At 39.3% G+C, this 144179-nt stretch overlaps 2 protein-coding genes across 5 annotated transcripts; both read right to left on the reverse strand.

Annotated features, from left to right (window-relative positions):
- Positions 1–28245: 28245 nt before the first annotated feature.
- On the reverse strand, positions 28246–65069 carry LOC131236937 (plant UBX domain-containing protein 7-like). Of its 3 annotated transcripts, none has more exons than XM_058234479.1 (10): positions 64782–65069; positions 62098–62225; positions 61667–61783; positions 60354–60549; positions 51210–51287; positions 47420–47488; positions 35281–35424; positions 34640–34742; positions 29619–29884; positions 28246–28752 (listed from the first exon to the last, which is right to left on the reverse strand). In XM_058234479.1, the coding sequence occupies exons 1-10, from the start codon at positions 64878–64880 to the stop codon at positions 28588–28590; spliced, it is 1365 nt and encodes a 454-aa protein (XP_058090462.1). In that variant the 5' UTR covers positions 64881–65069; the 3' UTR covers positions 28246–28587. The 3 variants fall into 3 exon arrangements, with proteins under 3 accessions (XP_058090462.1, XP_058090459.1, XP_058090460.1); XM_058234476.1 differs by having other exon boundaries at positions 29619–29902; XM_058234477.1 differs by having other exon boundaries at positions 29619–29890; positions 64782–65066.
- Positions 65070–67466: 2397 nt separating this feature from the next.
- Positions 67467–86490, reverse strand: LOC131236938 (O-fucosyltransferase 13). 2 transcript variants are annotated; one of them, XM_058234480.1, is made up of 6 exons: positions 85988–86490; positions 85807–85898; positions 85017–85087; positions 82946–83034; positions 82623–82844; positions 67467–68344 (listed from the first exon to the last, which is right to left on the reverse strand). In XM_058234480.1, exons 1-6 carry the CDS (start codon positions 86116–86118, stop codon positions 67612–67614), a joined length of 1338 nt encoding a protein of 445 aa, XP_058090463.1. In that variant the 5' UTR covers positions 86119–86490; the 3' UTR covers positions 67467–67611. The 2 variants fall into 2 exon arrangements, with proteins under 2 accessions (XP_058090463.1, XP_058090464.1); XM_058234481.1 differs by having other exon boundaries at positions 85017–85120; positions 85988–86035.
- Positions 86491–144179: the final 57689 nt, after the last annotated feature.

Genomic DNA, 144179 nt, shown 5'->3' on the forward strand with positions numbered 1-144179 from the left:
ATAAAATGATTTATAAAAATAAATGGAGGGCATGGATGAAACACATACATCATGGTGGGGCCCACAGAGCACCCACCACCGGCCATTGGCTCGTGGCAGTGGGAGTAGCCAATCCATTTCCAGCAGGGCGTCTAACGCTCCTCGAGCTCCGAGTTGTACGAACGGTTCAAAGGAGATTAAAGTTATATGGGCCCCACAGTGATGTATTTATTATATCTACACCGTTCATATATTTTTAGAGATCATTATAGAACATTATCCAAAAAATGAATAATATCCAAAGATCATCTCTACCACACCACAAATAGCAGCAGAGAATGATTTTCACCGTTAAACAATTCGCGTGGTCCACTTGATAATTAGATTTGTCTTATTTTTCGTCTCAAGCCTTAATACGAGCTCGCCATATGGAAGGACGGTTTGGATATAACACATACCCCATGATTAGACCCACATAACTTGCTAATGTCAATACAAATTACAAAGTCACACTGTGCAAGGTTGCAAGCTGTGCTTACTTAAAAAGCAAGTCACAGGTTTCGTGTAGTGCACGTCAACAGGCCGGTAATATCATGAATACAGTAGATGTAAAGTTCTTTCAAAGCCATGTGGGGCCCACCTTGATGTATATGTTTTATCTAAGCTGTTCATCCAGTTTGACATATCATTTTAGGCGTTGAGCACAATAAGGCAGTATATTAAGGGTTGAAGTGGACCAAACCACATGAAATAGTTGGATTAAATTCATATGATCCGAATCACACCCAACTCGATCCGACTCGGTTTCTTTAACAGAGTCGAACTCGGTTCGGGTCAGGCCAACCATGTATCGGATTGGTTCGAGGCAAGTGACCCGGACTCGGTCCCGGATCGGATCAAGTTTGGGTCAAGCGATTGACATTTCGGATCGGATCAAGTTGAACCCAATCCGATCCGATCTGGACCGATGCCCAGCTCTAGTCATCATTTTTTTAAAATATATTAGAAAATTTTACATTTAGGAAAAGTCTTAACGGAACGTTAGACGGTTTGTTTGGAAATCAGATTGCATACGGAGTATAGTAGGGCTCTTACCGTACTGAGTAAACTCAGTTGGGCCCACCTTGTATGTATGTGGTTTATCCACACCGTCCATTCATTTTTCCATCTAATTTAAAGGGTTGAACCCAAAATTGAAGTATATCCAAATATCAAATAGATCATACCATAGTAAACAGTGGGGATAATGATTTCCACTATTGAAACCTTTCTAGGCCCCACAGTGATGTTTATTTGTCATCCAACCTGTTCATAAGATCATATAGACATGGATGAAGGGAAAATAAAAATATAAGCTTGATCCAAAACTTTTGTAGCCCCCAAGAAATTATCAACAATAAACATTCAATTCAACTATTTCCTATGGTGTGGTCCAATTGAATATTGTATATGTTTCATTTTTTGTCCCAAGCCCTAAAATTATCTAATAAAATTGATGGATGGATCAGATAGAATACATAAATCATTGTGGGCCCCACGAAGTTTACTTGGTATGCTAATGTAGTGAGTTACTCATTACGCAATTTGCTTCCTTCCATTTGGGGATTCAACGCATGAGTTGAGTAAGGAGACTTGTTACTAATGACATGGGTCCGACCATGATGTATGTTTTGTATCCACACCGTCCATCCATTTAGAGAGATCATTTTAGGGATGAGCCAAAGAATGAATCAGATTCAAAACTTGAGTGGACCCCACCATAGAAAACAGTGGAGAGACTCACGCCCACCATTAAAAACTTCTAAGGGTCACAAAAGTTTTCAATCAAACTGATATCTATGTTTTCCCTTCTTTGATGTCTATGTTAACTTAAGGTCCACCGTGATTTTTATTTAAGTTTTCATTTGGGAATTCAGCGCACAAGTTGATTAGAGAGACTTGTTACTAAAGTGACATCACCTAGTTATGTCGGTCCCACCATGATGTATGTTTTGTATCCACACCGTCCACCATTTGGAGAGATCATTTTAGGGCATGAGCCAAAGATTGAATTAAATCCAAAACTCAAGTGTACCCCACCACAGAAAACAGTGAAGAGAGTGCGCTCACCATTAAAAACTTCTAAGGGCCACGAAAGTTTTCGATCAAGCTTATATTTGTGTTTCCGCTTCTTTATTAATGTCTGTGTTAACTTATGAATAGGTTGGATCTCAAATAAAAATCACGATGGACTTTAGGAAGGCTTCAACAGTGGACGTCAATCTCCTCACTATTTTCTATGGCGGGGTCCACTCAAGCTTTGGATTTGATCATGTCGTAAAATGATCTCTCCAAATGGATGGACAGTGTGGATACAACACATACATCATGGTGGGCCCACAGAACTTGGTGGCGTCACTTCAGTAGCGAGTCTAGCTACTCAATGTGTCGGTAGCTAATCCACTTCTAATTTCTTTCTTCTATAAATTAATTAGGCCATGCATCTCACGGCAATTTTATAAGATTAAAAAAAATATTTACAAAACCTACTTGGTTAGCAAGGAATATTATCTGCGACCCAAGATGAGTGATGTCCGTAGGATCCTCATTGTGGGCCCACCTTGATCTATGCGTAGTATATCTACTTCATCCATCCGTTTTCTCATATTATTTTAAGACTCGACCCGAATCGGTACTTGTGATTAGGTCAGACTCAATTTGGATTAGTCAAAGCCAGACTCAGACTCAGATCGAGTTAGGCATGCTAGTTTCGGTATCGAGTTAGGACGAGTTCAGGTCAGGCCTATTTCAAAACTGAATAAAGTCGTGTCAACCCTAACTCGGTTCGAATCGACTCGATGCCCACCTCTAACCATGATGGTTGTGTTTCTATCCACATTGTTTATCCATTTTGCCCACTTACATCAGGGCATGAGTCTAAAAATATATAGATCAATATCTCAAGTAGACCACACCATAAGAAAAGTGGTGATTGAACACATACCATTATAAACTTCGTAGAGCCCAATGTAATGTTTATTTTCCATTCAACCAATTGATAACGTCATAAAGACATGGATGAAGAGAAAATAAAAATATCAGCTTGATCCAAAACGTTTGTAGCCCCCAATAAGTTTTTAATCTTCTAATTATCCATGTTTCTTGTGGTGTGATCCACTTGAGATTTGGATCTTCCTCAATTTTGTGCTCATGAACTAGAATGATTTGTAAAAATGGATGGATGACATAGATAAAATACATACATCATGGTGGAGCCAATAGAGCTTTTCCAATAACACACGGTACTGTAGTTTGTGGTATATGCTACCAATGTCCCCTTTGTCAAAGCCACTTGTATGAGCAAATAGTTAGTGGATCAGGTGGGCCGAACTATAATATTTTCTGGAAAATCAACCTGGACACAAGGTGTGTCTCCCCATTTTAAGCCACAGGCTGAAAAAATCAATTCTATCTATAATTCAGGTTGGCCACATGATTGTAAACAGTGTATAAACAATCCTCGCCTTCCAAATTGTTTCCATTAATTTGGCCCAAGTGATTCATGTATCAGTATGATTTTTGGCAAAATGTTTTTTTTTAATTATAAATAATCTAGTTGTTAAAGTAAATTTTGATGTAAGTATAATGTTTGACCTTTTAAAATAAAGGGTGGACATCTCTCACCCAATTATTTTCTTTAGTGTGTATCTCTAGGCTCAATATGAGACATAATAGCCAATGGTTATAGTGGATATTACATAAACATCATAGTGGGCCCCGAAAAAATCAAGAGTCACGCCCCATATATATATATATATATATATATATATATATATATATATATATATATATATATATATATATATATATATATATATGTGATTTGCATACTCTCTTTACAATTGGAGAATTATGGGGGATTGAATTTTTAGCGGGGGCCCACTATGATATGTATGCAAAATCCACTCTGATAATTAAATGCGTAATCATTTAAGCCCGAATCCCAAAAAAAAACTAGGTTAACATGAGATTCGTGCGAGCTACACCAAAGAAAATATATGGAAGAGAGATATCCACCCTTGAAATTTATAGAACCCACCATGATGATTATATAAAATGGACACATTTGTTTATCTAATGGAACCCCATCATTTTGTCTAATGGAACCCTATCACTTTGTCTATTGAAACCCCATCATTTTTTTTGATAAGTTACTACTTTATCTAGTGAAATCCTGTCACTTTGCATATTAACATCGTCACTTTGTTTAATGGAACCAAGTCACTTTATTCGAAAACTGGTCATTTTATTAAGCAAAACCCTATCAATTTGTCTAGCAACCCCATCACTTTATCTAGTGGAACATCGTTACTTTGTCTAATGGAACCCTGTTACTTTGTCCAATAATCACGTCACTTTGTCTATTAGAACCTGACCAGTTTGTCTAGCACCCCTTTCACTTTATCTGGTGAAATCTCATCACTTTGTCCAGTAACCTCATCACTCTCTGTCTAGTAGAACCCTGTCACTTGATACAGTAGAACTTTGTCACTTTTCCTACTACATAGTCTCTTTGTCTAGTAGAATCTCATCACTTTGTCCAGCAACCTAATCACTTTGTCCAGTGAACCTTGTCACTTCGTCCAATAACCTCATCACTTTGTCCAGTAACCTTGTCACTTTGTCTAGTGGAACCTTGTCACTTTGTCTTCCAGCCTCATCACTTTGTTTAGTGGAACCAGATCATTTTATCTAGCAACCCATCACTTTTTCCAACAATCTTTATCTTTGTCTAATAAAACCCTATTTGCTTTGTCTCGTTTAAGCTTATTACTATGTTTAATGGAATCATGTTGCTTTGTTGGGCAATCTCGTCACTTTGTTTAGTATAACTCTTTCACTTCGTCTAATAACTCTATCACTTTATCTAATGACTAAGAAAAAATTATCGACAATAGATGGTTTATATTATCGGTGGCCCCACATGATTTAAGGCCCACGTTGAATTGTCTTATTACAATGAAAACTATTCATTATGTATTATTCTTGAAAACTATTCTTAATTATCTTGATGTTTGGTAAATCTTGGGGGTTGTACCTCATTGGGATAGCCATTGATGTCATCAAACTATATTCAATGTGCAGGAGACGCAAATGATGGGCATGTTGGTGTTCACTCGGATATTTGGAAAATGAGTAGTATACTCAGGTTTCGGGAGCCGGGGTGTTACATACATGATTATTAGTCAAAGTAACGGGGTTCCATTAGACAAAGTGAGAATGTTCCACTAAATAAAGTGATGAGGTTGCCAAACAGGTTGATAGGGTTTCGCTTGATAAAATGATGAGTTTTCAAATAAAGTAACTTGGTTCCACTAAATAAAGTAGTGATGCTATTGCGCAAACTGACAGGATTTCATTAAATAAAGTAGCGACTTGTCAAATAAAATGACGGGGTTTCAATATACAAAGTGATGGGTTCATTTGACAAAGTGATAGGGTTCCATTAGACAAAATGATGGGGTTCCATTACATAAACTAATGTGTTCATTTTATATAATCATCATAGTGGGTCCTATAAGTTTCAAGAGTGGATGTCTTTCTTCCAAAAATTTTCTTTGGTGTGGCTTACATGAATCTCATGTTAACCTTTTTTTTTTAATTATTGGATTCGGGCCTAAATGATTATGCATTTAATTGTCAGGGTGAATTGTGCATACACATCATGGTGGGCCTCCACCAAAAATTCAATCCCTCATACTTCTCCAATTGTAAAGATATATATATATATATATATATATATATATATTTATATATATATATATATATATAGATATATATATATATATATATATATATATATATATATATTTATATATATATATATGGGGCGTAACTCTTGATTTTTCCAGGACCCACTGCGATGTTTATGTAATATCTATCATAACCACTGGCTATTAAGTCCTATATAGAGCCTAGAGATACGCACTAAAGGAAATAGCTGGGGAGAGAGATGTCCACCCTTTATTTTAAAGGGTCAAACATTATACTTACATCAAAATCTACTTCAACAACTAGATTATTATTATTATTATATATATATATATAAAGCATTTTACTAAAAATCATACCGATACATTAATCACTTGGGCCAAACTAATGGAAACAATTTGGAAGGCCAGGATTGCCTATACACTGTTTACAATCATATGGTCAACCTGAATTATTGATAGAACTGATTTTTTCGACTTGTGGCCTAAAATGGGGTTACACCTTGTGGTCCAGGTTAATTTTCAAGAAAACATCACAGTACGGCCCACCTAATCCACTGACTATTTGCTCATACCAGTGGCTTTGACAAAGAGGACACTGGTAACATATACCACCAACTGCAGTACTGTGTGTTATTGGAAAAGCTCTATTAGCTCCATCATGATGTATGTATTTTATCTACACCCTCCATCTATTTTTATAGATCATTGTAGTTCATGAGCATAAAATTGAGAAAGATCCAAATCTCAGGTGGACCACACCATAAGAAACATTGTTGATTAGAAGATTGAAAACTTATTGGGGGCTATAAAAGTTTTGAATCAAGTTGATATTTGTATTTTCTCTTCATCCATGTCTTTGTGACATTATCAATTGGTTGGATGGAAAATAAACATTACATTGGGCTCTATAAAGTTTATAATGGTATGTGTTCAATCACCACTTTTCCTATGGTGTGGTTTACTTGAGATATCGATTTATCTATTTTTAGATTCATACCCTGTTGTTAGCGGGCAAATTGGATAAACTGTGTGGATAAAAAAACCAACCATCATGGTTAGAGGTGGGCATTGAGTCGATTCGAATCGAGTTAGGGCTTACTCGACTTGTTTTGGTTTTGAAGTAGGCATGACCCGAACTAGACCTGACTCCATACAGAGTCCGACACGCCTAACCCGATCCAAGTCTAGGTCTGGCCTGGACTAATCCGGACTGAGTTTGACCTAATCACAAGTACCGATTCAGGTCAAGTCGAATCGAGTTAGGTGTGTAGTGCGTGTCCACGAGCTGAAATCACAACTCAAAATCAAGATTCACTTGCTATAATTGTAGCCTCTCCATAGCTACACTGCATCTCAGATCTGAAACGACATATCTAAGTTTTTTTTAATATATATGCGAGTCGAGTTTCGGATCAAGTCGAGTGAGTACCGAGTTGGATTTCGGGTCGAGTCGAGTCGAGTTACTAGGTGACTCGAACTCGACTTGTTTTGAGTTCGGATTGAACGAAGTCAACTCGATTGGGATCAACTCACCCACTCCGTTCGTATCGAGTCGGACAAGTCAAGTTTACCAAGTCGTCACTTACCCAGCCCTAATCATGGTGAATCCCACAAAGGTTTTTTATTTTCAGTAGCAACACCAATTTGGTGTTGTGTACTATGCCACGTGATCCGAGTGTAAAAGAAAGAACCCGACAACTCTGAATCCTCTAATGTGAGTGGGACCCATCTAATTGTGTACATTGAATATCTATGCCATTTATCCATTTTGCAAGCTCATTTTACAGAGTAGGCCAAAAAGTGAAGCCTATCCAAATCTCAAGTTGACCACACTACAAGAAACCATAGTCATTGTTTATTAAAACCTTTTGGTGGGCCACAAATGGTTTTGGATCAAGCTGATATTTGTGTTTTTCATTCATCCGAATTGTGTTACCTTATCAACAATAGATTGGATGACAAATAAACATTACAATGAATAATGAAGTTTTCAATGGTCGGCATTCAATGACCACTGTTTCCTGTGGTGTGGTCCACCTGAGAGTTATATCTACTTCATTTTTTGTATAATTTTCTAAAATAATATGAGTAAACGGATGGATGTGGTAGATATACAATGCATAGATCAAGGTAAGAATCCTATAGACATCACTCATCCTGGGTCACAGCTAATAATTTTTGCTAATCAGACAGATTTTATAAATATTTTTTTATCTTATAAAATTGCCATGAGATGATGTGACCTAATTAAATTTTAGAAGAAAGAAATTGGAGGAGGATTAGCTATTGATAGGAGGTTGAGTAGCTAGACTCATTACCGAAGTAATGTCACCAAACTATGTGAGGCCCACCATGATGTATGTTTTGTATCAACACTGTCCATCCATTTGGAGAGATCATTTTAGGGCATGATCAAAAGAATGAGGCAGATTCAAAGTTGGAGTGGACCCCACCACAAAAAACAGTGAGGAGAGTGACATCCATTGTTGAAGCCTTCCTAAGGTCCACCGTAATTTTTATTTGAGATCCAACCTGTTCATAAGTTAACACAGACATTAAAGAACAGAAAACACAAATATCAGCTTGATCAAAAACTTTTCTGACCCTTAGAAGTTTTTAATGGTTGGCGTGACTCTCTCTACTATTTTCTATGGTGGGGTCCACTCGAGTTTTGGATTTGATTCATTCTTTGGCTCATGCCCTAAAATGATCTCTCAAAATGCATAGACGGTGCGGATACAAAACATACATCATGGTGGGACCCACGTAACTAGGTGACATCACTTTAGCAGGGAGTTTCACTGCTCAACCCGTGCGCTGAATCCCGAATGGAAGGAAGCGGATTGCGTGGTAACTCTCACTACCTTAGTGTACTGGGTAAACTCTGTGGGATCCACCATGATTTATGTATTTTGTCCGCTTTGTTTATCAATTTTACTAGATAATTTTAGAGCTTGAGACAAAAAATGAAGCATATACAATATTGAAACAGTTGAATTGAACATTTATCGTTGAAAATTTCTTGGGGGCTACAAAAGTTTTAGATCGAACTTATATTTGTGTTTTCCCATAAGATCAAGTTGGATGACAATTAACATCACCGTGGGGCCTAGGAAGGTTTCAACGGTGAAAATCACTATCCCCACTGTTTACTATGGTATGATCGATTTGATATTTGGATTTATTTCAATTCTGGGCTCAACTCCTTAAATTAGATAGAAAAACGAATGGACGGCGTGGATAGACCACATACATACAAGGTGGGCCTAACTGAGTTTACTCGGTACGGTAAGAGCGTACTATACTTCGTATGCAATCCGATATATTTCCAAACGAAACTGTCTAACGTTCGGTTAAGACTTTTCTTCAAATGTAATTTTTTTTTTTAATATATTAAAATAAACTGATGATATGGCACTTACAATGACGTGGACCAATAATAACGGTGGATTCAGCTGCTTACTGTTTCCACGAAACAGCGGATCCGCACTCTTTACTGTTACAGCATACGAAACAAGCATACTGCAACTGTAATAATGACTATTTACTGTTATGAGCAGACGAAACAAACAGTGTCACATGAAGTCAAATCCAGTTTTTGTTTGCCTCTTTTAATAGAGGTAAGTATTAATGACCCAATGTACACGTAATTACACTTGTGAAGTACTACAAATTAGCATGGTGAATGGCTACAAATTACCAAAGATTATTTACTCTTATAACTTGTTATGACATCACTTGCAGTTGAAGACAATGATAATTTTGCTATATTTTTTTGTTTCAGAGACCAAGGAATAATGGGTAGTTTCATGATGTAAAATTTATAATGATTATAATTTACTTTACCTACGTTTTTTAAGGACGCGGATTAGCTACTGGCAGATTGAGTTGAGTAGCCATACTTGCTGCTAAGTGACGTCACCAAGTTCTGTGGGCCTTATCATGATGTATGTTTTGTATCGACGCCATTCATTCATTTGGAGAGATCATTTTAGGGTAAGAGCCAAAGAATGAGGTAGATACGAAGCTGTAGTGGACCCCAGCCCAGAAAACAGTAGGGAGAATGATTCCCACCGTTGAAACCTTTCTAAGGCCCACCATCATATTTATTTGAAATCCAAACTGTTCACAAGTTAACACAGACATGACAGAAGGCAAAACACAAATATCAGCTTGACCGAAAAAATTTGTGGCCCTTGGAAGTTTTTAATGGTGGACGCCACTTTCTCCACTGTTTTCTGTGGTGGGGTCCAATGGAGATTTGGATTTGACTCACTCTTTAGCAGTTGCCTTAAAATGATCTCTCCAAATGGATGGACGGCGTGGATACAAAACATACATCATGGTCGGGCCTACAGAATTTGCTGACATCACTTCAGTAGCTAATTAATGTCGATACTCAACCTATCGGTACCTAACCTCGCATCCCTTTTTTTTTTTATGTGTATTTCACTTTCGATATATGAGCCATAATTATGATATAAATAAACACCTTGAAATAACAGTAATGGCTCCTGTACTTTTGCATTTGGTAGGAAATTTAAAAATCAAACTTGTCTTAATTGTTGAGATTCAATTAATTCCCACTCATTGTTGAATTGGCTTGGTTTGAACCCAGTACACTCTCCTTTGAGAAGAAACTCATGGATTCAAGCTTGAATAGGGTAGTAAAAATCGAATTCCCACTACCGTACCATGCTCAAATCCTAAGTCATTCTAGATTCTTAGATATAAGGTAGTAGTACCAACTTCCTTTCCTGATCACAACTATTATTTGGAAATATGATACAAAGATGTGCTTGGCCCACTCCATTGATTTAGATGATGATATGATTAGGGAAATTCATGCTTTATTTGATGCTACACCGGTACTTGAAACTAACCAGTGGAGGTCCAAATTTGAAAGATTGGCTTAAATTGATTTAAAACATCTACCATCTAGTGTCAAGGCACCAATGCTTGACCTAAAACCATTACACGCTGATCTTAAATATGTTTATTTGGGTTAAAAGGAAACATATCCAGTAGTGATTTCTTCCCACTTGGATAAGGAACGGAATGCTCATTTATACTCTGAAATAATATAAAAGAGCCCTTGAATGGATGATTATGGACCTCAAGGGAATCAATTCTTTAATTTGTACTCATCGCATTCACCTCGAAGATAATGCGAAATCATCCAGATAACCACAACACTGGTTAAATCTAAATATGATGTGGTTAAATCTGAGGTGTTAAAGTGATTGAATGTGGGTATCATATACCCTATATCTGATAGCCAATGGGTGAGTCCAAATCAGGTGGTGCACGAGAAGTCCGGGATCACCATCCTAGCCAATGCGGATAATGAACTTATGCCAACCAGAGTCACTACTAATGTGCATTAACTATCAAAAATTGAATACGATCACAAGAAATGACTACTTTCCTTTACCTTTCATTGATTAAATCTTGAAAAGCTTAGTAGGTCATTCCTATTACTGCTTCCTTGATTGATATTCGAGTTACAATTAGATAGAGATAGTCATTGAAGATCAAGAAAAGACCGCATTCACATGTTCTTTTGGCACCTTTGCATATTGAATGATGTCATTCAAACTGTGTAATGCTCCCGCCACATTCAAGAGATGCATGTTGAGTATTTTTTTTGACATAGTGGGGCAATTTTTAGAGGTCTACATGGATGACTTCCCTGTTTTCGATTTATCCTTCAGTGAATGCCCTAGACACTCAAAATTAGTGCTAAAGAGATGTGAATAAAAGAACCTTATGTTAAATTGGGAGAAATGTCATTTCATAGTTCAAAAGGGAATAATCATTGGATACATTATATCGTCCAATGAAATTGAGGTAGATAAAGCCAAAATCGACTTAATCTCTAACTTAGCTCCACCTAAGAGCATACGTGACGTACAATCCTTTTTAGGATACGCTGGATTTTATCGAATGTTTATAAAGAACTTTAATCTCATCTCCCGTCTTTTCTGTAATCTTCTTTAAAAGGAAATCCCCTTTAAGTGGAGCGAAGAATCCTAAAAATCTTTCACCAAGCTAAAGGACATGTTAACTAGCGATCTGATCATACAACCACCGGATTGGATTTTACCTTTCAAAATAATGTATGATGTAAGTAATTATGCAATTGGGGCGGTACTATACCAGAGAAAAGAGAAGAAATCATGTGTCATTTACTATGTGAGTAGAACTCTAAACCCTACCCAAGTGAACTACTCTACTACGAAAAAGAAACTCCTACTTGTAATGTTCACTTTGAACAAGTTTAGGTCCTACTTAATGAGATCCAAGATCATTATATTTACTAACCATGTGGCATTGAAGTACCTTCTTTTTAAGAATGATGTTAAGCCCTGTATGCTGATATGGGTCCTTCTACTGCAAGAGTTTGACCTTAAAATCTGAGATAAAAAAGGATTAGAAAACATAGTGATTAACTATTTCTCTTACCTTATTCTATCTGACTCTATATATATAACACCTATCAATGACATGTTCTCTGATGAATAACTTTTTAAGGTCTCCAAATTACCTTAGTATACTAATATTGTTAATTATCTTGCTACAGGTACGATTCCTACTTATTATATTGTGCAAGATAAGAAGAAATTCTTTGCCAAAGTACGCAAGTACTTCCGGAATATCTATATATTTTTAAATACTACCCAGATCAAATCATTATGAGATGTGTGCCTAAACTTTCCATCATACTTTTATTATCACTTCTCATGCACACGCTGTCCTCATTAAGTCTTTGTCAAGCCCAAAGAAGTAGCACAGAACTTGAACTTCTCTATGAAAACTACCTTTATAAGCATATCGGCTGAATTCATGCTTGTGTTAGATAAAATGATGACGCGCATCAATATATTTAAAACATGAGTGATAAATAGAGTTCTTCACCAAATTAATCACGCTTTCGCTGTCACAATTAACTAATACGGTCTCTTGTTGAAGAACCCACTAATTTATCATTCCCATCAACCAAAATGCTTCCTTAAATGCTTCTATCACTGTCATATACTCATCTTCGGTTGTGAAAAGAGCCACCACAGACTGAAGCTTCAACATCCAACTGATCAATCTACCCACTAATGTAAACGAATAAATCGAAAGTCAACCTTCTATTATCTATACTTCCCATGTAATTTGAATACACATAGCCTACTAACTTGTTCCCTGATCTTTCAAATGTCAAGATGTAGTCCTGTGTACCTCGAATATATCGAAGTAACCATTTCACTGCCTCCCAATGTTGATTGTTGAGGTTAAATATATATCCACTTACAACACCCACCGCATATAAAATATCTGCTCTCGTACAAACCATGGCGTACATCAAGCTGCAAACTACGCTCGAATAAGGCACACGAGACATAACATATTTTTCTTCATTTATTTTAGGACACTATTTAAAAGAAAGCCTAAAATGACTCACGTGGGAACACTGATCAGCTTTAACTTGTCCATTATATACTACATTAATACCTTCTCAATGTATTCTGTCTAAAATAATCATAGACTTCTCCTCTTCATGTCTTTGTGTATGTCAATGCCAAGAACTCTCTTTATAGCCCTAGATATTTCATCTCAAATGTCCATAATAGTTAAGTCTTCAATATGTCAATCTCAGTCATGCTATGATTGGCGATAAGCAACAATACCAAGATGATGAACTTTTCATAATTCATTATCTTTTAATAGACATAATGATCATACTTACTCCTAATAAACATCTAACTCGCTATGAAAGAATCAAATTTCTTATACCACTGCCTAGCGATTATTTCAAGACATACGATAATCTCTTTAACTTGCAAACCTTGTTCTCTGCCCCTTGTATTTCGAAAATCTTCTAGTTGCTTCATATAAATTTGTCCTTCTAATTCCCCATGCACAAAAGTAGTCTTCATATCCATCTATTCCAGCTCGATATTGTATTGGGCAACCAGCGCCAATATGAATCAATAGATACTTGCTTCACCATGGACACAAATATCTTAGTGAAGTACCAATGTTGTCTTATGCATATCATGTTTCTTCTTAAAGATACATTTGTACCTGATCACTTTATAGCCGATGGGAAGCTCCACTAGCTCTCACGTCTCATTCTTGTACAGAAAGTCCATCCCGTCATAAATCGTTGTTTTTTTACTTTCCAGCATCTAAATTGTCAAGAGCCTCTTGAAAAATAGATGGATCTTCATCATTCGTAATGAGAAAAAATACAACATTCTAGTCATCACTGTATCTCGATGGTAACTTATAATCCCTTAGCGGATTCCTTCTCATAGGTGGCTGCTCCACCTGCTCCTGTACATTTATCTATGTCTCAATTTTAGCTTGTATCTCATCTCTTTCTATTTGAATGTCCACAACTGATTTTTCGTCCTCCTTGTGTTCATCTTATAACAAGGATCCTTCATCGAATTTAACGTTATGACTAAGGATGATTTTTCGTGTGACCAGTCATACATCTTATAACCCTTCACACTATAACCAACAAATACCTACTTTTTAGCCGTTTGGTCTAGCTTATCTTTCTTAACTAATAGTACATAAGAGTAAGCATCGCAACTAAATAATCCAAGCTTCGAGTATTTTACTTGCTGACCACTTCACACTTCCTTTGGAATTTTACAATTAATAATCGTAGAAGAGGATCGATTCATCAAGTAACAAGTTATGTTAATAGCCTCAGTTCATATTTCCTTGCCCTAACAAGCATTACTCATCATGCATTGAGCCCTCTTTAAGAGGGTCTGATTCATTCGCTTAGCCACTCCATTTTGTTTTAGTGTGTGGCGCACTGTGTTGTGCCTTACAATCCCTTTATCCTTGTAAAATTGATTGAATTCTCCACTATTATTTATCCTCAACACTTTTACCTTTCACCCAGTTTATTTTTCTAACATCGTCTTCCACTGTTTAAAGTTGGTGAAAATCTTGGATTTACTTTTCATAAAATAAACCCACACTTTTATAAGTAGTCGTCAAACCATGACGATCTTGCACCAGAAACTACAGGCGGCAGATCCATATATCAAAATACACATAATCCATAGCCCCTTTACAAACATGTTTCTTAGACTTAAAAGACAACATTAACTACTTACCATATATACAATGCTAAAATATACTAAAATAAATGTTTTAAAAAAATTAAAATTAAACAACGGTCAAAAAGTACCTTCATGCCCTACTTGCTCATGTGGCTTAGGCGCACATCTTATATATATACAAACGTTGAATCCAACTGGTGCAGCTCCACTTGATGAAGTGCTTCTGATAAACTTGTAAATATTACCATTCTTCTGTACTTTAATAACTATGAATGTCTCCTTTAAAACCTTAAGGAAACGATCAACCCTATGAATTTGTCCAATATACCTCGAGTACTACCAAAGATATCAAACTCTTCCTCAAATCAAGAACCCGTCTCACATCAATCAAGATCCGCTCAATGCCATCAAACATCTTAATGCACAATGATCCAACACCAACCATGTCAGAGGCATTGTTATTGGTTATAAACACCTAGCCACTATCACATTTATTGTAACTGGTGAAGCAACTCTTATAAGATATCATGTGATACAAGCCCCCCCCCCCCCCCCCAAAAAAAAAAAAAAAATCCTTCATCACTGAAATACCTGAATTTTAATGTGATCAACACGTCACTACCACTCGACTCTTCACCGGATTCTGCAATGTTGGCCTCTCTATAAGAACTCTCAGATTTTTCTTTTCTCGACTTAGGATTCTAACAATTCTTTTTTCATATGCTCTTTCATGCCACAATTTCATCACTTTAGCTTGCCTTTGCCCTTGGATTTGGATCTTTGTCGCGAAGATCAACTATCTCACTCAAAATTCATCCCCTTAGTAACCAATGCATCTGTAGAAGCACTCACGTGACCATTTTTCTTTCTCATCCCTTTTGACTAAAGTGTTGAGATAACGGTCTCAGCACTAATGGTTGTCCTACTGGTGCTCAAAGAGTCTTTAAATGACTCATACGATTCCGGAAGAGAATTCAATAGAATACATGCTTAATCTTCATCTTTTATCGTATATCCACATCCAACAGTTTACAAATAAGCCTATTAAAGTTACTAATGTGAGCCTCAATGTCAGCTCCATTTGTCATCTTCAAATTGAGCAATTATATCTTCAGATACAAACAATTTTCAAGAGACTTCTTCGCATAAATGTTCTATAGTTTCGCCTATATATCTGCTGCTAGAGCTGGGCATCGGTCCGGATCGGTTTGGGTCTAACTCGATCCGATCCGAAATTTCAATGCCCTGAACCAAACTCAATCCGATCCGGGACCGAGTCCGAGTCACCTGACTCGGACCGATCTGATGCATGGTTGTCCTGACCCGAACAGAGTCCGACTCGGTCAGGGAAACCGAGTCAGATCGGGTTGGGTACGATTCGGATCGTATGAATTTAATCCAACTGTTTCATGTGGTGTGGTCCACTTCAACCTACAATATATCGCCTTGTTGTGCTTAAGGCCTAAATGATATATCAAAATAGATGAACGGCTTAGATAAAACATATACATCAAGGTGGGCCCCACATGGCTCTGAAAGAACTGTCTGTCTGCCATATCCATGCTTTTATCGAACATATTCTAGTGTTGACATGCACTGTATAAAAGTGTAGTGACGTGCTTTTCACGGAAGTACAGCTGTGCACAGTGCATTGCTGACTTGTTGTATTGACGTTAGCAAGTTCTGTGGGTCTAAACATGAGGAATGTGTTATATCCAAACCATCCATCCAATTGGTGAGCTCGTCCTAAGGCTTGAGACGAAAAATAAGACAGATCTAACTATCAAGTGGACCACACGAATTATTTAACGGTGAAAATCATTCTCTACTGCTATTTGTGGTGTGGTCCAGATGATCTTTGGATATTATTAATTTTTTGGATAATTCTCTATAATGATCTCTAAAAATATATGAACGGGGTAGATATAATAAATACATCATTGTGGGGCCCATATAACTTTGATCTCCTTTGAATCGTTTGTACAACTCGGAGCTCGAGGAGTGTCAGTACTCGTCTTCGCACACGACATGTACCTACAACAACTATATAGCTGGTGTGTCGTACGCCAGCAAATCCACTTCGTGCTCTCTTTTATCGTACTAAGTAAACTCTGTTGGGGCCCACCATGAAAATGCATGTGGTTTATCCACTCCGGATCGGGTCAGATCAGATCGGATCGGTCTAGGTAGTTATGAATCTGAACTCGACCCAAAAAGCTTTCGGACCTAGACTGCCCTACTTGATCCGCACCGATCCAGGCCGTCGGATCGGTTCGGATCAAGTCGGATCTGGTCGGATCGGGTCAGGATTGCTCAGCTCTATCTGCTACAGTTTTCTCTCTCATAACATTATAAAGAACCTCATCCATTAGACACAACTGGATTGAGATATTGGCATTCTTATCTAACTTGTTATGTTCTTCTTCTTTCATGGTTTTTGGTAGCTTCAAAGGAGTGTATCTTCCAATCCTTGTTGAACTAGGATGCCATTCATCTTAACTTTTCATAGTTCAAAATTGTTTTTACCGAAATACTTCTCTATATCAAACTTCATGTCAGATACCATTGATACATTGCTTTCAGATTCAATCTTCTTCCCAACGTTAAGTTGAATACCACTTGTTGGGACTTGCAGAAGGACACAAAGAAAAATCAAGCAAAGTAATCACATTTGCACAAACAAACCCAATAAGAAGGCGAATCGAATTTTATGTAGAAAAATTCTTGCGGGAAAAAACCGCGTTACAAAGTGACGAGTATGCACTATGAAAGCAATATTATAAGAGATTGTAGATATTACTAATTGGAACAACACTAGAATCTCCTTTGAATCCCTATCTATGCCCTTGACCCTTTTAGAACCACTTAAAAAGCCCTAATCCTCTTAATCATTTCCCTAATCTCAATTACACTCGATACACACACACACACACACACACATGCGCACGCGCGCGCGCACACACACACACACTACCTAACTGAAATAGGAAACAAATCGCGCACTTACACAATCCTATGCCCGCCTTTGATGGGTCCTTCAATGGCATCGATAGTCATCGAGGAGCAGTTATGACATCGAAGATCCTTTGATGCCATTGAGTAGTAACCTCCAAAATTGTCCAGCAACAAATTTGGATTTTTTCAGATTTTCTCGATTGGATTGAGCATTTTTCAATGGCATCGACATTTGCTTGATAGGATCGAGTGGTCCGTCGATGACATCGACAAACTCTGTTAGAGATAAATTTAAGACATTAGACAACGTAGAGAAGATAAGAAGCTTGTTCACCATGTTTCCCATGTTTTAGGAGGTGGTTATAACTGTCTATTATGATAAAGTTGTGACAACAACACTGTAAATTAATGCTGATAGTAATTAAGATCTTTGTGGGGCACTTTGTGCTCTTAGCCAGTTGTTTGTGCTTAGTGTTGATTGTGCAATACAAGGATTGAGATGAGCTTATCGACCCTTGAAGGGGTGGTTCGTTGTTGATTTTTTTATTTCTTAGTTTTTATAAAAAAAACATTTTTAGTTCACTTTCCTTTTTAAACCTTTCTCAAGAATTCCTTTCCCGAACTTTTCATCAAAAAACATACTAGAATGAAAAGCCCAGGGTACTGAACAGAATTTTAGGCGTGTATCAACCAAACCAAATAATTCTTTGTAAATAGCAGGCCAACTTTAACTTTTCCCAGGAAACGTATAAACCAATAAACAAATTCCCAGCAACCAAGCAAACCCTGGCCGGGTGGATTGGAAGGGATTGAATGGTATTAGGGTGGATGGCATGGATTTCTAGGTAATGATGGTGTTGTCAGTGGATTGTCTGGAGATCCATGGGATTGCTATATCCAGTCTGTTTGGCACGCCCGGCCTATCCTGGGATTAAACCTTCTCATCCCTTCTAATCCCTCGAACCAAACACGGCCCAGGCAAATTTGAAAGGATTAGGGTGGATTGGATGGGATATAAAGGTAATGATGGTGTTGTCAGTGGATTGTCTTAAGATCCATGGGATTGGGATCAGATCACCGACTCTGTTTGGCACACCAGGCCAAACCCAGGATTTGACTTCCAATCCCTTCCAATCCGACCGGCCAAACGGGCCCTTAAGGAATGGGAGTCTAACGGGCCCTTAAGGAATGGGAGTCTATACGCATATTTACGGCTTTTTCTCTACCAACAACTGCTTGTTAATCTCTCCCAAAGTTGAATTATTTTCTACGAGTGTGGCCTACTGCTACTGAACATATAGGCCTGGTTTTTTAAAGATAAGTGATCTAAATCGTTTGCCTCGTTTCCATTTTCAAGTGTGAGGCCAGTGTACTTCTAGTTCTTCCAATTAACATATTGCTTGTTATAAAATACTAAATAACCAAAATTCGAATACAAGGATCTATTTATCAGCCTATGTGTGACACTGGGACAATCTGACTGTTTAATTAAAACAAATCTATCTAAAAAATGCATACATATGACCATAATTTTCTTAATACACTTAATTCTCGTCTTATTTGTCCAGATCATACATTTCTTTGGAACAAAGGGAAGGGTTTTAATTCTTCGGTGGATACCTTCAATTTCACACCTTTATAATGATCCGTTTGGGCACGTACTTAGGGATAACTGAGGTTCTTGAGTGAATATAAGAATTTGGGGTATTTGAAGCAACATGAATTATGGCCTTGTACTGCTAAACAGGTCGATTGATGTAAATTTGACCAGAAAATTTTATGGTGAATTGTAAAGCAATATCATTCTTATTATCATCTCAAATTGAAGGTAATGAAAAACTTCTTATCTGATTATTTGTTGTAGATGTCTTCAATTCAGGGTCTGTCAATGGCATCGACGAATCACTCGATACCATTGAGCAGGTGTCGATCCCATCAATAGTTCATTCAATCCCATTGAGAAACTCATGAATTTTAGCTTTTGCTTGCTAGACAATTTTGGAGTTGTTAATTGATGCCATTGAATGTGCCTTTAATGCAATCGACGAGTCCTCTATAATTGTTGATGCCATCGAAGGTCCCATTGATAGACACGCGGGCTTTGGCGCAAGTGCATATATTTTTTTCCTAATTTGATTGTAACTATATATAAGGGTTTGTAAATGAGAGACTTAGGCTTAATCATATACAAGGGGCTTTTAGAGAGAGAGAGAGAGAGAGAGAGAGAGAGAGAGAAGCTAGGGCTTTGTGAATGGATTTTGATTTGTTCGGATCGGTAAGTCCATCAATCTCTTAAAAATTCATTTTCATAATGAATTCGTTGTTGCTTTGTGTCGTGATTTTTTTTTTTTTTCCATAAAAGTTTTTTCACGTAAAAATCATGTGATTTTTGTGTAGTTATTTTGCGCTTGATTTCGTCTTATGTGATTGAATTCGGGTTTGCTTCTGCATGATCTCCAACATTATTCATCCATTATTCATAAATTATATTATAATTGTAGTTGACATTTGAACAAGTGTGACTAAGAAAACTATTAGAGCATGACATAACTAATCAATTTAATGCTAGAAATTTGTGTAAATTATTCCATTGAGAATTAAAGCATATATAAAACTATACAACTAATCTAGGATAATCTAAAAATTAAATGTAAAAAAATCCTAACATATCATCCTAGTCAGTCCTGATATATCCTAGTTACCTAACAATAACAATCGACACTTTAATCGTGGACGAAGCACAGACCAAAACCATGCGCTTAATTAGTTCGCAGGGCCTGGTCTGAACTACGTTGATGTGTACAGGAACCAACAAACCTAAACACCAAGCTCTGATCAATTTGGTGTATCTTTATGATAATCTATGTGGTTATCCATCTTTTGGATAGAAGAAAAGTCCTTCCCAGCGGTGCAACCCCATGGCTAGTGGCTAGCCATCTACCTAATGTGGGTGCCCACATTCTGGCATTCTATTTTAAATGATTTGAATACATGCAACCTCAAAGGGACACTAGAATCATTGTAGCTCTTCTTTTTCCTTAATAGACATCTTTGCATGCACCTGCATCTTCTCCTGCCTTCTACTTTTTCTGTTTTTTTAACCTTTGCCCTTTTTTTTTTGGCCTTCTTTGTCATGAGAAAGCCATTTCAATGAATGCAGCTTCTACTCTACCGGACTCATGACCTTATGTGGCAAATTTATGTGGCTATCGAGACTATTGATCACATGGGCCAAGGCCAAAAAGGAGGAATGATTGGACACCTCCGGCAAGTCACACGACCAAGCTTTGTCGGTTGAATGTGGACCGCAGTTCTTTTTCAGCCGACGGTCCCCTTTGATGACACTGATCAATGGCCACCTTAGTCTTAACCACTTAATTTTAGGATATAACCTATGCACAAGCTGGCCCACCAAATCATTTTCCTTGATCACCATACACATCACATGTTGCTGTTGTTTTAGTACACAGTACATAGAATGTTGCATACGTGTGATATCACACCAGGGCATGGGTTTATACCCACCTAGGGTTTTAAAAATCAAGCAAATTAGACAATTCTATCCATCAGTTTTCCTCACACAACAGCACTGAATGTCTACCATTAAGTATTTTTACAGCCTTTCTTTAAAAGCCAATCAGAACGCTAGGATCATTAGATGGATGTATATTTTGAATCATCTACATTCAAAATACTAGAAACTAGATGGACGGTTCCGATTTATACATCATCCATCCAAGTTTGCTATGGGCAGATGGCTCTACCATATACCATCTATAACATGCTCCACTCGATGCCCATGGCACCATACGCCATATGGCCCCACTAGTGAATGGACCAGATCACCAAAATGAGATTCTTGTTAGATAGAGATATCCAGCCGTTTCACTCGTCTCTTTGAAAAGCTGGCTTAAGCTCCATGAATCTAAGTAGCGATCACGTGCGAAACATGTGAAAGAATTGCTCTATATTTTACACCAGAATGCTTAGCAAGATGAAGATGGGATACGATTTCCTGATAAAAGAGATTCCTTGAAACCAGAAGCAATCCATCGTGGGCCACAACAAGTCGACGGCTCGGATTGTTGATTACGATGATTTCGACCATCCATTTTACAGGTTAGAATCATCCATTAATCTTTATTTGCATGGTAGCCCATGAAATGAGTGGTCGAGCGAATAGAGGGTCCAGATCAATCAACTCGATGGTCCAATTACTGCGGCTCAAGCTGAGAGCGTATGTGGTAGAGCCGGAAGAACCGATCTCTACCATATAAATTGAAAGTGAAGTATCAACCGGCGCCGTCCATCTAACTGTCCCTATCCTGAATAGTACATCCTATTTATTTCACTTTTTGTTGTATGTTATTTCAAAATTTATAAATAAATTATTTTTTTAAATACATTTTTTTTTCAATATAACATGTGAATTTGGTCTTGTGAGGGGGTTATGCTAATTTTGTCACCGACCATACGTGCACGTGTGCCAAGCCGAGCGAGTCCATGTGCGCAGGCACGATAGGTCGCAAGTGCGGTTGTACTCTTGTATGTAAGTGTATGTATGAGTACTCGCAAGACTTTATTTTATGTTAAAATGCTCTCACACCTGCGACTTTTCGTTTTGAAACAAAGAAATGTAGCTGAGCAGTTGATCAAATTTATTGGGTTAAATCCAACGGACCAAATCCTTTGGAAATGGGGTTTAATATACCACTTTAAAGTCTATATAAAGACTTCCGTTCTATTTTAAGTACATGAAAAATCTTTCTAGTCTCTTATGAAAAACTCTCTTTGTTTCTTTTCTGTTTTATTAGTTTTTAGTTGTTGAGTTTATCGTTGATTTAATGCGGCACTTTCGTGTTAAAATATAAATTGTTCAAGCTCACATACAGTGCATATATTGCTAGGAATAGGTAATAGTCGTTGTATCTTATACGTCGATTGCATTGAAATTCTATTAAAAAAAGCAAATTCGATTCTAAATCGAGTAACTCACGTCATGCATTGCTCAACTTCACAAGTTTTCTTTCTCATTTCTTTATAACTTTTTTAATAATCAATTAACTCAATCAAACATTCCAACGTTTCTCTCCTTACCTGATTTACAATTTGGGGCCACTGATGAAAAGGTACAGTCTAGAGTAATAAATAACCCTGCCACGTAGGCAAATAGTTTTACCATATGCCGTCCAGTGAGGCACTGAGGCCTACATTATGAGATGGTCCGGTGATTTGAAACGTACCTGTTCCGTGGTACTAACAAAAATAAGCGGTCATCCCATGCCTCAGCGATGATCCTGACCTTTGATTATGGAGTTGAACGTGAACCATTGAGAAAAATCTCGATTGTTCCAAATTCATCATCATACTTACCTCGCGCTAGCCAGCGAAGAACTTAGTCCAGCACATGGACTGTTCTGATCATCAGATCATCCCTTCATGTGGGCCCCAGTGAAGCAACGATTGCTAGATTCTAAATCGCGACGGAGGCGAGACGAACTCTTCTCTTTTGGGTAGAGAGAGAAGGAGAGAGAGAGAGAGAGAGAGAGAGAGGATCTGTATGTAATTACAGGAAAAGGGTATTTTGAGAGATAAAGAGAGGAAACGAGGGCAATTAGGTAATTAAGCGAGGTTTGACTGTCGGTTTGACTGAGGCATGGCAGAAATGTCAGGGGCACCAACACAAGCACAACCACCACCCACACACTTCCCTCGATTCTGCTGCCTCTTTTCCGACACCCAGTCCGATATATTTCAATTTCTCGGCATCTTTTCTGTTCCTGAGAAAATCCAAATTCCCGTGGTCTTTTGCCCTTCTCGGAGAGATATGATACTCCGGCATCGTATGACGCTTGGTACACAGGCACTCAGAAATTGTGCACATGTCATGCATGGACTCACTTGAGGCGCCCTAAATTGCGCACTTGCTCGAGTCACAGTCCCAACAGATTGGTTGAACGATCCTAATCTCTGATTCGTGGTTACTTTTTTGTTGAAAGCGGACCACTGGATATTTGTCATTTCTAACCGTCCAATCCAATCAGACAACATCTGAACGGGAAGTAAGTTCTAATCATATAAAAATTGGTTTAAAAGGAAAAAAGAATTCCTCTTCAGTCCTTCCTAATATTCTAGCATTCTGTATTTTAGGATTTTTTTATATTTCACCTATTAAAAGTTTATAATATTCCAGGTACTGTCATTTTTTACTCCGGCGTATTCACTACTTTGCAATACCAAATTAACGGTTTTGATGCTATCTATGTGTGTGTCACGTGTTCAGATTTGGAAAACATTTTTTTTTTTTTTTGGACGAGTGTGGTGGAATATGATATACAGGTGCTCAGAAATTGTAAATATTGTAAATATGTAACTTAAATTAAACCATCCAAATAGTGGACCCCACTTTAGATGGACTACATAAACAATTAAGCTGAAAGAGTGGTCTTAAATGGTTGATTGGATGATATTTAATGGACCATCAACATAGAAAATCTAAATAAAAAAAATACAATCATCAAGTTAATATCATTTTAGATTTATAACCTATCTACAGTGTGTTCTATGATGTGAAAGGATTAAATCAAGCTAGATCTATGAACGCAAATGCATGCCCATGGAAAGTGCGTCCTACCCTTATTGGAAGACAGGATCTTTATGAGCCTCATTACCATGTATTTATCTTATTAACCTTTGGTTATATTTTTATGTCTTAAATCAATTTAGCAACAGGATTTATTGATGCCATCGACATACCATTCAACTTGTGCAATCCTCCAACACCCTTATCATTTATTTTTTCATATCATTTTAGTGAATGAGCTTCAAAATGAGGCAGCTCTAAGGCCCAAATAAACTACATCACAAGAAGCAACGGTGATAATAACACTCACCATTGAAACTTCCTAGAGCCCACAGGTAATTTTATTTTTCATCCAACCTATTCATAAGGGATTAAGAGAGAACACAAATGGTGGGTCCTAACTCTTACTCGGGTGGTAGACTCTTAGGAGTTTCAACACCAGGCCAACGGTTCGAGTACTCATAGGTGGTGAAATTCCACTATGGCATGCGTATGTGTGTGTGTAAAAAACAAAACAAAACAAAACAAAAAAAAAAAGAGAGAGAGAGAGAGAGAGAGAGACAAGACAAACACAAATGTCGGCCGTAGGCATTCAATCCCAAATGTGTGGTCCACTTGAGCCTTGGATCTACTTCATTTTTGGGACCCGGTCAAGGCCAATATGGTTCTGTATGGTCCTTCGATAATTTTATCATTTTAAAAGAATGGTGGTGAAGGTTGTGCTGCAATCTAAACCGTCCAAATAGCTGACCCAACGATGAATGGATCATAATCCAAAAATTATGCTACGAGGATGATGGTAACCATCTGATCCTTCCCTTGGATAGTTTAGGCACAACACAATAACAATCTTTGTCAGAGGAATCATATGACACCCGACCCATTACACGTACCAGGTTTTCAGATCCGACAAGTTGAGCCCATAGGCCATAGTTCCGTAATCTAAACCATTGGTCTATTGCTTCATCCGTTGGATAGTCTATGACCCAAGGATCTCCCCAATTGGACAATCTTACCTTCTTGAAAGGAAAAGAAAAGGAATTTTTATAGCAAAACTCCTTATAAGTTCAGATTTTACAAATAATGCCTCTGCAAGCATGAAGTGCTTTTTTGAGTGGCGAAGTTACCATAATGCCTATTATACACTTTTTTTTTTCTTTAAAAAGTAGCAAAGCGAAGAATCGTCGTAATATTTTTATGATATCCAACTCATTTAATATATGTAATCCGCCATAATATTTAGAAGAATAAAATATTTAATTAATCTAAACATAACATCAGCCACACCATAAAAAATAATATATACTACTTAAAAACATGCAGCCTATCAAGTGATTCAATCCGAAAGATTTTTGGTACATGTAATAAAAATATTTTGTCCATGTAATTATTACGGTTGGATGCATATGTTTAACAGGCTGGATGTCATATACGACTTAATTAATTCGCAAACAAAAACACAATATATCAAGGGTACTTTGGTAATTTCCCTTCTACATTTGGTAAATTTGGGATTTAGGAAGACATGTCCCATTACAAATACAAGATTGGGCACTGAGCTTCCAATAAGAGATTTGGAACATGGTACAAAAGAACTCTGGATACTTGACTTCATTTGAGTATCCAATTTGAAAAGTAAGAAGGCGAGGGTATTACATGCTCCACAGAGATGGTGCAGTTTACCCGAGTTACTAACCATGGCCTACGGTTTAATAATCAAAACTGTTGATATGATGGGCCCACTACCACTGGTACATGCATAGAGATATTCCCCATAGAAAAGGTGAGTGTACAGGTAACAATGGGCTGAGCCAGGAAAGGGGTAGGCCCTTGCCTAGCCAAAGCCCCTAAAGCATAATCGCCTTTAAAGTACAACATGGGAAACATTAATAAGTGTCTTTAGACCTTCATAATGTTGGCACACGTGATGTGGACTGTCCATTAATTATTGGCCAGGGCCAGGCATGACGCATAGATTTCACGCCCGGGTTAGGGGCCTAGGCCCTGGCCTTATATGGCCTGTAGGGTCGGACCGCCTAGCTCATTGCCACTGCTGTTTGGGTGCCACATGCTTTTGCCATTGAGATTTTAATCTGCAACACCTTTTGCATTCTCGGGATTCAGAAACTGCCCAATGCTTGTTGAATTTGGGAAAAAAAACAAAAAAACAAAAAATGAAAGAGAATTTTTTATATATATATATATATATATATATATATATATATATATATATATATATAGACACACACACGTGTGTAAAATTTTATACTTTAGTACCTTAAAACTACCTCATTGCTTGGGTGGGCCCCACCGTGACGTTTATGTAAAATCCAGCTCAAACACTGTGTCGTCACCTCATGTTAGGCCAAGGGCCCAAAAATCACTACATCTGTTATTCAAGTGGGCCTTATGATTGGAAACAGTACAGGAAATGATCACCTTCCAAACTTTTTCCCTTGTCAGTTCACACTTCACCGTTAAGAACTACTTGAATCACAGATAGACATAAGTATTAGGCCTAAGGCCTAAATTTTAGTATGGTATACATGTCTCTCCCAATTGATTTCTTTGGTGTGGCCCACCACCCTAGGTTTTTTTTTTTTTTTTTTTTTAATTTTAAATCTGGGTCTAAACTGGTCTAGGCATCTAGTGGTCAAAGTGGATTTCGCATAAACATCATAGAGGGATAGGGCCGGCCATTCCGATGTTTATGTAATATCCACTCAGACCATTAGATGCTATTAGGATCGGAGACAAAATCAGGCTGACCTCTAATTCTGGTGGGGCATGCCAAAGGAAACAAACTGTTATATGAAATCCACTTCAGACATTTGATTCAACGCAAAAATTAAAAAAATAATAATAATAATAAATAATAATTCTATGACCCAAAAATCATACTACTCCGTGATTCACATTAGCTGAAGGAAACAGTTTGAAGGGTGATTGTTGGCCTGCCCGGGAGCTGATTTTGGGGCACTTGACCTAACATGAGATGACACACCTGAATCACAGATGGAGCTGATTTTGGAGCACTTGACCTAACATGAGATGACACACCAGTGGAGTTTACATAAAGCATCATGGACCCACCCATTTCCTCCCCTGGAACCCATACCAGAAGGTAGTAGAATTTTAAGTATATCGATTAATAAGGTGGCTTTATGAAAAAGTTTTTGAAAGAGGTACCAGAATCTAATTTCCACATTAATTAGGTAATTTTCTGTAATAATCCCAAATAAAAAACATGCCCTAAACCCTTAGATTAGTAGCCAGCAGATAGTTCAGAACTATATGAAAAAATAAAAAATGAAAAAAAAAATTATGCGTATTCTCCTTGCACATATACACCAGAACCGCATACAGCAATTTTCCGGTAAGATACAGATCCTCATCGAATTCAAAAGACCAAATTGGAAAAAGTTGTAAACTGTACTTAATTGTGCAGAAGGCTTGTAAAAAGGACAGAATGTATTATTATTGTCACAAAACACGGAAATACAATACCATCCTCCTTAGCACGATTCATAAGCTCAACGAGAAGACTAGGGCAATCCAAGCAAAGAGAGATTACAGAGGTGCTTTTCAGGGCCAACCATGAACATGCCCAGGCCCAAAAATCGGCCGCTCCATTCATCATGTTGGGGCCGTGATATAAAAATGGATGTTACGAAAAAGCTGCATAGCCATCCATATTCAACTTACATGTGGCCCACCTGATGAATAGGCCTTGGTTTGGGACCAGGGAATACTCCCAGTGGCCAACTGACAATTCATCAAAATCCTATGCACGTTCCACAGGTTCTGAAGCATGGTGTAGATCACCTTTTCAATCTCTCCAGAGAAATGGATCGCCTTAGAATTCTCTTCAGTTCAATAACATCCAAACAGAAAGACAGGAAAACACTGGAGCACATGGATTTCACATGGTTACAAGCTTTTCATAAAACATTGGGAGACTATGTCAGGAAACCACAGACAAACCCTAGTTAAGATCTCATGGCCCACCCCATGAGAGTATATTTACAAAAGGAAAAGATGCTTATAATATCAAATATGGTTATATAGCCTGATCCTTGCATCGAATCTATGATTTTGTGTTGATCCATTTGCCTTCCAGACTCGTCCATTGGAGACTATAAACATTAAACAAAAGGTAGAACAGTTAGCGAAGACAATACTTGACTGCACATCACTAGAAGTCAGAGCTACCTGCCGGCAATGATTGCGCCAATCCTTTTCATTCCCATGTAAGTGTAATCATTGAATTTGACAGCCCCGACTCTTCAAAGGTTAGCTTACTCTCGTAATCCAGACACTTTGACGCCCTTGGAATTGCCTGCGTCAAGCGGAATGGCCGTGTTTCTGCTTCCTTCAGTTCGGAACAGCAGAAAGACCACAGATACTGCACCCAAAAAATAAGAACTTCAGTTGGAGAACCCAACAATGTAGATTATATGGCCAACAGGTTCAGAGAAGTGATTGTATGTGAGTCAACCCCACTGACATACAGTAGGAGATGAGATCATGACCATTCAATCACCTTCTTGGGAGGTGGACCGACCAGTTACGACCATAGTTTTTGAGGATTAACTCACCATCCAGCCAAGTCAGGACAACTCGCAGAATTGCAAGATTCGACTTGACAATTAACTCATAATCCAGTTTTAACCATAGTTAAAATTTTGAAAACTTAACTCACCATCCAGACAAGTCAGGAAAACTTGAAGAATCGCAAGATTCGACTTGAAATTTAATAATCAAGGGTTTAGAGTATCAGTATAGAAAAAAACATGGCTGCTTTTGCCTGCAACACAGAAAATGGCAAGTTGGTAGGTGTGTTTCCACGTTTTTGAGGTTGAGGGTTAGAATCACATTAGCAATTTCCACCTTTTTGAAAAAAATACTAAGCTAGTGACTCCATTCCAGTCGCGTCGAGTCAACAAGCTGACTCGACGAGTTTCACCAAATTAGAACTGAGTCTCACTCATCAGCGAGCTTCACAGTGACTCTGCTCAAAAATCTTACCAAGTTGAGTTAGACTCAGCCAAGTCTTGAGTCTAGTCCCCAAGTTCTAGTACTAAGGATTTAATTTAACTGTATTTCTGTGAGATTCATATGAAGTTAAATAAACAAGTGAAGATTTATAAGAAGCCATATGAGGAAAGCTATCAAAAGGAGGTAAACATCTTGAGCAAAGCAGACCAACCAGAGAGAACCGTATATTTGTGACATTTATAAGTTAAGTAAGCAAGTGAAGATATTTCCCACCTGTATTGGATCTGTATTGAAGAAACTCCTCTGCACCCTCCGTCCATCAGGAAGACGGATTCCAACTCTACAAATAAGGTGTCTCTCGCCCTTTGCTTCTTCAGGGAGTGATGGAAAAATAGGCGTTTTACTTGAGCAGGTCTCTGCCTCATCGATTTTTGGGGGTTCTCCATCAGTAGAAGTCAACTTGACAGGGTCTTTCCTGGCTTCCATAGAACCTGCCATTGCCCGTAGAACCTCATCTTCTTCTTCTTCAATGGTTTCATCTGCAGCTGCGACAACCCCTGAAATTTAGTAATTAAAGATAAAAAGTAATCCCCTTGGACTGGATGGTATACCAAAAGAGGTTTGGAAGTGTATGGTACATACTAGGTTATTTTGGTTGACAAATTTGCTCAACAAGATTGTAAGATCAAAGAAAATGCCAAACAAATCAAGTACCGTGGTACGAATTTATAACAACAAAGGAGACGTAAAGAGTTGCACTAACTAATAACTATCATGGGATTAAACTTATGAGCCATATTATGAAACTTTGGAAGAGAGCGACTGTGCAAAGACTAAGGCATAAGAAGAATATATCAGAAAATCAGTTTACTTTCCTAATTAGACAATTGATGGAGAGACAATTGATGATATATTGAACCCACTAAAGCATAAGAAGAATATATCAGAAAAGACAAAGGCATAAGAAGAATATTTCATGCTTAGGAGGTCTACCACTAAAGAAATTTTCCTAATTAGACAATTGATGGAGAATATAGGGAGACGAGGAAGGATCTCTGCATGGTCTTTATTGACTTAAAGAAAGCATATGATAGGGTCCCTGGAGAGTTAATCTTATGGGTGTTCAGAAAGAAAGGAGTCTCAAGATGATATATTGATATTGTAAAGGATACATATGAGGGAGTAGGAACAAATGTGAGGACCAATGGTGGAGAGACAAGTTCCCAATTAATGTAAGCTTACACCAAAGATCAGATTGAACCCATACCTTTTTGCATTGGATGGCTGAGTTAATGAGGCATTTGCAAGGAGAGATCCCATGGTGAATGTTGCTTGCAAATGACATAGCTTTAGTTTACAAGACAAGGGAGCATGCGACAAAAAGCTAGATTTATGATGGGATGCTTTAGGATCTAAAGGATTTAAAACCAGTTGGACTAAAATAGAGTGTATGGAATGCAATTTTACTAATAATATTGATAGGAGTGAAAATGAAGAATTAGTTAAGATTGTTGACCAATAAGTTTCCCAAATGATCACTTTCAATACCTTGGGTCAATAGTTCATGAAAGCGAAGAGTTTGAAAAGGATCTTGCCCATAGAATTCAACCTGGTGGAAGAAATGGAGATGTGCCTCCAGAGTTTGATGTGATTGCCATGTACCACTCATAAGTAAAAGGTAAATTTTATAAGATAGCTATAACACCAGCCATACTTTACAGGACACAATGTTGGGCAGAGACCAGAGTTAGGAACAACATGTTCATAGGATGTGTAGCTGAACTGAGCATGTGAAGATGGATGAGTGGCAAGACAAGGAAGAATAGAGTTAGAAATCAATGCATTCAAGGGAACTTAGTAGTACCAATAGGTAATAAGATGAGGGAAAGTAGACTTAGATGGTTTGATAATGTGCAACAGAGACCAAGAACAACGCCAGTTAGGAGTGAGTTGGTACAAGTAAAAGGCTCTAAAAGAGCCAGTGGAAGGCTCGAAAGGACGTGGATGGAGGTAGGTTAAAAAAAAAAAAAAAAAAATTTTAAAAAGACTTGATGACCTACAGAGTGGAGTGGCATAATAGGATTGATGTAGCCGACCCAATCATGGTGTGCTGCGAAGGCCATTATGTAAAGGTAACAGTGGCAACTGTTACACGTTAAGGGGTCGTAATGGCCGTAACGGCCGTTACAGCTCCCGTAATGGCTGTAACAACCCCATAATGGTACGTTACGGGGGCAATACAGGTTTTACAAGTTGTTTTTTCAATTAAGGAAAAAAAAAAAAAAAAAGGTGACCGTAAAGGCCATTACGAGCGCCGTAACAGTCATTATAGCCCATATCGTAAGGGCCGTAACAGTCATTATAGCCCATATCGTAAAGGTAACGGTGTTGGCTGTTACAGCCACCATTACCGTTATGGAATACCTTGGACCCAATTAATTGGGACGAGTAGATGATGATAACTATGAGAGATAAAAGTAATCCATAGACCAACTCTTTCTCAGTTTAGTGTTTTCAATTGTACAAAATTCCAAAAGAAGTATGGAAAAGGCAGATAATATTACAAATATAAACCAATAGGTAGTCTTTGATAAACGCAAATAATTTGTGTTCTGGCATACAGTGTTTTTTTTTTCCTGATGAATTGGAATTTTATTAAGGAAAGAAAAACCATAAACAAAGACAAACAGGCAACAGCAGCTGGAACACTGCACCAAAAACAACAAACAACAACTGCGAACAAAAAGAGCAATTTTGTATCTCCTATCAATAATTTGAGAGTAGTGCCAGAGGCCCCAAGCTTGAGAATCTCCCTCCTCACTTATCGCAAGCTCCAGTGAAATTATTCACAATGTAATTACTTAATGCAAGTTACCAAATTTCTTGTGCAACATAATGGATCACACCAGAATGATGCATTTGGTTTATCAGTGTCACAGATTGGTGATCGCCATTGTGTTACTTTTCTATTAAAATCAGCAAGTTCAGGCAAAACACAATACATTTCATAAAAAACGGAAAAGAAATTGTGATAAAATGATAAACCTCAGGAGAAATGGAAGAAAGAAAAGACAGAAGCAAAAGCAGCAAGACAAGAAAACTAAGGATGAGCAAGTTTGAAAATGGCTTTTTAAGGACTAAACGATATCTAGAGTTTGGAGGGGGGAAAAAAAGGAAGAAAAAAGAGTTGAGAAACAATACATGAACAAAATGTGTGGTGATCAATGAAGACTCTTGAACTCAACTATGCAACAGGAAAGAAAGTCATGGCTAGTAGACTATAATGGAAAAATGTTTGGGGCGATGAAGACCCACTTGTGCAACAAGAAAGAAAGTCACAACCAGTGTTTGCAGTATCGATCATATCAGGCGATACTATAGATATCACATGGGCCCATTGTGAGTTTTCTTTTTCTTTTTCGGGGGGGGGGGGGAGATGATACCTGGAGATTTTGCAAAATATCACATTGCCCCTTTGCAAATATTCCCCAATATCATCAATGCATGCAAATACGTATCGATAATATTGAGGCAGCAAACTGCTCTTCTGAAGAACCGAACATGCGCGGGCGCACGTGTGTGGAATCCTTTGGGATAGGATTTAGATTTCTTTTGAGTTGTTTGGAGAGAAATGAAGGTTTGAGTGGAGAAATTGTGATCGATGAGCAGAAACAGGCCAGAACTCATTCCATAAGATTTTTGTGATTTTGTTTGCTTTCACATAACTCTTTTGCTCATATTTGGAAGAAATAAGTAACTAAATCATGATTATGCATATTTTGCATGAGAAATCATGGATTTCAAGCTCCAAATTTCAAAGTGGCATAAAACGGAAGACTTTGGAGAAAATCATAATCTTTCATTTTTACCCATTTAAATTGCAAGCAGGGTCCCAAACAATCAATAGGCAAGACTCGAAGGACAATCCATAGATTGGAGATGGCTTCTTGAATGTTTCAAATAAAGATTATTTTTAATTAAAAAGCAAAAATAATTAAAATATCAATTTTATAGAAACTTGCTGAAGTACTTTCACTTCTTTTTTATTTTTGGAGGTATTGTCTGTATGATTTATGAATATCTAAACTCTTTTTAGATATTAAGTGCACATGCATCGCTTTTGTCAGGCAATGCATACGTTAGGAACCATATACAATGGACACTTATTATACAAACTTGTATTTTCTTTATTTTTTTTATTTTTGTAATGTTTTAGTTTTAAGTGTGTAATCATGTGTTTTTAACACCACCTAAAGTTTCATTGAAAATTCCCATCATTTTTCCAATGTTTTCCCAATGTTCCCCTCAAGCAATGATACATTACCTGATATCAGTGTTTCAAATAGCGCCCGTAGCGTACGCTACATAGTGTAGCATGGCCATAGCACTACGTAGCGTCCCAAATAGCGTAAATCCCCTGTAGCGCACGCTACAGGGGTCGTAGCGTACGCTACAGCTACGTAGCGCGTAGCATCCGTAGCGTACACTACAACGTACTTTTTTACTATTTTAGTTTTTTATTATTTTTTCACGTTTTCTTTGTTTCTAATGTTGAGGAATGTGACACTTGTATTGTACTTGATACTTTTAACCTATGGGATTTTTATTTCTTTTCATAATTGTGACTTGTGGTTTCAATTAGACATTAATTGAAGTGGTTTGCTTAGAAAGTTGTTGATGTGATAATTATTTGATTTGGCTTATGTATGTGGATTGGCTTTTGAAAAATGATAACTAATAACTTTTTTTTAACATGCTTATAATTGATAAAATGAATTATCTTTTAGGCATTTTTATATTTTTTTCACTATTTATTATATTTGTCCTATTTTTAAATTAAAAAATAGAAATATCGTGTAGCTTACGCTACACGCTATAGAGGGCTGAGCGCTACGCATCCCGCTCATGAGTTGATACTGATACTTGGAACACTGGTCAAAACTGGTAGACCAAGACTGATGAAATTTTGTACAATAAGGCTCTGTTTGGTTGATAGCCCATAATTTATATATCAGAGAATTTGGAAAGGATTAAAGATATTCTTGATAACCCATAATTTATATAACTATGATCTCTAATGCATAATTACCATTAACTAAAATGAGATAAGATCATTTTTTAAGTGGCAAGCAAATTGGGGTTAAGCAATTGCACATATGATATAAATAAATAAACCCACTTGCAAGTGAAAATCTTAACATAGATATAAAAATCACGAATATAAACATTCATCGTGTGCATAAAAATGCTTCATAGACCAAAGTGAAGTTTAACAATAAGAATATCCAACCCACCTGGCATCTTCTGCTTGGAAGACGGAACACTTTCCCTTGGACGCTTATGAGGGTGGGCAACATGATGGTCCTTGGGACCTCTATCCATGAAGGGCAGTAGATCCTTTTAACCATTGAGAAAGTAATGAGAAATGACCATGAATTTTACTTGCTCTGGCAAAGATAAGTTTTTATTCTGGCCAGCATTTCAAAACATGTGTCCATGACCTCGATCTCTAGATTCTCAAGATGTGCAGAATAGAGGAACCATCAGGTCCTGATGCATCAAGACTTGAATAAAACTCTGATGCACCCATTCAAGACAAGTGGGGCCATGTTTTGGAGAGCTGGACCATTGACCAGGACCCTACCATGGAAGGGACAAAAATTAACCATTCGAATCATTGCTCTGCATATCAATGGTTAAGAAACAAATACAGTAATGCGCTGGGAGAAAAGAGGCCAAAGATCGGATGCTAGAAACCTCCAATCTGAAAAAAGTTTGGGGCATACCCCATCAACAAGGGGCCCATCAGATCGACGGTCAGGATCACGAAACCATGGGCATCATGTGCAGAGAACTGGTACATTGGCAAACTGTTCATGTTCAGATGCATAATGACCTGATAATTCCTTTTCAATTATAAGTGGGTAAACACTACCTCCAATAAACGCTCTGGTTGAATCATGCCATTCCATGAGCGCATTTTCTGTCCTGTAATGGGGTCAATGACGAGAACTACAGGAATAGAAACCAGGTTGTAGTAGGTGCAAACCTTCTTTCCCTCACTAGTATCATCATATACCTAAAAAAAATGGTCATAAGATACCACGTAAGGGTAATTGGGAAACTCACCCCGAATAAATTAAGATGAATGCATGAGAAACAAGAATAACTACTAACTCATTCACAAGTCTTTGATGCAGGACATGAAATTAAACATGATGTGTGAGATTTCAGGCTTAAGATCACCTTAGTTCAGAAACAATAACACAAATTTCATATCCCACATAAAAAGTCCAAACATTCAAGTAAAAGGGAATCTATGCGAGTCCAGGCTAGGACTGGACCAATAAAAATTATAAGTCAAACGATCTCAAAGGGAAATAGAAATCAACCACTTATGCATAGCAAACAATCCCTAATCCAAGGGATTCCCCAATCCCAATTCAAGGAACCTTAGGGTGAAAAAAAAGGGCAAATAAATTAAGGGCAATGCAAACTAAGGCTACGGTTTAGGAAATAGGAATGAAAAGAGGAAAACCTGACCCAGATAAAGCTCCTGCATGTAGACGATGACCCGGTGCTGACGCACGTGGGTGGGTGGGCTGACCACACTTATGATGGAAGCCCACCTCTCCAAAGTAACACCTAGGCCTTGGTCAACTAGGGGAGACCTTCAATCCCTCCAAGTTTGACAACGATCCGACGTAAGGTCAAGGCGTAATGCTCCGCCGAAGTTTCAGCCCTCCTACAGGTCCAGATGATGGAAACTAACTGTAGGGGAATGAATAGCTGCAAAAGCTGAGAAATTCAAAGCAATAATGATGATAGAAGATGAGATATATGGATGGGAGAGGGTAGGGACGGGTGGGGATAGATGTGGCTTCACACCACGTAGTTAGCCCTTCGAAAAGGGAGGGCTTCGCACCCACTTTTAAATTTTTCCACAACTCACTAAGAGAGCAGAAAAATAAAGCAGAAATTTTTATTAAGCTTGAATGAATTAAAAGAACTACAAGGGGTGCCTATTTATAGGAAAAACTCTATACTCAAAAACTCGCACCATGCGCGCAACCTATTACTTGGTGATGAAGTAAACTAAAATAAAAACCTAACAAAGAAATCTAAAGCGTTCATGAAGTTGTAAATAATAACAATAAGGAAAACCTAAAATATGAAATCAATCCGACTAGCGGGCCATAATTATGAGATCCCATGATGGGCTTTTCTTGATTATCGGGCCCACTCTTTTGAACTAAAACTCCGTCTTCTGGCATGGGAGCCCTCCCTGAACGTTGTCATCCATCCAGATCGACAGTGGGACCCTCCTTTGTGCGTACATGCGTATACGCGTGTGCGCGTGATGTCCCCATCAATTCTTCCCGATTGCGAAGATTTCTCCACTAGCGAAATAAAACTCTTAAAGCGCTTCAGGATGTCAAGATCAAGTCTCTAAAGCTCTTCCTCAGTGAGTCACGTGCTGTTTAAAGCTAGGCGTAACTTCCATTTAACCAGGTACTTCTGAAACCCGCCATCCGACGTGGAAACTATCTGATGATCCAGGATATCCTCTATTTCCTATCCAAGTGTGTGAAAGCTAGGTATGGGATGTAGAGGCTGGGAAGAAAGGTCAGGAAGAGTGGGTATGAGAGGTAAAGGCTGAAAAAATGGGTAGGTATGGGAGGTAGAGGCTGAAAAAATGGATAGGTATGGGAGGTAGAGGCTGGAAAAATGGGTCGGGAATGGTATGTATGGGAGGTAGAGGCTGAGAAAATGGGTCGGGATGGGTAGGAAAATGGGTCGGGACGAGTAGGTATAGGACATAGAGGCTGGGAAGATGTGTTGGGAGGGGGTCATGGATCAAGGGAAAGGTCTAGGGAATCAGGATGGTTAGGCGAACGGTTGGACAATGCATTAATGGCCCCTTGAAATGCAACTAGATCCTCCACATTGAATGTGGAACTAATTCCCATAGAGGGTAGAAGATTTGCCACATACGCATTGAGACCATTTCATTTTATAATTTTGAAGGGTCTAACGCTACGCGCATGTAACTTACGAACGGTCCTTGGAGGATACCGCTCGGGCCTAATGTGGACCAACACAGTCCCTTATATTGAATTCCTTGAAATATTTATGTTGGTCTGCAGAATTTTCTAACGTTCATTACTAGCAGTGATCTTCTGCCTGATTTCTTGATGCCATGAATAAATGTTATGCGCAAAAGACTGTAAGCTCTGACGGCCTATGAGACAGTAACATAGGGACAAGATCAATAGATTTCTCAGGTTTATAACCAATAATGTCTTCATAAGGACTGAGACCTGTGGACCTATCGACAGAACTATTAAATGCAAACTCGGCTATAGGTATTACGGTGTCCCATATTCTGGTGTGCTCTATATCCCTCCTAGGGGAAGACTCATCCGGTAGATTATCAAGAAAGACATCACGAAACTCATCCTCTACTGGAATGGCCTCAGCGGGTAACTTTACACTAGCCTCTGATGCTCTCTCTAGCCACAAGGCCGCACATGTTGTACCTCTCAAAATAATGGTCCTGATGTCCCTCATGGGATGGGAGTACGGGTGCACGCCCATGACTGATTCCTTGGCCACCTCCATTCATTTGTCTATCATCCTAGCCACCTGCCTAAGATTGGTCATCTTCCCTGATGGTGGGGTTTGTCTTAAGGGAGGCCTCTATTTGGTCAAGGCGTTGATCTATGCTTCGTTCCAAGCACTTAACCCAAGACTCGATCTGCTGGGACAACTTATTTAGTGACTCTTGCAGTTGTTCCATGTTTAGTGTAGGGTGCTAGCTAAAACCATGACTTGTACATGTGGGCGTACAACTTGCTAACTCCACTTAAGGACTTTCTACGTCGACTATATGGGACTAAATGCTTCTATGAGATTCTATATGAGGGGACTATGCAATGTTACTCCAGCAATATAGTTAATAAAATAAGGGACTATGGACTCCTAAAAGCTACATGTGACGGACTAGATGCATGACGGACTCAAACAAACTAACTTTAAACAAATAATGTGTTCCCCTATAAGAACCAAAAGCTCTGATACCAAATTTGATGCAGGACATGAAATTAAGCATGATGTGTGAGATTTCAGGCTTAAGATCACCTTAGTTCAGAAACAATTACACAAATTCCATATCCCACATAAAAAGTCCAAACATTCAAGTAAAGGGGAATCTATGCGAGTCCAGGCTAGGACTGGACCAATAAAAATTATAAGCCAAACGATCTCAAAGGGAGATAGAAATCAACCACTCATACATAGCAAACAGTCCCTAATCCAAAGGATTCCCCAATCTCAATTCAAGGAACCCTAGGGTGAAAAAAAAGGGGGGCAAATAAATTAGGGCTAATGCAAACTAAAGCTAGGGTTTAAGAAATAGGAATGAAAAGAGGAAAACCTGACCCAGAGAAAACTCCTGCGCGCAGATAGTGACTCGGGGCTGACGCACGTGCGCGGGTGGGCTGGCCACAGGTGTGATGGAAGCCCGCCTCCCCAAAGTAACACTTAGGCCTTGGTTGGCTAGGGGAGACCTCCAATCCCTCCAAGTTTGACGACGATCCGACGTAAGGTCAAGGCGTAGTACTCTGCCAAAGTTTCAGCCCTCCTACAGGTCCAAATTATGAAAACTAACTGTAGGGGAATGAATAGCTGCAAAAGCTGAGAAATTCAAAGCAATAATGATGATAGAAGATGAGATATATAGATGGGAGAGGATAAGGACGGGTTGGGATAGATGTGGCTTCACACCACGTAGTTAGCCCTTCGAAAAGGGAGGGCTTCGCACCCACTTTTAAATTCTTCCACAACTCACTAAAAGAGCAGAAAAATAAAACAGGAATTTTTATTAAGCTTGAATGAATTAAAAGAACTACAAGGGGTGCCTATTTATATGAAAAACCCTATACTTCAAAAACTCACACCATGTGCGCAACCTATTACTTGTTGATGAAGTAAACTAAAATAAAAACCAAACAAAGAAATCCAAAGCGTTCATGATGTTCTAAATAATAACAATAAACAAAACCTAAAATATGAAATCAATCCGACCAGCGGGCTATGATTATGAGATCCCATGATGGGCTTTTCTAGATTATCGGGGCCACTCTTTTGAACCAAAACTCTGTCTTCTAGCATGGGGGCCCTCCCTGGATGTCGTCATCAATCTGGATCGACGGTGGGGCCCTTCTTCTTCGTGCGTACGTGCGTAGGGGGCGGCGTGCGTGCGCGTGTGCGCGCGATGTCTCCATCAGTCTTCAGTTCCCAAAGTGGTCTATACATGCGTAAACATTGCCAAGGTCCACTAGAAAATGTAGAGACCTGAGGGCATGATACCCTTTAACTGTAACCATATAATTTTTTACTTCAATTAGTTGGCTGAAACCACATTCATTCATCTACACTTTTGTGACTTGGTGGTAGATAACTTTAAAGAGATGACCTCAGAGAAATTTTGAATCATCCATGAGCAAATGAGATGACATAAGAGTAAAAATGAATCATTCACAAGCAAAGGGAATGAGACACAAGTACCATAATCATTCATACCAGAATATGGAAACCTGAGAAAATCTTAGAATAATTAAATCATATTTAAGATCATCAAGTACAAGTTATCTGTTGAGAAGCACTAGATACTGGGGAGACAGATTTTAGCTATAAAAAAGAAAGGGAGAAAGACCAACTCACCCTAGTGATTTTAAGCCCCCAGCCACTCCTTCTTTATATTTCCATCGTAGCAAACCCCCTACTCAGGAAACCTAATACTAACTACTCCCTGCGATAAACCTTGTGCTCGTTAATTATTGTTTACTCCCAATATACCGCCACGCTCTTCCCATCTCTTCAGGCGGCGCTAGCCGGACTTGGGTAGGCACGCAAATGGCCTGATATTCCTTAAAGCCCTTAAACGTGAGATACGTGGGATGAAGATGAATCAGATCCATCCCATCCATTATGTGCTTTGCCACATTTTCACCATGGATCCAAAAAAATCAGTTGAATCCAAGACTTACGTGGGCCATATCATAGGGAATGGTGTAAATTTTACCTAAAACCTCTAAATTCACGTGTAGCAGCCCACATGAGTCTTTTAATGACATGAGGTAAATCCATTCATCCTGGTGTGGCGCACCACAAGAGTGGATTGGCATATACACACCATGGTGGACTCCAGATGCAATTTGGAGATTTTAATGGTAGGACTTCACATCTCAACTGTTTCCTTGGTGTAGCCCATCTCAGTGTTGAATTGGGCTGATTTTTGCGCCCAAGTCCAAACGTAGGTTTATGAACCTGATTGACGAGGTGGATCTTATCCACGTGAAGTCGTTCAATCCACATCTGTGAGAGTAATGCCCCTGTGTCCAAACAAAACCTAAGTCATGCAAGCATTTTCGTCTGTTTACCTACTACAGCATGGGCCCAAGAGAGATCACAGTAGCATGAGCATACTTGTTTTCTGCTCCCACAGCTGCACATACCACTGTAAGATCCAAGCCGCTCATCTAGTGGACCACAACACAGGTTTCATGGGCAAAATTTGGACTGATCTTTTCGTTCAGTGAACAAACATGTGTGGAAAAGAAATGGGTGGTTAAAGACATTTATTAACACCATAATGTACTTGTCTAGCCTAGGAGATGAGCATACCAGCTTGAATTTGACTACCGTGTGTGCTCATTGTAAGGCCCACTGAGTAAGCAGCTTGGATGTTGCAGTTTGGCACATGGGCACTTGAGTGCACTCAATGCACTTTACAAGTACACTTGCATGTACCAAAAACGAGGGTTACACTACACTGCTTGTGCTGCAAGTTGCAACATTTAGAAGATGACACTTCAAACATGCACTTGTCATAGTTGTCAGGCAATCCAGACAATCCAAGTTGCTGAACTGTTGATGGATCATATCAAAAAGAAGAAGAAGAAGAAAGAAGGAAAGAAAAATTGATAAGATGGTATTAACCATCTAATGTCCCTTCTAATTTGGACCACTCTAAGCATCCATTTATGGCCATTAACAAGATGGTTGGAATTTCTTGATCATTGTAATTTACAGATATACCCCATCCACAATGGCACCCACAATTTGGGTGGTATGGATAGTTGTGCATTAGTGCCACATGTGAGGACGAGTCGTCATCATCTTTTCAAATAGTGCAACACTGACAAATATGTTGAGCTCTGTAAAAGAAAGAGGTAGCCTGTTGTCACCAGACTATAGGACAGTATGGTGACTCATCCTTCTCATGTGTGGTACTCATGCAGCTATCTAGAACATCTGAATTGTGGAGCGCATTCCCAATAGAACATCTCTTAAATTGATACTGATTGAGAAATCTTTTTTATTTTTTTATTTATTTATTGTTATTTTTGTTTGAGAGGTACTGATTGAGCAATCTTAACTATTCATTTTATGAATATCAAATAGACAGCTAAAAGTACGATAGTAAGCGATCTTAATTCCAACCAAAAAACAAATAGTTACTATTTTCTTCTCAGTATGATTTTTGAGTTATATTCCATCCACAGCTTGGTGAACCATTTGAGCGGTCTAGATTGATGCACAACTATGCCATGTGTATGGTCAAAGAGTTCACCACCATTTTTAAAATAATGGTGAATTATCACAGAACTTTGCACAGGGGTATAATTAGAATTATATAAATTAATATAGAAGGGAGCAGTCGGTCTGAAAAGCTCCAATGACGGGATGTTTAGTCTTAATACCAAAAAGAAATATAATTGATAATCTATAATCATATTAGCATACAAACATGTACAGCATGGCAATTATAAGTTCGAGGAAGACAAGTGGTACGAACGAATTCAACAGTAAACAGTCCATATCTTAATACAGGAGAACTCACCTGCAACTGTTTGTATGTTTGTAGGTTCTCTTAACCAAAATCCTAGTATAAAAAATGGCCAGTGGCTTACATGTGGTTGTAGGTAGGCTTGACAATGAGCCACACCCTCGCCAGGCAAAACCATTTCTTTCTTCTTGAAAAAATAAATTTGAATAGACCCAGCCCAACTAGTTCAAAATCTAGGCCTGAACCAACCCAGGCCCACCCATTGCCAGATTTAGCTGTAGCTTGGTGACCAGTCCTGAAAGTAAATAAAACTTTCAAGAGAAAATTAGAAACCAGAATTCTTAAGGCAAAGAAAAATGGATTTCTTCATACAATTGTTTGTAGGTGATAAGAACTCTTAACACTGATACCCATGAAACCAGTTTTGGTAGGACCTGTATCTTTTTTCTTGTTTTAATTATTCACAAAAGGGTGTTGTTATATACCCTCAGAATTTGTGTTTTTATGTAGTTCTACGTACATTATTCTTATTATGGGAATTTCAGGTTTGAGCTGGTAGACCAATGTATGGTGCTCCTCACTTCAACTTTGAGGTCTCAGGTTCAAGCCCAGCTTACCATGCCACACTTGTGCTCATTAAAAGGGGAAATCGGTGAACTTTGCCATTTATTTAACGTTAGCCTAATCAATACAATGGTATTCTCACCCTTTCCTGAACATTCAAGGCATTGGAGCCACTGCTCAGGATATTTAGGTTTTCATGCACCCTGAAATCCAAACCATTACCATTAAGTAAGAAAATTCTATCTTTCGTTAGAGTAACAAATCAAGATCTATTTATTGGGCAGCAAAAAATAAAATGTAAGGTCAAGTAATTGCTTCCAGTGTAGACCAAATCCCTTGGCTGGGATACAAATCTGATTTACATTAAGTTGCATGAACCTTCCACCTAAGCAATACTCTCACTTCAAATCATGCTTCAGACGCATGCTCCTGCTTCCTATCTGCTTATACTTTGATGCACCCAGGCCACACATAAAGTGTGTTAACAATAGGACCTCACATATCATCTGATTAATATATTTGGTCCAGATTGGCATTTTTATTGCAGTCCTGGGCACACAAGTCCAATCACCTAAATAGCAAACCAGTTGTACTGCACAGCCCACAAGTCCAACCAGGCCCTTTATATATGGCCCTTACACAAACCGTAGACCTCATCTGGGGGTATTCCTGCAGTCCATAGAACACCACAACCAGATGGTTGTGTCTAAGTGATGTACTCTAGTAAGTTTCAACTTCTATGTTTTACCTATTTAGATTGCAATTCCTTTTCCTTTATTGCCAGTGAAGTAGTTGCTACTTGATTATTCTTGGAAACAATATATGCAAAACAAATGGTTTGTAAACAATTCCCACTGTGTTAATTATTGGTCCTCGTTGGAAGGCCGTTGGTGCAGCTTCCATCTTTGAGGAATACAGGAAGGTGACAAAGACAGTCATGCCAACAAATAAAGATGACTAGCAATCCCAGCTGGTTTGCTTTTGTCCACTTCAGATAGAAGGATGAGGCCCAAAAAACAATAGAAGTCCTCGATGGGAAAAATGTGGACGGAGGAAGGTCTATTTTGTCAGATGGGGTCAACATGGGGAGATGTTGGAAGGGCTCCTAGAGAAGGACCAGGAGGTGTTGAAGCAATTGGAAGGGTCCAGCAGACAGATTGAATGTGGAAGTGATATACGGAGGGAGAATCAGAGTGAGGCCTAAGGTATGGAATGCATGTCTTGAACAGGTTGAGGGTCAAAGTACATGATGCCATATCTATAGTTAAAATAAATAAATAAATAAATAATAATAATAATAATAATAATAATAATAATAATAATAATAAAATTTTAAAAAAAGGTAGTTGAAAGCATGCTAAGAAAGGCTGATTTGGATATTGTGTCTATAGAGGAAATCTCTAGGTGGGTTAACTCTGATTGGATTACCATTTTTGCCAATGGGAGTGAAGAGGCTGAAACGGGATTGAGTTCTCCTGAGGTTGCCCTTGGATCAGAGGGAAAGAGTGTCCTATGAGGTCACGAAGGAAAGGAGCATTGTTATGAGTAGCAGCAATACTATCGACAATATTGCTGATATTATTAGTATTGCCAGCTCGGTGATACAGACATGGAATGCCAAATCGGTTACGTATCGGCCGTATCGGCCGATACGTAACGGTAACGGTGCGAACCGTTACCCGTTTCGGGGCCGAAACGGCCGATTCGATTTTTTGTACCCGTATCGGCCGATACGGGCGTAACGGGCCGTTACGGGCCCGAAACGGTAACTTTTTTTTTAGCTCTGTTTTTGCCATTTTTTTGAAACCTCTTGCTTCCAAACTGTTTCTAAGTCCTTCTACTACTAATTTCGACCAACCTTAGCTAGGTATTTGATAGAAAAACACATTATATTATAGATTTTTTTGAATCAAAGCTCGGTGGGCCGTTTTTCAGAAATTCGTCAAAAATAGGTATTTATACTTTTTTTAATATATTTTGCTGTTTTAATCATGTCATATGATGTGTTAATCATAGTAGAACATGTTAATGTGCATTTTACAGATTTGGGGTGCCATTTAATAATTTTTTAATATTTTTTTCTATTTACGCATGAATTTTGGCCCCTTTTTTTAAAATTCGAAAAATCAGTGTTTAATGGTTGTTTTGCTGTTTTAATCATGCCATTTGATGTATTAATCATAGTAGAACATGTTAATGTGCATTTTACAGATTTGGGGTGCCATTTTATATTTTTTTAATATTTTTTTCTATTTACGCATTTATTTTGGCCCTTTTTTTGAAAATTCGAAAAACCATTTTTAAATGATTCTTTTGCTGTTTTAATGATGTCATATGATGTGTTAATCATACTAGAACATGTTAATGTGCATTTTACAGATTTGGGGTTCCATTTTATATATTTTTTATATTTTTTTCTATTTACGCATTTATTTTGGCCCTTTTTTTGAAAATTCGAAAAATCATTTTTTAATGATTCTTTTGCTGTTTTAATGATGCCATATGATGTGTTAATCATAGTAGAACATGTTAATATGCATTTTACAGATTTGGGGTGCCATTTTATATTTTTTTTATATTTTTTTCTATTTACGCATTTATTTCGGCCCTTTTTTTGAAAATTCGAAAAATCATTTTTTAACGATTCTTTTGCTATTTTAATGATGCCATATGATGTGTTAATCATAGTAGAACATGTTAATGTGCATTTTACATATTTGGGGTTCCATTTTATATATTTTTTTTATTTTTTTCTATTTACGCATTTATTTCGGCCCTTTTTTTGAAAATTCGAAAAATCATTTTTTAATGATTCTTTTGCTGTTTTAATGATGCCATATGATGTGTTAATCATAGTAGAACATGTTAATGTGCATTTTACATATTTGGGGTGCCATTTTATATTTTTTTTCTATTTACGCATGAATTTTGGCCCTCAAAAATAATTGCAAACACCTAAATGTAAGATATTTTCATATTACATTCATTCTAATATATCTATCATTGATAGTAGATAGTTAGAAAATTAAATATATGAATTTTGTAGTCAAATTCAGGTTATCTGGTTCATAAATTCATCAGACAATCCGATACAACTTCTCACTAAAGAGTGGACCGTTACACCACCATAAACATGTTCCAATTTATAAATGAATGCATATTTGGAATGCTTAGAATATTCCGGATTTAATCCATATTTTTTCATATTTTTTTGGCAAAAAAAATATTTTGCGCCGTTACGCCCCCGTATCACCGTTACGCCCCCGTATCCGTATCGGTTTTGGAGGTCACCGTTACGCCAACCGATACCGATACGGGACACTTGGGATACAGATAACACTAGTAGTATCAGAAATTCCAAGCATCAGTGATATATTGCCAATATATCACAAAGTATCGATCACCAATGTATCGATATCACTAATGTATTTCATACTTTCAACTATATAAATTCCAGATGTCGCTTGCATCCAAATATATCGGCAATATTATCGATAATATTGCCAACGTATTGATATCATTAAAAATCTATTAATTTAAAAAAATATATCCATTTCAATTTTTTTAAATGGGTGTGTGGTTGTATGATGAAATTCATGTGTATGCATGCATGGATGGATGGATAGATCATGCATGTGTGTGTGTGTGTGTGTGTGTGTGTGTGTCAATGTAGTATGTCTACATCAATGGATGGTTGGACGAATGGATCATGCATGTGTATTTGTATTTGTGTATGTAGGTAATATGTGCATACAATATACATGGATGGATGGATGGATCAACCATTTTCCCCATGTTTTCCCAATGTTTTCCCAAGTTAGCAATACATGCATTTTTAGGTCCTCATTAAAAGGAAACTTATTATGTATGCATCTTTTGTTATATTATTTGATTCCCAAATATGGAAATACATGTATTTTAGCATCTCCTGAAGTTTCATTGATAAATTCTACCATTTTCTCCATGTTTCCCCAACGTTTCCATCAGTTAGAGATACATTTTTGGGTATTGGTGATATCAATACATATGTTCCATATCCCCATGCTTGAATTAATTCACTTTACTTCCTTGAGAAGGATGGGATGTGGACCAAAATGGATAGGGTGGTTGAAGGAATGTGTCTCAACAAAATCTTTTTCTATCCTTGTTAATGGGTTGCTTCAAAATATTTCAGAGTTCCAGAACCTTCAGGCAAGGGGAATGTTTGTCCCTGTTTATCTTCCAGGTTGTTGTAGATCTTCCTTTCCATGTCATCCCCGCCTAACTAGACATCACCAAAAGAAGCAAGCCATGAAAGTGGAGATTATTCTTAGGTCAATGAAATTTGAGTGTAGTATTTATGCTAATTATTTTTTATTGTCATGTACTCCCATTCCCAACCATCGGTATCAAGTCAAGATTGTCTTTTTCTACAGTAACCCAAATCTTCATATTTGCTTTGCACATCTTTAGCGAGGTATCACATAATGTCTTTAAAAATAAAATAAAACATAAAGTATTAAAAGAAACAAATAAGAACCATGGGCAAAAATGGCACACATCAAGTCCAAGATGAATGGATGAAAATTCAACATACAACCATTCAAAACCACGGAATACAAGTTTATAGAAGCATAAAAGACACATCCAATAAAGCAGTAAAAGATTATCAACAAACCTGCCAGAAGATAAAATTAGTACTGATGGTTTGCGCCACAGCTTCATTTGCCCATGTATCCCGGTTCAGCTTCACAAGATAACAACAGTCAAAAAAGTAAGTCCATATTCCAACCATTAAAGAGAACATTCAAATAACAGAAATTATGAAAGATACAAAATATAGATATTTGTAAGCCCAAGTGTGCCTCTAAATATTCGATTTTTGATCCATTTTTTTGTTGTAAATCACATTAAATCAATGTCAAATGGTTACAAATCTATTATTCTTCATGTTTTCCATGAAAAATCATGGATTTGGAGCTTCGATTTTGAGATTTGGGGGAGATGGGGCAAGTTGTGGAAAATTGGGAAAAATCGAAATTTCTCCGTTTCTCTCAAATCGGTTGCAATCTTTGTATCCAGACACAAAATCAAACATGTAACCTGATCTAGTGATTCTTCTTTTGCTTTTGAATATATTACTTGTGTTTCCATACGTCTTCTTACGTTTATAAATTATATGAATAGACTTTAAATATACTTGCATCAGTTTAGTTGGACAGTGCATGTATTAGGACCCTATACAAAGGAAACCCCTATTATGTGCACTTTTTTTTTTCTTTTTTTTTTTAATGTTTGGATTTCTAAGTGTTCATTTATGCCTTTTGCAACAAACCTTGATGTTTTCTTGAAAAATTCGACCAATTTCCCAATATTCCCATGTTTCCCAACAACAGCGATACATTACGCAATACAACCGATATATCTCATGCGATAATCGCTATGTATCCGTATCCCAAGGGTGCAATACATTACACGATAATGATATTCAAAACATTGATACCGTATTCCTTCCATTTTCTTTGTAGGGTGTTTGCTTCATAAGATCCTACTACTCTAATACCTTGTAGTCTACCCTTGTTACACTAGTACTTGTGTAAAGATGCTATTCAAACATAGCACAACAACACTCTTCTTTGTGCTTGTTTGTAGTTTATTGCTTGTATTGTGTGACATTTGAATGATGCGAACTTAATTTGGATATACTTACATCACTTATGGCCAATAACACTAGGTTTTTTTTTTTCTATTTTATTTTATTTTTTTATGACAACGACCGGGTGTCCCCGCCCCTTTAAGGTGAGACTATTCCCTGCGGATGCACGCAATCACCCGCCAACCACATGCATCGGGTAATCCACGGGGAGGGGAATCGAACTCATGTCTGTGGGGAGCAAACCCACGACCGAAGCCGTTCACCCAAACCGTGACGGGTTAACACAATAGTTTTGTCACTTAAAAAATGGAATATTGTGCTTCTTTTCTTTTCTTTTTTTCTTTTTTCTTTTTTCTTTTTTTTTTATTATTATTATTTATTTATGTAATGGTTTGAATCCTAAGTGTGTAAAGATGTGTCTTGTAACATCTCCTAAAGTTTCAATAAAAATTACACCATTTTCCTAAAGTTTCCTCAATGTTTACATTAGGCTGAGATACATTAGGTGATACATGTGATATTTCCTGGTGTTTCCCACGAATTTTCACATCCAAAGGTGTGACACAATGTGCGATATCGATATTTTGAACACTATCAGTTGCGTCGATGAGTTTCCAAAGCAATATCATTTACCATGAACTAGTTCCTAAGCACCTTTCATCATTGCAGTGTCCATTGTTCCAAACTCGTGGCAACATTATGATTGAATGCTATAGTAGTTTTGTTAATGATGTCACCAACTTACCCACACACGATGTCATATTCTTGTGATATGCACTGGATTTAATATATCTCGCAAATAGTTTTTTACTATTACTAGGAGCCGCAACCAAGGCGGCGAAAACGGTATTGAAGTTTCCAATCCCGTCAATAGCATTCATTAGATCAAGCGCCTGTTTGGATAGAAAATCACCATTACTACCACTATAAAGTAGAAGCACCTAAATCACTTGAGATTAGTATAAACAAGGAGAGAGCATTAATGCCTTATATGCAGATAGATTGTAGCTGATTTCTATGTGACAATGGCTTCACGTTGGACATATGGAGCAGCTAAATTATAGGAGAAGAATGCAAATACGTTTTGTAGGGGCATGTGGCCCCACCTGTAGATGAAGTATGGGCCCCAGCAACTGGAATGTGCACACGAGTTCCATGTGCATGTGGCCACATCCCACTTAGATCAAGTGTTGATCATTTGATCTTCTTGAGATAGTTTGCCATTAAAGTGGGGCCATGGGGCCCACAAGGCTGGAAAAATTATGCCAAGTCAACACAACGACCATCAAGCAGGCAGTGCAACAGAAGTTTAGACTTTTGAAGATTAGGCTTATGGTCCATTCTGCAATCAAGGGCGATGAATATTTCAGCCCAAATGCAGGATGCATCATGGTGGAGCCAACCTGATAAAGGTGAATATTGGGTTGTGCTAAACCCAAACCTGACGGGCCCAACCAATTTAGGTTGCAATTGGGTTGCACTCAAGCTGAAAATCCTTAGACCAAACATTGATGCCCCAGGCATTGTGCCCCTACCCGAATCTAACTTTATATGCAATACATAGACATGTGAGTTATAGCCAACATACATGATATGAACATAAAACCACGGCCTGGATGGAAGAAGGGATCATGATTGTGGCATTGTCAATTCTGGGGGCTCTACCCTATATAGGGTTCATGATTAAAACCATCCATGAACAGAAAATAGGGTTCAACATCATGAATAACTGGGCTCACGTGTTGGGTGATCTGATGATCGAAACCATCCATGTTGTGGACTCTATGCTATGGGGCCCAATGTCACAAAATTATGCTGAAACGATGATTTTGGCCATCACCATTGTTTGATGAATTTTGAACATTAAAAGAATATTTTCAAACACTCGCATTCAACTCAAAATCAAAGGTTAGGATCATAATGAATCATGATGTCAGATTTAAGTACCAGTTTTGGAGAGCGACTCGCATGGGGCTGAAACTGGTACGACTCACCTCGATTTGGTCTGACCTGGCCTCCTATCAGAGTGATGACTCATATCATTTCAAACCAAAATCAATACACTTGGGCAATACCAAGTCATATTGGACAACATTTAAAACATGTACGGGATAATAGCTTATTTATGGTGGTAATAAGAATATGGCATATGGAGTATGGACACATCTAATCATTGGACCATCTCAGCACTTGGGCCCAAATGTGTAGCGAAATGCAATGGATCGTGACTCCCAGATAGAGACAAAATGAACTCAAGAGTCATGATTCAGTGAGGGTCCCTCAAGTGAGCGAGGCCAGAGGGCAGAACATGTGTCAAAGATCCCTGTGGATAACACATGTTAGAGATCCAGACCAGTAGCGCACACTATTGAGCATGCCATGTACCAAAAAAATTTTACGGCAATACACTGATGAAGTGAGCCACACACACTAGTGTTATTTTGTTTATGAGTGATGATTGTAGAACTTATTTTGCTAATGTTATTCAATAATTACATGAGTTACTTTTGGTGCTATTTGTTGGTTAGATGTTTGATTTTTATGTGTTAGTTTGCTCAATGTAGGTGTTAGTTTGACACAACCCAACCCGATTCAACCAAAATTGCGTTAGAATGGAATTTAATAGCTCGGCTTTGGGCTTGGGTAGGGTTGGCCCTCCGTCAGGCCTCAGGCCACCTCCTCTTGGGGTTGAGCTGATCTTGGGTTGACCCTCAACCGACAAGCCAGAGTTGCACCCCTACAACCTGATGCACGGGTCATCTCCAACACATAAAGGTGTGTGTGGGCTTACAAAGCTGGAAGAAGATATTACCATGTGTGAGCTGAACTCTTTCGTGGACTGCAAGTTGACCAGGAGCCACTTATCCTGAAGAGACGCCTCTATCTTTGCCTGTACACATAAGCAAAAACAAATCATATAACATGTTGTTACACCTAAAATAGAAGGTTCACTTTGCTGGATAAAACAATGGCAGTGCCCAAGCAATTCACATGAAGGTAGATTGACAATGCATTTCATAGCACACATGCCAATGCATGCAACATCAGATGAGTCAGAGTGGATTTTACATACACATCACCATGAGGCCCACTCTATTTAGCCCTCTTTTGATCGCATGAATGGTCTCCTACAAGCTGTTAGCATGAGACCATCACTATCTACACACACATGAACGCGCGCGCGTGTTTGTGCATAGAGAGAGAGAGTGTATAGAGAGAGAGAGAGAGAGAGAGTCATGCTCACGTGCGCACCTATGCACGTGCGCACCTTTACACACCTCATGGGCATCTAATCTAAACGGTCCATGTGATACAGAATCCCATGAAACCCCTACGAACAAATTTTCACCCTGATCTAAAATTCTGGTGGGCCATAGCAAAGAGAAATGCAAATCAAGGGAGGAAACTGTTTTCATTTTTCATGGCCCACCAGAGTTTTGGATCAAAGTAAAAATTGAGCCTAGGGTGTTTCATGGGGTGCTGCTTCACATGGACCGTTCAGATTTTGGAGTGTGTGTGTGTGTGTGTGTGTGTGTGTGTGTGTGTGTGTGTGTGTAGTGATGCTCGGTGCTCACCTACAAGCAGGACAACATGAAGCACCTATATGGTCCAACTCAGGTGGACTCTCCACCATGATGTTGTGCAGACATCCATCCCATCCATCAAATGCTTCACCTGAGAAAACCCCCTGAGCCCCGAAATCACGTCGATCCAAAACTCAGGTGGGCCACAGCACATAGAACAAGATGGGAGTGAATGCCCACGTTTAATTTTCAATGAAGCTCACTAGAGTTGTAAACCCTCATGAATCTTGGCCTAACGCATCATCAAAGCCATCTGAAGGATCTAAATGGCATAGATTTAACATAAACGACACAGTGGACCTCAAAAACAAATCAATAGTGGGCATCCTATTCCACCTAGTTCTTGTGTTGTGGCCCACATGAATTTTGGATCCACTTGAATTTTGGCCCCAAATGTTTTTTTGAGGTGACACATAATGAACAGAATGGATGTCTGCACAACAACACATCGGGGCCGACCTATGTTGGACCGCACGGAATGCCACACACACACACACACACACACACATTTTTCTATAAAACAAAGTATAAGGAGTGCAATTTTAGTAATAATAGGAGTGAAAACGAGGAACTAGTTAGAATCTTAAGATTGCTGATCAAGAAGTTTCCCAAAATGACCACTTTTGAAACCTTGGGTGAATAATTCATGAAAGTGGAGAGATTGAAAAGGATGTTGGCCATAGAATTCAGGCTAGGTGGAAGAAATAGAGATGTGCCTCTAGAGTTTTATGTGATCATCGTGTAGCACTCAAACTGAAAGGGGAAATTTTATAGGATGGCTATAAGAAGAACATATTCATAGGAATCGCAAATGCTATGGCATAATGCCCAGCATATGCCACTATAGCATATATGGTATATGCTCCCAAAATGACATTTGCGATCACGTAAGCGCTTATGCAACTGCAGATGACAATACTAGAAATGAAGACCAAGAAGCACGTCAGTTAGGAGTGAGTTGGTACACATTGAAGGCATTAAAAGGACAAGGGGAAGGCCCAAAAGGATGTGGATGGGGGTAGTAAGAAAAGACTTGATGTGCCCACCATGGATTTTTTTTTTTTTTTTTTTTTTTGGGGGTTGTATGTTAAGGGTATTTCAAATCCCCTAGTATGTTTGGCACCATAAAGTAACTGGGGGTTTGAAACAACAGTGAAAGCTTGGATTACATCTAAAAATTAAAAATCATTGGTTAGTCACTCAGATGTGATCTTGTGCTTGTGGCCATTCGAGACTTGGAATTTCATCATTTTCAGGCAAAGTGTATATTTCAACAAGCTTGTTACAACCATTGTGTCAAACATTACATACATACACTAATTACAGATATTCAGGTTGATTTCGTCATTAAATTCAAACCCTTGTAAATATACTATGCATAGCAATTTTTGGATTAGAGGGGATTCTAAATTCCAGGTGCCAAACACAATGGGAGGATTCCAAATCCAGGGGGTTCCAAATCCAAGGGGTTCCAAATTCATGCTCCCAAACAGGCCTTTAGATGATTATGATGATCGCGAATGATGATTGGGTCATGCCAAGGTCTATTAATCAATTCTTTCTTTCGTGGCATGGTGGTGGTATGGGGAAGGTGGGGGAAAAAAGTTTGGCAACTTTGTCTAGTAGCAGGGATATGGCATCTTTGGATAGGAAGGAACAATCGATGCTTTAAGAATTGGGCAAGACAAATCTCCAAAGTCTTCGGTAGAGCAAAAGGGCATGTTATGGAGTGAGCTCTATCTTCAAGGATTATTGCTCTTCTTGTATTATTTAGGCTTTGGCCTTTTTTAATAAAATTGTCATCGTTCGAAAAAAGGATTATGATATATATACATACATATATATATATATATATATATATATATATATATATATATATATATATATATATATATATATCACTATTAAAATTAATTGATATATATCACTATTAAAATTAATTAAACCCCACTCAACCTGACCTGATTTTAACCAAGTCCAAAATGGTAGCCCTGACTAGACCTGATTTTTTAACGAGATCTGAAATGGTGGACCCAAGCTCGACCTGACTTCTAAACAAGTCCGAAAAAATGGACCTAAACATGTTAAAGTCGGGCCAAATCCATCGAGTACCACAGGTCTAGCTATCCATTGATAGCCCTAGGCCTGATTTTGGACCACCGCATGTTCAAATTGTGACTCACTTGATAAGTAGCTCATATTTCACACAAGCATACCATGCGAGCACATGTTCTGCAAATTGCCTCTTCGAATTCTCATGATCAACATGTAGTTTCTTTTATGATAACGGTCATAATTGGATTCTTTATGCAATTGCTTTAATGGCTCATGAATACATTGTGTAAGTGTTTTTATGTTTAGCACACATGAATTGTCAAATTTCGTAATACAAAAGTGCTTCAATGTAAGATCACAAGTATGAAATCACAACTACTCTACATGCCTGAAGATCAGTTCAAGATCGGTTTATGATCAACTCAAGATCGGCACATCTTCTCAAGAAGTCCATGCCCAATTTCAAGACAAGATCAAGTCAAAGTTCAAGACAAGTTGTCCCATATATTTGCTAAAACACAGGTGGTATAACCCTAGAAAGACCTTAAGTTTAGGTACTTTCAAAAAATCTTTAAACTTGCGTTTCATTTGTGTTTTTGGTCTGGTATTCGACTAGCCTACCTTCCTCAGCCAGCTTAACTTTAAGCCCGAGCAAAATAACAAATTTTGTCGAAAATTCGGCCAACCTAAGTTTTGGTTCGGCTAGCCTAAGCTTGAAATTCAACTAGCTCGAGTAAGTTCAAGTCAAATTCCAGCAATGCAAACTTTGGATTTTTGTGGAAATTCGGCTAGCCGAATTTTGGATAAATCTTATCCCGCGTGATCCAATAGCCATTGGAACGAATCCGGTGGAATCCGGCCAGCCGAAGCCAGTCTTAGGCTAGCCGAATTTCCAACCTCTTTGGCCATAAATAGAGGGTTTCTCTCAATGTAAATAACAACAAAAATTTACTATAATCCTTCTGCAAGAGAGAAAAACTCAAGTCCTTGGCAAGCTATCTGTGTGGTATTTATAATTTAAATTTATAGCTTATTCAATTATCTTTTCTCAAAATCATTTAAATATTATTTTAAGAGAGTAATATATACTCTTCTTTGAGATCTAAGAGAATTGAATCAAGTAGCATTTCGGTTTTCCATTTATAAAATCTATAGAAACCTATACTCTTTGTCTGATTGAACACTGTGTCATCTACGTTCAAGAAAGAAATTCATCTACTACAAGCTTCTACCACGTCTTCGAATCTCCATTTGAAGATAAGTACATTATTTTGCTATATTTCATTTTAGGTATGTCTGAGATAGCCTGTGAAAATCTCAGTGGGGTTTTTATTTGTGATAGCCCGTCAAAATTACAAAAGGGGCTTTTATTTGTGATAGCCTATCAAAATCACAAGGAACTATATTAGGTTGTTAAGGTGAACCTGTGAAAACCTTATTATAGTGAAAGCCAAAATTGCAAAGGTAGTAATTTTGGGAGTGGAGTAGGTGTGGTTGTTTTAAGCACCGAACCACTATAACTCCTTGTGCATTGTGGTGAATGCTTTAATCTTTTGGTGGTGGATGTTATTTATTATTTCATTTTTGTGGTGAATGCTGTAATTCTTTTATCTTCTCTTGCTAGTTTGAAAAATTGATTTTAAAGACATTCGTGAAATAAGGTTGTCCTGCCTAATATTTTAAGTGAATGTTGTCCTACAAATCATTTGGAATCAAGGTTTCAATACTCAAGCAATTGAGATTTTTTGTACTATTTACATATTCTGCATTTATTTCGATTATTTGGCACTGTCCTATTCACCCCCCCTCTAGGACATCGCTAGCTCTCTTTTTCACATTGATTCCAAATACAAGGAAAAGAAATATAGCCTAGTGTGCAAATTGGATATTGAAAAGGCTTATAACCATGTAAATAAGATTTTTTAGATTACATGCTTGATCGGTTGGGTTTTGGCAAGAAGTGGAGGGGTTGAATAAAAGCTTGTGTAGATTCCACTCCATTCTCTATTTTAATTAATGGAGAGCTCTAAAAGGCTTCTTTAAGGCTTCTAGAGGGTCAAGGCAGGCAGATCTACTCTCGCCTTACTTATTTGTGGTGCTTATTTGTGGTGGTGGTGGTGGAGGCCACCAGTGGTATGCTCAACAAGGGCGTTACGAGTGGGTTGTTTAAAGGTTTTGATATCCCACAGATTGACAGACAGATTTCTCATCTCCAGTATGCAAATGACACGCTTCTGTTTTGGAAAGCTAATGAGGACTAGGTGGATAATGTCCGAAAAAATTTGGTGTATTTCAACGCTATTTCGGGGTTGAAAATAAATGTAACAAGTCAAAAATGCTTGGGGTGAATGTAGATGGACCCAACTTGCTTCGATTCACAAACATCTTCAACTGTAAGACTAGAGCCTTTCCCTCGACATATCCAGAGTTGCCTTTAGGCATTGGGAAACTGCCCAAGTATCTCTGGGATGGGGTGATTGAAAGAATTGAAAGGAAGTTGATAGCATGGAAATGTCGTTATATGTCCATGGGGGTCGATAAACCCTCTTAAAGATGGCTTTCTCTAATATGCCTATTTATTTCCTTTCCTTCTTCAAGTGCCCCAAGTCAATGTTGGACAAGCTAGACAAGTTGAGAATAACTTTCCTCTAAGAAGGCGATAGTACGACGAGGAAGTTTCATCTTCTAAAGTCGGATGAGGTTTGTAAACCTGTTACCCAGGGTGGGGTTGGCATAAAACCTTTGGGGGGATATGAATGTGGCCCTTTTTGGGAAGTGGATTTGGCAGTTTTGGGTGAAGGCAGGCTTTGGAGACAGGTGATAGCAGGAAAATATGGTACGCAAGAGGGCAGTTGGTTCGGGAGGCATCGTTCATTGTATAGAGCATTAGTAATTTGGAGAGCAATAGCAAACACTAAGCATTTAGTTACACGGGGAATCTCCTGTGAGGTTAGTAGAGGCAATCGGATTCGCTTTTGGATGGATCCCTAGTGTAACAGGTAGGTGCTTCAATCTCTCTTCCCAAGAATCACTCACGTGCCCAGCAGATATGTCATGGTGGCAGATTGCTTTCCATAGTTGAGGGTTCGGTTATTTGGACTCCCCCTTGTTAAAGGAACTTATTAGATGGTGAATGCGACAAGTTTATCGATCTCTTGAACCTCATCAGTGTTAGGTCGGCATTTAACAAAGAAGACTCGATGCACTGGATGCGGCACTAGTCGGGAAAGTTTACAGTGAAGTCTTTATTTCTTTTGGTTTCGGAGACCCCCTCTCAGTTGGGCCTACCCCATCCTTTTCATTTTTGGTTCTATGGCACCCCTAGGGTGGTTGTTTTCGTTTAGCTCCTTATAGGGGTGCACACGGGTCGGTTTGGTCCGGTTCTAGGGTGAAACTGGAACCGAACCGTTCCTAACGGTTCCACAGTTTTTAAAACCGGAACCGGACCGTTAGCACCATAGAACCGAACCAGAATCGGACCGTGAAAAACGGTTCGGTTCCGGATTGGTTCCACGGTTCTAGGCTTTTAAAAATCCAACCCATTTAGATAATGTATCCAGAAGCTCCCTTAAAATGCTAAAATCGACCTCAATCTAATTCATATATCTCAGAGTTAATGATTCGAGTTGTGAAAATTTCAAATTATCATTTGTATTAAAAAACCAAAATACCTTTGTAAATCAATTTTTGTAAAAAAAATCTACAAAAGAAAAGGAAAAATGGAAATAAAAGGAGAAGAAGGAGATTTTGGGTTGAGGGTCTTACATTCCAGAGCACCACGAGAGGACCTTGTTCTTGTAACATGCGATCTCGAAGCGGATCCTGTGCTTTTTTAGTCGTACGATTGTGACGTTCGTCAGCCGCTTCTGGCCTATGGGCTGGACCAGAGATTTCGACATCGAAGGGTCGGGATATCACAAAAATTATGATGATTGTTCGATTTTGACGATTGCAGTAGATATCTTAGAGAGAGAGAGAGAGGTCAGACTGTCAAGGGAGGGCGCCGCATGGCTGCCGGTGTCTGGGACAGCTAGAGAGAGAGAGAGAGAGAGAGAGAGAGAGGGCATAGGGACTGAGGGAGGGCGAGAGAGAGAGAGAGAGGGCAGAGGGACGGAGGGGTGTTTTTTTTTTTTTGCAGGGGTGAGAGGGGCGAGAGGCAGGGCCGCAGGGGGGCGCTGAAGCTAAAGGAACTTTAGGTTTTTTTTTTTTTTTTAATGAATGCTCGGATCCACAGTTTGGATCTACAATTCATGGCACAGTTCGGATCAACGGTGCGGCTCTACATTCGGCTCTACGGTTCGGTTCAACGGTTTGGATCGGTTCTACAGGGCCCTAAACCGAAACCGATCCGTAATCAACGGTTTTGGGAATTTTGGAACCGGAAACGGACCGTTAGCATCCTAGAACCGAACCAAACCGGACCGATCCAACGGCTTCGGTCCGGTTACACGGATCCAACGGTTCGATGTGCACCCCTAGCTCCTTGGTAGAGGAAGAGTTCACACGATGGCCAACCTATTGAGGAGATCATTGATTATTTTGAATATCTACCTAACGTGCATGGGAGATGGGGAGTCAATTAACCACCTTTTCATCTATTGCCCCTTCGCTTGCTCAATTTAAAACCACTTCTTCAACGATATGCAAATTGGTAGGGTTATGCCTAAGTTTGTTGGCAAGTTAATATGGGTGTGGCAATGGGGGGTTGGCAAATACAGAAAGGCCAAATGGCGTTTGCTATTAATGGGTGTTTGTTGGGTGCTTTGGGGAGCACAAAATGGGTGATGCTTTAGGAATGAGAATGTGTGTTTAGGGGAGGAAGTAAAGTTAAGAATTTAGTGTCTAGCTGGGCGGTTTGTGTAAAGGCCGCCATTGGCGGCTCTCTTTCTTGATTTTGTTGCCTGGGGTTGTATTCTTTGTCCGCTTTTGCAACTTAATAAATTTGTTGTTCTCTCTCAAAAAATAATAATAATTGGATTCACATTGTCAAGAGCAAGCTAGATTTGCAGAGTAAGATCAAACAAAACAATTTTTTGGCATAGGCCCATGTAATCTTTGTGCCATCGTGTCTACTTGGAATGGTTTGGTTGGTTCCATGGTATGATGGGTCTAATTGTGCAGCCCATACATCTTTGCCAATTGTTAGGATTTTCCCAAACATAATCAGCACACTTTCCCATGACCATATGTGGTTCAATGCGCTAGACTACAGTGATAGTTACCCCTAATTTTAAAATGGCAATGACTCATTCACCATACACGTGGAGCAGACATGCAAAGATTTACACCATACAAAAATATGGGGGCCATCAGCATACACCCAAAAAAGTCACTTTGATTGAATGATCCTAGCCATCCAATTGATGGCTACCAATAAATGGTTACATATATTTGGGTTAACAGTTCAAATTGAACAAGCAAAATCAAATGGTTAAGACATCCAATTAGTGTGATTTTTCAGCAAAGCTCCATCAACAATTTCACACAATTTGGACAGTCGGGATTGCTTCCCATGTATAATCACTTCAAGGCTTTCAATTTACTCTCCCAGAAGTGGCTATCTTCTTTCTCGAGGATAAAAGACCAGGCCCTCTCTTTTGCTTCTGCATCTCTTCACTTGGACAAGCAAGGTCAGGGAGGAGAGAAGAACACAGAAATTGCAACATCATCTGAAGCTTATCTCCAACTACAAACTGAACAGAATTTCTCCCTATATCTCTCCTTCCCTCTCCCAGATTCAAGATTTTGTACAGTTTTTAGCTGGAAATGGTTTTTATGATAATCATTGCTGGAGATTATGCATCAGATCAGACCAAGAAATTTGCTCAAAACTCTGTGCACATTTTGGTCAGACGACTCAGACACCACGCCGGATGGTTAAACCAGTTTCTGTAATCTTGAGGGGCCGAAATAGAATCAACCTAGAGAGGGTTGTCATTCCAGTTTAACCCAATCAGACCAGACAATTTGATCGGGTTGTTAAGACATTGACTACCATAAAATAACATATCTTTTAATTTCAGAGAATTTCTTGGGCATGTCAGACCAGAATGCCCCAAAAATGCCACAGGAGACTGCACACTATATGGCACTGAAATACTTGACAACTTTCTAAGTCATATGGCTTAAGTCATGAAAGGATAACATGCCGTTTCAGTATTACTAGAAACTGCAACTAAATCCAAAGGAATTGCTAGATGCCAATAAGATTACTTGAGAGCTTGCACCAACTTAGTTTGCAAAAACCAAAAAAAAACAAAAAACAAAAAACAAAAAACAAAAACAAAAACAAAAATAAAACAACAAAATCCTTATACCTTGTCAAAAGGTCCATGATGCATCAAGGCAAAAGGAGGGCGGTACAGGGAGGCCAGGTTATCTCGAGAACTATCTATAGTAGATGCAGCACTTTGATCTGACTCCCAAACACCAGGACGTTTTGATTCCTCATTAAAATTCCGGAATGCAACCAAAGAATTTGCTTCATGGGATGGATGGCCCATCCTTGAAATTCTGGAATAACACGAGAAAAAGAGAAGCCATCTAAGATGATATTTTTAGAAGAATCTAAGAACATAATAATTAATAAAGTACATTTGATGGCAGTGGTGACTCTTAGGTCACAAGCAACAAGAAAGAGCTAACCATAGAGTCATTCATCAAAACTACGGTTTGACCAAAGGTCAAGCATACAATAACTTCAGTGGCAATAAGAAAGAGCATAATTGCTGGACATGTCAACAACAAGAGCTAGTCAAGCACATGAAATCACTTTCCAAGACCAATTAATGCAAGGGCATTTTCACACCGGGCTCGAGTAGAGTGAAATGTGGGATGCAGGGTCACACTCAGGTGGGCGACCTGTGTGAGCCGGTTGGCTCATGTGAGGCGGTACCCATGTGATGTGAAGCCCACGAGGGGGGTTCAGTCGAAGTCCTAACTCATGGGATGTGGGGCCTGGGCTATGAGATGAAGGGATTGATTGGCCATGCTCTATCAATTTGAGCTTTTAGAGCAAGTGGTTAATTGTCCTGCATCACCATATCATTAAGATAACAATCCAATAGATCAAACGCCTTTTGGATGGGCCATAGAGCAAAAAACACATAATGAACAAGATGTTCTTTACTACCGAATCAAATATTTTCTTTTGAACATCAGGAATTGTGAACTCTTTTCTTGACTAACATGATCCAAAGGAATGCCAACCATTGGATGATTAACATTTAAGATCATCTAACCAACACAATCTTTTGGTATGACCCATTCGTTTGTAAAAGCAGTAGTAAACACAAAATCTTCAAATGCCTTCCAAAAAAAAATAAATCTTATTACAAAATCCAAAACAACTCATCCACGATTAAAACCCTAACCCTAAAACAACCTCAATTTATGCTCAAATCTAAACTCGCCTTTTTTAATGGTAAAACCTCTGTTTTCTTTTCTTTTTTTTTTAAAGGTTGAATGGAAAATCTAATCCTAACCATAAATTATATACAAAGAACATTTGAATGGCATAAAAAATTTTGTTATCTCTAGATTTAATGATGAACTAATTGAATTACACAACGCACAGACCATCACAATTTAAAAGATGTATCCCAAAGAATAATGGATAGTCAGCAGAGACCTATACAATGGGCCATCATCATATAGAACCTCTCTTCTCACTGGTAAAGGAGGGCGCACTTCTTCATCTCCAACATGTTGCTCCACGTGTTCATTTCCAATATCTTTTTCCTGTACACTACATCAAGAAATACAAGCTGAGGTAATGAGAAGGGATCAACGCCTTCTTTTACATATTGAATAAGAACTCATTTGGAAGTTCCTCTTTTAGTGGCTGCATTGCAATTACCATTCTCATCACAAGCATGACCTGAGGTAAACTCAAGAAACGAAATCCTCCTTGATGAAGTTTCCACTTCCCACTCAAAATGCAGAACCAATCCCAACTCGCTGAAACTTCCATATGGGCCCTAATTCTTTCTGTCTACTAAAAACCACCACCCCTAACCCTTAATGCAGGGGGGGAAATGAAGAAGAGTCTATTTGACTTACTCCAAGCTTTCATTGGCCAATGGGGGACTATTTTCAGTTGGTGGAGATAGGGAAGACGATGCCAATCCACCACCCTCATTTCCAACATAGAACAATTGAATTGCTTCCTCAAGCTTCCAACTTGTAGCCTGTCAAACCCAAGTTACAGATACTTCCATCAACAAGTTGAAGTTCAACATGACAACATGTTATTTGGCTTGATATGCTCAAGACCAACAAAATGGAATTCAGCCTTGACTTGTTTAAAGTTTCTGAAAGAAGGAATTCAAGCAACAGTGTTTCACATCTGCAAAATTTGGCAGGAATATTTAAGAATCTGAATTTCTATAGGGAATATTTAAGAATTTGAACTTCATTCGGAAGTATATACTCTTGCCAAGAATAGATCAGTATGCTAATGGACAAGAGTATACTCTTCCCTAGAATTAAGTCCATATGCAAGTGGACAAGCATATACTCTTGCCAGAAGGGTGTCTCTAGAGTTGTCTAGATTGTGGACTCCTCTCTCCTTGCTTTTATTGTTTGAGTAGGGCACTTTATCTTTGTATTCTCCTTCCTTTTTGGTTCTAATAAATGTTCATACAAAAGAGAAAAAAAATGGTCAATATCACTGAAACTAAATCTTTGACTCCAAAGAACTCTATTTGAAAAGCTACATGAGGCAGGGAAAAAAAAAAAAAAAAAAGGCAAGAAAGAAAGAAATTTTTTACTAGAAACAAGAAAGCATTTTTAAAGACTTTCAATACCACATTAACTTCAAGAAATCCATAAATCATGAAGCATCAAACTATAAACAAAGATGATCTAATCAAGTACGATTATTTGACCATGCTCTAGATGAAAGTTTATACACATTAACTTCAAGAAATCCATAAATCAAGCGCGATTCAGGTTTTCAGTTTTTACAAGCAGGCCCTATGGTTCAATGACCCAAATTTTGATATCATGGGAGCCATGAACCCAAAACTCCTTGTTGAAATAATGATGATGATGATGATGATGATAACTCTTAATAGTGGGCCAACAAATAGACAGTTAAGAAAGAAAATGCAGCAATGATACATGTTATATTACAAAAGGATATTCTATAGCTACGATTTTCCAATTTGGGAGGATTTTTTGGCAAGGTTCAAAATACAAGAATGCACTTAATGCAAAGGCATTTTCACACCGGGCTCGAGTGGGGTGGCCTATGGGATGCAAAGACACACTCGGGGTGGGCCAGCCATATGAAGCGGGTGGCTCGTATGAAGCAGCACCCATGTGAAGTGAGGCCCACGAGGGGGATTCGGCCGAGGTCCTAACCCGTGGGATGTGGGTCCTGGGCTATGAGATAAAGGGATTGATTTGTCATGCTCTATCAGTTCGAGCTTTTAGAGCAAATGGTTAATTGTCCTGCATCAGTACTGATTCATTTAAAGAATGTATTACAAAAAAATTAATATGATTCAAATGTTTTTATCATGATACAGACATGTAGTGGAAAAGAATTCATGGCATCATTTGTATCATCAATACATTCCAGTAAAATGCATAGTATCATGATGAATTATCAATACGTTCCATGCCAGATAATTATTGTGCAATTGAATACCAATATGCCAAACCGAGGCTGATAATATCAGCAAATTATCACATCATATTGAAATGTATGACAATGTCACATTCAAATCACCAAGCTGTATGATTAGCTCAAACAATATCTTCATATCATATCAAACGATACTTGGAACCACAGGCCATCCACAGTGAGGCCCACCATATCAAACAATATTTTGAACCACAGACCCATTTGTAGAACTGAAAACCAGAATAGTACGGTACAAACACTTGACCAAAGCACTATATAATACCTCATTAAGTATTTACCACACCCTGCCCATCAAATGACGTGTTAGAATTTATCATGGGAATCCATGTTTTGCTTTCATAAGATGTAATGCAATGATAAAATCAACACTAGATCTGCCAACATCCTATCAATAATAAAATTAAGTAAATTATGAAAGGGGTATGATGCTGCAGGCCAACTGACTTGAAGAAAAGTATAAGCCGCACCATTCTGACCTCACAATGGATATTCAATGGCCTGAAAATTGCACTGGATCCCCCTTGATTGGAGGCCCCCACTTGAAGAAGAGCATGATCCACGACATTCAACAGGTGAGCCCCATCATGGATATTCAATTCTCACTATACAAAATATGTATTCCCAAACCAAACACTCAAAGGCAGCCAGCTGCTCTCTCTTTTTCTAACCGTGCATTTGCAGGCTGCCAATCAGAACATTAGGATCATCCAATTTACACAATTTTTAGGCTATGCCATCTACTCAATGTGGTTTACTAGACAAATGGTCCGGATTATAGTGATGTCTCATGGGTAGCCCCATCATAGGGATCCCACAAGGGTGTCATATGTCCATAAACAAACCATGTTATTCCTTTTTCTCCTTTTTTCCTATTTCTTTTCATTTAGTTCAGATTCTTTTGCTTGTAGGAAGCCATTGGCAAAGTAATGGCCAATATAATTTGAAAACAAAAAAATTTCAAGCTGACTAATGCTTAATGAAATTTCCAAACCATTTCTAGAAACACTCCACCCAATTCCATTGCGAGTATCGAATCATTTGCAGAAAAGAAAAGAAAAGAAAAGAAAAGGAGCTGCCTCTGCTGAAATCAGACCTGTAAGAACTGCCTGGCGGTTTCTGCCGACTGCCCAACTGCGATTTCAAGAAAGGAAGAAACCATACTCTGTTTCTCCGACGCTGAAATGCTCTCCATTCTCACAGAAGAAGAACTAGGAATTCGCAGGAGAAATTCTCACAGATCCAAAAGGAAAGATTGAAACTCTAGGGTTTTGAGATCTCAGATGAAGATTTTAAATTAAAAAAAAAAAGGAGATCTAGAGCAGGACATGATTTCGAGGGGGAGGGATGCTGAGAGGAGAGATGTATCTATTTCAAGGAGGGATTTTTAATTCTTGGATCGTGCGTCACTGAGTGGCGCCTCGTGTGAGGAGGCACGAATGAGCGTCAGAGATCGGTGCTACAGCACACGTGCCAGAGTTCCTAGCCATTCATCAGTAAGTAGCACGGTGAACATGCCGTGTACTAAAAATCATGGTATATACACTCATCCAGTGATCCATACCTTTATGTTGTATTTTTATTGTTGGAATCCTTTCTCTAGCCGTCCATCTTCTGTCATGCTAATTTTAACTGCCTGATTTTGTGGACCCATATCAGTTTTTGTCCATAGCATGCTCACGGTGTGCCCTGGCTGATGAATGGTCCGGATCTGTGATACGTGTTCTGTGCGCATTGGATATCTAACACATATTCGGCCCCCTCCAACTAGGGGCCACTCACTGAGTCACGACCGTACCGGTTGTACGACCTTAGCGGGGAAGGTCGACCAGCTGGCAGGACCTCAAGTTATGGTCCACCAGTGGATAAAATCCAAAATATTAAATGAATGCCACGTCTCAATAGGTTGACCAATGAGGACAGCGGATTAGTGTTACTCAGGTAACATCTCAGTGGGTGTTACCCTAACCGTGTGGGGCCCACCTTGTTGTATTTTTTGCATATCCATGATGTTCATCTGTTTTTCCATCTTATTTAAAGATTTGATCCCAAATCGTAAGTAAATTCAAATCTTAGGTGGACTATACCAATAAACCAATAAATACAATGATGAATAATCATTAAAAAAAAATTTATGGGCCACAAAAGTTTTGGATCAATCTTATATTTCTAATTTTCCATTCATCTGGATCTTCTTGACATTATCGAGAGGTTTGATTGCAAATAAACATTACAAAAACCCTACGATTGGCCCTTTGGATTTTTTAATGGTGAGACATTCAATCACCACTGTTTCTTGTGGTGTTGTCTACTTGAGATTTGGATCGTCATCATTTTTGGTACCTCATCCTAAAATATGCTGTAAAAACAGATGGACAGCATTGATATACAACACATTATCAAGGTGGGCCCTACGGTGGGGTAACATATGCAATCTTAACCAACCTATTGGATGGATTTGGATGTCCCACTCACATGAAAAAGTTGGTAGTTATCCACTGGTAATTTGTGGTCCAACTAGTTGTGCTTGAGACTTTCAGGTTGGACGGTCCACCCAGTCAATAACCTACAACCTATTAAATGAATGAGACATCCAAGGCTTCAAATAATTGACACCAGTACGAGGATCACCTACTGAAATAATCAACCCCATTTACTAATCAGGTGGGCCATCCCATAGAAAACAATGTCCAATCATTGATAAATGGCAAAATACTACCAATGAACAGATGTAGCTGATTTTTGCATGAGACAATTCTTACGGTGGACCCAACCATTGGGTAGATTGGATATCGCATGCACATGAAAAGGTTGAAAGTTATCTGCTGGCTGGATGATAGATTGTTGTCCAACCAGTCAGACCTCATCGAATTGGTTGTCCATCCCATGCATGACTTTCAACCTATTAAATGATTGTGACATCCAACACTACCAATAGATTGGCCCCAACACGAGGATCACCTACTGCACTAATCAACCACATCTACAGATCAGGGCGATCCCAGTAAAAAAAATGTCCGGCCATTAACAAATAACAGAATGCAAGTGTGGTCCACTCAATGATCAGATGTGGTGGATTTTTGCATAAGGCAAACCTCTACCTATTGTACCGATTGGATGTCACGTGTATATGGAAGGTTGGAAGTTATCTATTGGATGGACCGTCGATTGCGGTCCAACCGATTGGACTTAAGATCACCTCCAGTTGGACCTCAGGTTATGGTCCACCCAGTGGATGATTTCCAACCTTTTAAATGATTGCGACGTCCAAAACTTTGAATAGGTGGGCTCCAACACGAGGATCACGTGATGCAATAATCAACCCATCTACTAATCATGTGGGCCATCCCATAGAAAACAATGTCCAGCCATTGATAAATAGCAAATATGCTAATAATATAATGATCGAATTCAGGCTCCGGTATAGCTACACCCGGGCCAATTATCAATCGAGCTCAAATTAATTCCCAATGGCACAGATACAGCTATTTAGCTGCAACCAAACCTGACCTGTGCGGGACCAGGTCAGTGGACCCATCAGCTTGGAGATTGGACCCACTTGATAGAGTCAAGATTCACTTTGCTATGTGCATGATCACTAGGGCTGTCAACGGACTGAGCCTGGGGTTGGCCTCACCCGGATTTTGAACGGTTAGAACCAGGCCTGTTCAAATTTCAATTTTGCCTGGCCTAAACCCAGCCCATTGACAGCCCTAATAATCACATGGAATGATGAAATACAAAAAAACAAGAAAAAAATCCAAAAGTAATATTCATATCATGGATGAAACTGCGAGGGGTATTCATTCACTGCTAAAAGATTTCCATAGTAGTCCAAACAGGTTCCCAAAACAATGATTTTGGTCTTACATGAATCAAGATCTCCAATGTAATTGCTTGAAATCTCACAGCCAAAACAATAGCAATCACAACCTATGCTCGCAAAAGCAATCAGGTAGAGCAGATCCTCTGCCCATAACAAAATCTTCATGGTGGGCCTTCCATAGAGCTTCAACCAACTCCTTCCCTTTCAGTTCCTTAGCATTACAGTCTGCAAAAGCCTTCCTGCTCAGAAGAAGGGTTCTAAACAACCCCTTCAATGTTCTCATTGCAGCTACCATCTTGTCCATATTCCCAAAATACGTAGCTATATATGCATCGCTGTTGATCGATACGTAGTAATCCAGTGCTGCTTTTGTGTTCCCATGCATGCGCATAAAATCCTCATCATTGAGGAGGGTAGATTTCGTATATACATTTTTATATACCGATGTCAATCCCTCAAGTTCCAAGAGACCATCCCCAGCTGCCAAATAAATAGTCGTGTTTGTTGGGATTGAAAGCGCTTGAAGAATGAAAGCCGTTTCATTTGGAGTGAGAGGGCACTTGCCTCGGTTTCGCCACACTCGAGCAGCATCTCCAGTCCATGGTTTTCTATCCCCACGAGCAATGTCAATTGCAGCCATTGAGGCAGGGGAGAGGCCAGAGTATTCACACTGGCTGTAGGCCACCATGTCCGGTTCGAAACGGAGGTGAAGTGATAGGAAAGGTTTGGGTATGGCATTCAGAAGCTCCAAGCCTTTGTCCTCCAAGGCTTTGGTAAGGCGTAAGGCATTGTAACATGCTTGGCAGAGAGCAGCCTTTGCATACAACGGATACCTGCAACATTGGACAGTCGTTAGTGGTAGGAGCAAACTGCAACTGTCCTTACATGCTTTCTTACTGGTTTAGTATTTTGAATGGAGAAGGCTACAAAAGGAACAATAAGAAAGCAACATCGGCAGGTTAAGGATACTTAGTTCCACATATCGAGGAAAGTAATTTCAATAGTGTTATTTCATATACTAAGGACGGGGACTCAAGTAAGATTGATTGGTGAGAAAGTATGTCTGGGACAAACCTATGATGATGAAATTCGTGTGCTATGTAACCACAGACTGTTTCTTCTTAAGGACATTTACTAAAGAGAGAAGCAGCTGTTTTTCAAATCTTCTTCAACAGTGAAGCTTGAATGAGACCCCTTTTTGGGATAATAGCAACTTTTTATGTGACTGGAGGCTTCACACAATATTACAAGGGTTTCGACTCTGACAATTGGGAACCAAGCTCTAGTAATCTAAGACCATTCCGCTGTTTCAATCTGCTGGACTTTTGCAGTTGAATGTGGACATTAGCCATATTTATCTTCTTAAACATTATTTGTAGCCAAAACTCAAAAAGGTTTTAAAATTGTCTGACCAAGATCATATGGGTATGTACACAACAGAGCCAGGGTCTGGATTACCAAAGCATGGGCCCACTTATCAGAATTGAAAATCAGAAAGCATCTGTCATATAATTCATCCACAGATTAATTAGGAGTGTTGGAAAGAAACAGAAGGCACCAGATTGTTGATATTTTTTGGATAACCAGACATTCCATCTGGTGTTACAAAGTGCACGACAGACTGGTTACAGCATAAGTGAAGAAAACTGACTGGTTCGCTGACCTTATAATCAAAACAATTCGTTACATGTCAAAAGTCCAAGAGATCAATAATTGGAGAGCCAGAATAATAAGTTTCTTAATAACAATAAGGGCATTCATAAAGGATAAAAATGGTTATGATTCCTCCAAACATTATCCCTGTATATCAGTCACAAATGTCAGAGTCGCTGCTCCCATTATTATTATTTTTTTAACATTGACAATTTTATTGGAAGAAGACCAAAGCCACTGAAAAAAAAAAAAAAGATTTAAACAGCCCCCCAGCAGTCAGAAACATTTGAAAAGATCTTAAATATTTTTCCTTTTTTTTTGAACATTGACAAATTTTATACGAAAAAGCCGAAGCCACAAAAATACAAGAAAGAGAAAAGCCAAAAAGATTTACAGATTTACAGATCCCGCCAAAATTTCGGCAAATGGGAGACAATCTTAACAGCTTGTGCCCATTCTAGCACATGGGATTTAGCCCTTTGGAAAACCTCCAAAACCTGCCTCTTATGGTTCCTAAAACAACGATCATTTCTCTCAAACCAATGGCCCATATACCTGCTAACAAACTTATGTACCAGATGTTCCTTATGATTTTCCCTATACCCCCACCATGCCACATAAAAAAGAATGCATCAATAGAACCCAGCATTACCCATTCCACTCCGAATAACTTAAGTTGATCCACATTTATTTTGAGAACAAGCATCGGATGAACAAAAGATCCACCGATTCCTCGGCCTGAAGACACAATAGACAAACATTCAGAAGAATGAAGCTCTTCTGTGGAGATTGTCGACCGTTAGAACTTTGTTATTCCCCACCAACCATGCAAACGCCGCCACCTTTGAGGAAGCACCATAGCTCCAAATAAACGACATCGGACAAACCCTGACCAAGGCATCATCCTCATAAATAACATATATAGAGACCTCACCGAGAACTTTCCAAATTTGACTTCTAACCACACCATCTTAGATGCCCGCGCCCACTCAAAAATGTGAACTTTGGCTCTTTGAAAGACTTCCAATATCTGTCCCTTATGATTTCTAAAGCATTGATCATTTCTTTCAAACCATAAAGCCCATAAAAACCTGCTAGAAAACTTAGATGCCAAATTTTCCTCCCAATCCTCCCTATACCCCTACCATGCCAACTCAAGAAGAAGTTTTATCCATGGAACCCAGCAACACCCAGTCAACACCAAATAACTTGAAGAAGTTATCCCACATTTCTCTAGCAAACGAACAATGGATGACCAGATGATCCACCGTCCCCTCAACTCGGAGGCATAAGAGACGTGCATTTGGAAGAATCATATTCCTTCGACAGAGGTTGTCCAAAGTAACCACTTTCTCCCCACTAGCCAAGCAAACACCGCCACCTTTGAAGGAGCACCATATCGCCAAACGAACACCATCAAACAGACCCCACCCGGAGAGACCTCCCCACTTATGAACAAATAAAGGGATTTCACCGAGAACTTGCAAGATTTTTCCTTTTAACCAAACCATCAAATCTGGTTCCGATATGACCAAAGTTGCCTTGGACAACATATTGAGCAAACTAATAAAATATGAGATTTCTTCATCCGTCAAATTTCTTCTGCTCGGTGGGGCCCAAATTACTTCCTCTCCCAGCATGGAAAAACAACTTGTCACCCTGAGAGCCACCTCACAAGAAATTCCCACCAACCAAGGGAATAGATCCCCCAAACTATGCCCTTCAACCCACTTGTCTTCCTAAAATTTGATGTTCTACCCATTCCCCAACAGAAACCCAATCCCTACCCAGGACTTATGTTTTACAGATGCCACCGACTTCCATAGATGAGATGATCTAGACAAAAACGATGACCTAATCCACCACCCCCTTCCTTCCACCCCATATTTCCTATATATCACCTCTCTCCAATGAGAATCTAATTCTACCCCAAACCTCCAAACCCATTTCCTTAGTAATGCTAAATTCACATCCTCCAACTTCCTAAACCCCGCACCCCCTTGATTTGTGGACTTGCATACTTCTTCCCATTTCATAAGACGAAATTTACGTTTATTTTCCGCTCCTTTCCACAAAAAAATCTCTCCTTAGTTTTTCTAACTTATTCAAAATCAATTTGGGGCACTTAAACAACAACATATAACAAATCGGGAGAATAGACATAACCGTCTTGATCAAAGTTATTTTCCCACCCAAAGATAAGAGCCGAGTTTTCCACTAAGATAGTCTTCTTTCAAACCTTTCAATTACTATACCTCATAGATGTTTCACCGGTTTTCCAATACATAGCGAAAGACCTAGATATGTCATAGGAAAGGCACCCAAATTTGTGAGCATATGACTTCGTTTACTCCTTTGAAATTCCCACCCCCAATATTTTGCTCTTGCTAATATTTACTTTCAACCCCGAAGCTGCCTAGAAGCTAACTGTGATTGCTTGAAAATCTTGATAATATTTACTTTCAACAAGGTATTCAAAATCGGTTACGTAACGGTACGGTCATAACCATTATGCATTATGGGGTCAAAACGGCAGTTATAGAAAAAATAGGCTATAAAGGCCCTGTAATAGTCCCGTAACGATTTTTTTTTTTTTTTTAAAGGGTTGTAACGGCCGATATGGGGGTCGTAACGGCCCGTATCATAACGGTAATGGTGGTGGCCATTACGGCCACCGTTACCGTTATGGAACACCTTGACTTTCAACCTCAAACCTGCCTAGAAGCTAACTATGATTGCTCAAAGATTTTCTACCTCTTTACACCAAATGTTTGAATTCCACAGTATCAGAACTCCCCCTGCTGAACCTAAGGCTTCCAGTACTTCCCATTCTTTATACCCCCTGCTGAACCTGAGGCTTCCACTAAGATAGTCTTCTTTCAAACCTTTTAATTACTATATCTCATAGATGTTTCACCGGTTTTCCAATACATAAGGGAAGACCTAGATAAGTTGTAGGAAACACACCCTCCCTACACCCGAATTTGTGAGCATATGACTTCGTTTCCTCTTTCGAAATTCCCACCCCCAATATTTCACTTTTGCTAATATGTACTTTCAACCCTGAAGCTGCCTAGAAGCTAACTGTGATTGCTTGAAAATCTTGATAATATTTACTTTCAACAAGGTATTCAAAATCAGTTACATAACGGTAATGGTCATAACCATTATGCATTATGGGGTCGAAACAACTGTTATAGAAAAAAAAGAAAAAAAAAAGGTTGTAAAGGCCCTGTAATGGTCCTGTAACAGTTTTTTCAAAAAATAAAAAAGGGTCATGATGGCTGATATGGGGGCCGTAACGGCTCGTATCAGAACGGTAACAGTGGTGGCCGTTACGACCACCATTACCGTTTTGGAACACTTTGACTTTCAACCTCGAAGCTACCTAGAAGCTAACTATGATTGCTCGAAGATTTTCTACAACCTCTTTACACCAAATGTTGAATCCCACAGTATCAGAATTCCCCCTGTTGAACCTAAGGCTTCCAGTACTTCCCATTCTTTATCCCCCCTCCCCCAATGAGTCGACGATTTTCTGATCTATACCTTGCATCTTGATTTCCTAGAATGCTGTGATCTACACTTCATACTTTTTACAAATTTTTTTTTATCTAACATCACTTTTGCAGATACCTCAGACTCCTAATTTCCAGCTTAAAACTTTCATTGAGAATTTGCTTATCCCAGATGGCCCTCACCTGATGCTCCCTCAACCAAGTTGCTTGAGCTCCGCTTGTCTTTTTCCGCACACACCAAATCCCTGCCATTGTTGATTTTTTAGCTAACTCTGTCCTGCCAGGCTGGTAGCCAACCCATTTCTTCTACAAACTCAAAAACGGTCACGTAGTACTCCAGCCTATCACCAAACGAAACTCCCACTAGTCGTGCTACTTCCATCGGTCACATAACAGCCATAAAAAAATTGACCCATGGTGGTCCTGTAATGGCCCCCATACCAGTCTACTATAGGGCCGAAATAGGCTTTTCAAAAAAAAAAAAAAAAGAGCTGTTATGATTGTTATAGGGGCCATAATAGCCTATAGCGTAATGCTAACAACAGTGGCCATTACAGCTATCGTTACCTTTATAGAATACCTTGGTCTCACACTGCCAAAAGACCAAACACAAAGACAATCATCTCAGACCCCATTCAAAGATTTCTACCCTACTATGACAAAATTGAGTTTTTCTTTTTTGTTATTGCTAATTGATCTGAAGATGATCTTCAACGAGAAAATACAAAATTGATTTTTTTTCATTGCTAATTGATCTAAAGATGATCTTCAACCAGCAAATCATCAATATACATATATACTTCAAAAGCAAATCATTGATAATCCACTCAACAAGATCAATTAAGTTGCATGATAAAATAAATTCCATTTCCAACCAATGCCCAAATTCCACAACAAGAGCACCAAATTCTTTTCTTCTCCATCCAAGAGGCAAGAAAAGTATCTAAAATTTCCTAAAAGACTCTGACAAATCAAACTCACCCTAATATCTTCCAGTACTCCTATCGAAAAAACACACACCGCTCACGAGTCATGAGAGACCCTTTTAAGTTAAGATAAAGGCAAAAGTTTACTATGCCATGTTCAATGAGAAGATCCAGGTAGGTTCAACTCCAATAGACTTTCCACCACCAATTACTAAGATATCTAGGATGTTCTACCATTCTCAAAAACAGAAAAGGGGCATGGTTCCAAGACAATTTGAATTCAAATCTGCACCCCTTAGGTGAAGCTCAATGGGATGGGTCCTTTCTAGGCTCTAGAAAAGGTACATCCATTTTTTTAGCATAAAAGTATTGATGGTGTCTCTATTCCTCTAATAGAACCAAAGAAATGACCAACCTTTGAAGTAATCCAACAACATTCATCTTCGACAACAGAGCAACATTAACATATATATATATGTGTGTGTGTGTGTGTGTGTGTGTGTGTGTGTGGGAAAAAATGCTCACCCGCGCACCTTCTTAGGTGAGCACTTGTGCCCACCTTTTCGCATGTGTCATGGGCATAAAATCCGATCGGCCCACGTGATGCAGCACCTCATGAAACCCAACAGGCCCAAATTTCAGCCCTATCCAAAACTCTGGTGGGCAATGGCAAAAAAAAAAAAAACAACAATTGTCCCTTGATTTGCTTCTCTCTTTGCTATGGCCCACCAGAGTTTTGGATCGAGTTGAAATTTGGGCCTAGAGGGTTTCATGGGGTGCCGCATCATGCGGACCATTCATATTTTGTGCCCATGACACATGTGTTCGTTATTGCTAATTGATCTGAAGATGATCTTCAACGAGAAACTACAAAATTGATTTTTTTTCATTGCTAATTGATCTAAAGATGATCTTCAACCAGCAAATCATCAATATACATATATACTTCAAAAGCAAATCATTGATAATCCACTCAACAAGATCAATTAAGTTGCATGATAAAATAAATTCCATTTCCAACCAATGCCCAAATTCCACAACAAGAGCACCAAATTCTTTTCTTCTCCATCCAAGAGGCAAGAAAAGTATCTAAAATTTCCTAAAAGACTCTGACAAATCAAACTCACCCTAATATCTTCCAGTACTCCTATCGAAAAAACACACACCGCTCACGAGTCATGAGAGACCCTTTTAAGTTAAGATAAAGGCAAAAGTTTACTATGCCATGTTCAATGAGAAGATCCAGGTAGGTTCAACTCCAATAGACTTTCCACCACCAATTACTAAGATATCTAGGATGTTCTACCATTCTCAAAAACAGAAAAGGGGCATGGTTCCAAGACAATTTGAATTCAAATCTGCACCCCTTAGGTGAAGCTCAATGGGATGGGTCCTTTCTAGGCTCTAGAAAAGGTACATCCATTTTTTTAGCATAAAAGTATTGATGGTGTCTCTATTCCTCTAATAGAACCAAAGAAATGACCAACCTTTGAAGTAATCCAACAACATTCATCTTCGACAACAGAGCAACATTAACATATATATATATGTGTGTGTGTGTGTGTGTGTGTGTGTGTGTGTGGGAAAAAATGCTCACCCGCGCACCTTCTTAGGTGAGCACTTGTGCCCACCTTTTCGCATGTGTCATGGGCATAAAATCCGATCGGCCCACGTGATGCAGCACCTCATGAAACCCAACAGGCCCAAATTTCAGCCCTATCCAAAACTCTGGTGGGCAATGGCAAAAAAAAAAAAAACAACAATTGTCCCTTGATTTGCTTCTCTCTTTGCTATGGCCCACCAGAGTTTTGGATCGAGTTGAAATTTGGGCCTAGAGGGTTTCATGGGGTGCCGCATCATGCGGACCATTCATATTTTGTGCCCATGACACATGTGTTCACCTGAAAAGGTGAGCAGTGTGTGTGTGTGTGTGTGTGTGTGTGTGTGTGTGTGTGTGTGTGTGTGTGTGTGTGTGTGAGAAATGCTCACACACAACTAGTTGGACAGTGCATTTTGGTCCAACTAGCTGGGCATTTAATGAGAAATTTTTTCTCTTAAATATAATATACACCCCTAGTTTTGATTAATTAATGCTAATTAATGTTGACAGAGAGAGGGCATTTGCTTCACCTTAGCTTTTCAAGAAGTGTTTTGAGAATGATCCCCGGCTTGGATGGGCCCCACTGTGGTGTTAATGTAAAATCCACCTTGACCTCATGTGTGTCAACCCATGTTAGACCTAGGAATGAAAAATCAACTCCATCCATGGTTCCAGTGGACCGCACAATTGAAAATAGTGTGCAAAAAAAGCATACCTTCCAAAATAATTCCTTCGATGTGGCACACTTAAATCAAGTGGCCATGATTTTTGAGTTCTACGTCTAACCTTTGGTGTGGCATCTAATGGTTGGAGTTGATTTCATTTACTCATGATTGTGGGTCTTCTAAAAATCAAAGGTTGACATCTCTCCCCCCACTGTTCTATTGGTGTGGCCTATCTGAATTAAAAGTTAGTTTGATATTTTGTATCAAGACGTAGAATGAGATGACACATATGATGGTCAGACCGGATCTCACATGCACATCACAACATCAAGATGGGCACAAATAAAAATAAGGTTAATGCGTTCCTCTTCTGCTGTTAAGCTTCTTCGGCTCCGTTACAGGAAAAAAGTGCCTACTAGATTTTTTATTTTTTTTTAAGAGTGGATTAAGTGCAGCCCCTTCCTTATGCAACATAGTTCGTCCTTGATCATGTCGCCCATGTTGATGTAAGTATTGTATATCCATGTTGTCCATTGGTTTTTTCAGCTCATTTTAAAACATTAATCCAAAAACGAAGCAGTTATAAATCTCTAGTGGTCCACACCATAGGAAATAGTGGATATTGAACTCTTACTATTAAAAATTTCCTAGGGCTCACCGTAATTTTTTACTTGCCACCCAACTTATTGATAAGTTCACAAAGACCTTGATGAAGTAAATTAAAAATAAAAAATAAATTCGAGCTTGATTCAAAACTGTTGGCCCATAAAAAGTTTTTAATGGCTAATCACCACAGTTTTTGTGGTGTGGTCCACCTGAGAATTTTATCTAGTTCATTTTTTGAATCATGTCCTATCATGAGCTGAAAATATGGATGTGGGGCACGGATATACAATACGTATATCAAGGTAGGCCCCAGGGTTAGGGACGCACAGTGGTGCATGAGGACAAGCTGCACCTAATCCACTCCCACTTTTTTCAGAACACGCACCTTTTCTCTCGAAAATCCGAAGAAATTTAATAAACAAGAGAAAAAACCAACCTTGTTTATATGGCCCACCGCGTCTTATATATAAGATCCACTTCGACCATCAGATGTGCAATCTCATCGTAGGTCCAGAGTAGAAATACAAGGCAGACTTGTAATTCAAGTGAGCCGCACCAAAAGAACATTTGAGGTAGAGACATCCACCTTTGATTTTTACAGGACCCCCATCATGAATACGTGAAATCCACTGCAACCATTAGATGTGACAACAAAGTCTAGGTGTGGGACCAAAAAATAAGATCCACAAGTGATTCAAGTGGGCATCATCAAATGAATCATTTTGGAGGGTGAGATTTTTCACCACACTGTTTCCAATTGTGCGGTCCACCTGAACCACCAATGGGGTTGATTTTCAGTCCATAAGTCTAACATCGGATGACACACATGATGGTCGGGTGGATTTTACATTAACACCACAATAGAGCCCACCCAAGCCAATAACCATTTTAAAAGACCCGTTTGAAAGGTAAGCATGAAACAAAGTCATATCTCTCTCTCTCTCTCTCTCAACATTAATTAGCATTAATTAATCGAACTAGTTGGACAGTCCAACTAGTTGTGTGTGTGAGCATCTCTCTCTCTCTCTCTCTCTCTCTCTCTCTCTCTCTCTCTCATGCACACAACTAGTTGGACCGTCCAACTAGTTTGGTTAATTAATGCTAATTAATGTTTAGAGAGATGAGTTGTTTCACCCTGATTTTTAAAAAGGTCTTAGTAAAAAGGATCGACAGTCGTAGACCCTACTATTGTATTAATGTGAAATTTCCTCCAATCATCACATGCGTTACCCCATGTTAGACCCCGAGATTGAAACTCAGCTCCATCCATGGTTTAGGTGAACCACACAATTGGAAAGAGTGTACAAAAAATCTCGCCCTTCAAAACGATTCCCTTGATGGGGCCCATTTGAATCACATATAGGCCTGATATTTTGATCCCACACCTACCCTTTGGTGTGGCATCTAATGGTTCGAGTGGATTTCAAATACTCAAAACTGTGGGCCTTGTAAAAATCAAGGGTGGACATCTCTTCCACAACTATTCCATTGGTGTGGCCCACCTGAATCACAAGTCAGCTTAATATTTTGGCTCTGGACCTAGAACGATATTACACATCCAATGGTTGGAATGGATCTCATATACACGTCACATAATGGGCCCTATAAAAAACCAAAGTTACCGTCCCTCTCCCATTGTTCGCTCCGAGAAAAGGGGCATTTCCCCATAAAAACAAGGACTAGATTAGGTGTGGCACCTCCTCACACAATACGGTGCGTCCTTGACCGTGGGGCCACTTTGTTGTATGTATTGTATATCCATGGCCATTTGTCCATTTTTTTTTTTCAAGTCATTTTAGGGCAAGATTCCAAAAACGGAGCAGATGCAAATCTCAGGTGGACCACACAACAGGAAATAATGGATATTGAACACTTAAAAACTTCCTAGGGCCCATTCTAATGTTTATTTGCCACCCAAACTGTTGATAAGGTTACAAAGACCTGGATGAAGGGAAAATAATAAATTCCATCTTGATCCAAAACTTTTGTGGCCTACAAAAAGTTTCTAATGGCCAATCACCATTGTTTCCTATGGTGTGGTCCACCTAAGATTTATATCTACTTCATGTTTTTAATCGTGTTCTAACATGCGCAGAAAATATGGATGGACGACATGGATATACAATACATATATCAAGGTGGGCCCCATGGTCAGGGATGCACAATGTTGTGTGAGGACGAGGTTGCACCTAATCGGCTCCTTTTTTTCGACGCGGATTGCTTGCGAAAGGATTTGGTAGGAAGTTCCTATGCTAGGAAGATAGGTGGGGCCCACTATTATGTTTGTGAGAAATCCACTCCATCCATCCTTTTTTACAACTCATTTCATAACAGCAGACCAAAAATGAGTCAGATCCAACACCCAAGTGGGCCATACCATAGGAAACAGTGGGGATTATAAAACCACTGTTGAAACATTGGTATGGCCACATAAGTTTTGTATTAGGCTAAGTTTTTTGTGTTTTCAATTTATCCAAGTGGAAATGACCTTATAAGCTGTTTGGATGGCATATACACATCAAATGGGACCCTAGGAAGGTTTCAACGATAGGAATTTCTTTCACGACTCTTCCCTCTCCTATGGCCCACATGAGTTTTGAATCCACCTCATTTTGTCTCATGTACTAAAATAAGTTGGCAAAACGGATAGATGAAGTGGATATATCATAAACATAAACATGATGGTAGGCCCCACCTAGCTTCCCAATGTAGGAATTCCGTGCGAAAGCCATTGGCAAGCAAGCCAGACCTCTTTTCGAGAATACGCACTTTTTCTCGCAAGCAACAAGTTTTACAGCGAACTCCTAACCTGATTTTTTATAGGACCCACCGTAATGTGTATGGGATATCTACTTTGAACATCAGATTTATGATCTCATTCTAGGTCTAAATCCAAAATATCATGCTAACTTGTGATGCACGTAACCATACTGATAGAACAGTTGTGGGAGAGACGTCCACCCTTGCTTTTGACAGGGCCCACAGTTATGAGTATGTGAAATCCACTCCAACCATTAGATGTCACACCAAAGGCTATGTGTGGGACCAAAATATTAGGCCTATACGTGATACAAATGGGCCCCATCAAGAGAATAGTTTTAAAGGGTGAGATTTTCTTGTACGCTCTTTCCAATTGTGTGGTCCACCTGAACCATGGATGAGGCTGATTTTCGAGCCCGGGGTCTAGCATGGGTGACACACGTGAGGATTAGGGAAAATTTCACGTTAACACCATGGTGGGGCCCACAGTTGTCGATCCTTTTTACTAAGACCTTTTTTAAGAGCTACGGTGAAATAACTTGTCTCTTTCTAAACATTAATTAGCATTAACCAAACTAGTTGGACGGTCCAACTAGTTGTGTGTGAGCATTAAGAGAGAGAGGGAGAGAGAGGAATGCTCGCCTACGCACCTTCTTACGTGAGCACCTGTGCGCACCTTTGCACATGTGTCATGGGCACAAAATCTGAACGGTCCACGTGATGCGGCACCCCTTGAAACTCTATGGGCCCAATTTTCAGCCTGATCCAAAACTCTAGTGGGCCATAGCAAAGAGAAATGCAAATCAATGGAGGAAATTGTTTCCTTTTGCCATGGCCCACAGAGTTTTGTATCGGGCTGAAAGTTGGGCTCGCCAAGGTTTCAAGGGGAGCCGCATGACATGGACCGTTCAGATTTTGTGCCCATGACACGTGTGCAAAGGTGCGCAAGTGCTCGCGTAAGGTGCGCAGGTGAGCATTCCTCTCTCTCTCTCTCTCTCTCTCTCTCTCTCTCTCTCTCTCTCTCTCTCTCTCTCTCTCTCTATATATATATATATATATAATAGAAAAATGCTCACCCGTGCACCTTTGTACACGTGTCTTGGGCACAAAATCTGAACAGTCCATGTGATGCAGCACCCCTTAAAACCCCAAGGACCAACTTTTGGCCTGATTCAAAACTCTAGTGGGCCATGGCAAACAGAAACATTTTCCTCCCTTGATTTGCCTCTATCTTTGCTATGGCCCACCAAGCTTTGAATCAGGCCGAAAGTTGGTCCTAGGAGGTTTCAAGGGTGCCGCATCACATGGACAGTTCAGATTTTGTGCCCATGACACGTGTACTGCTCACCTAAGAAGGTGCACAGTGAGCGTATATATATATATATATATATATATATATATATATATATCATTAAATACCTGGCTTCTAATTCTGTTCTACTCAACCCCTCATTTTCCATACGAGCTACTCATCTCGAAACGCTTCATCTAGACCATGGAACCCTTTTGTGTCCATGAACTTCTAAAAAACAGATTTACTTTGTAATTCTCTCATCAACTTGGCAACCTTTCCTTGGCCCCTCTTAACTATGCATTGTCAATACCAACCATAATAATTAAATAATCACCTCATTTACTCCCACGCACATGCCTAAAGGCATTGCGGGTGTCTCACTGATGAAGATGCATACAGGTTCTCACAGGGAACAAGACTAGAATAAATGCTATTTTCCGTAGCATATGTTCTAGGAAGCAGCATCCAGTTTCAATTAAAGAATGAGATTCAAATGCATGCAGCAATCATAACAAGAGCGGATGAAATCAGAGATGTAATTGTGGAATATACTTATGCCTCAAAACTTGTGTGCATCATATGATACACAAACATCGTATGTGTTTCATCACGTGTGCTATACAATTTTAAAGATTTGGTGAAATGACACACACAGAATGTAAATTTCATTTAACAGTAAAGCATGCTCAACATTCTTTGGAACAAGAATAATCAACCATGATAGCAGTTATCAGCGACGTTCAAATCAATATCATTTAGGATACTTACATTGATTGATAAAGCTAATAGCAAAAATAATAATAATAATAATAATATTTTTAAAAAAATCTACACAGAAAATGATGGTGTCAAGATCTCGTCATTCTTCATATCTTGCCTTCTTTTCCATTCTGGGACCTGAGTCTTTGACCCTTCATATCTTTTGAATATGTTATTAGGACAATGAATTGATTAACTTATTTATGCTTTACTTACAGAACATCAGACAGACATGCACACATGTCAAGAAGTTACAAAAACTAGTGAAGATAGGGAACTATGCAGTTAATTCTTCCTGTACACAGGACATTCCATTTTGCAGCTCAATTTACAAAACTCAAACTATTAAGCCACAATGGCATTGACAGTGCAGTGGGAATCATTCAATAATTTAAAACAAACTCACTACCGGACAATTATCTCAATGTTCGCACTACTGCCAAATTGAGATACTTCACAATCAAAATAAAATAACGTTCTTTTCTTCTAAGAAAACAATAAAAGACCTAAATGGATTTAGAAGACACAAGCAGCCTTTTATAACCTGTCGAGCGAATACTTCAAAATGGGTGTTGTCTCCATGTCCACCATGCACTGGATGTATGTATTCTAGAGAGTAGCGTCTATTCATCCAAAAAAATTCTACAGCATCGGGCACTCCTCATACCGAATAAGAAACTATAAATAATTTTAAATTTAACAATTATTATCTTCGTTGCGGTCATTGTCTAACCCTTATCCCAATTAATTGGGGGTCAGCTATATAATCCTATTCCATCATTCCACTCTATCTTCAGAATGTCATACTGTCCGGATTCATGATGGAATTTATGGCAAAAGTTTGACATCGGAGTGGGGGGTAAAGCTTTAGATCTGCCTAATTTTTGGGTTGATGTCCTAACACAAGCTGGCGCAACAGATGTACAGTGTGTATGTTACACGGTCATGTCGGTGGGCCACACAGAACCTTTGTTACAGAGAACCCCTCAATCATACCACACTTACATGCAGACTGCACACAGAGGAAGAGAAGTGTGTGTGGGCTACTCCAATCAATGAAATGAAAAGACAAATATACCCTCGATTGAAGGGCCAGCCACAACATAGAGTAGAACTACTTGTTCACGCCCCTCCACACAACTAATTGCAGGGTAAAATTGGTCGAAACAATACTCATGTTATATTAGTATAGATATACATTATAGAAAAAGGGAAAAAGAAGCACCGCACCACAGTTTACCAAATCATATTAGATGATGTTAAAATGTCAAAGAATGTATGCAACTGCAAGGTGCTCCCATAAGGTTCAAAGTATATTTCAGCATAGTACCTGTCCCTTCTTTGGCTCATTGCAGGTGTTATGGAGATATAACGATGTTGCAGAAGAGAGGGAAGAACACTCTCAACGTAATCAAACTGGCCTTTGCGTTTGCTGCAGTCTACTCTAACAGGTTCTCTCAAGCCTATCTCTGCTGGTAACTCTTTCACAACTTCTATAAAACCTTTTGTCTGTTGAATGAAGTTGTCAGCATCAAAGACATCTGCAAAGCCACTGGATTGAAGTTTACATCAAATTAGTTCAGAAGTAGAACAGCCAACCAGTAACTATCTTCATATATTCAAATTCACAAGCAAAATGCCACCAAGAAATACCTTGATTCATTCCAGTATGCAGCCACCTCGAATTTTGGCAAAACTAGAGTAGCATTTAACAAGCGTGCAATACCCACGCCATCGCATAACTAGAATCACCACAAAAATACCTTATCAAAAAATAAATAAAAAATTAACCCTCAAAAGAGAACAAATTTTGATGCTTTGATTTGGGTCAAGCAATCAAACTTGACCACCAACAGTCAACATGTTGTGTAATGATCCAATAATCAGGACTGTTCTATGAAGATCTCAACATGAGTGGCCGCAGATTGGTCAACCCTAGCCATCAAATCAATGGATATCTCCATTGAATGCTGACCTCGGTTCACAGTGTTTTTTGGCTGTCCATTCATTGGTCAACAATTCATGAGAGTGGAGATTGAGAAGTATGGTGCCCATAGAATTCAAGCTAGGTGAAATAATTGGAGATGTGCCTCTGGTGTTTTACGTGATTGTCGTGTACCCAAGGTATTCCATAATGGTAACGGTGGCCATACCGGCCACCACCGTTACCTTTACAATATAAGTCGTAACAGCTGTTACAATCCCTGTAACGGCCGTTACGGTCTCTCTTTATTGAAAAGAAAAACCCGAAAAACCTGTATCTGTCCCGTGATGATTAAAAAAAATCTGAAAAACCTATATTTGCCCTATAACAGACCATTATGGGGTTGTTGCAGCCTTTACAGGGGTGTAATAGACCATTCCGTTAGTGGCAGTTCCATGTCATTTTTTCCATAACGATTGTTACGCTGTTACTACCCTGTAACGTGTAACAGTTGCCACCGTTACCTTTATGTAATGCCCTTTACAGCACACCATGCGTGTACCACTCAAACTAAAAGGGAAATTTTATAGGATAGTTATAAGACCAATCATATGCTTATGGAACAGAATTTTGAACAATAAAGGAAAAACATGTTCATGGGATGAGTGCAACTGAAATGATGATTTTGAGATGGATGAGTGACAAGACGAGGAAGGATAGAATTAGAAATTAATGCATTTGAGGGAACTGAGGAGCAGCACCAATAGGTAATAAGATGAAGGAAAGTAAACTTGGATGGTTTGGTCATGTACAATGGAGACCAAGAACTGCGCTAGTTAGGAGGGAGTTTGTTTTTTTTTTTTTTGAGAAATAACAAATTTATTAAAAAACTGAACCGAAACGGCCAGAAAAGAATACAACAAAAGGAAATTACAATCCCGAAAGAGCAACAAGAACATAGGCATCAACGTCCTTAAAACTAGGAGCCCACAATGCCTATTTCTCTCTCCCTAGATGGCCCATAGGGATGCCATAGCCACCAAGTGCCATACCACTTTACCATCTTTTCCGATACCACCATCATGCCATGATGCCAAGAAGGAAAGGAGCACAACATAACCCCAATGACATCAACAGTCAATAGAAAAAGCATCCCAAATCTTCCTCAAAAAAGGGCAGTGAAGAAATAAATGATCTACTAGCTCAGCATCCCCCTTGCATGGTAAGCAAATATTTGGGACCACCAATCCTCTTTTATGAAGACTCTAAAAGGAGTGAGTTGGTACAAGTTGAAGACTCTAAAAGGGCGAGGGCAAGGCCCAAAAGGATATGGGTGGAGGTAGTAAGAAAAGACTTGATAACCTATGGTCTAACCTCTAACTGAAGTTATGGCCCTTGAGTGGAAATGGTGGAACTGGATTCATGTATTCAACTCCATTTAATTGGGATGATGATGATAATGATGATGATGATGAGTTGGAACAAGTTGAAGGTTCTAAAAGGGCAAGGTGAAGGGCCAAAAGGATGTGGGTGGAGGTAGTAAGAAAAGACTTGATGGCCTATTTAGTTGGCGGAACAGGATTCATGTATTCTACCCCATTTAGTTGGGATGATGATGATGATGATGATGATGATTTGGGGGTGAATGGTCAGATGGTTAGGACCATCTGAATGCTGAAAGCCAAATATTGAATTTCATACAGAATATTAAAAGAAGTATCCCCACCCCCAACAACAGGGAAAAAAAAAAGTGATTAAGAGTAAGATACAGAAGGCAATGACATCATATGAAGAACTTACATCACGTCTCATCTGATTGAGCCCACCATAGCAATCCACTCGAATATACCCATTACTCTCTGCTGGTAGAGCTGCAGCATTTCAACAAAAACCAATGCAATTGTCTGCAATGAAGCCAGTTAAAGAAGATTCAGGCGAAAAATGAAAACCAACTGCTAAGTCCAAAACAACATCATCATATGGGTCAGGCATCCACCACCACTATCCCCTCATTGGGAAGGTCAGATAACCCAGACCATCCATTAGGTGGGTCCCACAACAGGTTGGCCACACTTGCAACATTGACATCAATTGGAACGTCCTAACCACACCGATCAATGAAACTCAATTCACCCATTAATCATTTTAATTATTGAGTTCACTCGAAAACTGCTGATCAGATGGTCATAGACAGTCCAATTACTGTCATTTTGAAATGTGGCCCATCCATAGCAGGGCCCACCTGATCAACAGCCCAATCACCGAACCATGCATCCACTGGTGCGGTGGATTCAATCAGTACAATTTTGAAATGTGGCCAGGCCATTGGAGGACCCACCTGATGGATAGTCCCAATCACCCAACCACGTATCCACTCCTAACCACACAGATCAGATCATTGAAATTCAATAGGACCATTAATCATCGAAGCATTAACTGCACTCGAACTCTGCTGGTCAGATGGTCATTGACAGTCCAATCACTTCAATTTTGAAATTTATCCCATCCATAGCAGGGCCCACATGATGGATACTGTGGAGATAACCCAGACACAGATCTTAATCCTACATCAGGAAACAGTTCAACCAACCCGTCAAATTAATGCCGTTCCACCATTTGCAAGGTTTCCAATCCACGATCCTGTGGGCACTCCACATACCCAATTCTCGATGCGAAAAAATCCTGTTTTTTCACGAAACTAAATAATTCAAATTCATCGAAAAATAGCCAAAAATAAAGACTAAACGAAGAGGAGGAGATTTTTCACGTACTCTGGAGAATTTAGGGGGAGAAATTTTCCAGAGAATGGCGTTGATGGAGAAAAGACGATCGCTGCTAAGAGGAGGGAGAGAACAATTAGAAGAATACTGAAGAACGAGGGCTTTATTGCAGGAATTGCCATGGCCTTGCGGACATTGCAATGCTTTCAAAACTCTATAATCGAGTAGGTAGGAGCTGAAACAGAATCGATCAAAATGCAAATTATGGTTTTTTGGTCTTTTCTTCCTCCTATTGTTCTTGGATGTTGGGAGATTTGGGGTGGATGATGATGAGATCTAGGGTTTGAAGGAGCACGCCTTAGCCTCCGACTGTAAATCGTTACTAGGTAAGGCACGTGCAACGCACGTGGAGCGAGGACCGCATAGAATGATTAAATGTGGAATTTGGACGCGAATTATCGGCCCGGCGTATGGAAGTTCCTGTAGGCTCCGTGGTGGGCACCGTTATGTCCGTGAGAAATCCACTCCGTGCATTAGTTTTAGCTATATCAGACAAGACGAGAAGCCCAAAAATAAGGCAGAATCAAAAGTCACGAGGCTACACTATTGGGTGGAACGCACCTACATGGGGCACAGAGATCTTATATCAAGCTAATATTTACAGTTTCAGTTAAGCAAGGTGGGATGAATGTATATCATATCAACATCACAGTCGGCCTTTGGAAGGTTCCAATGGTAGCTGTTTGCATCCCAATTGTTTGCCTTCGTACTCAAGTCCCTCACTTAAATAGAGGCAATCACAATTTCTGTCCAAATTTCTCTTCCTATTAATTGCAATTGCTCATTGAAGTGGAATTCTAATATTAAAATCTTTTGACTCTAGCATTTAAGGATTGTTTCGCGCCAGTTTGGATACCACCAATTAATTTACTTTTTAAGTTATATTAAGTCATTAAAAGCATGTTTGGATACCACCAAATAAATTGCTTTTTCTACTTTCAGCAGTAGATAAGTAACTTATTTCAGATAAGTTTGGTTTATGATTAGTTATAAATAACTTTTTTTAATTAAAAGTATTTAATAACTTTAATTAATATTTTTTATCTTTTTTGCTTTTCATAAGTTGACGAAAAGACGCACACGAGAGCTGAAAGAGACAAAAAACTTATAAGTACGTTATTTGCCAAACATATTTATCTTCTTAGTAAGTAGAAATTAAGATAAGCTACTTGTGGAATAAGTAGCTTGCCTTAACTTACTATTAAAACACACCGGTAGGATACCACTAAACAAATTACTTTTTAACTTATGTTAAGTAATTAAGTTATTTTTTTCACTTAAGTTAATTTGGTAAGTATCATTGCAAAAGTAACTTATGTGTCAAAAGCTATTTATCTTGATAAGTAATTTATCTAAGCTTTTTAACTTATGACTTTTCTACTTCTCTCTCTCACCGTAGATGCCAAATGAGGCTTTCTCTCACTGTCCAATCAAAAGAGGCCCCACATGGTGGAATGTCTATATTGAAGGTGGGGCTCACAAAGTGGACAGTCTACATATAAAATTGGCCCCCACATGAGATGACCCCATATTAATGTGGGCCCACGTATGGATGGTCCACATCAAAGGTTGACCTATAATGATAAAAAGCTCACATCCAAAGCGGGTTGGCACGATAGATGACCCACATGGGCCTACATGATGGATGGTCCACATCAAAGATAAGCTCTACATGGTAGACAGTGGACATTGAAGCTAGGCCCCACATAATGGATGGCCCATATTAAGGTGCCCCACATAATGTACGGTCCATATCAAAGGTCAACCCCTAATGATGAATGACCCATATCCAAGGCAAGCCATGTACGATAGGCAACCCACATTGAAGGTGGGGCTCACATGATGGGTAATCCACTTCAAAGGGGGGCTCCACATGATGGGCAATTAGTAATGGTGGGCCCCACATGATGGATGTTCCACATCAAGGTGGGCCCTACATGATGGATGGTCCACATCAAAGGTCAGCCCTAATGATAAGTGGCCCATATCCAAGGTGGGCCTTGCATCATGGATGGCCCACACAAAGGTGGGGCCCACATGATGGGTGGTCCACATTAAAGGTGGGCTCCACATGATGGGCAATGGATATTGAAGGTAGGCCCCACATGATGGACAATAACGTTAATGGTGGGCCCCGCTTGATGGATGACCAACATCAAAGGCAAGCCTACATAATGAATGGTGGACATTAAATGTTAGGCCATAATGATAATGACTCACATCCAAGGTGGGCCCCGTATGATGGATGGCCCACATCAAAGGTGGGCCTGCACAATAAATGGTTCACATTAAAGGTTGCCCTCGTATGATGGATGGTAGATGTGAGGAGGACCAAACAGACTCGAGGGATAATTGCTTATGATGTTGGAAACTAAATATATTTTTCAACTTTTTGGTTGATAAGTAAATTGATTACCAAACATACTTATCGGTTGAATAAGTATAAACCAAGATATGCTACTTCTGGCATAAGTATCTCATCCAAAGTAACTTACGATCCAAACGCCTCTTAAGTTACATTTCTCACTTAAGATAGTTAAGTAAACATAATTGCAAAAGTAACTTATGTTCTTAAAGCTATCATCTCCTAAGTTTTTTTTTTTTTTTTTAACCTCTCTCTCTCTCACTGTCCATATCAGAGGAGGTCTCACATAATGCATTGTCTACATCGAAGGTGGGGCCCACATGATAGATTGGTTTACATCAGAGGGATGCCTCACATGATGGACCACCCATATTAACATGGGCCCGCATAATAGATGGACCACATCAAAGGTCGGCCCATAATGATAAATACCCCACATCCAAAATGGTTGGGTATGATGGACGACCCACTTCAAATGTGGGGTCAAAACAATAGACAGATCGCATCAAAGGTGAGCTCCATGTGATGGGCAATGGACATTGAAGTTGGGCCCCAAATTATGGACGGTCCACATCAAAGGTGGGCTTTACATGGGGCAATTAATAATGGTGGGCCCCACATGATGGATGATCCACATCAAGGTGGGGCCCCACATGATGGATGGTCCACATCAAAGGTCGGCCCTAATGATGAGTGGCCTATATCTAAGGAAAGCCCCGCATGATGGATGACCCACATCAGAGGTGGGGTCCACATGATGGACAATCCACATCAAATGTGGGCATGGGCCCCACATGATGGGTGACCAACATTAAAGGTGGGCCCTACAAAATGGACGGTGCACATTGAAGGTCGGCCCCTAACAATGAATGGCCCAAATCAAAGGTGGGGCCCACACAATGAATGATCCACATCAAATGTTGGCCCCACATGATGGACGGTGGATATGAGGGGACCAAATAAACTTGAGGGATAAATACTTATGATGTTGGATACCAAACATACTTTTCTACTTGTTGGTTGATAAATATGTTGCTTACCAAACATACTTATCGACTAAAAAAGTAGAAATCGTGATAAACTACTTGCGGTAGAAGTAACTTATATAAAGTAACTTATAATCCAAATGCCCCTTTAAATTTTTGAATCAAAGACCTATCATGATCAAAATATGTATACACCAACTTTTATTAATCATTAGACACAATAGTTTGTGGGAGTTAAGTTCCTCGTATAATATACTTTGGCTCTCCTCGTAAGGTCAAAACAATGGTTCATCTATGGGTATGGTTGGGGGCACACATTAGGATATAGTTGAGATCTTGATGATTGGTGTTAGGGTTTTTGAAACACAGTGGGATTTAAACTTTTTTAAAAAGTTTAAATTTGTTATTAACCTAGTTGTATAGATCCCCATTTAGATATCATTAAGTTTCTACAATAAAATAAAATCCTATGACTACAATTGCATGTTGATTGTTGCCACTCAAAACTGTGTAAAATGTTGATGCCGCGCCTTTAAGTTTGAAGGTTCTCTCCCAAATCTATCTCAAATGAGGAAGAGATCAAGAGCTAACACATAACCTAAAGCAGGGTTAGGAAGTGCAAAGAGAGTCATCCCCAGGTGGACCCTAATGTGGACGTGCATGTGGATGTGATGAAGGAGAGAGAAAGGAGAACTCTCCCTTTCTCTTTCTCTCTCTTTCTCACTTTCTCTCTATCTCTCTTTCTATGTGGCGATGCCTAGGGGTGTGCTTCTCTAAGCTCTCTCTATTCCCTCTAGCATAGGTTATGGCTATATGAAGAAATACCAGTTATGGTGCTTAACCACCCTTCAGAATTTGGTAGACTCTATACCTCTAAAACAAATAATTCCACCTATCAATGTACCTATATTGAGTCAATCCTTCCATTGGCTATGTCCATCTATCATTGATCTAATAACCATCCATATCAAGTGTGAACCACAAGATCTTAACCATTGAAAATGCTGCCAAGTGTGATTAATTTTTTTAATAGTTTAAACAAAAGATTAGCAATCGAAATATATTTATAAAATTATTTAAAATCTTCTTTTAGTGTCGGTCCTAGTGAAAAATCACTTGATAGACAATCCCAACTATTAGATCTAAGCCATAAAAATGTTCCTAAGTAACTAATGGATCCCTTGTTGGATCACACGAACCTCAATTGTATCCTAATGCATGCACCCAACGACACCCACATATGAGCCAATATAACTGAATTTGTGAAGTGAGCTAAAGCATGTTACATAAGGAACTCAAACTCCCCATATGTCCTTAGGTTGAGGATTAGTCAAAGCTAGTTCATACACAAGTCAATATGGACCAAGCATGATGGGCCTCTTGATTTAAAGACTTGAAATAGTAATTGAATGCAAGTACGACATATCTAATAACAAGATCCCATATTCTTGGATACATCCTACTAGAATTGGGGTGACCGATCGTATGAGATCCAGATCACAAACCAAAACCCTAACTCGAAACCCAGAACCTTAAAACATAGAACCAAAAAAACCCCTTCATCCCATTTCAAACTGACCGAGACCACTTGATCGCATTCAAAGGGCTAGATCGACTTTCTTGCATCAGTGATAATCATATTATCATCTGACCATACTAAATCAAAGGTTGTCACAAGTCTCTCCCCACATCAAATGTCAATGGAACCTTGGGATTCATGTACAATTTGGGAGCAGCATTCAGGTTACCACTCTTGCCTTCCATATATGAATCTTGAGACACTTGTCACCTACAACTAGAGCTTGGTTAACTCGATCAACTTAACTCGGATCGAAACCGTATTCGAGCCGAGTCGATCCAATTTTATAATGCTAGAAAAATTTCGAGTCGAGTTCGAGCTGGACTGAGCTGGACTTGGTCTTGGACTCGAACCTAACCCAATTCAGCTTAAATCAAAAAAGTTGACCAGGTATATAAATACTTGGTCGTCCAAATAGGTTTTAAAAAAACCCTAACTCATTCGACCCTCCAACACCCGACCCCACTAGACGACGACCCTCTCTCCTCTCCTCTCTCTCTCCAGGTGTCCATCCAACCCCACTCGACTGACCACTACCCTCTATCATCTCCTCTCTTGTTGTTCTCCAGCACCCGACCCGTGCCCTCTCTCCTCTCCTCTCTCTCCATTCTCCAGCGTCCAACCGGGAGGCCGACAATTGATAGGTGCTCTCTCCTCGCCTCTCTCTCTATATATCTATCCCATTGTCTCTCCTTGCCTGGCCGAGTTGTGGCGAGCAGCATCCAACTAATTCTTGGGCCCCACCTGACCATGGGCCCTGTGGCAGTGGCCCAATTGGATGGTCAGACCCCACACGATCACTGGCCAGGTGGCTGTGACCCACTCGAACGGTTGGACGCCACCCGACCACTGGCCTAGTGACTATGGCCCATATATATATTATAATATATAAATTATGCTTAATTGCTTATTTAATTATCTAAATATCAAGTGTCATACTCTATCAGAGTATTAAATAACTTCACATTACACTAAATATATTGATGGATGGATCATGGATGTGTGAGATGGTTGGGTGGATGGATGGATGGATGTATCATGTATGGATGATTTGGTTGGAAGGTTGGATGATTAGATTATTGGATATATAGATGTAACTGTTAGTTTGTTAAAGTGCTTTCATTTGTTAGATTATTTTTAAATTGTAAGTTGTTTATTAGTTAAATTATTTTTAATTTGTTAAATTGTGAAATTGTGTTTGTTGGATAGATGTAAGTGTTAATTTGTTAAGGTATTTTTTAATTAAATTACTTTTAATTTGTTAAATTGTGAGATTGTTATTGTTGGATAGATGTAAGTATTAATTTGTTAAATTGTTAAGTTGTTTTCTAGTTAAATTATTTTTAATTTGTTAAATTGTGAGATTGTGTTTGTTGGATAAATGTAAGTGTTAATTTGTAATTGTTAAGTTATTTTTTAGTTAAATTATTTTTAATTTGTTAATTTGTGAGATTGTTTTTGTTAGATAGATGTAAGTGTGAATTTGTTAATTTGTATTTGTTAAGTTATTTTTAATTTATTAAATTGTAAGATTGTTTTTGTTGAATTTTTTAAAATAGATTATAAAGAATAAGGATAGATAATCAATTGCCCATTTGATGATTTTTATGTTGTCAGACATAAAAACAGTATATTCTTGAACATGTAGAAATTCTTAAATTGTCCCATTTTTGGACAGTTCATGGTTAGATAGATTATAATGTCTTCATTTATTCCAATTTAAAGTTTTATCTCATTTTTCTTTCTAGATATATTTCCTATATTTATTTCTGTCGTCAAATATCTACACCTTGTGTTGATGCTTGATATGAGAATCAAATATATGATAAATATATTTTGGAGATATAAGAAAAGATGTTATCAGAATTTTAGTGTGACACTTAAATTGAAAAATGAATGCATTACAATCTATCAAATCTTGAATGGGTGACTAATTTAAACAATTAGGCAAGTATGGCCATCTAAGTTTAGGTAAGCATTACATCCTGCAATGCTATAAAGTGGTGTGGTGAAGATTATAACATATAAAAAATTGTCTTATAGATGACTAGTGAGGAAGCTCCAAATGCCCCCGGTGTGGGTGCGTCAGCCACATCTTCTCTTATTGTGGAGGGAGACACGTCTTCAACTGCGGTTAAAATAAAGAAAAGATCAACAGTGTGGGATGAATTTTAAGAAGTCATGGTTAATGGTGTGTCGAAGATCAAATGTATTTATTGCAAGTTATTATACATTAAAAATCATGGGGTGTCAATAACACATTTAAACAGACACAAGCAAAACTTTTCTAAGAGACCAAAACTACCACCACCAGGCTAACAGTTGCTGTCATTTACTAAGTTAGAAGGGGACGACTCCCAAGCCATAGTTTTCACTCATAAGTTTGAGAAAGAGAAGCTGAAAGAGTGGTATGTTGGATTAGTGATCGTTAAAGAAAAGTCTTTCAGAATTATAGAAAACAAATAGTTCATGTCTTTCTGTCAATTTCTTAACCCTTGAGCTGAGAAGGTCTCTCGCTTCACTATGCAAAAAGTGTATGAAGACGTACACAAACGAGAAGATGAAACTGAAAGAAGTTTTGACATCAATTTTTAGAATAAGTTTGACGTCTAATTTATGTACGACGTTCAATCAAAAAAAATGATACATTTCATTAATCACAAAGATTAGAAACTCTGTAAGAGAATTTTAAACTTTCGTTACCTTCCTCCTCCTCATATTAGTTTACTTATTTTAGATTGCATCTACAATTGTTTACAAGATTGGGGAATTGAGAAGAAAATTTATATAGTAGCTTTAGATAATACTTCAACAAATAACAATGTAATTTTATATTTACGTAATTAGTTCAAGGAAACCAAAAATTTATTTTTTTATGGAAAAATATTTCAGGTTAGGTATTATGCATACAATCTAAACTTGATTGTACAAGAAGGGCTTAAAACAATTGACCACACTATAAAGAACATAAGAGAAAGTGTGAAATATATAAGGGGATCATCTTCGAGATTGATTATAGGGATTGACATCATCCAACGTTTGAATGTGCAATCTCAAAAAACTTTGAAGTTAGATGTATGTATATGTTGAAACTCAATATATGAAATGTTAGATACGACAATGGAATTGGAGCTTGCATTTTCTAAATATGTGGTGTGTGACAGAACGTATTCTTGGTTGCCGAACGCAGATGATTAGACCAAATCAAAGCAAGTTCATAACTTTTTAAAAGTTTTTTACGACTACACGAAATTTTTTTCTGGAAATAAGTATTCAACTGGGAATCTATTTCTTTTGTCTCTTTGGAAGATTAAGGATGCCTTACAAAAAAATGTCAGTATGGGTCTAGTTTTTATACAACATATGACAACTGGTATGCAAATGAAGTTTGAAAAGTACTTGGATGAATGTTATTTGTTGATGACATCAATAGTTGTTCTCGATCCTCATTGTAATATAGGCTTAGTCAAATTTATTTTTATGAAATTTATTCTGTTGAAAGAGTGGTAATGAAGACCTCCAAGGTTCGTCAAGCACTCAAAGATTTATATAATTTGTATGCTACTACTTTACCTACATCAGGTGTTAAAGAAGTTAGAGATACATATGTTTTTATAAGCAATGATAATGTGCTAAATAAATACATGTCTTAGTTATTATGAAAGAGTCAACCATAAAGTGATCGGACTTTAATGTTTTAGAATGGTGGAAGATGAGAGTCAGTGAATCAAAATACTGTACATTATTTGTGATGACACAGGACATATTATCAATACCAATTTCAACAATGACATTAAAATCTTCTTTTAGCACTGGGAGTAGGATTGTGAGCAAGTATTGAAACTCACTTTCACAAAAAATAGTTGAAGCATTAATTTGTACACAAGATTGGTTGCATCCGATATGGAGAGGAGATAATATTCATGATAAGGAAGATGAAAAGATAAATAGTCAAAATAAGATTATACTTGCAATAATAACTACATGAATGCGGTTATAAATTATTATTATTATTATTTTTTTGTTGAAACTTAAATATGATTTAATGTTACTTAAGTTGAAAGTGGTGCAATGTGACATTTACTCATTATTTATTTATTTATTTATATTTTTAATATATTCATATTACTTTTGTTTTGCTCTTATATCAAGTTATTCCTTTCTAATTTTTATTTATCTTTATAAATCCTCAACATACTATTTTTTTAAATTGAGTGTAGATATGTCGTTATATGATCCATTAACCAACATTTGAGACTACGGTTTCCTAGTCGAATCACCAAGGTCTAAAAGAACAAAGATTGTGTGTAGTTTGTGTTAGGCAAAGTTTGTGAACAAAACTAATCAGCTTTGATTACACTTGGCATGTCGAGGTGGTGAAGCAAAACGGTGCCCTAATTCCCCAAAGGATGTCTAAATTCTTTTTCAAGTAATTCTAGATTCAAATAGAAACCTTCCACTCCATTCAAACATTCTCCTACACGGAGAACTTCTATAGAAAAGGCAGAGAAGAAAGACATATTAAAAGCTTTGGAAGAAGATCAACTCCAACTCGCCTTAAAACGTAGCATGAAAGAGGCTTCTAGACATCAGCGATGTCCTCCAAGACAACATAATACTGAAGCAGGATCAAGCATGAGCAACAAAATAAAGAAGAGTAATAAATTCAAGTTTCACCCCCCGCCTCGGTGAATTTTATAAGGCGTTGGATACTACGTACAAATTTTTACATAAAGAAAGTTTGAAAACTCTAGTTCAAACTATAAAAGAGAACAAAAGAAACTTCTCTTCATCTTCTAATTCAAAAGAGGTAAACCAATATGTATATGAAAAATTAGATAGTAGTTTGAATGGATCGAATGATGATGCAGGAGCGTATAATTATATGCCAGTAATAGGAAGGCACTCCTCTTATGGTGGTTATTACTTGTAATTTGTGAACAATGTAATTATAAGGATTATAATTGTATTTTATGTATTTTATATATTTTAGTGTTATTGTAACACTCCATACATTCACGTACTTGGGTGTTACCCTCATAATCTAAATTTGCATATTTATGTGAAAATACACATAACCTACGTTATTAACCATCATTTGATAAGTCATAACCCACCACTTAATCTCCACAGTTAAAACATTAGATTCACAAATACAACTGTTAATTTAAAATAAATCGATAACCATATATTAAGACCCCTGTATTATGACCCACTTACAATTAAAATAATCCAACTTTTTTAATCAAAGCCATATAGGGGGTTGAGTGAAGGAATAAATGTCACTGATCGGGGCATGACCCACATAAACGAATTAGAGAAAAGTAGAAGAGATTATACAAAATAATAATAACAATAATAATAGTAATAATAAGGTTATTAAAAATATTGTAATAATGATATATAATATTATAAATGCGTATGGAGTCATCTAACCCCAAATCTAGCTATTGATTTTTAACTAAGTGGTCCCTTGGACACTTTTTACCGTTAATGTACGAATTTGGAATGATCAATCATCCGATCTTTAGGGGTTATCGGATAGTATCAATTAGGTGCATAAAACAAACGTTAGGGCCCACCTGAACATTGAATCCACCTCATCTTGGGTGGGATGGCCTAACAACCCTATTCGAGATGAATGGATGGAGTAGATTCCTCAAAAACATCTTTGTGGGCCCCACAACCATTTCGTGTGTGCACCAAATGAAGTGCACTCGAGGTGCACTGGACCACGGCCCTGGTCAAACTAGGTTTGCCCTGATAGCCAAAGGAGGAAACCTCTTCCTCTCACTTCCTTTTTCCTGTCAGCGAACAGACGAACATCCGTTCAAACGTCATGTGGCCCACCAACTGAGATCAGATTGTTGTTCAGAACCGTCCATCTAGTAAAGAACCCCCGTCTGACCAAAACCATGCCATATGTGCAAGCTCATGCACACGTGCATGTGCACAACAATGAGCGTAATGGAGTTGCACGTAGTCGGGAATTTCCGAAAATGGAAATTTTCCTTCGACAGGCTGGCAATCCTTGACCTTTTGCATCTTTCCATCCCAGCCATTCCTTTAGGGTTATCTTAGCCCTCCGTTTCACGTGGATTAGGGCTTCCTCCCTTAACAAACCAAAAACCACGTCCAGTTTTGGTTTTACTGATTGTATTTGGAGGAAGTTCTGAGTAGATCACATCCAGGCCATCAAATCTATTCCAACGGTGCTAAGAGAGTCTTGGACGCGATAAAAGGGCAACAGGGATCAAACAGCAGTGCCGCTTCTCCTATTATTGCAACAACCCTAAAGACTCGTTGTTTTCTTCTCCTTTCGAACTCATTAACTAAAGCTTCATCGAGCTTCAATCTGATATGTCCCAAAGCTCCCTAGGATTGGTTTGAGTCGTCCCCAAGTAGTGGATTGGAGAAGGGAGGCATCGTGTGGAATCCACCTTTAAAGGCCGACCTCCTTCCTCATTCGTTGTCAAGCCACACCACACTGAGTCGCACCGAGTCAGGGCGAGTTCTAGTCGGGTTGGAGCTCTGTTGGCCAGGGTTGAAAGAGAGAAAGAGAGAAGGAAGAAGAAAGAAAGAGAAAAAGAAATGGAGAAAAGAAAAGGGATGCGAGGGAGTGGGGTTACTGTCATCTCTTCTCCTCCTCTCCCTGGGTTCAAGCCATGCAACTCGTTCTTGAGGTGACTCGGTTCGAACACAGAGTGTTGTGGGATGCGACACTCTCATATTAGAGTGCGACTCCGCCTGGTCCTTTTTTTTTTTTTGGAACTCTAATCGGGGCCAAGTTGTGTCAGGTCGAGTTACCATAGGCCGCACCAACTTGACTCGCTGCCGAGTCATTAGGAGGTCCAGGTCTGTTGGACGTGTTGGTAAAAGGAAGAAGTAGAGAAGGGAATAAATGGTAGTGACGTTGCTGCCGAGTCGACTCGGGTGAAACTCGTCAAGTCAGGCTGTCTCGACTCACTGTTGAGTTGAGGCGGGTTACTGGTTGAGCTGGGAAGAGAGGAAAGAAAGAAAAAAAGTGAGAAAAAAGAAGAAGAAGAAGAAGAGAGAGGAGGAAAAGAGATGACAACTAGTTTAAGTCGAGTTGACTCGTTGTGTTAGGTTGAAGTGGTAAATTTGGGACTGATTTCGATTTGGTTGACTGAGCATGACTACCAGACCTTGTGGATTCAATGTACCAAGGAGAGCCCGGGTTGAAAACAAGTTAGGTCGATTCAAGTTGCGTTGTGTTGAAATCGAGTCAAGCCAACTCGGTTAAGCAAAGTAAAAGAGTTTTAAAACCTATATTTTATTTTATCTCTTTTAAAACAAAAGTGATTTGATATTACTCCATATTTGAAAGGTAGGAAACTCTAGTTTCAAATCGCCACTCTTGGATCCTAGATCGGACCCGAGCTCGAGCTAAATTGTTGAGCCAAGTTAACCTAAGAGACCTTGTTGAATTATATTGTTGGGTAGCTGATAATAGTTGTTTGGGTACAACGATTCTAGAGATTTAAGTCATGCTAGATGGAGCCAATTAAGTCTAATTCGAAGATGAGATTTGGCAACCAACTATCTATTAAGTAAGTTGATATCCCTAAGTACATTTCCTTATGAAAGTAATGCATACCTACTTTAGGTATAGCAATACCTTTAAATATCTTGATTGGAATGTAGGACTCAAAACCCCAAGTTTCATCCTAACCGTATAAATATTGCAATGTTGCGATTTAACTGGGCAGATTGTGTTGATTTTAATCCTTAAGTGTACAACTAACTCTAGCAACATTGGGAGCAATTCAACTCATAAGGTGATGATTTCTTGCCCTTGAGCTTTCCACTTTCAATTTAGTCCAAGGGATTGTTTCCATTTAAATTATAACTAGTAATTTATAATTTATGGTCATTTGTGTTAATTATTAAATCTTAAGGGATAACTTCCATTTGAACTACAACTGATAACTTATAATTCATGATCACTTACAATAGTTATTTAATCTTACATATTAGTTTCCATTTAAATTTCAACTGAAAGCCTATGCCTATGATTTGTAATCACTTGCGATAGTTATTGAACCTTATTATTAACATTTATTTTGTATGCAAACATACATGTTTTATCTGTAAATTTTCTCATGCTTATGGATTGCTTATGAGTCGCTCATGAAGTTTGAATTACTACATCTATTAGTGGTAAGCTCCACTTATTATATGTAAACCCATACTTGGGATGTAATGAGATTGAATGTGCTTGCAATGAACCCTCGACTTGGAGGTTACCTTGGGTGGTAAAATGTTAATGCGGGTTTACCGTCCATAGGTTGTTGTGCCTACATAGCTTTTGGGGATAACCTTTTAACCGCTCTGATTTAAAATTCCCTACGTGACCTCCTTATTGCTTCAATTTGGCATTTACCTCATGGGACCCTTTTATCGCTTCGGTTTGGTATTTATCATATGTGGTCTCCTGATCATTTCAAATTGACATTTGCCTTATGTGGCTTCGATGGTTCATCCCTATATAACCATGTGATGGTGAGTCTCATGTGTTGAAATATGATTGGCCACTAGTTGATGGGGTTCCATTAAACATCCTAATGTGGGAGTTTCATGAGCCAGAGATGGTGGTATGAGACACTATGCCCAAGCTGTCGGCTTATCCTGGGTGACGAGCTCCCCGTAGTGACCTTTGACCATTATTAAATTGGTTGGTTGTAATCAGAATAATAACAGATGGGTTAATCATGCATTTATAGCATACGGGTGATGACGGATGACTAATTCTGGATGCTATAGCACGTGCTCTTAGCATGGTATCGTTTCGCTAGCTTCAATACCATCGACTATAAACTTATGTACATGATGTACTTTGGGCTTGGTCACTATGCTTGTACGTGATGTATGCACGTGATGTGCTTGCGCTGGTGATCGGCCATATGCATGGGCTTCGCCCAAGTTCCGACAGGATGAGCATCCCCAGGTCGATGTGCACTCATGCATCCATGCATTTAAATAAGACCGCATCTTGTAATATTTTGAATGCCTTATTGCTTAAAACTATGTTTCACTAATGCGGTGGTGTGTAATCTTGAGGGGAATTTGCATTGAGTTGATCACTCATTCATCGTATATATAATCGTATAATTTGGCACAACTCGACTCGACTTGGCCACTAGTTGACCTCAACTCAAACTCGGCTCGGTTCGGTTCGGTCAGTAGTTCGGGTCAGTTTGAGCCAAGTTCAAGCTAAGATTGAGCCTGTGCGGCATTTTCACAAACACTTGGAGTGCACTTTCAATTTCTTACTGTGTGTAAAACAACAGTAGCTGTTTACAGGTATTTCATCAAACACCTTGCAAGAAACATCAAAATCAAGAAAAAAAGGGTATTTGTCTCTTATACATACCTTCCTTGCCACCAACCGACACTTCGTTGAGTCATTTTAACAAACACTTGGTGGGCAACATCAATATCAAAGTAATCGAGTCACCGAACTGGTTTGATTTGAGTTTAATTCGAGTCGAGGTTCGATCCGAGTTGAGTCGAGCTCGGGCAAGCTCGAACTCGGTTCGAAATTTTTTCGAGCTAAAAAAATTAGCTCGATTCGGCTCGAACTCAGTTTCGAACTGAGTCAAATCGAGCTTTTTCGAGTCGAGTCGAGTCCAGCGAGTTAACTCAGTTCGTGTATGGCCCTAACTCAAACTCAATATATCGAACTTAAACTCTGCCGGAAAGCATAAACTCGAATCCAAGTGACAAACTCGAACTTGGCTCAAAAGCTCAAACTCGAACTCGGCTAAGAAGCTCGAACTCGAACTCGGCTCGAACTTAGCTCAAACTGGGCTGAGCTGAGTTCAAGCTAGGGTAGCTTGCTGGCTGAGTCGAGCCGTGCTGGGCCAAGCTTGACTGGGTTCGAGTCGTGTACAACTCTACTCACACATCATAGTGCACCCCACAAAGCTAATGGCTGGCAGCGTATGTGATGATTCCCCTGTCAAAGGTTTGGATGAATTAATCGCGAACCCTACATCTACAAACTGAGGACTCATAATATCAAAGGTCTGGATGACTTCATGGACCCCATTTGTACTATCTATACGGGTGGCAATATACCACACCTAGTTACACCCAGGTCGGCCGACACTTAGGACCCAGGACCCGAGCTTGGCCGAAGGCTGGGATGGGCCAACATAGCAGGTCCAAGCCCGGGCCCAAATTGGTTGTGCCTGGGCCTGGCCTAACCCAAAAAATTGATAAAAATATCTGTATTCCCGTTTGAATGTGCTTAATCTCTCTGTTGATCAAGTGGGCCACACATGCACTAGTAAGGCAGAAAACTAATTATCTGCGATCTCTTCGTTGATCAAATGGACCACAAAACTGGTTGTGTAACGGAGGATTGAAATGGCATATATTTGTAGCATACAACACATGTACATGTAAACATGGATAGGTCTATCTGGGGTCGGACTAAACTGACATGGTTGAGCCTTACCCGGACCAGAAAATTAATCGGCTCATTCATTCAATGTCTAAGCCCAGCCCGAAGCCAGGTCAGGTAGTTGGGCCTGGTGGGCAACCTGGCCCATTGTTACTTCTAAAAAACCAGAGCGTTCGGTAGGCGGCAGGCCCCTAGATGCTTTCAAGATGAGCTTTTCAACACCACATCCTATGTAGTAGACAATATCCAGTACGAATGTTTGATACCTCATTGGGGTTTGAATCCCTACTTGGGGTTCACCTGTGATCAACGAATGCTATTGGATTAGGAGGAATTCACAGCAAATTGCCTATGAACCCAAAATAATCATGATTTGGATAATTACAGCCATATAACTAAGGGCATGCATAATGGACGGTTGTGATACTTCGATCAAGGTGACATTTTGGCCATCTGCAATCCATGGTGGAACCTCCCACCCAAATTTCCTCTATGGTCATAGGAAGGCTAGCTGGTCCCCCATAAATTCGCACCATAATAAGGTATTATGAATTCATATTGGACATGTCCTTTCTAAAAATTACTAAATGATACAAATCCTCACTAACGAAATTACATGAACCTATTTACATTTTCTTTATTAAATGACTACAATTTTACCAACTACATTGGTTGAGAATGTGTCAAGGCCAACGAATCTCTCTTCTATTTTCTTTCACGTCCTTCTATAATTTTTTAACTTTCTTTTTTTTTATGATTTTATATTTAGCAAATTCCCGAGCCCAAATTGACCAGTTGCACGGGGAATTTGTTAATGAGATTGCAGCGAAAATTCAATTTCACAACTAACCATCAGGCCCGTTTGGCCTCACTTGCATTAATCACATAAAAGGGTTTATGTAAGGAGGTTATCAGGCCTGCTTTTTTGGTTGACTAGGAGAAAATGGATTGAATTGATTTTCGTCACGCCATTTTAACACCTATTTTGTCAAGTGGGGTGGTAGGATTTTGCAAAATGTGTCTAAATGCACAAAACATGGCAAGGGGTTTAAGCCCCGAAAACCTTTTTAGAGGGTGCATCCGAATAGACCTTATAGTTGGAAATTTTATTGAATTTTGAAATGTTAAAATAACTAATTAAACTATGAGATCTGCTAAGCCCACATTTAAAAAAGAAAAAAAAAATTTAAAGGAAGACTATTTTCATTCATAAGCCAAAATATACAGGAATTGAAATTCGGGCTGCCTCAGGAAAAATAAGCAGGAATTGCTAAGCCCACATGCGTGTGCAATAAAGCTCATGGACATGCCGTCAGTTAGGTGTGAGGTCCAATCTGTCCAAAGGTTGGTTTGACCTTTTCTTTTGTTAAAAAAATAGATATGGTCTACTCAACATGTTATTTAGCTGGAAATTCAGATGTTAATATGTGTGTATGGTATTGGGGCACTGGAGTCTTTTACGGCTCGATCTAAACTAAATGCCTATGACCCCAAGCATCAAGATAAGCAGGGAGGCAATGAGTAGTCATTTGAGATCGAGAAGTAAGGCAATTCATTTGTATATTCAACCACTTGTAAATGAATTCAGGTGATTTATCCTTTTAATGCATTCCTTTTTTCCTTTGAGCTGAAAAGACTTGTGATGGAAGAAATAACCCAATTTTGCAATATGAGAGTAGAAGAACTCAATTGTATTAATTGAAATGAAAGTAAAAGACTTACAAAAATATTCACAGGCAATTCAATGTCTTTGGTGTAGATGATGAGGCCCTACATTTAAGTCTTTCTTGGTCCAACAACCAGTGTGTAGACAAGGTAATTATACTACTGAAAAAGAAAAGAAAAAATGTCTTACTTGCAATCGAACGCTTAGTGTAGATGAAAGGGAATTGTATTACTCCGAAGCTAAAGTTAGTCCAGTGTAGTAACGTAGATGGATGAAATTATACTACTCCTATGCTAAAGCCGGTCCAACGTAGAAGTATGCTGGGTTGTTCTGGTCTAAAATATATTAAAATAAGATAAAAAAGGATAGGTAATATTGTGCTATAGATTTGATTTGTGTTGGGTTTGCGAGGGCTAGGAGCTCTTCAATCTCTCTTATTTATAAAATTTTGAGGTAGTAGTTGACAAAGATCTTCGTATCCGCTCTTCACATCTATTGATGTGGAAATAATCGTCTGTGCCCAAAGACAATTATGGCTTAGCAAGAAACCCCACGTGTGTTGGTCATTTGTCGTAGGCTAGCCACTAGTTCCCACCATATCCTGCTCTTGTTATGTTGACATGAAATCTCGTAATGCCATGTGTTGGTGAGAGTGGTCTCTTTCTCCGCATGAACATGTGTAGTGAGCCGTGAAACTTGACCAACTTGGCATTGTTATTACTCTGCTCCTTAAACAATTTCAGCCGTAGGGGCTTCTATAAGATGCTATGGTGCATTGGCCGTATTCATCACTAGTTGCGACTGTTAGCTTTACCACTTGAGTGGGATACATGACACGTCTCATCGTTGTACTTGGACTTATCATTTTTAGGCTTCTTATGATTTTTGGATTCTAATTACATTCTACCGTTAAAGTAGCCGAAGAGATCTTCATCTTTTGTTTGTCTCTTGTTAAGATTTTACTGCCACATGGCATCCTCTAAGTCACTATATTTGACTAGTTCAAATTAAGTGTAAACACATGAGGGCCCAATGTGGGAAACAAGTCTATTGATGAAGAAAATTCAGCCAAGTTTCTAGAGTTGTAAATTTGTTTTGCAAATTGTGGCCTACCTCACCAGTGTATCAACCTGATTCTTGAGCTAAAGCATTCATATAGTAGTTCCTTTATGATCTAGGAATTATCTTGTCATGCTGGCACATGTGTGGCATGTACATGACCTTCATTACACATGTATGTGTGCTTAATTAGCAAAGTTTGTAAACTGTTATTTTGTTAGTATTCACGAGTATAGGCTTAATGAAAGTGTATACACTTTAACACCAAGTGGCCTATTATCTTAATATTTAATGGCCTCGATTTATCTTTACCCTGAACGACCAATATTGTCCGTGGTCCCCATAGAGTGTGGTCTTTTAAGATGAATGGACAATCAAAGGTGAGTACCATATGATGGCTGGTCTAGATAAATGCTCAATTTATTTTTAGGGACTTTTATTAAAAAACTACCTTATTAATATGAAATTTATATTTTGGGGCCTTTTTCAAAAAGGTTTTCTAAAATTCATTTCATTAATCTATACGTTTTTCATTTCACTAACTTCTGTCATGATGACCATGCCCCTCTATGATGTTTATGTAAAATCTACTCTGACCACCAGATGTCTCACTCCATGTTAGGTCAAGAGCCTAAAATTCCATTCCATTTGTAATTCATGTGGACCACATGATTGGAAATAGTGTACATGGTAATGCTTTCCCTTCAAACTGTTTCCTTTAGTGTGGAACCACGTGAATTACAGATGGATATAATTTTTAGGATATAAGCCTAAATGTTTGTTTTGAATCTAATCATTGAAGTAGATTTCATATAATTATCATGGCGGGCCTTGTAAAAATCAATGGTGGACGTTTCTCTCCCAACTTTTTCCTTTGGTGTGGCCTACCAGAATTACATGTCGACCTGGTTTTTTAATCCCTGGGCCTAATATTGTACTAAATATCTATTTTTCAAAGTGGATCTTTCGTAAACATCATGGTGGGCCCTGTCAAAATCAAGAGTGACTTTCCATTAAGTTTCATTTTCTGCTAACAGTCTATGTGTAGCTGGAGAGAGGGATGGTGGGAGTTGATTTTTGGTAGGGCCAACCAGGACATGATGTCTATGTAAGATCTACTCTGATTATTAGATGTGTAATCCTAGTTTAGGCTTTGAGAAAAAAAAAAATAAAAATAAAGCTAACTTGTGATTCAACTGGGACACACCAAAGAAAACAATTTGGAGAGAGATGTCCACCCTTGATTTTTACAGAGCCCAGTGTGAGGATTATATGAAATCCACTCCAACCATTAGATGATAAATAAACATTTATGCTTGGGGCCTAAAATTTAAGCTCGTTCATGAGCGAAGTGGATTTCTCTCTTGCTCATCATAGTGGACCCCACTTGGCCGTAGACAACTTGCATTCACCAACCGCCTGCAAACCAAATCTCCCGTGTGGAGGAGTTTTAAAAATGGAAACTAACGAGTTTCCTCCTAATCGAAAGATGACTCTATTCGCTATCCAAGAGAGATCATCTTAATATGATCCACACCGTTCATTGAGTGAATCTTGACCATCCGGTCAGAGTCGTGTGGATCAACAATGAAACCGACACTATGCAAGCAAAGTTTCGCAACTAAACTCAACCCGGATTTCCATTAAAACCTTTTAGAACTTCCTGATCCCTTCTAACTCAGCAAGAAATGATCTTAACTGAACATTCTGATGTCTTTGTGCATTAGAAAGTGGAACGTGACCAAGACAATGCGTTCCTTGCTGGTTTTCACGACGTAAGAGCTTCGAGAGAGGCGATTCTCTCTTTTGTTTGAACCACCATGAAAATGGATCCGAACCTCTGATTTAAGGCTTCCTTAAGCTTCAGGCAATTGATTTAAGCCGTTCACTAGAAGCAGCTCGAAGAAAAACCCATGATTTGAAATTTGTCATTAAACAATGGGTCATCTTCTTTGATAACCCACCAACCATAGGTTGCTATCCGGTCACCAAATTCGAATCCAATTAGACCATTTTTTGGCCCTCATGATCAATGTGAGATCACCAAAATTTCACCAAAGAAACATGCTAGTGATCATATGTCTAAGAAATTGAAACAACAACAAGCTTTTCGTGCATAAACTGTTTCCTACATGTAACCTGTAACCCTGTAAACCCCATTCTGGTTCTTTATGCAGAGAACTATTTGAAAAGATTTGAGAGCCTATAAAAATGCCCCTCTACCATGAGAAACAAACCAAATAGCAGAGAGAGAGAGAGAGAGAGAGAGAGAGAGAGAGAGAGAGAGAGAGAGAGAGAGAGAGAGAGAGAGAGAGAGAGAGAGAGAGAGAGAGCTCGATTTCTGCTTAGTCGAGTCAGTTCAGCCTGAACCGAGTCTTGATCTAGTTGTATCCAATTTTTTTGGATATACCAGAAAGAATGAAAGAATGAGAAGGAAGAAGGAAAGAGAGAAGAAAGAAGAAGGAGAAACACAAATAGGTCGAATTAATGAGTCGATTCACTAGTTGGTTGTTGTAGTTAGGTTGAAGTCGAAGTACCATAGAAGGTAAGTAATCCTTGCGAATCTATAGTTACATGATGGTTATAGCTTTTCGTATTAATCGATTCATCGACTAATTGAATTAGGAGCGAGTCCATTGAGTCGAGCTGAGTTGAAATGAAATTAGATTTGGTTAAATAGAGCTTAATCCTAAAAGCATGTATACAAAATTCTAACAACATTAGAAGGTGATCTGACTCAAGAGGTGAGAACGTCTACCTTCAAGCTTTCCATTAGAATTCATAGGATAGTCATAGTTTTGTTGGATTTATCATTCTTAATTTAATTTCTTATACAAAATGTCTAGATTATATGTTTAGTATGCATCTACATGTTATTATAAACCCTAAATTGATTTTATTTTATTCATTCATAATTTAGAGATTGCTTTAATTCGAATTACGCTTTGTTGTTCATCTATGTGCATTGTTTCTATACACGATGGAAAATTTGAAACGAACCATGCTAAAGAAAGAATTAATATTTTTTATAATCTAATCTATATTCTTTAGGGCATGTGGCATGACCACCCACGTCAAGGACTTGATTTGAGGCATGATTTATGTAGATACATGTATGAGAAACTATTCATGGGAACACTATGTGTTGTTTTATTGATAGCACATCTCATTGGATTATACCTTAAAACTTAATTGGCCTATGTTGTTCATGGACTTAATACAATGATGGTTTATAATTTAAATGTCACTTTGTGACATTTTTTGGTGCCCTAAGTGGAATGGGTGACGAATCCTTTGTTTTGTGTCCACGAACAAACTTGTGTTTACAATGATTATTATTATTGGTCATGTTATATATGGTGATTTAAAAGGCCACTAAGCAGACAAGGTTTTCATAATTGATTGTTTTGTAAACTGGACTAATTAAGGATTGACTAATCATGCGTGGATATATAACACTTTTACTTAATGATGCTGATGATAGTCCCTTTGGGAATGCCAGGTCGTGAGCCGATGTATGTCATTTGTGATTCCGGGTCACAATGCTGATGATTGTCTCTTTTAAGATGCTGGGCCACATCGATGATTGTCCCTTGTGGATGCTGGGTCACTATGGTATTTTATTACATATGGGTTTTACTCACGCTACTACTTGGATATGCATCCCCAGGTTGATGTGCATTTATGCATTAATCAAGATTCATATGTGAAGTGAATATTATATATTTTTTGTCTTATATTTGAAAACTATACTGTACTTTGATGATGGATGTGTAATCTTAAGGGTTGGGGGGGATTAACTGAGATGGTCACTCACCCTTTTAGTGTATACATATACACAAACTGATGATGCAGGACTAGGGGAGAGATGAAATGCCTGAAAAACTAAATGAAAACCCTCTGGATTAGATGTCTTACATGAGTATGGTGGAACTCTTGGAGCTCAACCAATAGATAGACTATTCTTATGTCTTGATAGAACTTTGATATTTAAATGGATTATTTCATTTATAACAAGTTCCCAGTTGAGTGGACAAGTTAGATGGCCACTCTAATTACAAATTTTAGTTTATCTTACTTTTGTTTGATACATATTATGTGAATGTGAATTTGAATGATATTAAATATTTGAAAGTATATCCACGAGTACTTTCACTAGAAGTCAAAATTTTAGGGTAAGAGTATCGTGTTGCGAAATTCAGGGCGTCATAGGTCAAGTGCAACTAAAGACGACTACAAAATCTTCTATTTGACTTAGTGATTATGTTACCGCTTATACATGGATGGAAAAGAGTGTGAGCCTTGTTAATACTGAGAGACATGTATATCTATAGATGCTAGCCATGTTGCGCAACACGCCAACAAACACAAGTGAACCGAGATCCAATCTCCGGTCTCACCCACAAATGATAAACATGAAGAAATATAATCTAAAAGTAGAATCTAAGCATACCAATAAACTACAAGATAGAATTTACGTAGAAAAATCCTAATAAGGGTAAAAAAACCACGGGTGCAAACTTCCACTATGAAGAAAAACAAGATTACAAGCAATATACTCACCTTGGATGTATAGAAAACCCTTAGCCTTACTTTAAAAAACCTTTTTTTCATACCCTAAAATAACCTTAGGACCCCTATTTATAGTTTAGGAAACTTCCGTTCTGCACCTCTGCGAAACCGCCTCAAAATTACGCAGTTCGCACTAAATCCACGCATAATCTGCGTAACCCTTAACTAGTCGAGCCAGGACCTCGACTGGTCAAGGCAAAAAAACATGACTCTTTGGACTTTGAGTTGAGTGCCACTTGACTGGTCGAGTGGCCCACTCGACCAGTCGAGCAGTCCCCTTGACCGGTCGAGCAGCACGATGAAAGACCTTCGTTTTACAACGGGCGAATTGGTGTGTTGGCTCCACACCTCAACAATCTCTCACTTGGAGATACATCACCATAATCCTTCATCTTCTATATCTAGAGTACACCACTTCCCCGTCTTCAAGCCTAAAGACCAATCAAAGCAGAATAGAGCTTCGGCTTCTCCCGTGTGACTGCCTTGGTCAACATATTTGCAGGGTTCTCACTTGTATGGATATTCTCTAGAGTAATCGATCCATCTTCTAGTAACGAACGTATGAAGTGATATATGATGTCAATATGATTGGTTTTTGAATGAAAGGTTGAATTCTTAGCCAAGTGTATTGCACTCTGACTGTCATTGTATAGCTTGCAATCTGCTTGCTTCTTTCCTAACTCTTCTATGAAACCTTACATCCACACTATCTCGTTGTACGCTTCTGTAACTGCAACATATTCTGCTTCTATTGTATTGATGGATACTATCTTCTGTAATTGAGAGACCCAACTGACTGCAGTACTACCCAGAGTAAAGACATACCCTGTAGTGCTTCTTCTGCTGTCGATATCTCCTGCCAAATTTGAATCTATGTAGCCTTGTAGCTTGATTTTTGATCCTCTATAATACAACCCTACATCCACAGTACTTACCAAGTATCTAAGGATCCACTTTACAGCTTCCCAATGTTCCTTCCAGGGATTGTTCATGAACCTGCTAACAACTCTTACTGCTTGAATAATATCTGACCACGTGCTCACCATAGCATACATGAGGCTCTTAATAGCTGATGCGTATGAGACTTTAGTTATGTAGTCCCATTCCTCCTGCATCGTCGCACCTTGCTCCTTAGAAAGCTTGAAGTGGTTGGCTAATGGAGTACTAACCGGCTTTGAACCTCCCATACTGAATCAATTAAGTACCTTGGCTATGTACTTTGCTTATGACAAAACTAGTTTTTTTTCTTGTTATACTTTATCCTCATGCCTAGGATTTGTTTTGCAGCTCCTAAATAATTTATGGCAAATTCTCTAGACAGTTGTCTTTTGAGATATGAGATGTCCTTCATGCTTGATCCAGCCACAAGCATATCATCAACATATAGAAGAAGGATGATGTACGACGTATCAAACTTTTTCTGTAAGCCCCGTATCCTAGACCGTACCGTTCCATAGACTTCCGCGGTCTTCCCGGTCAAATTCCGGCAACCTTCAACCCTTAACCGGTATTTGCGCGCTACCCTATGTCACGCACCAAACCCGGGGACGGACAGCTTTCGTGATGCCCCGAATTCGACACTCGACTTCCATACACTAAGACCCGAGTTCGGCACACCATAAGGAAGTTTTTTGACTGAATTTTTTTTTATTTATATACATAGTAATACCTGAGCATGAAGATCCATGATCAAACTACCAAGCAACACTCTCCATCATAAGTCACTCTCCATCATAAGTCCTGATGGTTGAGATGGATGGAAGGGATGGAATTGATGGAGTTGATGGTCCACCAAGATTACTCTTCTCTCTCTCTCTCTCTCTCTCTTTCTTATGGAAAAAATGATGAAATGCTAAGGAATGGAGGGGTATTTATAAAGAAATGGATAAATTTTTAGTTAAGTTAAACTAATGTGATTAATATTAGCTTAGGCTAGGATTATGGTACTTAATTCATGCTTTATAATTAATGGTGGATTAAAGGAGCATGGGATGGCATGGTGTGGTGATATCATGCATAGTGTATGGCATGGAGAAAGGTTGACTTTTCATGCACATGAGAGAGAAGAGGTATGGGTATGTGACATCACACACATGGGTAGAGATTCTCTCACCCATATGTGGCATGTGCATGTGTGTATGACATGTGTTGTGCACATGTGTGGAATGAAATACATGGTGCCATGCGCACATGACACACTTATTATTCTTCACGGCATATCTCACTAACAGATTATCATACCGACGAACAGGTGGTACCTCCACGATCGCGGCGATAGGGTGGTCGATATGAGATAGGTTTCAAGGTCTTGAGGTCCTGGTCAGTTGGGTGTATACTATGAATGACTAATCTAGGTCTAGCTAAGGGTGTCGATCATCGTGCATATATGCATAGAAACTGGTACGGAATGGACTGGGTATTACACCCTGATTCATACGCCGTAAATCCGAGTCGACTCAACCCGAGACTTGTACCATAGCGACTGTGCCATCGGAGCAGTTCCAATGCCGTGACTCGCGCGCCAAGGCGATACCATGGTTAGGAGATGTGGGCCAGCGTTTGGTGCGAGAAAAACGTCGCGCACGCGAATTCCGAGAGAATCTTTACGAGATGTCACATCAATCAATCAACTCATCAATCCCATCATGTCAAGTACATATCACATTTCATCCATTCCCAAGCAAACATAAAAGTCAAAAAGTTCTTACAAGCCCATACCTTTCTTACACCATTTGCCACAAAAGTCAAAGAAATCTCTTACACCCATCACTCACCCCATCCGTCACTCTATCACCCATCACTCTCTTTCTCCCTTTACAACTCTCTCTCTCATTCATTCTCAAACCACTCTCCCAAGCAAGAGAAAATCCACACGTCCCAAGCCTCTCCAACTCTTTCAAGCAACAAGTGTGGACCACCTTTCCCACCCTCTCATCTCCCATCTCAACCATCCAAACTCCATCTCCTCCGTTGGAATCGAAGCTAAGGAGCAAAGAAAGCCAAGGGAGCAAGAAGATCAAGCGGTGGGTGTGTCATAGGCTAGATTTTCATGTGTTTATGATGGGCCAAGTGAGGCCAACCGATCAATGGTTTGGATCTCACTTTGGACCCTAAGATGTGGCTGATGGCCCACTTGGATCATCATGATCATTCCATGATGGGGCCATTCTCCATGGACCCCATCATGATGTTTATTTTCCTTACATACTTAGTTTCCAAGCTTATGGGTGGCCCACTGATGTAGGCCCCACCTTGATACATGTATTCAATCCACGCCGTCCATTCCTTTCCCAACCTCATTTTAGGCGTTGAATCGAAAAACGGAGTCAATCCGAGGTTCTGGCGGGCCATACCATAGTAAACAGTGACCTCCACTGTTTAAAGTCCCCCAGATTTTTCTATACACTGAAAAATGCCCAATATTGGACTTGATGGATGTGTTATGGGCTGTAGAAATCAGTGGGCATGGTCGATTCTTCCGATGTGGGCCCCATGCACAAAAAACTTGGAAAAACAAGATTTCAAAAAATATATATAGGCAGCAGCGTTGTCAGAAGTGCAGGCAGTGCCTGCTACTGCGGGCGGACGGACTGCAACCCACGGCTCTAACCGTGGGCCCCACCTTGATGTTTATTTGTCATCCAACCCGTTCACGAGGTGGGCCACTTCCAGCAGTGGGCCCCCTCCAAATTTCAGCTCCATCCACAACTCAGGTGGCCCACACTGCAGGAAATAATGATATTGAATTTCTGCCATTGAAACTGTTTTGTGGGCCACAGAAGTTTTGGATCAAGATGAAATTTGTGTTTTTTCCTTTCAATCAGGTCTGTGTGACCTTGTCAACAGGTTGGATGGTGGGAAAACATTATGGTGGGCCACACGTATGGAACCCACCATTATTGTATGTGTTACCACACTGTCCACGACTGTGGACGGTGGAGCCCACCATGATGTATACGTTTTATTCACACCGGCCAGCGGACGGTGGAGCCCATGGTGATGTAGGTGTTTTATTCACACTGTCCAATGACAGTGGGACCCACCATGATGCATGTGCTGCATCCCATCCACCCAATCATTTTAAATGCTCATTTTATATCAGGGGTTAGAGAATGAGCCAGATCTATAGTCCAAGTGGACCCCACCTTGGCATGTTGTAAGGCCCATTAGATGTATTTGTGGCCCATGGGTTAAGGCCCATTGAGATGTATTGGGGTCTATGGGTTGAGGCCCATTTGGTGTACATATGAGGCCCAATTGGTGTGGCCCATTTGATATACATAAGGCCCATGTGAGTAGGCCCATTGTGAGGTATTCTAAGGCCCATGGGCTATGGCCCATTGCAATGTACATAAGGCCCGTTGGTGAGGCCCATTAATGCGGCCCATTTGGTGAATGTAAGGCTCATGTGATACGGCCCATTTGATATATTGAAGGCCCAATGGGATGTACCTAAGGTCCATTGTAATGTGTGATCCCAACATGGTTTATGTAATGATGTTTACGACGAGCTATGCCTTGGGAGTAATGTTGGTTTGACGTCCACATTGCAAGTATAGTGTTGTTAAATGTCCACATTATGACTCTCTCTAGGGCTCATTGATAGGCCCGTACATGTAATGTGTAGGCCGTCTAAGCCCATCTTCATTATGAACTGCATCCATTACCATATAACATGCTTAATATAGTTCCATGATTCACGATCATATGCATCAAATGTATGCTTGATATGCGAGGTGACTGATCATAGCATATGCCTTCGGGCAGATTGTTTATGGTTTTCCGGATAGGCAGTGCTGGCCTACATGAGCGCATGATACGCACAGGACTGCTGCATGACTGGATAGTGTGATTCATGCATTCGCATTGTGTGATATGGTACTGTACGCCCTGGCGATATCAGGGTCGTAGCCTCCACAGGCGTATCGTGGTTGGCAGGATTGGATACCGAAAATCTTGTTCTACATGAGGTGCTATAGATATCCCTGAGTGAAAGTCCCTAAACCCTTATGGTACCAAGAGGTTGCTCCAACGTCTAGACCGAGTGGGTGCATGAGCGCCGAGTGCCAATTACCAGACGGTTGCACTTTTCACTGTGTCGTGGTAGGTTGGAAGGGGGTGCGGCCTTACACTCGGTAAGACCGAGGTCGAATCCACAGGGACTGATACCTGTACGTTATCTGAAACCAACTAGAACTAGAACTAGTCGAAGATGCGATCTAAAACAAATAGAATTTAGGAAATAGTTGCGGAATGATTATCTAAAACTTAAGTAACTCAGAGAAATGAAACTAGGGATTCAGAGGATCCACTTGTAGGGATCAGGGAGATTTTTGCCTGCATCAGGAATTATGGAAATCAGACTGAACTTACTTGATTTGGTTTTCAAGAGGTGAAAGGTGTACGAATTAGAATGGATTCCATCATCTAACCATGCCTAGGAGACAAAGCAAACAACAGAATTAATCTAATTACCAATCAATCAACATGCCATGAAAGTTAGGCATAGTACCGTCATCCGACCATGCCCATGAGACGATGGTGAACAATAGGGCTTTCTGACTTCATAAACATGAAAAGGAGAAAAGGAACGTGCTCAAAGCTATCACAGACCCATTGTAATTTCAGTCACAATAGACCATTAAAAACTACAAACATTCCCTTAACAATTAAACCATAATCAAGTTCAATTCACGATTAAATAGTTAACCCAGCAATCAGAGTCTCCCATCTCACTACAAGCTTCACCTCTTAGCCCTAGCTAAGAGGTTTAGCCCGTCATGATGCGGGCTAAATTCTAATTAAAAGAAAAAGAAGAAGAAGAAGAAGAAGAAGAAGAAGAAGAAAGAAAACAAGGAAGTAGAGTAAAGGAAGAAAAAAAACTTCTCTCTCTAGCTCTCAGACCGTGCACAGCAGCAGCAGCAGCCCCGTTTTCTTCCAAGCCGTGCCCAGCAGCAACTCCCCACGTCCCTGTCTTTCTCCCAAGCCGTGCACACCTCCAGCTGACCAACTCCCTCTCTCGTTCCAAACTAAACCGGCTCCCCTTTCTCTGCTCGTTCCCTCCTGCCCACCGTGGATACCCCTCTCTCTCTCGATCACACGCTCCTTATAGAGCTGTCCTCCGGGAATCCTACCAGAAATAGGACGCGGAGCTACTCCTTACGCAGCCAGGACTGGTGGAGATCCGGAGTCCGCAAACAAGCCGGCTGGGAAGCTTGCTCTACGCAGCGTGCGAAGCAGGGATGGTTCCGGTTCGACGAATCGTCTCGAGTGGCCGATCATCTACCTTACCCGTCTGACATCATGGTTGGAACCTTCCTTATCTTGAGAATCCTCTGGACGGTCCGGATCACTGATCCGGCCTTGATAGTGATCACAGAACGGCCCACTGTGGCCGTTTTTCACGGACGCTCGTCCATGCGTAAGCAGGAAACGCTGTGACAATCGGTGGGCCCCACAGTATAGTTTTTAGAGAAATCCACCCCGTTCATTGGATTCCTGACGAAAAACTGGTCAGGAAGGGTGGGTTTTCTTAAAATTCTGCATGGCCCATTGTATCAGATCCCTTCACCGTCCATCTTGCTTTTGGACGATCAAGAATGGATCTTCGGGACTTTTTTGGAAATTTGCCACCTAGGCATGAATGATATGGCCCTTGTGATTCTCATGGACTGTCTGGATCAGTCATCTGGACCATGATGGTGGCCCATAGAGATCGACCGGCGCCCCTGTTTCATGACAGAAAAAGAGTTCACGTAAACAGAGTCTGTGTTGCCATGCACTCTTAGTGCAAAAAGTGTAGTATATACACTGTATAATGATTATGAGAAATCCACACCATTCATCTTGTTCTCCATTTCATTTGAACCGTGGGGGCCAAAGTTAAAGCGTATCTGGACAGCGGGTGGGCCCCAAATTAGAATTGTATGGACTGATCTGTTAGTTCAGCCACTTTCACGAGGATCCAATGGCTGAAATTTGACGTGTACGGTTAGTTTTTGGTCCTCGAGCCATGTATAAAGTTTTGAGCTGATCGGATGGCGAGAACCCCGTGATCTTGCATTTTCACCAATTTCGGACCTCTTTAATGTGAATGGCCGCTTTCCTCGGATCCTTGATGCATAATTCCATCGATCTTCGTCTCCTGAGTCCGTCCCTTGCCTTGGGTGTCATCGAGCGTTAAATCCATGCATTTACCACCTTTTTCAGTCCAGGCTCTTAAACACAACCTGCATTACAAACACGATTAAATCGAGTCTTTAAACAATACTACGTTTGTAAATCCAGGTAAGAAGGGTTCGATATGCAATATTTGACCCTCAGCGATTGGAAGGGGGTGCGGCCTTACCCTCCCGAGAGGAGGGGGCAAAGCTAGGCTGAGTCTCACCAGCTCGAGGAATGGGTCCGCTATTGAAGAGCTAAGTCGATATTGGCAGGCGGATAGTGAGGTCTTTTCCACTCACCTTATTGCACGCGATGGGGCGGCAATCTGGCTTGGAGTGTACTAGACCCCGGTGATATTTCAGAGTTGAGCTGTATTGATATGTGGACTTAGATGAGGATTCGCATGCTTGAGTTACATTCCACACCGCATGGCCTTGGTATGGCAGACTTCATCCATGCCTTGCATTGCATAGCCTTGGTACGGCTCATGGCATTCATGGATTCATCAGCATATTTTGCATTACTCTGATACTACATAACTACTACCTTACGCATACACTTACACCACCCTCTAAGCTTTTCATAAGCTTATGCACGACCGTTGCGTGCAGGTGACATTGGAGCACAACAGTGCTGAGGTAGGAGCGCTTTGTTGATTATCTTGGAGCTTTTTGTTTATTATCATTGTATTTTCCTTCATGGTCATTGTACTTTTAAAGTTTTTTATCATAGTGAAAATGTGATGGAGTTTTTGGCTGTTGTTTGTGGGTTATGCCTTTAGTTATGCTTATTATAAATCAAACTGATGTTGAAAATCCTCCTTATAGCATCCCAGGATCGGAACCTGGCGAATGGGCGCTGGGAGCTGAGAATGGGGTTCTACGGAGGCTGTCGGCGCCGGATTCGACGATCGAAAATTTTGTGAGCCCGGTTTCCAAATTTGGGGCATGACATTTTCAAATAGCAACAGTGGTCTACATGACATCTCTTAAAACCATTTTCTAACATGAAACTGTTGAACTTCTTGTACCACTGCCTCGGGGCCTGCTTCAAGCTATATAGACTCTTCTTCAGTCTACACACCTTGTTCTCCTTTCCTGGTGCCACGTATCATGTCGGCTGATGCATGTATATCTCTTCTTAAAGGTCCCTATGAAGAAAGGCTGTCATAACATCTAGCTGCTCTAGGTGTAAGTTTTTTGTAGCCACTATATTCAAGACAATACGAATCGTAGACATTTTTACCACTGGTGAAAATATTTCGATGAAGTCGATACCTACCTTTTGTTGAAACCCTTTCACAACCAATCTGGCCTTGTATTGTTTTGAACCATCGTGCTCCTCCTTAAGTCTGTAAACCCACTTGTTATAAAGAGCTTTCTTACCCTTAGGTAGAGTGACTAGCTCCCACGTACGATTAAACTTAAGAGAGCCCATCTCATCATCCATGGCCTGGTCCCACTTAACCCGTGTATCTAACTGTAATGTCTCTTCAAAATACTCTGGTTCATTATTATCCGCCAGCAGTAGATAAAGTAAGGAGGGTGAGTATTGGACCTTGGGTCTCCTCTCCTGAGTAGACCTCCTCACAACCGGTGTCTACGGCTCTACCTCATTATGCTCTTGTGCATGCTCATCATGTGGCACTATAACACCCATGTTTGGTAACTCTTCTAACTCTACGAATTCTTTCTCATCGACCTTATTTTGCTACACACTGTCCTTATGTATCACTTTTTCATTAAGACTACGTCTTTACTTTTGATGATTTTTCGGTTCTCTGAATCCCAAAACCTGTAACCAAAATCATGTTTCCTGTAGCCTATAAATGTGCACTTCTTGGACTTCGCATCCAGTTTGTTTCTGTGCTCTGCATCAATGTGAACATATGAAGTACAACCGAACACTTTGAGATGTGCAAGGTTCACTTATTTTTCAATCCACATTTCTTCTATTAGCCCACCATCCAATGGTGATGAGAGACTTCTATTGATGAGATATATGGCAGTATTCATAGCATTTGCCCAAAACGTCTAGGGAAACCCTGCATGTAACCTCATACTTCTAGCATGCTCAAGGGTAGTCCTGTTAATGCGCTCAACCACACCGTTCTACTGCGGTGTCCATGAAATCATTTTCTTATGTTTAATTCCATTTGCTGCACAATACTCCTCAAACCTCTTATCATAGTACTCACCTCCATTATCTGATCTGAGACATTTTACTATTTTACATGTCTTATTTTCTACCATTACTTTTCACTTCTTAAATACATCGAATATATCAGATTTGTGCTTTAAAAAATATACCTACAGTTTTCTACTAGCATCATCAATAAAAGAAACAAAGTAACATGAGCCACTAAGAGATGATACCTATGCCGGTCCCCACACGTCAGTGCGTATAAGCTCTAATAGATGCGTCTTTGGAGCGCGTCCTATTTTTTTAAGCTTACTCTCTTCTGCTAACCATACACGCAGTCCTCGTAGAATTCCAAGTCAATAGACTTTAGTCCTGGTAGCTTCCCTTTTGACAATAACACTTTCATTCCTTTCTCACTCATATGTCCCAACCTTTGATGTAATAACTGCCCATTCATTCTAGTTGATGCGACTGCGAGTGAACTATAAGATTTGGAAGTTACACGTACAAAGTACCTTCCTTCTTGCTTCGAGATATCACCAAGGTACCTTTTGTAAATATATCCGGTATCGGCCAACTGCCACACTGAGATCAAATTCCATCTTAAACTCGGTACATGTCTGACATCCTTCAATTTCAAAGCCGTTCCGTCTTTCTGACTTATATGAACTTTTTTCTTTTCAACAATATTGCACGGCTCATCATCACCTAGGTAGACTCTCCCAAAGTCACCTGACACATAATCACGTAGAACTTTCTTACACGAAGTGGCATGAAACGAAGTACCCGAGCCTATGATCCAAGACTCATTTTGTGCATTAAGAGATAAGATCAACGCCTCTGTGTTACTCTCCTCAGATAGATTTTCTGAATCCTTCCCACCTTGAGAGCTTCCTTCTTGTTTCTTAAGCGCCCTTCAATTATGTTTCATGTGCCCCTTCTCCCACAATGCCAACACCCGTCCTTGTCTTTCAGTCCAGCCACTTTCACGAGGATCCAATGGCTGAAATTTGACGTGTACGGTTAGTTTTTGGTCCTCGAGCCATGTATAAAGTTTTGAGCTGATCGGATGGCGAGAACCCCGTGATCTTGCATTTTTCACCAATTTCGGACCTCTTTAATGTGAATGGCCTGCTTTCCTCGGATCCTTGATGCATAATTCCATCGATCTTCGTCTCCTGGAGTCCGTCCCTTGCCTTGGGTGTCATCGAGCGTTAAATCCATGCATTTACCACCTTTTTTCATCCAGGCTCTTAAACACACCTGCATTACAAACACGATTAAATCGAGTCTTTAAACAATACTACGTTTGTAAATCCAGGTAAGAACTGGTCCGATATGCAATATTTGACCCTCAGCGATTGGAAGGGGGTGCGGCCTTACCCGCCCAAGAGGAGGAGGCAAAGCTAGGCTGAGTCTGACGAGCCAAGCCCGATATTGGCAGGCGGATAGTGAGGTCTCTTCCACTCACCTTATTACACACGATGAGGTAGCAATCTGGTTGGAGTGTACTAGACTCCGATGATATTCTAGAGTTGAGCTGTATTGATATGTGGACTTAGATGAGGATTCGCATGCTTAAGTTGTATTCCACACCGCATGGCCTTGGTATGGCCGACATCATCCATGCCTCACATTGCATAGCCTTGGTACGGCTCATGGCATTCATGGATTCATCAGCATATTTCACATTACTCTAATACTACATAACTACTACCTTGTGCATACACTTACACCACCCTCTAAGCTTTCATAAGCTTATGCACGACCGTTGCTTGCAGGTGACGTTGGAGCACAGCAGCGCTGAGGCAGGAGTGCTTTGTAGATCATCTTGGAGCTTTTTGCTTATTATCATTGTATTTCCCTTTATGCTCATTGTACTTTTAAAGTTTTTAATCATAGTGAAAATGTGATGGAGTTTTTGGTTGTTGTTTGTGGGTTATGCCTTGGGCTATGCTTATTACGAATCAAACTGATGTTGAAAATCCTCCTCGTAGCATCCCAGGATCGGAACCTGGCGAATGGGCGCTAGGAGCCGAGAATGGGGTTATACGGAGGTCGTGCGCCGGATTCGACGATCGAAAATTTTGTGAGCCGGTTTCCAAATTTGGGGCATGACATTTTCAAATAGCAACATGGTCTACATGACATCTCTTAAAACCATTTTCTAACATGAAGTGTTGAACTTCTTGTACCTTGCCTCGGGGCTGCTTGAAGCTATATAGACTCTTCTTGATCTACACACCTTGTTCTCCTTTCCTGGTGCCACGTATCATGTCGGCTGATGCATGTATATCTCTTCTTAAAGGTCCCTATGAAGAAAGGCTGTCATAACATCTAGCTGCTCTAGGTGTAAGTTTTTTGTAGCCACTATATTCAAGACAATACGAATCGTAGACATTTTTACCACTGGTGAAAATATTTCGATGAAGTCGATACCTGCCTTTTGTTGGAACCCTTTCACAACCAATCTGGCCTTGTATTGTTTTGAACCATCGTGCTCCTCCTTAAGTCTGTAAACCCACTTGTTATAAAGAGCTTTCTTACCCTTAGGTAGAGTGACTAGCTCCCACGTACGATTAAACTTAAGAGAGCCCATCTCATCATCCATGGCCTGCTCCCACTTAACCCGTGTATCTAACTGTAATGTCTCTTCAAAATACTCTGGTTCATTATTATCCGCCAGCAGTAGATAAAGTAAGGAGGGTGAGTATTGGACCTTGGGTCTCCTCTCCTGAGTAGACCTCCTCACAACCGGTGTCTACGGCTCTACCTCATTATGCTCTTGTGCATGCTCATCATGTGGCACTATAACACCCATGTTTGGTAACTCTTCTAACTCTACGAATTCTTTCTCATCGACCTTATTTTGCTACACACTGTCCTTATGTATCACTTTTTCATTAAGACTACGTCTTTACTTTTGATGATTTTTCGGTTCTCTGAATCCCAAAACCTGTAACCAAAATCATGTTTCCTGTAGCCTATAAATGTGCACTTCTTGGACTTCGCATCCAGTTTGTTTCTGTGCTCTGCATCAATGTGAACATATGAAGTGCAACCGAACACTTTGAGATGTGCAAGGTTCACTTATTTTTCAATCCACATTTCTTCTATTAGCCCACCATCCAATGGTGATGAGAGACTTCTATTGATGAGATATATGGCAGTATTCATAGCATTTGCCCAAAACGTCTAGGGAAACCCTGCATGTAACCTCATACTTCTAGCATGCTCAAGGGTAGTCCTGTTAATGCGCTCAACCACACCGTTCTACTGCGGTGTCCATGAAATCATTTTCTTATGTTTAATTCCATTTGCTGCACAATACTCCTCAAACCTCTTATCATAGTACTCACCTCCATTATCTGATCTGAGACATTTTACTATTTTACATGTCTTATTTTCTACCATTACTTTTCACTTCTTAAATACATCGAATATATCAGATTTGTGCTTTAAAAAATATACCTACAGTTTTCTACTAGCATCATCAATAAAAGAAACAAAGTAACATGAGCCACTAAGAGATGATACCTATGCCGGTCCCCACACGTCAGTGCGTATAAGCTCTAATAGATGCGTCTTTGGAGCGCGTCCTATTTTTTTAAGCTTACTCTCTTCTGCTAACCATACACGCAGTCCTCATAGAATTCCAAGTCAATAGACTTTAGTCCTGGTAGCTTCCCTTTTGACAATAACACTTTCATTCCTTTCTCACTCATATGTCCCAACCTTTGATGTAATAACTGCCCATTCATTCTAGTTGATGCGACTGCGAGTGAACTATAAGATTTGGAAGTTACACGTACAAAGTACCTTCCTTCTTGCTTCGAGATATCACCAAGGTACCTTTTGTAAATATATCCGGTATCGGCCAACTGCCACACTGAGATCAAATTCCGTCTTAAACTCGGTACATGTCTGACATCCTTCAATTTCAAAGCCGTTCCGTCTTTCTGACTTATATGAACTTTTTTCTTTTCAACAATATTGCACGGCTCATCATCACCTAGGTAGACTCTCCCAAAGTCACCTGACACATAATCACGTAGAACTTTCTTACACGAAGTGGCATGAAACGAAGTACCCGAGCCTATGATCCAAGACTCATTTTGTGCATTAAGAGATAAGATCAACGCCTCTGTGTTACTCTCCTCAGATAGATTTTCTGAATCCTTCCCACCTTGAGAGCTTCCTTCTTGTTTCTTAAGCGCCCTTCAATTATGTTTCATGTGCCCCTTCTCCCACAATGCCAACACCCGTCCTTGTCTTTCAGTCCCTAAGACTTCTTCCTCGACTTAGAATGTCCGTGTTTATTGCCTCATTTGTTCAGTAATCTTCCTCTTCCTTCAACGTTTAAAGTATTTCCCGAATCCCCCTAAAACTCTCGATGCCTTTCTTCTAGATTCTTCACTAAGATTAGACCGACTACATCATCGAATTTCAGCTTTGTTAACCCTGAAGAATTGCTCATGACAATCACCAAACCATCCCAACTGTCTGTCAAACTGGACAAAATCAATAACGCCCTGACCTCGTTATCAAAAATGATGTCAACGGATTCCAATTAACTCGTGACTGTATTGAACTCGTTTACATGTTCAGCCACGCTTCCACCATCTAACATATTCATGTTTAATTGCCATTTCATAAGATGAAACTTATTAGACGTTGAGGGTTTCTCATACATCGTAGTTAGAGCTTGTATTAATTCTTTTGTGGTCTTCACCTTGGATATATTGAAGGCGATGCTCTTAAATAAAGAGAGTCGGATCGTTCCTAAAGCCTTCCGATCCAATAAAGACCATTCATCATCTGTTATCTTTTCCGGTTTCTTCTCTTTTCCTTTAGAGGAATATAGAGGCCCTTCTGATATAGATAATCTTCTATCTGTATCTTCCAAAAGGTAAAGTTTGAACAATTAATCTTCTCAATTCTAGTCTTCCATTCTTCCGTCATCGTTCCCACTTGAACTAAATCAATAGCTTTGATACCACTTGTTCCACAGCATGCCAACAAACGCAGGTGAACTGAGATCCAATCTCTGATCTCACCCATAAACGATAAACAGGAGGAAATATAATTTAGAAGTAGAATCCAAGCATACCAACAAACTACAAGACAAAATTTATGTGAAAAAACCCCAATAAGGGTAAAAAACCACAAGTGTAAACTTCCACTATGAAGAAAAATTAGATTACAAGAAATATACTCATCTTAGACGTATAGAAAATCCTTAGCCTTGCTTTAGAAAACCCTTTTTTCATACCCTAGAATAACCCTATGACCCCAAATTTATAGTTTAGGAAAGTTCTGTTCTACACCTCTGCGAAATTGCCTTAAAATTACGCAGTCCGCACCAAATCCGTGCAGAATCTGTGTAACCCTCTACTGGTCATGGCTAAAAAATATGACTCTCTGGACTTTGAGTCGAGCGCCACTCAACTGGTCAAGCGGCCTAATCGACCAATCGAGAAGTTCCCTCGACCGGTCGAGCAGCGCGGTGAAAGACCTCCGTTTTACAACGGGCGCATTAGTGTGCTAGCTCCACACCTGAACAAGTCATTGGACATTGTCTATGAAAGATTAAGTGGAAGCTCTATATAAAAATATGACTTATGAATTGGTTGAATTACCCAAAGAACGGAATCACGTTACTAGTTGGAACGAGTTTACATATTGAAAAAAATATACTAATAGGAATATTGAAAGGTATAAAGCTCGATTAGTGGTAAAAGTGCGTACTTAGAAATGAAATATTGATTTCAATAAAATTTTCTCTCCAGTTGTCTGATTGAGTGCTATCTATATTGAGTATAATACAGTGTTTAACTTAGAACCTAAGTGATTAGATGAAAAATCCAATTTTATTTTGAATGAATTCATAGTTGGAAAAAAAAAAGCGACTAGATAAAAGAATTAGTCTTTTTTGCATGTGATCTTGATGGAGAAATTTACATAATTGAAACTAAAGATTTTATTGAAGAAAATAAGAAGGAATTTGTTTATCTGATGAACAGATCCTTTATGGTTTAAAACATGTGCCAATGTGTTGGTATAGAAAGTTTGATTCCTTCATTATGAACTTGGAATTTCAGAGATGTGAAGAAAATCATTGTGTTTATGTTTGTATTTATGGTAATCGTAACTTTATTATATTGTTATGTGGATGACATATTGGTTACATGTACTAGCTAGTAGAGTTACCATTGCAAAACTAAAAGCTCATTTGGCTAGGGAATTGGATACAAAGGATGTGTCATTAATCAGATTCTTAAGATGATCGTATTAGAATTAGGGAGAACATAAAAGTCTAGATAACGCAGAAGTGTTGTGTTAAAAGAATTTTACACTACAGTTTGTAGAATTCTAATAGAGCCAATACTTTATTTTCAACCTTTTGCAAATTATCTTTAAATCAGTGCCCTAACACCAAAGTGCATAAGGCAGAGATGTCTCCATATTCATCAATGATAAGAAGACTTATGTTTCCTATGATCTACACCAAACTAGGCATTGCACAAGCAGTGGGGGTAGGTAGTAAATACACAACGAACTTGAGTAGAGATATTGGATCGATGCGAAGTGGATCCTTTGTTACTTAAAGGGGATTTATAAGACAATTATTTGTTATAATGACCAAAATTTAGAATTGGGTTTATGAATGTAAATTATGCAAGAGATCGTAATAATAGAAGATCTATCATAGGTTATATTTTCATTTTAGTCAACAATATGATTAGTTAGATGTCAAAATTGTAGTCCGTGATGGCCTTATCTACTATGGAAGTAGAATACATGCAAGTTATATAAGCTTGTAAGAAAGGTATTTTGCTGAAGTGGTTGCTTGAAGAATTAAAAATAAGTAGAAAGTGATGATTCACTATGATAATAAAAGAGCATTACACATGGTTAGGAATCCGTTATTTCATGCTAGAACCAAGCACATTAATGTTCAATATCATTTTATTCATGACATAGTGGAAGATGGATAGATCCAATTGTAAAAGATTCACATAGATGATAATGTAGTAGATATGATGATGAAGTCTATTGCAAGAGAATTTTTTTAGTACACGACTTCTCTTGAGCTTGTTGTTGCCTAGTATTTGTTAACATTTGGGTAGCTGTTATTAGAAGTGTTTTGCTTACTATTATAGAAAGTAGTCTTTAGATATAATGTTATGACTTCGTTGATGTCTCCGAACAAAAGACATCCCTCCCCCTCTTGCATACGTACTTATGACTGAGCTTAGTTTAGCTAAGTTACTTTTTTGCAAATCCTCTTTATAGGTGTGTTGTCTATATCACGTAGAGAGATGTATTCATTCATTCTTTTTGGATATTTCTTGGTGAAAGAGTTCTTGTATAGATGAAGAGTGGGTGAGAGGTAAGCCCTCTATTTCTGATTCCTCTTGCTTTAGTAAAGAATAAAACTCTATGCTGATATCCTATGAATATAAGTAAATTGTTGAGCCACGTAAATCTCTGTACCTTATGTTGTTTAATTTTTTCTCTTGGGGCTTTGAATTTTAATTTAAGAATTTTCTTTTGGAGTTTTTCTTTGCTTGCATTGATTGTGCGTGGGTGTTTTTTTGTAACATAATGAATGGTCTAGACTAATGATGAGATAAATTGTATTGCAATTAAAAGAAACCATTTATTTTCCTAGCCATTGATTGGAAGGTAAAGATCATTAGACAAAAGTGATCTTTTAAGAGATGACAATAAAAAATGGGACCACTACGCAATGGGTTATTTAGATTAATGATCGAACCATTTGTACCATTATAAACATGAAGCGTCGATTTCCTTAGCCATCAACTGGATGGTTAAGCAAGTTGGAGAGAGAGAGAGAGAGAGAGAGAGAGAGAGAGAGAGAGAGAGAGAGAGAGAGAGAGGGAGGGAGGGAGGGAGGGAGAGAGAGAGAGAGAGAGAGAGAGAGAGAGAGAGAGAGAGAGAGAGATCACAACACATTCATCACTTGCCTTAGCTGATGACATACATCATCATCATCACCGAGCCAATGTAGTCCCTTCTTCAGCCACCCTTTCGTAAGTATATGTTCCATAATAATTGAGCAAAGCTACAGAAACTGAGACAAATTACACCCACCTAAATAAATACACGGTGCACCAAACGCCCCTTTACTAGTAAACAAAATCCCACAATGTTCTGGACCCATGGGAATGAGCTTCCCTTTCCAAGAACCAAAATGATTAATCATACTGGTGTAAGTACCCAACAAAAGCAATAATCCAAAAGACTATATGGTCCCAACGTTGGCATCTTTACATTAGAAAATACCTTCCAATTCTACAACTGCAATGTACATGCTTCCCAAGATATTACAAACAAATCACATACAAAGTTAGGATAAGTGGTGTATTGCATACACCTAGAAAATTATTCCTAACACACACACCCACACACCATGGGCTTTTGACACATCCAAGGTGGCCCATGTTGAGGATAAGTACTTGGGGATGTAAGTAAAGTATGTTGGGTTTTGTCCCTTCAACTGGAAAGAAGCCTTTATTGGCTTGCCAATGGAGCACTAACAAGATCCTAATTATTTTGTATTTGAAATGCGATGTTATTTAATGGCTGTGATTGTCTTATCTAGACATGGATTGAAAATAAAATTACAAGTGTCAATATCCAACTTGCGCACACGAATCACAGTCGTCAGCATCTTCTCGGCGATTTCTTTCGAGATCTATCTACCGATTATTTGACATGAGTACTGTATCAGCTTTTGAAACCTAATTACCTATATTAATGAATATATTATATATACATCAGAAAAGTGTGGCACTTGCAATGCACGTGGACAGAGGAAGCTGTTTCCAATAACCGGCAGAAGTGTGGAGAAATGACTGCCGAATGGGAGTCATTTGATATGCTGGAAGAGCATGAACCTTGAGATGCATGCATCTTGCATCTAGAACTTGCACACATGACATAAGCTACCCAGTTTCAACCATTGAGATGCATGCATTTAGAACTTGTACCCATGATATATGTTACTCATTTTCCACCCGGGTTAAAAAACCCACTTGCCTATTATCTTGATTAGATTTCACTAAGTTAGAGAGAACCCGATCCAATCATGACTAGGTCAAAACCTGAAAAAAACCTAACTCAGAAAAACTGAACAAAAGTGGAAAAGACGAAGAAGAAGAAAACTGGGCTCAACGTAGCATGACTCGACATTATTGATATATTACTTTTAAATATAAGAAGATGTCAAGTCCAATCCACTGGACCACTAGTTAAGTTCCACCTAGCCTATAACTTGCAACCTGTTAAGCGCATGTGACATCCAATCCTTCTAATAAAATTTCCCCACCAGGACTAGAATAAAAATCAGTCCCATCTAATCATCAGGTGGGCCACTCCTTACAAAACAATGTCTAGCCAATAATAAATGGAAAATTACTATTGTAGAAGATTTGGTGAGTGGATATATGGATGATTTTTGTGCAAGGTAATCCTCATAATGGGGCTAACCTATTAGATGAGTTGGGTGTCACTTGCACTTAACATGTTGCAAATTACCCGATGAATAGACCTCAACTTGTGGTCCAACCAGCTGCATGGACTTATACCTTCTCTTTAAATATTTAATAATATTGAAAAATCTTATAAAAAAACTCTAAATTTTTTTAAGAGAAACTAGCATGCATGAGTTTTTGAGTTGACTTGGCTCAACTAGGTTTTGAGTCAAGTCAAATTTTTGTGCTTTAAACTATGGTTTTAACAATCAAAATAAGAGGAATCTCTACAAACAGGTCAGGTGGAAAAATCATATTATCTAAGGAATCCTAACCTCTGTTTATCGAACATATCGGTGAAAAATCATATTTTCTACTGGATGAAGAGGATAGACCACATCCGGGGATTAGTCTCAGTTCATTTCATCTACACTTTCAGAGAGGTGAATAGAGTGGCCAATGATTTGGCTTATCTAGGCAGCATTGAGCAACGGGACAGAGACTTTACCCTCAGTGCTGACCTCCCCCTCCTGCCCCGAGGGGAGCTCCTTCTCGACCGAATGGGGTTCGGCATGGTTAGAGAGTCCTAGCCTCTTTCCCCAACTCTCATTCGTCCCTCCTCTCCTTTTTTGTTTTGGAGGGACTAACTTTACTTGTATCTCCTCAGTAAAGTTGCCTCATAGATAAAATATACAACTCTTGATTAAAAAATAAAATAAAATTCTCCAAAAAAAGAAAAAAGAAAAAATTCAGACAATCAGCTTTTTCATTAAATTGTGGATTAAATGTCCACCAATTGGCTATTTAAATAATTAATCAATAGAATATCTTTATTATAAGATGCCCTAGAATTATAACTCACAATTAAATGGTTTAATGCCAGTTCCTTTCATGCCACGTGTATGACATCACATCGGGCTTTGTTGCAACCATAATGCTTTATTAAAGTTAAGTTTTCTGGAGAGGATGTTGAGTCACCTCCTAATTACTTATACCACCTTACCTTTAGTTTAAAACATTTTTATATCCTTAAATAATGCATAGTTCTAGCAATCTTAACGGACCATAAGGATAGAATGGAACTAAGGAAAGCAACTAGTTTGCATTGACAAGACACGTGCACTTTTTTGGAAGCTGTGTATGTTGTAGTAAGGTGCTTGTATTTGTTTTCTCCCTTTTTTTTTAAAAAAAAAAAAAATTTAAATTGAGAAATTTATTTTACTTCTAATGTCACATTTTAAATAATAATTTTAAAAGTAAAAGAGTTTACATCTTTGTAGAATTGTGATCCAAATAATTGCAAATATATAGGAAGGAAAAGCATTTTCTAAGAATTTTCTTTGATAAACAAACATGTCTAAAAGGTTTACTTTCCTTAGCGCTGATGTTGCTTTGCATTAGGCTTATACCACGACTTTATTTTACATCACCTTTTTTGACTTTGCACTTAACTCAAACCGGCCCTAAAACTAATTATCTAAAAGGCTCTTTTTAGTGACTTTTCTTGTAATGTATTTAATAATGGTAGAGATTGCACAGCAAGCTTATGAAGCTACACTATTTTTTTTTTTTTTTTCATCTGTGCCAAATGTCCAGGCTATGAAAATTGTGGGCCCCATCATGATATAACTAGGCACAAATGTCAGTTTAATATATATGCTCATAAGTTGAGTCATACCTGTACTTTTGGGTCTGATCAGCTGTCCATTGCTTTCAAAGATGAGGCCCACTTGATAGTGTATTAGCTTGATTTTCAAACCATAGTTTGCAAACCAGGAGGGTAAACTCAGGACTAGCCCAAGTCAACCTAGCAAGGTAACGGACGGGCCTGATCTGGGTTGGTTAAACCAGGCAAGTCCTGGTTTGCAGGTGTCCTTGTTTTCTTGGGTTGTAACTCCAAACTCGGCTAGCTTGGCGGGATTTCCACGTGCTGGCTGACTCGAAGAAAGGGCATTCAGGTAAGAAGTATATCACACAATAATCGATTGTTATTATTATTATTTATTACCGACCTTGTTGACTCAGGACTCACTAGGCCGATTCAAACCAGCTAGTGACTGAGACATGAGCCAAATCTGGGTTTGCAAATTATATTTCAACAGGTGATCTTCATGTGGACCATATTTCACATGTTCGAGATCTCCAAATTAATGTGATCGACATTGGCAGGAAAATGGTGCAGATGGGGAGCTTACCATGTCTGCTCTAATTACTAATATATACCAGTAAGAAACTGACAGACGTGCGCACGTGAATTGTACAATACTTGAGCTCTCTGGGACCCACCGATGTATGTATAAAATTCACCATATCTACCACGTGATCCTCATAAAGGTTCACCTTATAGAGTAGAAATCAGCTCCACGTCAAGTCATTTTTGGCCACAGAACGGGATCAGCGTAAAATAACGCTGAACATTTTAAAAGTACGCAGAATACGCCTACCTTGAGTTTTGGATCAAGCTGATTTTTAGATTGTCCTTTCATCCTAACGAGGACCACCTGATATATGTTGTTGATGTCTCAAATCTGTAAACAGCAGGGTGTGTCGACGCTATGGACATACCATTCAATGGCATCGAAAAAATAAAAATAAAAAATAATTTTTTTCTTCATAATATTCATTTTAATCCGAGCTCATTATTTGAATGATTTATTTTGAGCTCATGTTATTCCTCTCATACAAATTTTTATGTCCGTGTATTAACCATCTCACTCAGCACATAAAAGATAAGGACCCGAGTAGCATATTTCATTGATAGATGATAGGATTACCTATCTGTACAATCTGTTTAATAAGAAGGGTAGGCATACAATATTTCAGACAAACATGGTAGAGTTGTAGCAACAATGAATTTCAAACCATATAAAATTCAGATTAACTAGAATTAAAATTATTATTTTTTCTATTTATAACAAAAACCAAGTACTTAGCATATTGGTAGAAGTAATCGCGGTGGAAGGTAACGTCAAAGATTGATTTTGTCATTGATTCTTGACAATACACTAATTAAAATTTGGCACAAAAGAGCTAGTAAGTTTCTTGTTCAAATTTTTTCTTAAATTCTCTGTATTTTTAATTAAAAACTATAGATTTATACAATGAACAAGGTGGATCAATCCTACATCCATTGTTTTGATTTAGGAAAATATTCTAAGAAAAGAAGTAAGCTTTATGCGAGATTTCATATTTTACAGATCAGTCTTGGACAATCTAGCAATATCAATCAAGATCCATTTGATTTAGAGGTCTCCTAAGGCCAAAAATTACCATGACCCCAAAGTTTAGAGTGACCTGACTATTGGATTGGCCACAATAATCTAAGGGGACTAACAATGATAAACTATTATTGTAGAATGATTCCAACTAAAGACTGTAGATATCAGATTGGATCCAAGTAATCCTTTTATTTTTCCAAACTTAGAGACGAGAAAACCATTGTATGGTTTAAGACCAAAACCATGAATTGATTGAATCCATAAAGGTTAAAGAGATGGAAGAAAAAAATACTAATTTTTTTTTGGATAAGTTGGATATTGTAATTGATCGGATCGATTTCGATCAATCGATCCAAGATGGCCATCAATCGATCGAACAGGTCAATATTTGTCCAACAACCAAAAGTTTTAATTCGAGAATTCACTTGATTGATCAAAGTTGGGTTCAATTGATCGAGGAGATTCTTGAGCGGTCTTGATCGATCGGGGGTATTGATTAAAGATGGTGGAATTTGTCCAGCGAACAAAATGAATTACATTTGGTCTTTATCGATTGATCAATGAACATGGTTTGATCAATCGAAGATGACCAAAAGTGTCCAGAGACTGAGATGTAAAATTCAAATTTCCTCGATCTATAAACGATTGATTGAAGGGATTGATCGAGAGCCTTCGAGCTGTCTCAATCGATCGACTGGATTGATTGACTACTTTTTATGTTGTTTTTTGAATTTCAAACTAGGATATTTAAATAAGGGTGGGTTCCACTGGATGTAATAGATAAATTAAATTAATGATTGTTTAAACTATTTTAATTGAGATTCGGATTCTAGGTTCAAAACTATTTGATTGTTCAATGGATTTAGCTATACCAAGAATAGGTGAGTGAATCCCAACGTCTCATATTTATATGATTAAGAGAGATGATATGATTATTATGATTGCCATGTTGTTGTGTTACCATGCTAAGATGATCTTTGACGTATGATTTATGCTTTGAACATATATTAAAGTGAATTGAATATGTAGACATGTAAATCTTTACAATCATAAATTCATTATTTCATCTCGTACCAAGATATGTATATATGATGACAGAGTATGTCGATGATATTACATTAAGCATGCATTAGATGTATTCATAGTGCTCATGTGTTGATTCTTATAGGTCCGCTTTAGATGATTGCATGCACACTGTTCACAACCCCAAGTGTAGGGTCGCGATGTAGTAATAACTCGGTGAGATTGAGGTCAAATCCACAGGGACTAAATTTGTACGTATTCTGAAAATAATTAGAACTAGAACTAGAATAATATATAAACTAAAATTTGGAATAAAAGAGAGTAATTGTGAATAAAGTATCAATAATCCAAAAGGAAACTAGAGCTCCAAGGATCCACTTATAGTTATCAGGATGCTATGTCACTTGATTCAATAAACACAACTGGAATCGAAGTCCTATCCTATCCAGTTGGAAGATGAAGTAATTAAAGCACAATCTGAACTTCTCATTGAATTAGTTCATACATGAAGGAGTATTGTGAATATTGGAAAGGAATGCAAGCATCCACCATGCCCAGGAGACGATGGTGAATAACGAATTTTACTAATCTCACAATATCAAAACAGAAAAGAAGATATTCAAAGATATCATACCATGTATTGTAATTTGAGTCACAATAAATCATAAAAAACTAAAAATATTCCTTAAATTCAAACTAGATATCAATGAAGTTCAATATAAACAAGAATTAAAGCAAGATAATTATCCCAACACGTTACAAGCTTCACCTCTTAGCCCTAGCTAAGAGGTTTAGTTTAACCATAGACATGATTGAAACTAAATCACTTAAACAAAACATGAAAAATAAATTAAGAAAGAAGAAAAAAATTTTGGGAGGCTGTTCCACCCTTTGGCTTTGCTTGTTGTAACCTAATTCATGTTTAGAACTCCTCAAAGAACGCATATTTATAGCCTTAGCCTGACCGTTTTTTGAAACCGCCTCAAATTTATGCGCTTTGCATAACGCCTTCGATGTCATCAAACAGCCTTGGATGTCATCGAATGTAAATCGAATCCGGAAGTCACACCTTTACACACTGCGCAACGCCTTTCACACTGCGTAACTTTTCATGTCATCTAATAGACTTCAATGCCATCAAACAATGATCGAGTAATCGAAAAAGTGTCCAGATTGTTCCAGCGAGTTGCTCCAGAAATCTCCAAAAATCTCGATGTCATCGAACAGGTTTTCGATGTAATCGAAAAATGCATCCAATTTGTCTAACAACCAAACTTGTCCTTTTTTTTTTCATGTAATTCTTCAATGTCATCGACTCGTGTTCAATGTCATTGAACACTTTCTTTGATGTCATCGACCGGTGGTCGATGACATAAACAGTGAAGTTCAAATTCTTTGGATTTTTGCACTTTACACTTTCGACTTCCTTTCTTCTCTACTTGTTAATTTTCTTCAATACTGAGGTCTTGAAATCTTCAATATTGGTCTCTTAAGATCCATTCATTGCCCAGGTGATTCTTGAGCATCAAATTCATGCTTTTAATATTCTTTTTAATCCAAGCTCTTAAACTCACCTTGCAATACAAACATGTATAAAATATATCCATTAAGCATTATCATGTTCATAAAACCAAGATATAAACAGGGAAAATATGCAATATTTGATACTTAACACACCCCCCATCTAGCATTTTGTTACTCCCGAGCAAAACATGCTGACATAATCTTTAATTCTCAATGTTTAAGTCACTTTCAGAAAACAATGAGTGTCACGCCCCAGACTCGGTAACCAGACTCACAAGGAACCCGATGGCCGATTCTGGCCGCAACAGCCTCCGTAATACCACATTCTCGGCTCCTAAGGTAGGTTCCGATCCTGGGATCCTACAAGGAGGGTTTCCATAACCATATTATCATTTTCAATATGAGCATACCCAAGATCACAACAAGTATATCTGAGAAAAATAAGGCACACACCACAAAATCCACTAAGAATTTGAACTTTTACAAGGTTCATAAGGTCCAAAAGGACATACATAGGATAACAGAAAAAGGAGAGAAAAGTTAGCAACATTGGAGTCCTCAAGCTCAACTTTACTCCAAGTCTCCGCCGCTACGACGCTTGCCTAGGATCACCTGCACGCATCAATCGTGTATAAGCTTATGGAAGCTTAGAGGGTGGTGAAAGTATGTGACAATGGTGTATAGAAGAATAGAAGGAGGTACAAGAAAGGAAACATGCTCAATAACAATTTCACTAGCCTTACCAAGGCTTATCATGAATACGATGCAATGAGTACTGGGCGCTATACCAAGGCAATGCATGAAAGAGCTCATGCAACTGGTGTGAATTTGATGCAAAGTAATGCCAGTGCTCATAATAATTCTACATATCAAGCATATTTCCAATCATAAGGAAATCACCGGGGTCCATTACATTGCGGAATGACTGCCGCTCTATGGACCCGCACAGTCAAACGAGCGTAAGAGACTTCACTACCCGCCTATGGACAGCCAATCACCAACAAGGCTTGACTGCAGTAGACCCATTTCACGAGTTGGTCAGACTCAGCCTAATAATGCCCTCCTTCACAGGCGGATAAGGCCACATCCCTACCCAACTGACTACATGACAATGGGAGTCGTGGCCTAACGGTATAAGGCCCTCATGCGCTCATAGTTTTTACTTGGTCACGGTATTGGGGTAGTCCCTTGGTACCATGAAAGTTTTACGAAGTTCACCCATGGGCATCTTATGCACCCGGTATGCTTAAGTATCATTTCCGGTGTCCACACATCCATCCATCCACGAATATTCCTGTGGAGGCAAAACCCTGATAAAGCAAGGTCGGTATCATCATGAAATGAGATGCCAATGCATGAGTCACACATACAGATCATGTACAAGCTTTAGACACTCAATGTGCACGAGGATAGAAACTCCATCCCTTTAAGACGATGCATATGGGTCATAATGATGGAAGTGCGCTATATGTAGAATACATACCTCTTTCCTAAGGAGAGAGAGGGTCTAGATACATAGATAAATACTCTAAGGAGAAGTGAAGTCCTCTAGTGGGGGCCCAACACTTTAGGGGTGGCCCACAAGCTAAGGGAGTCATAAAGTCTTAATGGAGGAATGGTCCTAACCAAGTCCAAGGTGGGCCTTCAACCACCTATAAGGGCCTTATGGGCCTACCTTAGGGTTACCAAGGAGGACATCTAACTTTAACTGGGTCCCAAAAGGTAGCCTGCTATGTATAAAAAGTAAGGTCCAAGGCCCAAGTAATCTATGGCCCAATGGGCTATACACAAAGCCCAACTCATAGGCAATATGGTGGGCCCTCAAGCAAGGTTTGGGCCCAACCATGAAGGTCATAAACCCACATATTGTGGTGGGCCTTATGGGTAGCCCAGTAGTTCAACCACATGGGCAATTTTACACTTAGTACAAGTGAGTTGGGCCTCACATCATAGCCCAAGTACAGGGTTAATTTGGTGGGAAGCCATGGGCCCAACTACTTACATATTATAGCCCATAAACCCATCACAATAGGTAGAAGAGTATAGGCCCAAAAGTCAATGTGCCTACTTAGAAGGTTCTAGTCTAAAAGCCTAAGGAACTAGTCAATTAACCACATACCATGATCCAATAAAAGCCCAACTTGGTGGGCCTCAGATGAGCACTAATTACACCCAAAAATACTGAAGGAAAGAGGGAAGATAATTGATTAAATCACCCTCAAATCTGGTGGCCATGCTCCTCCAAAAACAACATTTATGGGCAACAACATTGGGCCCATTACTGAATTTCCAGCTCACCCACCTTCTGCGTTTGTTGGATTTTAGCAAATAATTTAATTTCTGATGACCCACATACATCAATGTGGGTCCCACTAGATGAGAAGGGGAAATGTACAACACATATATCCAGCGGGCCATCCTGTCGAAAAGCAGGCCCATCAGCCCAAGTAAAGACGTCCTAAGGGTGGGACGTCCAAGGCTATGGATGGCCTGGACCATACACTAAAGTGGGCTCCTCACATCCCAAGTGGGCCTCACACATGGGACATCCACCTAGGGTGGACCACACACATATGGGCCCCACAAAATGGGAGGACGGCATGGAGGAACAACATACATCATGGTGGGCTTGACCATGGGCGGTTAACCCATGATGGGCGTCCATCAGCTGGATGTCCATCATGGCCCACTGGTCCAGCTACATGGGCCCACAATCTAGGCCCCATGGCCCTCTGGAACATCATGAGATGGGCCCAACAAACATGCATAAAGGCTCCAATGGGCTGGGCCCAATAAATTCTACATTTGCAAAGAAGGCAACAAGGTTAGAAAAATTTCTACAACATACATGTTGCTGTCTTGAATTTGGGCCATCCAAATGGGTGGGTTCTGGACCTCCAAAATTCCTGAAATTTGGACCTAAGGTCCCTTATCAAGCCTACAACAAGGTGGAACCCAGAAATATGGCCCAAAATTAGTAAAAGTATTTTTAAAATTTAGTTTTTAAGGGACTATGTTGCTGGACTGCACAACAGAAATTTCTGGCAGTCCACTATGTTGGCCCACCCTTTTGGATGCCCAAATGGGGTCCATTGAGGATCAAATTTGGTATGATTGTAGGTGGGTCATGCAGCTATAAGAATCATATATTAATTTGTATCAATATTCTCATCAAATTACCAGAAATCAAGCCCCAAGGTGGGCTAAAAATCCGTCCAGACAATTTCTGGACAGCAACAATACATTGGAATAAAATAATTTTAAACAGTAATTAAAATGGGATTTAATCCTAGAAAATTAGAGGATGGACCACATTAGTGGGCCCCACAAATATCCAACCCATCCCACCATCCAAAATACCTTTGTATGTGCCCCAATTAGTTGGATTTTGGGGTCACATGTCATAAGGTAGGATGCCATGGGCGTCCTCCCTTGTTTGGGTAGTTGGATTTTTGTTAGCTGACAAAGTGGGCCACACACCATGATCAGGGATGAAAATAAGGGAAAAGAAGAGAAAGAAGTGCAATCCAGTTGTAGGGAAGGGCTCTGACACTATTGAGCCCTCCCAAGAGTAATCCAACCACACATCATACATTAATATACATCTACAATATGAATCTCACACATGCATGACAAAAAATAAAATAAAATGGATGGTGGGGATGCCATTCCCACCATGATCCTAAGGTCTAGATGACCTCATCATGCAAGGAAATTAAAGGTTCCACCATAATGGGGTCCATAAAGGAAAGCCCCATGCATGGGACATGCATGCATAGGGTGGGCCATTTGGCCACACCTGTGGGGACGTGTGGGATCTCCACCATTGATTGGTGGGTCCTACACTCCCCTCATGAAGAAGAGAAGAGATTTATACTATAAAAATCAAATTTACACAATAAAGAAGCACCCACCTCTTGGATTTTCAAGCTTCTTCCATCATTAAGAACCTTAAGCTTTAAGGGTTATGATCCTATGGTCAAGATGAAGTTACGATGGTGAGATGGAGTGGAAATGGGGAAGAAAATGGGCTGAAAAAGAGGGCAAAAGTGGCTGGACATTTTCCACCATGAGAGGAGAGGAATGAGAGAAATGAGAGAGAGAGAGAGAGAGAGAGAGAGAGAGAGAGAGAGAGAGAGAGTTTCTAGCAAGGAAATGATTGCTTCTTGGGAGAAGGTTACTTAGGAAGAGGGCGATAGTATAGATAAGAGGAAAGAAATGATGGGTTTTCTTTTTAAGAAACCCATCATTGCTAGCTAGGGAAGTAGGCATGATGGAAAAGTAGGGTAGATTGCTTAGGAGAGAGTGCTAGGTGGGGCCCACTCTTAGGAAACGTGTAAGGGCTTAGGTGGGTCCCACATGCATGATGTGTGGCCAATAATAGTGCAGTTGATATCTTAAGATGCACATGTCGGAATCATGCATGAGACCTGGCATTGGAATCGTGGCAACGATGCGGGCGCAATGGCATAGATCTCGGGTCGATCTGAGTCAGGTCTATGTGACCAAACTTAAGGATGACCACAAACACTATCCGAAAGTTGCTGGTCACCGAAATTTGACCGGTTGGACCACAATATCAAAATGAACGAGATGCATACTCATACACATACATGCACACATGCAAACTTGGGTCGGGTCTCACAATGAGTATAATCCAAAGAAGAGAGAGTGAAAATTTTGAAGAACTAGAGCCGAATCACACAAGTAATCAATCAAATAGGTTTTTTTTTAATCAATTACTTAGGAGCATAAGTACATATATCAAGTTTATCAATGCGCTTAGTGAATTTCAACTTACTTTCCATAAAAATACTATCATAATGATAGCTATGCTCATCACCTTAAGATTAATTGAATAATCATGTGTTGATTTTGAACTTATCCCATTTTCCTTCTTTTTCAAGTTTTTGATTTTATATGAATGGTTCATTTTATTCATTCATTCTTTTCATCTCCATTCTTTTCAAAATTTTCATTGTCATTCTTTTCAGACTTTTCATCCTTTTCCAATCTTTTCATCATACAAGAATTTTTTGTCGATTTCTCTGTTTTTAACTGGTTCTTTGAATCTTTTTGAGGTGGATAAAATTCTCCAGACTCAATTCTCAACATCTATCAATAATACACATACTAACAATAAGAAATTCTAGCATTATTCACAGAAAGCAAATTAAATGTGATTTGTGACTTAAAACAACATGATATTCAAACTTCCTCTTAATCAATTAAACGAAATGTCACGCCCCGAACTCAGAAAACAGGCTCATAGAATTCTCGATTTGCCGAATCTGGTGCCGACAGCCTCCATAGTACCCCATTCTCGGCTCCCAGCGCTCATACGCTAGGTTCTGATCCTGGGATCCTACAAGGAGGATTTTTTTTAGCATAACCACTAGTGTACCCAATTCACAATAGCAATATCATCATCATCATATATCCAATATAATAAATCGTTGATTACAATACTAAAAAGAAGTACATGCATATAATCAAATCTTCACAAAGCTTGGCCGTACACTCTTGCCCCTGCTCAACTACGACTGTGTCCAGGCGTCACCTACATGCATCTATCGTGCATAAGCTTATAGAAAGCTTAGAGGGTGGTGTAAGTGTGGGCGCAAGATAAATGCTAAGCACACAAATACCAGAATAAGCAAAAATACTAGCAAGTCTATGGAAATGTTAACAACATTATCCAAGATATACAATGCAAAGACATAATAAGCTAGAGTTATAAACTGAGGAAGTAATATAGATCAGCTATGCAATGTGGGAACATAGTAAGTCAAATATCAATGGCTGAGAATACAATACAACATGCAATACTTAACGAGCCACAAATACCGCCGGCCTTATCTAGGCCATGCAAAAACATAGTAAACCAAATGTTATGTGCTGAGGATGAATCATATGATGTCAGATTATGCAATTAATGTAGATGACCAAGCTACAATGTGTAGTCGGGAGGGTAGCACGTAATATCGCAAGCGATGGGAGTCCATCACAAAGGACTTCTATCCAAACCAGTCCCATACCTAAATTTGGATAGCTAGACTCAATGTGGTAAACTCCTGATCTCGGGTTGGTCGCGCACCCAACCGAAATCCCGGCCATTGCGAAGATTCACATAATGATTTGGTTGCACATCACCAGCCCGAGTGTATAGTGAATGAAATGAGTAAATGGGTTAAGAGCTGAGTACGCACTCCTACTAGCAAGTCCGCATGTGAACGGTACATTGTCCGATGTGGGAAAAGTTTTGCCTTACTGTATGCATAGTAGCCTGCCAACTACTAGTAGCTCGCCCAGGCCCTTAAGCCCCGCCCATATCAGCGTCTGCCCACGTGTGTAACAGTGATGAGTTATCTCAATATCAAAACCGTACATCTCTGGGATCGACACCGGGGTCTAGTACACTATATGTTGACTGCCGCTCTCCAAGCCGCACAGTCTAGCGAGCGTAAGAGACCTCACTACCAGCCTGTGGACAACCAATCACTAACAAGGCTCGATGATAGTGAACCCATTTACGAGCTGGTCAAACTCAGCTAGTTATGCCCCCTCACTCAGGCGGGTAAGGCCACAGCCCCTCCCAACCGACCACACTATAGTGGGAGACACGGCCTAAGGGTAAAGGCACTCGGGCGCTCATATTTTCCACTCGGTCTCAGCGTTGGGGCGTCTCCTGGTACTATGGAGGTTTAGGAGCTTTCACCCAAGGACATCCTAAGTGCCCTATATGCTCGATAACATTTTCGGTGTCCCAACTGGTCATCCACGACATGTTTGTGGAGGCCACGACCCTGATGTCGGTAGGGCATATGGTGGTCATATCACAAAGTGCTGAGATATATACGTCATATCATCCAGTCGTGTAATAATCCGCCCAATGACATTTGCTATGATTCACTTCTCATAACATGCATACATATAATACGTATGACATGTAATATGAAGCTATGCATGATTATCGAACTTAACAAATAATCAATCACATAATCGCATTGGGCGTCTCACATCACATTGGGCCTCTTCTAGTCATAATGGGCCCCACACGATCACATTGAGTCTCGTGCCATAGGCATCATACAATCACAATGGGCCTCACATAGTCACGATGGGCCTCATATAGTCATAATGGGCCTCACATAGTCACGATGGGCCTCACATGGTTACGATAGGCCTCAAGTAATCACAACGAGTCTCGTGCTCATATATTCACAATAGACCTCATACCATAACAACACAATGGTCTTCACACATCGCAATGGTCCTCATACCATCACAAGGGGCCTAATCTCATGGGCCTCATGCGAACATAATGCTATGTTAACACGTACCTAGTGTGTATACTAACATAGTCAGAATCAATAATTGGCCTATATATGATGGAGTCCTTAGAAGGCAGGAGATCTAATTCGTAACATGAGGATCGGTCCTCAATGATGGATATACCAAATCTAATACCACCGATCCTACCATCTACAGTGATTATGTAGTGGCCTCACAACATGGGTAGATCTAGATGACCTACTCATGGGCCAAATAATGGGCTTCCATGTTTGGGTACTTCTACTAGCATCAATGGGGACCCAAAGAATTGGGATAGCCCAATAAGGTGGGATGGATCATACTAATAATAGTGGGGCCCATCCGTTAGGGCTAGCCCACTAAGGAGGGAATGAGAATGGGCCTAATTAATGGGCCTTAGGGAGGATCATAAGATGGACATTTAACCACCATTGCTCTTACAATGTAGACATTTAACCATCATTGCTCCCAAGACATGACCCATAGAATTTATCATGATGGGGGCCCAAGGCTTATATTAACCTAACCAAGAGAATGATTGGGCAAACATAATTATAGTGGACTTATGCATTACAATGGCCTCATCACATGGGCCTCTCATATATCGCATTGGGCCTCAACAAGGGTCATAAAAACATCATATCAGGCCTCACTCAAGGGCCATAAACATATCATGTTGGGCCTCACACAAGGGCCATAAACATATCATATTGTGCCTCACACAAGGGTCATAAAATCCAACAAAATAGATAGGCAACATGTGCAACACATACATCATAACATGCCCTCATGGGATAGCTCGTGGCCTAGAAAATAGATAGACAGTGTGTTTCCAATACACACATCCAAGTGGGCCTCACAACTATACCATGGGCAGTCGATCATACAACAAATGAGGCCCTTGTACATCATAAATGAGCCTCACCAAAAGGTGGCCAGCATGGATATAGTACATACAATATGGTACGACCCATTTAGAATATGGAATTTAACTCGTAATGGGGTCTACAGCCCATACGAAATCTGAGAAAAAGGATGGACAGCATGTGCATGCTACTTATATATGGTGGGCCTCACAAGGCGGCTCACTGCCCCCAAATGGATGAATAGTATGGATATGACATATACATCATATTGGGCCTCATAAGGTAGCCCATGGCCCAGGAAAAATGGATGGGCAGGGTAAGTATAACACATACATCATGGTGGGCCTCATGGGGCAGCCCATGGTGGGCGCTCAATCATCATTACCCCTTAGTGTGGTTCACTTGGAATTTAGATATGCTTCTCAATGGGGCCCACGGCCCTGCAACGACGGGAAAAATAGGTGGACAATGTATACACAACACACACATCATTGTGGGCCTCACAAGGCAGCCACAGTTGGGTGCCCCAACCCAACACATATTCTGGTGGGCATCCACCTGAGGTTTGAGTCTGGTGCATATAATTTGGGTCCACACCATAGAGTGGGCCCAGAAGAGAGACTGGTGGGGAGTGTGGGGGCCCCACACATCACTAATGGGCCCCTCAAATCAGATGGCCAGCGTAGATACAATGCATATAGCAAGGTTGGCCACTCTAGCGAACGGTCAGCCCACCAGTGCTATTGGCCTGATGGGCATCCAAACAGATGGATAGGCTGAATAAAATACATATACATGGTGGGCCTGGGACTTAAAATCAAGTCAATTTGTGGCTTGTGTGGACCTCACCATGCACAACAGTTGGGAGGTTTACCCTCCATTAAAGCATTCATAATCATTTGTTGGGCCCACCAAGCCACGGTTCACAAATCCAGCCCATCAATTATGTGTGTCCCACTAGGTTAAGGGGTCAGACCGAGTTTCAAATGCATCCAAATTCCAGGTGGGCACTAGCGAGTGCTTTTATATGTTTAACATGTCATCACATGATTTTAGATGGTGTGGGCCACCTGAGTTCCATGTACGACTCATTCTTGGGATATCCCAATAATAAAAGGGGACCCATCAAATGGACGGTGTGGATGCTCGACATACATCATGGTGGGCCTGTGGCTAGGACCCACGGTCCCTACCCATTGTTACAAGTAGCAAGCAGCGTCCTCTGGACGCTGGCGTTAACATATTATTATTATTATATTTTTTTTCTACTTCCGATTTTTCATAGGTGGGGCCCACATCAGGAGGATCCACTCCACTAGTTGGGTCCTCTGTCTTGTGACGCGTCTAACAAGCTCCATATTTAACATTTTTGGCATACAAAAACATCACAGCGGGCCTAACAATTTATCACTATTAAAATAGTCTACTTGATTATGTGGCTCACCAGAGGATTGGATTGGCTTCATCCTTCGGCTCAACACCTAAAATAAGTTGGGAGTTGGATGGACAGTGTGGATACAACATATACATTGTGGTGGGTCCCACTGTCCACGTGTGGACAACGTGGGAAAAACACATACATCGTGGAGTCCCATGCCCAGGCTCCCGACGAACGACCTATACGTAAAACACATACCTGACCTGGGTCCATCGTCCATGTGTGGACGGTGGACTGTATGGATGAAATGCATACATCAGTGGTGGGTCCACATGTGTGGCCCACCTCAGCTTTGGATATAGCTGATATTTATTTTCCTTGCATACAGTCTAGTAACCCCTGCTACTGGACATCCCCTGGCTGAACGGTCTGGATGAAACACACCATGGTGCGTCCCATGCTGTCGGATGGTGGATACAACACATATAACAAGGTGAGGTCCACATGAGTGGGCCACCTTGTTGGAATCAAGGTGATAATTGTGGTTTCCCTCCAAACAGAGCCTGCCCAGAACAGACAACAAGATGCCCCGTTAGGCAGGCAGCATGGATAAAATACATACACATGGTGGGTCCCACCTGTAAACGGTCCACCAGGAGGGTGGGATCTGTCCAGATGGGCCACAAAAAGGATGGACGGAGTGGATTAAACATAAACATCACCATGGGCTTGTGGCTGGCAGATTTTTGCTGCAGGTCTTGTCCCAAACAGGGACTCACGTCCTAAAATGATCTCCTCAGATGGACGGTGTGGAATCAGTACATATACACCAAGGTGGTCCCACGTCCACGTACAACAGGTGGGTCCCACCGTCTCATCTGGACGATGTGGACAGAACGTATACAACAGATGAGTTACACCGTCCCTTGCTGGACGGTGGACGGTGTGGATATGAAACACATAAATCGTGTGGGCTCCACCGTCCCTAATTGGACGGTGGACAGCATGGATAAACGCATGCACTAGGTGGGTCTACGTACATGTGGCCCACTAGATTGAATTAAATTGATATTTAGGTTCTTGCCAATGTCTAGACCTATTGGACTGTTTGGATAGCAGGCGTCCTAGCCAATCACGGCCCACTTGGTCATGCTAGATCCAGCATCTGATGGACGATGTGGGTGCAATGCACTCATCAAGGTCGGGTCCACGTTAGTGTGGCCCACGCACTTTATATCAGAGTGATATTTATATCTTCCTTCATCCAACAGATGAGTCTAGAGGTGCAGAAGCACTGCATGTTCCTGCTGTTACTATGGTTTGGCCCACATGCATTGGATCTGGGCCATGCAGATGGATGATGAGGATAGGAAACACATACATTAAGGTGGGGTACAC

This window comes from Magnolia sinica, chromosome 2, assembly GCF_029962835.1.
Source record: "Magnolia sinica isolate HGM2019 chromosome 2, MsV1, whole genome shotgun sequence".
Taxonomy (NCBI): domain Eukaryota; kingdom Viridiplantae; phylum Streptophyta; class Magnoliopsida; order Magnoliales; family Magnoliaceae; genus Magnolia; species Magnolia sinica.

What these genes read in the sequence shown, in the direction of transcription:
- LOC131236938 (XM_058234480.1), bottom strand. Translation starts at nt 86,118, where the DNA reads ATGGCAATTCCTGCAATAAAGCCCTCGTTCTTCAGTATTCTTCTAATT. An exon ending in GAACGGCATTAATTTGACGG is followed by an intron (nt 85,088 to 85,806) that starts GTTGGTTGAACT and finishes GAAATGCTGCAG; the next exon opens with CTCTACCAGCAGAGAGTAAT. An exon ending in TCAATCAGATGAGACGTGAT is followed by an intron (nt 83,035 to 85,016) that starts GTAAGTTCTTCA and finishes TGGTGATTCTAG; the next exon opens with TTATGCGATGGCGTGGGTAT.
- LOC131236937 (XM_058234476.1), bottom strand. Translation starts at nt 64,880, where the DNA reads ATGGAGAGCATTTCAGCGTCGGAGAAACAGAGTATGGTTTCTTCCTTT. An exon ending in TTGGCCAATGAAAGCTTGGA is followed by an intron (nt 61,784 to 62,097) that starts GTAAGTCAAATA and finishes TTCTTGATGTAG; the next exon opens with TGTACAGGAAAAAGATATTG. An exon ending in TCAATACAGATCCAATACAG is followed by an intron (nt 28,753 to 29,618) that starts GTGGGAAATATC and finishes TTTTGGGTGCAG; the next exon opens with TATCTGTGGTCTTTCTGCTG.